General features: G+C 49.6%; 4 protein-coding genes across 4 annotated transcripts; 1 reads left to right on the plus strand and 3 right to left on the minus strand.

Moving 5' to 3' along the window:
• Positions 1–557: 557 nt before the first annotated feature.
• On the minus strand, positions 558–12,469 carry GSS (glutathione synthetase). Its single transcript, XM_074157692.1, has 12 exons — positions 12,339–12,469; positions 10,825–10,970; positions 9,191–9,266; positions 8,510–8,649; positions 8,242–8,358; positions 7,697–7,777; positions 6,158–6,235; positions 4,304–4,370; positions 3,478–3,672; positions 3,218–3,299; positions 2,710–2,899; positions 558–1,990 (listed from the first exon to the last, which is right to left on the minus strand). Exons 1-12 carry the CDS (start codon positions 12,465–12,467, stop codon positions 1,867–1,869), a joined length of 1,425 nt encoding a protein of 474 aa, XP_074013793.1. The 5' UTR covers positions 12,468–12,469; the 3' UTR covers positions 558–1,866.
• Positions 12,470–26,732: 14,263 nt separating this feature from the next.
• Positions 26,733–55,522, plus strand: MYH7B (myosin heavy chain 7B). Its single transcript, XM_074156863.1, has 42 exons — positions 26,733–26,882; positions 27,662–27,765; positions 29,441–29,584; positions 29,690–29,846; positions 29,960–29,987; positions 31,085–31,181; positions 32,051–32,074; positions 33,951–34,043; positions 34,845–34,908; positions 35,030–35,128; positions 36,154–36,257; positions 36,551–36,689; positions 38,135–38,253; positions 39,066–39,215; positions 39,557–39,727; positions 40,445–40,624; positions 40,713–40,845; positions 41,333–41,409; positions 42,902–42,989; positions 43,408–43,525; positions 44,290–44,413; positions 44,882–45,018; positions 45,461–45,716; positions 46,216–46,458; positions 46,841–47,017; positions 47,353–47,498; positions 48,058–48,148; positions 48,903–49,292; positions 50,203–50,329; positions 50,719–50,837; positions 51,086–51,282; positions 51,484–51,833; positions 52,406–52,530; positions 52,806–52,921; positions 53,049–53,241; positions 53,334–53,537; positions 53,644–53,769; positions 53,940–54,110; positions 54,426–54,530; positions 54,902–54,997; positions 55,152–55,289; positions 55,393–55,522. Exons 1-42 carry the CDS (start codon positions 26,786–26,788, stop codon positions 55,399–55,401), a joined length of 5,826 nt encoding a protein of 1,941 aa, XP_074012964.1. The 5' UTR covers positions 26,733–26,785; the 3' UTR covers positions 55,402–55,522.
• Positions 55,523–55,881: 359 nt separating this feature from the next.
• Positions 55,882–96,213, minus strand: TRPC4AP (transient receptor potential cation channel subfamily C member 4 associated protein). Its single transcript, XM_074157597.1, has 19 exons — positions 96,064–96,213; positions 86,665–86,793; positions 86,286–86,402; positions 83,254–83,311; positions 82,105–82,160; positions 79,902–80,030; positions 78,514–78,715; positions 76,290–76,478; positions 74,738–74,880; positions 70,270–70,401; positions 69,527–69,585; positions 66,759–66,860; positions 64,382–64,465; positions 63,984–64,074; positions 63,495–63,635; positions 61,849–61,957; positions 61,530–61,642; positions 61,097–61,303; positions 55,882–58,609 (listed from the first exon to the last, which is right to left on the minus strand). Exons 1-19 carry the CDS (start codon positions 96,211–96,213, stop codon positions 58,472–58,474), a joined length of 2,349 nt encoding a protein of 782 aa, XP_074013698.1. The 3' UTR covers positions 55,882–58,471.
• Positions 96,214–100,604: 4,391 nt separating this feature from the next.
• Positions 100,605–110,340, minus strand: EDEM2 (ER degradation enhancing alpha-mannosidase like protein 2). Its single transcript, XM_074157272.1, has 11 exons — positions 110,201–110,340; positions 110,016–110,126; positions 109,846–109,885; positions 109,329–109,434; positions 108,113–108,238; positions 107,174–107,385; positions 105,880–106,021; positions 105,449–105,573; positions 104,607–104,751; positions 103,148–103,269; positions 100,605–101,267 (listed from the first exon to the last, which is right to left on the minus strand). Exons 1-11 carry the CDS (start codon positions 110,305–110,307, stop codon positions 100,776–100,778), a joined length of 1,728 nt encoding a protein of 575 aa, XP_074013373.1. The 5' UTR covers positions 110,308–110,340; the 3' UTR covers positions 100,605–100,775.
• Between the last annotated feature and the right edge of the window lie 30,423 nt (positions 110,341–140,763).

A 140,763-nucleotide genomic window follows, 5' to 3' on the forward strand; every position in this document is an offset into this window, starting at 1 on the left:
CCATCCCTCAGTTTCACCCTGGTCTCCAGCCAACATCAGCCCACAAAGGCTCATGGAAAGCACCATGAACCTTGCCATGCAGGAGTTCAAGCACCAAGGAAGCTTGGGGCTTGGGCTGCCTTCCCACCACACCAGGCCTGGTCCTCAGCCAGGCACAGCCATGGATGCCACCAGCCTCCACCTCTCTGCTCCCGTGTCACCTTGAGCTCAGGCCTCAGCAGCAACTCGGGGACCATGTTACAGTGCTCTCCTGCTCCTCACAGCTCCAGGTAACCTTGTGCTCTTGCTCCTCATGGTGCTTTCTCCTGGAGACGGTCGTACTCGGCACCCCTCACCTCTCCATCCACTGGTTGTACTGGGCCAGTGCCACAGAGCTGGGTCCCAGGCCACTTCTCCAACAGGATGCTGTGCAGCCTTACAGCAGCCAGAGCAGAACCTGCTGGGTTGGCTTCAGCAGTCCTCAGTGTGAAGGTATGTGAAAGGGCCCTGTCCAGGGAGGAGGGAGCCCCCTCCCCTTCACCTCTCATTTCAGACAAACCTGGCACAAGACCAGTGTTCAAATTCGCATGTACATTTTAATCTCTGGCTGAGGGTAATCAACCCCCCTCTGCAACAAAAAAAACCACCCAGGAATCCCGGAATCGGTCACACTCACAGAACTGAGCTCTTTCCAGGGTGAAAGATCGGTGATTGGAGCACCCAACGGCAGTGGCAGCCCGGCGGGGTGCAGGCACGGCAATCAGCACATTCATTCTTCAGAAATAATTGGCTTTACATGGCTTCTCTCTGGTGTCACTGAAAAACCAGAGCTGAGGCCACCTGGGCGCTTTACCTGAACGCTGCCGGAAAGGGGCATCTTCTTGTTTTGCCTTGAACTGCTGGGCTGAGGAGGAAGAGGGGCTGGAGGAAGAGGGATGGAGTCCCTCCACCACTGCGTTGTTCCCACCGAGTCACGAAACCTGGAGGGAGACGTCTCACCCCCTGCTGGTGCTGGTCCCGGATTAAAGCCCTCAGCAACTGCAATTCTGTCACCTCCCTGCCACAACAGTCCCAGTCTCAGGCCACCCCCACGTCCCAGCAGGACCATTACCGAGGTCAGGGCTCCCTGGCACCGCTCTTGGGCTGCACAAGGAGCAGACCAGCAGGAGATGCTCCGTGGGTGCAGTGGGATGCACTGGTACAAGCCCTTGGGGAGTCAGGGTTTATGGACACACTGGCTGCGACACAAGGCTCCAATTCAGCATCACGCTGGGATCTGCCACTATCATTGATGGATTCTCATGCCAACCCAAGGGGATCTGTTGGACAAGGCGACAGGAGCAGGTGCAGCTGTCCCACAGGGAGGGCAGGGCCTGCCAGATGCTTTCTGTGCTGCTGCCTGCCTTGCGTGGCACAGAGGCACTGTTTGGGATGAGCTTCCAGTCAAAAAAAACAGGAGTTGGGCAAAGCAGAAGCAAGAGGCCCTTGGGTGAACTAAACTAGGGCCGCTATCCCCTTGTGCGGGAACCCTGAGGATCCTCAGGCACAGGGAAAAGTAGAAATGGGGGCAGCAGCACCTGAAGGAGGGCTGGAGGGGCCACAGGCATGCAGAGCTGGGCTCCCCTCTTACACTCTGGAAAGCACTGGGCCACAAATCCCACATCCACCTTTCTCCTCCTAGTCCCCGGGCTTTGGGTTTCTGCGTCTCTGGAAATAACGCAGCATCGAGGAGCATGAAACCGGGCACAGCGCAAGGGCCTGTTGTGGCAGTTGTGTCCACGCAGTCCTTCCTCCCAGTCTCCAGAACCTCAGCCCGTGGTAAGCGCACCCTAAGGAGAACATCGCCGTGGCAGACCAGCTCTTCGGGCAGGATGAGGCATCGTCTCCTCACACCAAGAAAGGGGTGTCCAGCACCGCCACCCCAGCCGCCACCCCGCCATCTGCGTGCTTGGTGGCCTTTGTCCGCAGGAGGTGGCCAGCAGCCTCGTTCATCACCATCTCCTTGCCCCGTCTGCAAAGAAAAGGGCACCTGAGCAGCTGCAGGCCAGAAAGCTCACAGCATTTCACCTTGGACAATTAGATTCACGTTCCCCACCACAGGGCAGGGCAAGTGACTGGCGCCTGCAAGCCCCAGGGCTAATGAAGAAGTCCCTGTTCTGTGCCACCAGCGACCGGCCATTTCGGTCTGAGTGCTCCACACATGGGCAGTGTCAGGTTCTGAATGCTGCCAGAGATAATTGGTTTCTAAAATTGTATGAGAAGGACTTTAATTTATAAGCTCTGGAAAGATTTCTATGGGCCTATGAGGGTTTTAAACAGAAGCAGCAGCTATTTAGGGTTGAACATGACTGTGTTAAGCCTTCAGCTATTTCTGAGATGGCCAGGGGTTCAGAAAAGCACGTGGCTGCATCCAGAACCCACCAGTGCTCCCAGAAATCAGGGCTGAGACGCACCAGTTCCATGTGGCCATTACACCAGTGGCCACCAGCACCAGCTCCGCTGTTTTCCAACAACCCATTTGGCAGCAGGTACAGAACAGCGGTTCAGTGTCTGGACACAGCGCCCAGAGCTGCTGCCAGGGGCAGAGACTGAAGGGTTACCTCTGTCCCCTGTACTTCCACCTCCCCAGAGGTATCTATCTGCCCTGCTACTGCTTCAGACAGCACAGAGGGGACAACGCTCCCAATCCAAGTGCCAGGAACCACCCTGTAACATGAACACGTTTCTCACCTGACGTAGACACCAAAAATCCCGAGCTCTGAGATGCACTCAGACACTTGGAGGGGACTGTGGGCCCTCAGCAAGTAATTCATTGCTGGCTGCGGTTTGATTTTATCCATCAAGATATAGGAGGTTCTCTCAGGGCTACCTCTGATCTTCTCCAGAACCTGCCTGAGCTCTTCGCCATAGAGGTTGTTCCCTGACAACAAAACCAGCAAGTCAAGCACTTCCCAGCACAGAAGCCACTAGTCCCAGCTCTGCAATTGGCCCTGGTGGCCCCAACAGCCCCTGCCTTTGCGTCCCCACGTGCTGCCTGGGCTCCCCACACCCCAGCTCCAGGGCCTGGGGACGTCCTCCAGGAGCAGGACCATGCTGCCATGACTAGTCCCCATGGCTACCAGTAGCTACAAGCCACCCCCCTTCAGCAGAGGACTAGGAGCCATCACAGAGCTACTGCCTCTCCTGGATACAGCACGAACTGCAATGAGAACCCGCAGGGACCCGCTCCAGCTCCTACCTCCACCTTCTCGCTGGGGCTTCAGCACAAACCGGTCAGGATCAGCGATAGCCATGGCAGCGATCTTGTCTCCCTCTTCGCCCTGGCAGGAAAGGATGGCAACAGCAAAGCATCAGGGAGGAGCAGGGGCTGAGCAGGATCAACAGGGTCCCCCAGGGACCACAATGAAGCCTTCTCTTCTTCTTAACCAAAGAGAAACATCACACAGGCCAAGCACATGTCTGCACATTCCTTCCTGCTCCAGCCCCGCTCACACTCACCATGTCCAGAGAATAGAGTCCAGCAAACGTTGCTCGTATTCGAGCCACAGCCTCGGGGCGGCCAGGCAGCAACCTCTCCAGCGTCCCTGGCCGGCTCAGCTCCTGCTGGACCTTCTTGGTGCCTGCCAGTTGTGTGGCAATGTCAGGGCACTTCACTGCCCTCGATCTCTCCAGCAACAACCGCGCCTCCCAGTTCTGAGACAGAGCAACCATTCCGTCAGCAAAAAAAAAAATAAATTAACAAAATATAATATGTTTTTTTCACCCTTTTCTGTTCGTATGATTTGCCTCCTCCGCCCCTGCCTGGCAGAGATGGCGGGTGGGAACAGCACTCCGGAGACAAGCAGAGGTGCATACATGGATTTTCCACCACTTCCGGGAACAGCACAGGCAGGTTCATCCACAGCCTTGGCCTGCACCTCCCCAGCTTGTCCAGTGCTGCCACCTCCAGACAACAGCAGGATCTGCCTGTATTATTATCACCTGCAGCCTAATAGTCCTAGCAGAGGACAGAAAGTGGTCTGCAGATCAAGCCTAAACCCTTTAAGCAGGTGCCGGTACTTGTGTTAACCCATATTTTACAGAAGTAAGTCAATGCTGCAGTAAGAGGTCACCACGAGTGGTTATTAGAGAAGTCAGTCACTCATTTTCCTTACTGGGTGAGCACCAGGGACACCCACACGCGCTGCAGTCACAGCCTCCCAGTCCTATCAGCCACACGCGCAGGACTAAGCCCACCCAGGACAGGACAGACACCCCTGGGATCACGGGGCGTTTCAAATCCACTGGGCAAGGCCACAGCACGGGCAGAGGGGACAGTACTGACCTTCTGGTTGTAGTTCTTTGGCACGTAGCCCTCTCTGTAGTATACCACTGCTACCTCCTGGCCATCCCTGGAACAGAAACCAGAAGCACTCAAGAGAACCAGGCCAGCCTCTGCTCGAACCCCACCACCACCAAAGGAGCTGCAATGGGGTCAGGGAGGGAATGTGTCTCAGCATTTGCCCCTTCTCCTTGGCCTCCTCAGCTGCTCCTGGCTGCCTCTGCCAGAGGAGGTGAGGACTGGAAGCCCTGGCTCCTCTCCTCTGAGCCCCTGCTCCAGCCCAGGACAGGGCTGGCTTGCCATGTCCTGGGAAACAGAGCTGACACCCGGTCTCTGCCCTGACTAACCAAAGTTGCAATAATTCAGGCACCCAGCCCAGCAGGGAGGTAAGAATCGTAATTTTTTTAATAGCTTTTGCCACTGGGAGAAGGGCAACGGAGCTGGCGAGGGGTCTGGAGCACAAGCCTTGTGAGGAGAGGCTGAGGGAGCTGGGGATGTTCAGCCTGGAGAAAAGGAGGCTGAGGGGAGACCTTCTCGCTCTCTACAACTCCCTGAAAGGAGGGTGTAGCAAGTGGGGGGTCAGTCTGTTCACCCAAGGAACAAGTGATAGGACAAGAGGAAATGACCTCAAGCTGCACCAGGTCATTTTTTCTAGTATCCATATTATTAGGAATTAGGATATCAGGAAAAATGTTTACACTGAAAGGGTTATTAAGCCTTGGAATGGGCTGCCCAGGGAAGTGGTGGAGGCACCATCCCTGGAGGTATTTAAAAGCTGGGCAGACGTGGTGCTGAGGGACACAATTTAGATCAGTGTTGGGTTGATGGTTGGACCCGATGATCTGAAAGGTCCCTTCCAACACAGGCAATTCTACAATTCTTAAAGCTGGGAGGGAACGGGGACCTTCTCCAGTGGCAATTTAAGGCAGGACAGCAACTCAACAACCTGCCCAGGTACCAAACCATCCTGCCAGGGCAGGGCTGTTAGTGTACATGTAGCACCACACACCCAAGCTTTGGACACACAAACTGTGCCGTGTTGAGGGAAAGCAGCACAGAAACTGCTGGGAGCCAAGCAGTGAAGTTGTAAAGGGGTTCATCAGTAAGAGGAGAGGATGCTCTGGAGGAAGTACAGTGGATACATTTTCCCCTGAACTGCCTGGCGATGACAAAAGTATTCATTAATTAAACACAGCAGAGGCACCAAAGGTCAAACCATGGAAAAATTAGCCTAACTACAGAAAAAACATTGGCATGAAACCGTATCTTCCTTTAGGCTTGTACGGCTCTCCACACATCACCATGGTAATAGGACAAATGTCACACTTGGGACCAACTGCCAGCACTTGGAGCCTGCGACCTGCCTGCTGACCTCCACAGGGAGTGGGCAAGACGCTGAGTGTGTTCAAAACGAAGAGATACCGTAAGACATGTAACGCCTCCTCCTCTAGCGCTAATAACCCAGCCCAGCTCCCACTGGCAGAGCATCACGTGAAGGGTAAACAGGAAATATCTCCGTGGAAGCCTCTGAAATAGCTGTGACTGTTCGTAGCAGATGTATGTGGAGGAAGTAAAGATCCCGCAGAGGTCATAAGGCTGCAGCTTGAAGGAGGGAAATGATGTTTCCAGCTGTAAGGGACTGACGTGTGTATGCAAAAATCTCACCACTGTGAAAATAAAATCATTTCAGCTCTAAGGGGATGCAGAAGCAGCAGTCTGGAGCACGGAAGAGAACTGCTGTCTCAAAAAGTTACTATTTACACTCAAAACATACCACCAGCTTTGGTTGAAAATTCCCATTTACAGCCCTGTGTGCCCAACACACAGCCAGGAACGCGCACCTTGGCTCATACTCACATATACAGCCTCCTGGCATCATCCAGAGAGCCCTTTTCAAACACATCTCTGAATTGCTTCCTGATGACCCGAATGTTCCTGTTAAGAGAAGAGTGGGAGGGTCACCAGGCCGGGCATAGTTACTTGAGCTAGAAATCACTGGTGGAACCTGTGGCTCCAGCAAGGAGGATCTGGAGACTCCTTCACAAATAACCTCAGGCTTTGTACTACGCAGCCAGAGGAAGCCTACAGGCCAAAATAGTCCCTGGTTTTGGTACCTGTCCTATGTTTCACTGTCAGGAGCAGAACACAGGCCTAAACACCCTGGATTTCTCCATACTCACCTTTCACCTCCTGAAATGTTTCTATGAAAAGTCAGTATTTTGTATTTTTTATCCCTACACAACAGAGTCACCTACTGCTGGTTTCAAACCAAGAGCAGCAGAGTGACTTCCTGCATGTCTTACCTCCTTCATGCTTTATAGTCTTTCCTCCACACAGCGGCAGTGTGGACTTGCTGATCCGGAGAGGAGATGCCACACGCCTCCCACCACTCCAGCACAGGACCTTATCAAAACACCTCCTTCTCCCAAGTCCTTTACTCTGCTACCATGTTGCTTGCTTTGCCCAGATCTTTCACAACGGGTTTGAGGGTTTGTTAATTAAGCTTTTATGAAATACCCCATGCCCACCCCCAAGTCAGAGAGCAAGGGTCAGGACAAGAGGAAATGGGCACAAACTTGAACATAAGAAGCTCCATCTAAACATGAGGAGGAACTTCCTTCCTGTGCGGGTGTCAGAGCCCTGGAACAGACAGCCCAGAGAGGTGGTGGAGTCTCCATCTCTGGAGACGTTCAAAACCCACCTGGACATGTTCCTGTGCAACCTGCTCTAGGTGGACCTGCTTTGGCAGGGGGGTTGGACTAGATGATCTCCAGAGGTCCCTTCCAACCCCATATCATTCTGTGATTCTGTGAGCAGGACCCTCATTAACCCCACTCCAGTCCTTATTGTCTCATCTAAGAGACCTGGCCCACAGCAATGCTACCACTGGTGCAGCTCCGAGGACTACACACCCACAAAACCAGCAAGGAATCAGCCCTGGAGGCCAGATGCTTTGATGGTTGTTGGTATTTCCAGCGAAGAGCTGGTGAGAGGCTTTGGGAGGCTGGTGTGAAGACAAAGGTGGGCATGAGGCTAGGCAGGAGGCCACTGAAGGAACGCTGAAGACAGCTGTGTAACAGGCCATGGAGATAAGTCCAAGATAAAGGCTGCCCTGTTACATACCGAGACATGCCCTCTCACAGTCCCAGAAATGAAGTGTTTGGACTTTATCCTTGAGTAGGTGACAAAGTAAAAAGCAAAGATTCTGCACAACCCCATCTTTCCATGACCTGCTCCTACACACCCCCCCCAGCGCCGTGCCTGCTGGGGAGCCCGGAGACACCCCACAAGCTGCCTTGAGGGAAACACCACGACCCAGCAGCAGTTCATTCTGCTTCCCTCTTCCAAAACTGTAGCATCTCCTCCCTCTCCCATCCTAGGAAAGTCAACCTTTACCTGTTCCAAAGCTCATTTTCTACGCATCGCTGGTCAAAAATGTTCCTTTGGACTTCTTCCACCAGAAACATCACCACAGCACTGGAAGAGATAGGGCAAGGACATCATTAAGCCCAGAAACATTCTACAAGCACCCAGGATCACCAGCTTTTGGTCTCCGTGATTCAGGCTTCCTGCAGTGTTCCTGCTTTGTTTTTTCCAGCGTTTCTAAGGATCAGTCTGCAAATAGAGTGCAGTACCAATCCCATGTCATTACCAAACCAGTGCAAGGCACAAGCACAAAGAAGGAAAAGGCAGGAGGAAAAGCGAGCTCTGTGCAGGGCTGTTGAACCACACAACTCCTCCAGGGTCTCTCTGCACCTCTCTGCCTTTGCGACACAGCAGCCTTGCACACTAAGACAATCACATTGCTCTTCCTAGGGTGCCACATGCTCTTTGAGAGCAGCTTGTCCAGCATCTTTCAGAAAGCCCGGTTTCAAAACCAAACACTTGGATCCCCAAGGGAGACAAGACAAACCAGCCTTTAGCATCTCCTCTCTCCTTACCTTGGTGAACCGTAGAGCTCCCAGGCTTTCGCAATACCCACGGCGAGCCCTTTCGCTGGGTTGTTGGGGAGCAGGCGTGTCGCCTCCTCAGACTTTCCCAGCACTTTCAACACCTGCCTGGGGAACAGAAAAAAACCCAAAAGCTCTAAGTGCCAGGGCAGCCTCCCATCAGACCTAGGGAGCAGGAATTTGGGGAGCACACAAAGGCAAGGCCACACGGTACGGCTGCTGCAGCGCCTGGCAGCAGGGGTCAGAGATGCTCCCTTACCCATGGACCGCGGCAGTGCGGGAGGTGAGGCCTCCGAAGCTGGCAGCAATGGTGTTTATTTCTATCTGCTTCAAAGCCGGTGTCCCATCCACCCCGCAGTCAAACATGTAATCAGAGCGGTTTATGCCTAAAAACACAGACTGAAACAGAGGGGAGGTGAAGTGGGTTCTCCCATGGCCTTTAATTGCAAATCCCTTTGATGACCTCGCTTCAAAATCCTCCTGGGGCAGATCCAACCACCTTCATTTTGATAAAAATCTCTGTGAGACATGTCTGGGGGTGCTCTGGCCCTTGCTGAGGGCCTACAGCCCCCCTCAAAGCTCCAGAGGAGTTAGCAACACTCGTGAGAGCAAAGGAGCTTCTGCAGGGACAGCCTATCAAGCACAAGTCCTGACACGGCTTGCACTCTCCCAAGGCTCCCAGAGGACAAAGACGAACCATATTAAACCCTCCCAGTTAAGGCCTGACTGTTTCCAACACCACTAACTAAAGGGCATGACCATCAAACAGGGCAAGGTCCTGAGCTGTAACCACGACATGGTAGTATGGGGAGCAATCAGCCTGATTTCGGGACAGTTCAAAGCCCAGAGCAGCAAGCGAGCTCGCAGACAGAGACCAGGCAATCCCACCCCACTGGGAAGGGAGGAAGATGCTGAGCACTGGGGTCTTCTGCCAAGGTACCTGAGCCAAGCCTTCCTCCAAAATTTGCACGTGGATTCTGAAGAGCCGAGCTGTGAAGTCATCTACCTTGATGGTGCTAGAGAGAAAGACAGAGCAGATCAACCCCCTTACACTGTCACAGGGGAACATGAAAATGAATTCCTCTCCAGAGAGAAAAAAAACCTCACCAGGGACATTCTCCTGCACAAACAGCAAGGCTGTGGCTAGACCAAGTTAAAACCAGCACTGTTAAGCATCTCACCACGAACACACTCTTCATCAAGGGCCACAGTGCACAACTGTAGCACAAACCCAGTTCGCTCAGCACAGCTGCTCTACAAAAAGCACCGCTGCGCAGGGGGGACTTTCATTTGCAGGGCAGAGAGAGAGGACAAGCAAAAGCAAAGAAATGCAGCGGAATTCTGCAGATTCAGGACAGAAATCAGAAGTCTCTCTATGCCTGCATACACAGTTCACAGAAGAAGCCTCAGGAGCTTCATCAAATTCCCCCTGTCCTGCTGGGCTCCAAATCCCGTGTGGTGTGGTGTCAAGTGCTTCAGGGGCCCTGCTAGAGTAGGTCTGGCTTTTCTTCAGCGTCCCAAATTCCTGAGCCGATTGTGAGCAGCACCTCCAAGGAGCTGCCCTGAGACTGCGCGAATGTACACAAGCCCCAGGTGCTGGGTTCCCTAACCACAGGTATAAACGTGCCCACACAAGCTCCGGTTGCGGGCAGCTCTGGAACAGGCGCAAGCATTAAATCAGCTCTGAGGGGTCTGGCTTCAGCAAAACAAGAATGATGATGGAGAATAGTCTCCTTTGCTCTCTCCCAGTGCCAGAGAGCCTGCACAGACAGGCAGCACAGAACAGCCAGCAGGAAGGGCAATGGGTTTTGTGGAAGCATCAGCCCTACACATTATGGGGGCCAGAGTCAGGGATGGTCACTCCAGCACAGGGCAAAAGCCACCAGTAAATCCAGCAGAGCTCATGAGCCAGAGCTGACCGGTCCTCCAGCACCCAGAGTTTGCAGGTCACCTTCCCGGCATGGCTGGGAAAGCAGGGGACACAAGGAGACAGATCTGAGGTAGGCGTGGGGGAAGGAACAAACACCTTCCCTTCAGAACTGCGGGCAGGCAGAGCTGGTGGTTATCGGATAGCCACAGGCAGATGCAAAACAAGACCAAAACAGACTACTAAATCTAGGACTCAAAGAAGCCTCCAGCAATTTGAATTTAAGGCCTAGGGGCCAACAAGCTCACAAGTAAGAATTCACAATCTTTAAACGGTGGCAAAATCGAAGATCATGGAATCACAGAATTGAAGAAATCATAGAATTGTCTAGGTTGGAAGGGACCTTTAAGATCATCTAGTCCAACCATAAAACCTAACTCTGACAAAAAAAGTCTGATCGTTGCAGGGAGTGAACTCTTGGCCAGATGTCCCATCTTCTGAGGCCCAAGGAGACCTCAAAACACAGAGACTTGATGGAAATTAGTCTTAGGACAAATAATGCAGCGAAAGAGACAATTCCTGCAGAGGCCAGGAGTGCTTGCCTCAGCTTGAGGGAGATGAACAGATGGAAGGTAGGAATGCCTGAAGGGTGAGAAATAGCTTGCACTTAAAACACATCGTTAAAATGCCACATGAAAGAAAATTACCTGGCCAGAGTATGCTCCAGGAATTCTTTGTTTTGGCTAATAGCATCCACCAGCAGGTTAAAATCTTGCTGAACAGCGTACGCTTGTTCAAACAGGGCACTTGGTACTGCAGACGGGAGCAGCGTGAAGGGAGCATAATTCACCACCTGCAAACAAGAATGTGGCAGCAGAGAAGTCAGGTCTCAACACACAAGGGTCCACAGGGCTGGAAACCCACCCTGGACTATGCACTTTAAGTGGGGCTAAAAAGGTGCTTCCTCTGCTTGGCTGAAGGCTCAAGCCATCTCCAGGCTCCCTTAGTACACCCTGGACTACATGTGGACTGGACTACATACGTGTCTACATGGCCTCATGCCCGCTTACCCCTGACTTCTGACGGGTTTGGTTTATGAGCCATCTGTGGGGTCCTGCAGAGGCAGGAGCAGCTGCTCCAGAGCTCCAGCTGTGCTGAGGGCTTCCCTCTGAAGGATGATGTTTCCACCTTAACTGGAGAGCACCATCTCTGAAATGTCTCAGTTTCAGAGAAAAGGTGAATTTGCCAGTCCTAGCTTTTGGCCATCAAGAGTCGTTTCCTTTGATCCCTGCTCACTGAGTCCCAGGGGTTACTCCAGACGCCCGGCTCACCCCACAGCTCAGGCACAGAGTCACCCTCAAAGCCAAAATATTATTACATCAGAGAGAACTTCCCAATTCACTTTGATTTTTACATGAGCCAAGGGACACTGGCAGTGCGTTTGTCCTCTCCTCCCATGTTCCCTCTTCCTCTCACCCCTTGAGGTTCCCTCAAGGCCCTGACCTGACCATGGGGTTGACATCATGGAGCAGCCCCTATGGTGGAGACCTCCCTCATCATACCTCTGCCAGCTCCAAACACATCTGCCTGCTTGCCCACAGGCTCTGCAGGGACCTGTCCCCAATGGTGTCCCACCCCTCTTGCACTGGAGTAGTTCCTTCTCTGAGACACCCTGTGGCATTCCCCTCCAACAGGCCAAGCACCCCCTCCCTCAGCATCCCCACGCCAGCCAACCGCCAGAGATTCACAAGAGTAATCCCACATGTCGGCCACCCCTGTCCCCATCACCTTGTCCCAAGTACGGAGCATATGCTGACTTGTAGCTGGGAGCAGACCAAAACCAGAGGCCCCTCCGAGCAGGACACTCCCCTGGTTCAAAGGATCATTTGGGTGGTGAGAGGCTGAGAGAGGGATGAACTCCCACCACCACACACACACACACAGGGCTCTTGGCCATTTCCCAAACCATTCCAGATCTATCCCTCCCCTTAGGAAAGGGGAACTGTATCGCAGGGGTGTCTCTCGGGGCGATGTGCTCATCAGCAGGATGGGGTGTGGGTTACAGCCCCCCAGGCCGGCTGTGGGCAGCTTGGGCGCTCACGGCAAAGCGCTGCGTCTTGACCCGGGATGGCGGCCGGCTCTATACCGGGCTCCTCTCGCTTTGCTGACTCACACCCTGGCCAGGACCGAACGCCTCCCGTGACCCGGCTCCGCCGCTTACATCCGAAGCGTTGGGCTGGCCCTCGGTCCGCATCAGCACGCCCGCCAGCAGCGCCGCGTCCACGGCCACCCGCGCCGCCTCCTGCACGGCCGCCTCGTTCCGCAGGACGTCCTCCCACGGCGCAGCCATGGTCCTCGCTGAGGAGGCAAAGGGGAGTCACCCGCCTGGCCCCCAGGGCCCTTCCCGCCCGGGCTGGGCCGAGCGCCGGGACCCGGCCCTGCCTCGGGACCCGGCCCTGCCTCGGGACCCGGACGCGCCTCGCCTCAGGAAGGCCGGTACAGGACCCCCGCGGCGCTGCAGGGCTCCGGCCTGCACAGTGCCGGGCCGCGACACCCCCTCACCAGCCGGGGCCCGGCCCGGCCCACCGTGACCCCGACCCCTCCCTGAGGCGAGCACCGAACCCGCCGCCCCTACCTGCTCCCCGCCGCTCCGGCCCGCCGCGGCCCGCCCCGCCCGCCGCGGCCCGCCCCGCCCCCGCCCCGCCCCGCACACGGATTGGCAGCGCAGCCGACCTATCAGCGCGGGGAGGGCGGCACCGCCGCGTGCCAATGCGGCTGCCGGGGGGCGGGGGGAAGGCGCTGCGGGAGGGGTTGGGAGCGCGCATGCGCCTGGTCCTGGTACCCGCGGCGTCGTGCTGCGTCACGGGGAGGTGTGACGTCATGTGACGTGACGTCAGGCGGGGAGGAGTGGCGCCGCGGGGGGGGGGGGGGCGGGGGGTCCCGTGGGGCTGGAGGAGAGGGCGCAGGGGGTGCTCGCTGCCGGGGGTGACGCCGCTAACCCACAGAGAGAAAAATTCGGGGTCCTTTGGGGCATTATTAGCAACGACGATGTCATCTCCCACGGAAGGGATGCCCACGGCTCCGGGAGAGCCTTGGCAGAAGTGCCCAGGGTGCTGCTTGGTGTGTGGCAGGCTGCGGGACCCCTGGGACAAGAGCGGAGCAGGGCTTCCCCTGTTGGCATGTGCCGTGGCCGGTGGGGACACGGCGCGGCGCAGGAATTGGGGTTTGGTTGCTCCTGCTGGGAGCAAGGGCTGTGTGCTGTCCCTGTGCCACCAAGGTGAGGTGGGCACCAGGCTTCAACCTCACCCACGCCGGCAGCCCAAGGAGCAAGTAGGGGCTTGCTAGGGACGTTCCCCAGAACAGAGCCATCACCAACGCTTGACGAGATCATGTCTTGTCTGAATATCAGGGATCAATAGTTTTATGGTTTTATTGGGGTAGATCTCGTTGGGGTAGAAACACTCCTGATGTGAGTGAGGACGTTTCCCTGCCTGCTGTGGTGCCGGTCATCTTCCCACCGGTGTGGACCTGGGGATTGGTGTCCTCATGGGGACGTCAGCGGGAGAAAGGCCCAGGATCCCGTGACTACTCGGCTGGAGAGCTGAAGCAACACCCCAGCTCCAGTTGATGCTGTCTAAGTCATTTGAAATTATCCCACCAAGCCTGAAAGCCAGTCCCAAGGAGCTGGGCCACCTCGGTCCTGCTCTGCCTCGCCTTTCCTAGAGTGTTGTGGTGTTTTCACCATGGAGAACTTGTAACTTAGACCCTGATTTACTGTACACTGCAAACTGCAGGCCCCCAGCATCGTTCCTGAGGCTGCTGGGAGCCAAAAGCAATGGAAAACATCTTCATGGTAACTACTCAGCACCGTCTGAGGTGCCAGGACCGGTGCTGGGACCGGTACTGTTCAACATTTTTATCAACGATATAGACAGAGGGATGGAGTCCACCATCAGCAAGTTTGCGGATGACACCAACCTGTGTGGTCTTGTCGATACAACAGAGGGACGAGATGTCATCCAGGGGGACCTGGACAGGCTGGAGAGGTGGGCTCAAGTAAACCTTATGAGGTTCAACAAGAGCAAGTGCAGAGTTATGCACCTGGGCCGGAACAATCCTTGCTATCAATACAGACTGGGGGATGAGGCATTAGAAAGCAGCCCTGAGGAAAGGGACTTGGGGGTGCTGATGGATGAAAAGCTGGACATGAGCAGGCAATGTGCTCTCGCAGCCCAGAAGGCCAATCGCATCCTGGGCTGCATCAAGAGATGTGTTGCCAGCAGATCAGAGAAGTGATTCTGCCACTTTACTCTGCTCTGGTGAGACCTCACCTGGAGTACTGTGTGCTGGTCTGAAGCCCTCAATATAGAAAGGACATGGACCTGATGGAGCGGGTCCAGAGGAGGGCCACGAAAATGATCAGGGGGTTGGAGCACCTCTGCTACGAGGACAGGCTGAGGGAGCTGGGGTTGATCAGCCTGGAGAAGAGGAGGCTCCGGGGAGACCTAAGAGCAACCTTCCAGTACCTGAGGGGGGCCTACAGGAAGGCTGGAGACAGTCTGTTTACAAAGGCCGGCAATGACAGAACAAGGGGTAATGGCTTTAAACTGGAAAAAAGCAGATTTAGATTAGACATTAGGAATAAGTTCTTTACCATGAGGGTGGTGGGGCACTGGAATAGGTTGCCAAGGGAGGTGGTTGAGGCCCCTTCCCTGCAGACATTCAAGGTAAGGCTCGATGAGGCCCTGGACAACCTGGTCTAGTTGGGGGTGTCCCTGTTGACTGCAGGGGGGGTTGGACTAGATGACCTTTGAAGGTCCCTTCTGGCCCAGATGATTCTATGATTCTCGTGCCACGGAACTGCATCATCTCTTGTCTTCATGGGAGCTGAAATTCACCCTTAGCAGGCAGGGGAAGGCAGAGGAACTGCAAGCCCGGATTTGGAAATTAAAGAACCCCAACTAGCCAATATTGGCAATATCTTCATGTTTTCCATTTCTTCATCATCTTCATCGCCCACATCCCTTTGCGGCACAGCACCGACAGGACCTGGAGAAAGGGGTGGTGTGGGTACCTCGATGCAGCCCCCATTGGAGTTGTCCCCCCGTTGTTCCCAGAGAGGTTGTTGTCCCCAGGGGGACGTCCCTGGCCGTGTGCCGTGCCGTGGAAGGGAGGCGCTCCCGGGTCCTCAGCCGTCTCTAGGACACCCTGCGGCGTAATGCAAGCTGATATTTTTCTCCCTCTTTAGCTGTGTGTTTGTGCTCACTTTTCCTCAGTCCAGCAGGAGATAGGGTTGCTCTCCACACTCTTTCGGGCAGATCCGAATGGCTGGGGGGCCATTCTGGGTCTCTTCAGTCGAGTACATCTGGTAAATCTCAGATTTCAGAGCCATGCCATATACTTGCGGGACGTTCATTTCCCAGCAATAGGGCTCGAAATGGCAGTGTGACAAATGGAGAGGGTTATTTCTGCAGGGAATATTTCTGTCTGTGTTAGGAAACAGATGAAATTTGTTTATGTGTAAATAAACCTAAAACAAACCAGGTCTTTCCTACCTTTTTTGTTTAAATATACAAAGGAACTATCAGTCCTAACTCACTCTGCCCTTACAATACATGTAATAAAAGGAAACAACCTGAACACAGTTTGCCAGTAAGGTACCATCAACACAACAGCATAACTAGAAAAAGGATTTGTTGTCATCACAAGGCACTCATTTGTGCGCCTCCTGGAGTAATATAATTACTTAAGGATTTTCACAGCGCATTTGTGATGTAACTGTGAGGCTCCAACAAAAGCAGTGGGGCCGGGCTCCGTGTGCGACCTGCGTTATGAACATTTGAGGTCGTCAGTTGCTGGTGACAAGAGGGTTGTGCGACGCTTGTGTGCAGCCAGCACAACAAGGGCTGAACACCAGCCTCACATCTGCATCTTCGTTTGGACTTAGTTTTTCACTAACGCAGCTTTGGGGGTGGAACGAGTAAATCCACGTGTGATGCTCAGATACCGCAACCATAAAACTGGGAAACTGTGAATTGTTTGGTTGACTCCATCGTGCTGCCCTGCGGATACTCATCTTTTCTGTCTGCTCTGCCAGCAGGGATTAGCTCAGACATCTCCTCACGTCAGGGAATGAGGGAGGGAAGGGGCTGGTCTCTAACCCAACCTCCTGCTCACAGGAGCACGAGATCAGAGTGGTTGTGGCTTTACTCAGCCAAGCCTTGAAACCTCCCAGGATGGAGACCTCCCCATCTCCTTGGTGACCTGTCCCAGGGCTCTATGATGCATCACTGGACCACCTGGGGGGAAGACGGGGTCCTTTCCTCGCTTGGCCACTGACTTGCTGATGACTTTGGGCAAGCACTTCATCCTGGAGCCTGTCCGTGCAGGAGACCTCTAAGAGAAGCTGTGGGTGGATTAAGACCGTATATATTCTGTGATATATATGTCTACATGCATGTATTAACCTAGAGCATGACAAGTGAGGAGGGTGCTGTGCTCACACGGGTGCTGCTCATGCCTTCACCCTGGGGCAGCAAGGGAAAGCCCCAGGCAGAGGCACCCCACAGTGGGATGCATGAAGAGGGGGTGCAAAGGGAGCCCCCAGCCCTGGGATGTGCCTGGCCATGGGGGAGAGGTTCCTTCAGCAAGCACTGGGCAATGCATGTTGTCACAGGTGGTTTCCCTCCACAGATGCATCATCACCAGTGGCCAGGCCAAGCCAAGAGATGACCCGCTCTTTTATTACCAGTGCCAGGAGTTGCCCGGGTCACTGCAAGCCTCTTAGCTCTGCTTTTGGAGATCTCTCTCTGAAATAAAGCTCTGCGATTATAGTTCTCTAATGCACCCATCTTGTCTCCTCTCTGGGCTCAGGAGTCCTACTCTCTTTTCCCTTTCTGTCATCCCTTTGATGGGTAACTGTGGATTAACACCTTAATTAATACAGATCCAGGCTGTGAATTGGATCTGGTGATCCAGTCTTGTCTTGCTGGAAAACTGCCCTGTGCTGGGAGCCTGCTCAGATCCCGCCACGGGGCAAGGGCTGTTTGCCCATGAGGGACAGAAGTGAGGAACAAAGTCCAGGAGCTTTGATGACTGTGCAGAAGGACAGAGTTTACTCAAACAGAAGCATTTCTCTTCTCGATCCTTGGCCCTAGCAGGGTCCTAAGTCCGCCCTCCTCTCTGTTTGCTCTGAGAAAGGGCATAAAAAGCTTGAGTTTCTAAGCAAAATGTTGCAAAAAAAGGGTCCAGTTCCATCACAAAAAGTTGGGAAAAGGTACTGCCCTGTTCTTGGGAGTTCCTGGAATGAATGCACCCTGTCAGACTGGGAAAAAATCTTTTTATAGAGAGCTGTGACTTGCCTGTTCTTACTCTTTTCCAAATTCAGTCTGGAGAATGAGATCTTTTCAGAGTAATCCAGTTGCCTGAGGAGGATTTGTACATGCAAATAGCCCATAATCTCTGGTACAGCGTAAGAGAGCCGCAATGCAGCTCAGAGAAGGTTAAATGATAAAAAAATATGGCAGACATGGTAAGTATTTGGCATGTTACATGCAACAAAAGATGAACAACAGCAACTGGGCCATTATCTTTATTTGCTAAAAATAGAGTCCCACAAAGTTTAAAGAAAAGCACTTTATACTTGTAAACTCTCCTCTGGCTGTTCAAGAGCCTTCAAAGATGAGCTTTGTGGCTTTGGGATGTCGCGTCCCCTTTCAAAGGCTGCCCAGGGCTCAGACAATTGAAACTCAATACAACATCAGCCACAATGGAGGGGGGGGGCAATAAATAGTTCTGACATGGCCCTGCTTTTTCTCCCTCATCAGAGACTGATGTGTGAACGGGGGGATTTGCAGCAGGTATGTCCCCCACGCAGCCACATCCTGCACCCGGGATGCCCACAGCACGGCCCAAGGTCCCCCAGCTGTGTGGGGCAGAGGGAGTCCGGCACTGAGGGCACCGGCAGAGCCACCAGAAAGTGAGGAGGTGGCTTGCCCATGACGCTGCCGAGTTATGTACGGGTATCTGATACACTGCAGCTGACGGGCCGGTCGCAGAGCCAGGTGCCTGGCTGCCCCTTTGCGCCTTCATAGCATCGCTCATCAGCCCCACGTGGGCACACTCCCTTCCCTTGGTACCCTGTAACGGGGGCAACAAAAAATACATCCTTTGCTCTTCCAGCCACGAAGAGACCAACTTAGCCAAGTCGGAGGTTTGGGCCAGCTATGTTGTATCTCAGGATATTTGTGTGTTGATGCAGAATAGTACCGGAGCCATTAACTGGACCCCACGAGCGAGCGGAGGGGATGATGTGATGTTCGGCACCAGCCAAAGAAAGGGAGAACAATAGGGCTATTTTTGTGGAAGAGAGTTCAGAGGACTCCCCGGGGAGCTGAACCTCTCGCTGGCCCGTCATGCACAAGAAAAACAAGGCAGAGCTCTTGCACCCTGGCTTCCCTGTCGTATAAATACCAGCTTCAGCCAGGTCATGAAAGAAATCTATTGTCCCTAAGGACGTATTTCCATGCGAAATGCTCTGGCGAGGCCAGCAATCTTAAACCCCCCACACGTGTGCCTATTGTTTGAAGTGCAGAACAATTGAAGGGTGCTCTCATGGGCTAAAGATAGAAAGGCAGCTGGTGCTGTCCTTTTCCCTGTTACTGAGAATAAAACAATGCCCAAGTATTGTCTGCATTGCTGGAGCGATGACATTGGACTCTCTGCCAAGAGAGCATCTAAAAGATCAATGAAACCCGGGTTATTTATAAACGGGTAGTGTCATTTCTTCCCCCAAAGTAATTTCACTTCCTTAGCTTTTCCACCAGGCCTTTCTGTGCCGTGAGGTGGCCGTGGAGCGAGGTATAAATAGCAGCGAGCCAGGCTGCGGGAGAGGCAGTGGGACCGGCTGGTGGAAAACGAAGCTGCTGCTCTGGACCTGCCTTTGGCTGCACCTTTGCTTCCCTGAGCTGTGCCCAAGCATATCATAGAATCATAGAATGGTTTGGGTTGGAAGGGATCTTAAAGACCATCGAGTTCCAACCTCCTCCCAACACCTCCCACCAGACCAAGTTGCTCAAATCCCCGTCCAGCCTGGCCATTACTTCTGCTTCTGCAGCACTGAGGTGGGGACCAACCATGAATGCTCTATGGGAGAGACCTGGCCCCTGCATCCCTGCAGGCGTTCCCAGCAGCCACCCTGACCATGCACGGCCCCAGCAGCTGGTCCCCCATGACCAGAGTCCCACCAATACCAGGACTTGCTTCCTAGAGGAGCTTTTATGGAGGTTTATTTCACCCAGCAGCCAAGAAACAGGAGGTAGCACGGGTTCTGTGTGTGTGTCCAGCTCAGCTGCTGCGCTGGGATGGTCAAGGTAACCCTGGAGCCCAAATGCCATGGGGCAGAGCCTTGCTTAGGGACAGGGGACATTTTGTAGGGGAAAGCTGCTGTCTGCAAGATGGCATCCCACCAGGGCATAACCAGGCTAGAGTGGAACTGGAAGAGTTCTAGTCTAGAGAGAACTAGAGACTGGAAATCAGATGTTTGCTGATGTCTGATGGGCCATGGTGATGTGAGAAGGTCTCCTGCTGTGGTGTGAGGACATGCAGGACTATTGCTCCCTCCTAGCTGACAGCCAGTCTTGAGGAAGGTCCAAGCCTACCAAGTCCCATGAGGAACTCTGAATTTCACTGAATTTCACTGAATTTTTAGAGTTGGAAGGGACCATAGAGATCATCTAGTCCAACTCCCCTGCCAAAGCAGGATTGCCCAGAGCATGTCAGAGCATGTTACTCAGGACTGCATCCAGGCAGGTCTTGAAAATCTCCAAAGAAGGGGACTCCACAACCTCCCTGGGCAGCCTGTTCCAGTGCTCTGTCACCCTCATCGGAAAGAAGTTTCTTCTCATATTTGAGTGGAACCTCCTATGTTCCAGCTTGTGCCCGTTGCCCCTCGTCCTCTCACTGGGAACCACTGAAAAGAGTCTGGCTCCCTCCTCCTTCAGCCCACCCTTTAGATACTTATAAGCATTGATAAGGTCTCCCCTCAGCCTTCTCTTCTCCAGGCTAAAGAGTCCCAGCTCTCTCAGCCTTTCTTCATAACGGAGATGCTCCAATCCTTGAATCATCCTCGTTGCCCTTCGCCAGACTCTTTCCAGTAGTTCCCTATCCCTCTTGAATTGGGGAGCCCAGAACTGGATGCAGTATTCCAGTTGTGGCCTCACCGGTGCAGAGTAGAGGGGGAGAATGACTTCCCTCGACCTACTAGCCACACTCTTCCCTATGCAGCCCAGGATTCCATTGGCCTTCCTGGCCACAAGAGCACACTGCTTGCTCATTGTCATTTTGCTGTCTACCAGGACCCCCAGATCTTTCTCTTCAGAACTTGACTCCAGTAGGTCCACACCTAACCTGTATTGGTGCCTAACATTCTTCTTCCCCAGGTGCAGGACCCTACACTTTTCCCTGTTGAACCTCATGAGGTTCTTCCTTGCCCATCTCTCCAGCCTGTCCAGGTCTCGCTGGATGGCAGCACGGCCCTCCGGGGTGTCAGCCACCCCTCCCAGTTTGGTATCATCAGCAAACTCGCATGCTTGCTGCCACTCCATCTTGAACAGTTGTTCCTTGCCATGAGATAAACTGAGCTCAATCTAGTGTGAGGCTTGATGACCAAGCACAGTGGGGAGGACAACCCGAGCAGTGTCTGAGTAGGTCAACAGGCCAGGAGAGCAGAGCCGTGGCCTTCACCAGGCCAAGGTAACAACTGCTAAAGCCAAGCAGCACATCCTAGCCCAGTGAGACCACTTCCATCAGCTTATCTCCTCAACGTGGCCCTAGCCTAGTTTCCCCTGGAGCAAAGGAGAAGATGCATGAGGACTGGAGAGAGCAGGGGGCCATGATGGGATTGTCCCATGGACTGATGCTCTGCGAGTGGGCTCGCTGTGTGGGCAGGACACCACTCTCCCAGATCTCAAAGCAGATGAAAACTGATGCAAAACCAGAACAGCTTGGGTACTGCAGGGAGAAATCCTGCACATGGACTGGCAGAACCACCTCCTGGCTCTGCTTCTGCTCCAGCTCTGCTTCTGCTCTGGCTCTGCGCGTCCCTCACAGCGTCCAAGGCAACTCTTGGCCATGATTTCCAACAGCTATTGTGTGCCAGGGCCTGTTCCAACAGGCCAGTTGCAATTAAGGTGCTATTAAGTATTCAAATGAACCGGGCAAGATTCTCTTTTCTCTCATTGTTTTGAAGTGTGTTGCCAAAACCTCAAGCATCTTCACTGAAGACTCACACATTCCTCTAATTTTTGCAGTGTTCGGTGCAACTCTTATTCTTAAACAGATGCTTTATGGTGTCAGTCCTACTAGAGAAGAAAGTCCCTAGAACCTCAAAGCTGGTAAATTCAAAGCAAACAAACAAAAACTGCAATTTTCCCATTCTCCGGGTGATCTTGCTGTCTCCATGCCTGTGTGTGACCTTCCCAGCACTTTGCTTGCTAACTTTGGCCACTAACTTCTCACACCATGTCTCTTCCAGGTCTCTTTCTCAATCTGATATTCATTTTGGAGACTCCTTGAATGCAGCGTAAGCATGGTGGCCAGAGGCTCAGCCACCAGCGTGTCCATGCTGCCCAAACCTCATGGTAGTGAGCTGTGTCCCACTGCACTGAGGCACTCATGGCACCAGCAGCTTCATGGATGAAGGTTCATAGAAGCTGCACCTCACTCCTGATTGAAGGACAGCCAGCTCAGGACAGGGGAACCAGCGTTGTCCCTGGGGTGGGATGTTCTGGCAGCAGAATAATCACGCTGGGAAGTGCCTGGGGAGCTGTGAGACAAGGGGATCCAGCGCTTAACCTATCCCGAGCCCCATTGGGGCACCTGCCCCTTTGATCCTACAGTGGGATCCTGCTGCCGAAGGGTTGCATGGAAAGCTGTGCTGGGGTGGTGGCTGCTGTCTCTCTCGCCCTGGGGGGACAGGGCTGTGGGGTTTGCTTTGGAGGGAGCCTTGCATGGCCAGGCCAAGCCAGAGGGATGCTGTCGGACTGGCAGCGCTGGCCTGTCACCTCCGCCTGTCTCTCTGCAAGCAGACATTCTCGCTCGATGGAAATATGCCTGAAATAGCCCCTCTGCAGATTGTCTTTATCTAATCAGCCGCCTTCACGCTCCCCTCCAGTGCATTTCAGGGAGCTGATAGCGATGATATGTTAAGTGTGGAAACCTCTAGCAAACTGCCCGACACATAGAGTAATTCTCCTTCCTGCCCCTTATCAGAGCCTGCTAATGGGAAACATTCCTCCTGGGGGTTGGGGAGCAGCTGGGGGATTTCTCCGGAGAGGACGGCTGAGCCCCTGGCACCCTTCTGGCCCTCCAGGGCTGGGTAGGAGCTGGTCTGGCCACAAAATGCTCTTTGAAGGGCAGCTCTGCTGTCTGGTGCTGGTGGTGTCCTGACCCATGGGGACACCATGTCCAGCCCCTGGGGGGCACGGCTGAGGAGCCCCATCCTCTTCCATCATATCATGGGACACCAACGTCAAGCACAGAGCTATGGGGGGAAGAACAGAGGTGTCTCAATGATGCTACAGGAGATGCTGAGGGTGATCGTGCAGGGCTGGTGGGACATCTGGGCAGACTGTTTGCTCTGGGCAACAGTCACCTAAAACAAACTTCCCTCTGCTCAGGCTAAAGCCATGGGGACCTCATTGTGCCCCCATTGGGTTTTTGTCAGAGGTCCATAGGAGCCCCCTGTGGCCACTGCCCCACTGAAGATGTCCCTTCACACCTGTCTGAGCAGGACACAGCTAGGCCTTGCCAGCAATATGAGGATGAGCTTCCTACCACCCTGAAAAACCTCATCACAAATGCCAACGCTGAAAATGCCCAAACCCAGCGGAAGTGCACGTCAGCAGCTGCTGGAGCCACCATTCCACATTTCCCCTTCTGCAGATCTGCTTGGCCTTTGATGGACCTTGCTGGAACCTCTTCAAAGCAGGAGACAAACTAGGGCGAACAGAAGGAACTGCAGAAGGAATCTCCGAAAATAAAATCGCTTTAAAGATAAGGCAGGGGAGGGGGTGAGCAGAGCGTGGGGTGAGTACATGCCCTGAGAAGAATGTGTGAGGCTGGACCAGCTGGTAGGTCTGGGCCGAGAGCTCTTCCCACTGCTGGGGCACTCATGGCAAAGGTACTTGGCACCGGAGCTGCCAAAGGGTCCTCCAGGGTGTGGGTGGAAACCTGGCTCTGAGCCCGGGACAGAGAGGCAGAAGACCACCAGGGTAACCTCAGAGGGACCTGCTGTCCACCAGTGCCTGTGGCTTTTCAGGACACTGAATATCTGCCATCTTGGCAAGGTTGAGCACCTCTGTCATACCATGGTCAAGAGGGATCTCAGGACTGGTGTCCTCCTGATGGTCTCCTCAGGGGAGCTGCAGCAGACACATCCGTGGAGTCCAGCTGCTGCCAAATCCCAGTGAGGAGCTTCTGAACACTCAACACCAGGCTGGTGAGAGAGTGCCCACATGGGACATGGAGATGGGGGTTTGCACCCCATTTTATCCTGATGTGCTCAAAGTCACTGTGTTCATGCTACAGGCTTCCCTCCATGGGAGCATTTTAATTCATGAGGTATACTGGCACCGTGCAAAGCCCTTACGCTACACCCTGCAGCCAGTGAAGGCAACATCAACCCATCCCTGAGCCCAGCCATCCTCTCTGCTGGGGCTCAAGCCACAGGGGACAAGTTTGGAGTTCTCCTCCATCCCATGAATCTCCCTGACTTCACTTCAAAGCAGGGTGGGAGGGCAGAGGACCTGCCTGTCAGGGGGATGTGGAGGAGAAGGCACTGGGAACCCAGACTCACAGGGTGTAGCAGCAAACCATGCCAGTGCACTGGATGGAAGGACTGACCATTGCTGGGGCTTCAGCACAAACCCCCTCCAGAGCCTGGCTTAGGATCAGGGCAGGTTCTGGAGCTGCAAAAATCTCTCTGCAACCTGGGCTGTGTGCCCAGGCTGAAGCCACATGCCCTAAGCAGCTTCTGGTGCTTCTATTCTGGCCATGGCAGAGGCCACGCCACATCCAGCCTGGGCACAGCACTGTGCAGCTAATCCCTAGTCACCCCATGCCTCAGTTTCCCCTACTCGCAGGAGGATACAACAACCTCAAGTTACTTTGGGGTGCGAGGGGTACTGGATGGGGAATAGCAAAACCCTGCAGCCATGGGCTCTAGTTCTCCAGTATCACCTACTGGAGATTTGGAAATAGCTGGGGTTATTTCTAATTTCTGTGTCCCCAGGACATGGCCACACGACTAGGGAGCCAAGAGGCTGTTTGGCTCCGAGGCATCCCCTGGCTAAGGATGGGGGATGTAGCCATCCAGAGCGTCTCGGTGGGGGGCAGATGTTGCCCCTTCCTGCACATCCATGTGGGGGTCCTAAGTCACCCAGCTCTAGTTAGGCTGATTTCCAGCTCCGGAGGTGGCTACAGCTCATTTCACAGAAGTCTGAGTTGAATCCAAGCAACCCACGAGTGTTCCCATGGGGGGCATAGAGTGGGCTTGTGTCCAGAAAGGAGCAGAGCAGTGCTGCAGAGAGGAGATGGGGTGCAAAAAAGCATCCAGCCCTCTTTTGCTTTATAAATGCACCAAAGCCGAGACAAAGAGAGCAGTGAAGCACTTGGTGGGAAGGCATGAGGGTCCTTCGGCGCAGCAGCAACACATCCAGCCCAGAGGGTAGAAACCTCACTGCATTTTGGATGCCAGCAACTAAAATGGCTTTTTCTTGAGCACAAAAATGCCTGTGGCATGGGCCATGGGCCTGGCTCGCCCCCACTGTGTTCCCATCGTGGGCAGCTGCCAGGATGGAGGTGTGCTCCGAACTGGGATCACCACGTTGTACACAGCAGCTTTGGGTCCTGCCTGAGTGAAAACAGTGTGTAGGAAACCCAGCGACCTCTCTGTTGAGAGATTTTGAATCTGGCCTCGCTGTGAGCCACGCTCCCGCGCCGAGGTGAGCGAGCTCTGGGAGCAGGACCTGGGGGGTTACTGCTGGGCAGAGCTTGCCAAAGGCAGAGACCATCTGCAGCAGCCAAGCAGAGCAGGGGGCTCAAGCCCCCCTGCCCAGCAGCGTGCCTGCCCTGGGGGGCTGCCCTACAGCTCAAGGGAACATTGGGCCCCTCTGACAAAACTGCTGAGTTTCATGCATATAACCAGAAAAGTAAATTCTGGTGTTTGTGGTGACTGGTATTAAATGGGCAGTGGCTGGCGTGCCTCAGGAAACAAGCCAAGCCCTTTGAGAAGAAGACAGTGGGGTAGCAGAGACCAAACCCTGATGTCCTTCCCCGGTCCCCGGCTCCCAGGCAGTCTGGCTGGGGAGAGGCTGAACCAGGAGCTGAGCAAGAGGCTGGGATGCCCCAGCCCAGAAAGCCAACGGCCGCGCACATCCCGCCAGGCAGCAGCTCTCCTGGTGGGATGCGGGGAAGGAGAAGGAGGACCGATCGCTCAGGTGCAGGAGGAGACAGCAAAACTCTCATTCCGCCGGAGCAGGCAGTGAGGGCAAGCCTGGAGAGCTGCGCTGCCTGCCCGAGCTGGAGTCTCTCACTCTGCCTTTGTACTCGCCTGACAATACAGGAATAAAAATAACCAGACTGCCTTTGCAGAGAGATAAAAGCGAAGTTTGCCTTTTGTGTCTCTCCGGGCAGTGGGACAGCAGCACCAATGGAGCTGTGTGGACATGACACATGGGAATTTCTGACATATCTTTTCCCACTCTGACCTTGACAGACACAATAAAAAGGGGCTTTGCTGCACGCACACAGCCACTCAGTCCTATCACCAAGGTTAGTAATAAAGAGCATGGCTTGTGTGCATGCTTGTCCTCTGCTACTAACCCGCTTCACCTCTGCAGGGTGGATGTTCCTGGAGGACAGGGGCTGACACTGGCGGTACACGGGAGGGTGGGACAGACCTGCACTGAGAGCATTTTTACTAAAGTCCGAGCATTTTTGCCAAGTTGCTGGCTACCAGCTGTGGCCACGTTCGTGATCGCTGCGGCGTTTTGGAGCTCTGCTGTGTGATACCGCATTAGATGGATATTAGAAAGCACTCTCGTAAAAGTGCTTTTCCAACCAGCTGTCGTGGTGGTCTTCTAGAAGAGGTCTTCCCAGGGGTAATACCTCCAGACTTGCTTTTATCATCCTGCAATATTGCTCGGCAAAACGGACCCAGGTCTTTGCAGAGGTTTTGTGCAGAGCATCAGGGCTCCAACAGATCTGTCTGTAAGAGCTGGAATAGCTTTTAGCTGAGTTTATCAAGAAAAGGGGTGGTGGTGATGATCTCTGGTGACTCCTAAAATGCGAATGTGGATTTTGACACCAAAGCGATGCTGGCTCAGGCTCACCCAGCTGGGTCTTGCAGTGAGGGGCTGATAGCAGCCGAAGGGAAAGCGTTCAGTAATTGTCTTGTTATAATAGTAATTATTAGCTGGTGTTGTTGTCAGTGTCTCATCTCACTCTCTAAAATAAAAAGTGTGTTTGGTGAGGGTGTTGCTCTTGGTTAGCAGCCCAGCGGCGGGTGCTTTCCCCATGCACTGACCCCTTCTCCCTTCCCTCCTTCCAGCGTTCAGGTGTCTATCACTCTTCCTTTGCTTCTGCCGAGTCTTCCTCCAGCCGGGCAAGATGTCTATGCTGGACATGAGCGAGTTTGGGGAGGCTGCTGAGTACCTCCGGAAAAGCTACACAGAGCAGCTGAAGCTTCAGACAATCCCGTTCGATGGTAAGACCCCGACGCACAGCCCCATGTGTGTGCCCCAAGCCAGCCCCTTGGCCATGGCTCTCTTTGGAGACCATCCTCGTCCCTTTCCCAGTGCCGGTACCTGTGCTATCGTGGGTGCTGCAGAATTGCCCCCACCACCCTGGAGGACAGGAAGATCTCCGGAGTAGGAAAAGCAGATTTTTGACTGTCCCCTTGTCTTCTGAGGTGCAGGAGGAGGTGGCTTTTCATCTCCCCCAACCCCGAGGGGCAGGAGGGCTGGGGAGATGAGCTGAAGGACTGGTGGCAAAGCCTTCTCCAGCTCTGTTTAATTTTGGAGCTGTACAGAGCTTGCCCTGCAGCCCTCCCACTCTGTCCCAGCCACACCGCTGTACCAGGGCTCACTGTGCTCAGGCTCTAGGGCCCGGCTCTGCCTTGGTCCTCTTGGTTCAGCAAACAAGGAGGGTTTTGCCTGCTCTCACCGTCCTTTTTTCACGGCGGTCTGAAACGCACACGTGAAGCGGCAGAATTCTGTCAGACTAAGAGTTGATGCTGGCAAAGTAAACAGCTGCCAAAAATGAAAAAGGCAAAGAAGTTGCAGCTCCTATGACCCAAGAGCACAGGAAGGAATAATCACTGTCCTTCCATGTTAGTGGACTGCATTCACGGCTTTCAGCTGACAGTTTCAAATGGTTTCCTACGTTTCAACCTGGTTTGTGTCTCCCCTTCCCTTCCCTTCCCTTCCCTTCCCTTCCCTTCCCTTCCCTTCCCTTCCCTTCCCTTCCCTTCCCCCCTGCCTCCAGGAAAGAAGCGAGCTTGGATCCCAGATGAGAAAGAAGCTTATATTGAAGTGGAAATCAAAGAAAGCTCGGGTGGCAAAGTCACTGTGGAAACCAAAAATAACGAAGTAAGCAAAATACCTTTCCTTTTCCAAGGGCTGGCAAGTGTGTGCGGAGAGGGGATATGTGTGACAGGACTACATCTGAAACTAGCCAAGCTCTTGCTGATAACCCTTCCACGCTGGGGGATCTGTCATGCCCCGAGGAGACACACATCACAGTGTGTCGGGACACATAGGCCAATGACCTGCGGAGAGCGGTAAGGGTTCAGCATCCCCCTCATCTAGTGTTTGCTTCCAAACACGGTTTACTGTGCGAGACAGACGCAGGGGGACGGTGGGGCTGGCCCAGCACAGCTCCTGGCCACGGGAGGAAGGGCTGCCCGGCTCATCTTGAAGGTAGAAACAAGAGGTAAGGGGCCAGTTGGCCAATTCCTGCTCGTTTTAGCTGGGATTTGCAGCGGTGAGCAGTGCTGTTGGAGGAACAGGCACTGGGCAAAGAGGTAGGACCAGCTGTGTCTGGTGGGGAGGCTCCAGGTTTCCAGCAGCGGGAGGGAGGCAAAGCAAGCAACCATCAGCTGATATTTGTCAAGATAATATCCGGTATAAATAGCTGCAAATGAGCTTAATTAATACTCTTTACTTAGCTATGGGAGCCACATGGCCCCACAGCATCATTACACTGGTGTAAAACTGGGAAAAAAGAACAAGGACCTGACCAGGCAGTAAATGGGAGACTTTGTTATTTCTATTTCTCAGCTAGTCGTCATGGCACCCAGAAGCGCTCGTGTCTGCTGAATTTGAAAGAATTATATGTAATTGTCTTGGAAAAGTGTCAAATTTGTCTGAAATTGGGAAAAAAAGCAAAAAAATAAATTTCCCTCCTGAAAAGAAAATTTAGTGGGGAGGGGGCATCAATTTAAAAAGTTTATTCTGGTGTTTAAAAGATCCTCAGCTTCTGTGAAATAAGTAGTTTCCCAACCGTTTTGCTGTTCCCTCTTGAAACTGGGTTTGGGTTTTTTGGGATTTTTTTTGACAATTTGTCATGGATTTGCAAAATCTAAAAACTGTATCTGCTTTCCCTGGATCAGCACTTCCAGCAGAAACAGTTTCAAGAGACATAACCCCACCCTTATTCTTCCATCCACCTTCCCGCTTCTAACACTTGACATTTCTTAACACCTTGCACTTCGTATTCACCTGTGACAAAAACCTCTTTGAAAGGTTTCGTTTAATTTTATTAACAAGACCATTTGCTAAATCCAGCTTCTTCCATTCGGGCCAGACACGTAACGCGATAGTTTCCCAGCTCTGAGATCTGTGGGATTAAATAAATCCAGTTATAAGTGATGGGGTAATTCAGCTGCTGGCCCAGAGAACTGGGGATCTCTCCAAGCTGCTGCCGGGTTTCAGGTTGTGAAGAAGATCTCAGGGTGGGGGTGTCAAGCCCGTTGTGGGCTGACATCTTGGTGCCTCCTGGCTTGGACCCCCTCCATCTGTGTCCCTGTGGAGGGGACAGGCTTGGGACTTGCTTTTCCCAGCTGGGCTTCGTGGCTCGGGTGCTGCTGGGACTCCTCCAGCCCCACCACCCCAGAATGGAGGGAAACCTTCTTGGTAGGACAGCAGGCATGGGGACGGGGTTGTCCTCAGCACGGGACTGTCAGTATGTCTGTCCATCCAGTGGGTTTTTGTAGGAGAGGGTGTTTGGTGGGGCCCATCTGACATTTCGCCCCTCCTCTGGCAGACACGGGTAGTGAAGGAGGATGAGGTCCAGCCCATGAACCCCCCCAAGTTCGACATGATCGAGGACATGGCCATGCTGACACACCTCAATGAGGCCTCTGTGCTCTACAACCTGAAGCGCCGCTATTCCCACTGGATGATCTACGTAAGCCAAGGGCACCAGGGGGTCAGGGGGGACGCTCCATGGGGTGTGGAGGGGAAGGGACACTGGGTGCCCCCCATTCTTCATCCTCCCTCTTTCCCCCCGCAGACCTACTCAGGGCTCTTCTGCGTCACCATCAACCCCTACAAGTGGTTGCCTGTCTACACCGCCCCCGTGGTGGCGGCCTACAAGGGCAAGCGGCGCTCTGAGGCCCCCCCGCACATCTACTCTATCGCCGACAATGCCTACAACGACATGCTGCGCAGTAAGCCCCTCGCCCTGGGACCACCATCCTGGGGGGGGGCGGCATCCCCAGGCTCCTGGGGCGAGGGGTTGAGGTGGATGGCACCAGCCTAATGCCTTCTCCTTCTCTTCCAGACCGTGAAAACCAGTCCATGCTCATCACGTAAGTGCCCCTCCATGCCAGGCCCTTGGTAAGCGGTCGAGGTCCCCCGCACCATGCTCCTGGGGGACCCCTGGGCACCCCCTGGCCATCTTCCCCCTCCTAGTCCCGGCAGCTGTCGGTCCCCCCCGTCCCTTCCCGCCCAGCCCAGCCTGCTGCCACCACGCCAGGTGACAAAGCTTTGTCTCCCCCGCACCCCGACAGCTGCCGTGGGGCACCCCGACCCTGCTGGCGTCCTCCGAGGAGCAAGGGGGGGAAGCAGACATGGAGGCCAAGGCTGGAGGGAGATGGCAGAGGGGCGGCGGCGGGGGAGGAGGGTGACGTGGGAGGGTGTAGGCCAGGTTGATTTCAAGTGACATATAGATAAGGGCTATATAAAGGACTCTAAAGGACGCTACGCCGCTGCCAGGAGCCACGGCCATTTTTAGCCCTGGCCATAACCTAATTAGGAAAGGCAGGGGCTGCGGAGGGATGCTTGGCGCGTGTCCGGCGTCAGCTCCTCTCCCCTGCTCCCCCCCGGCTCTTTGTGATCTGGGATTACAATGGCGGAGCCGCTAACTATAGGGATGAGCTCAGTGGGGCCTGCCGGCCACCTGCACCCCGTACCGGGCACATCGGCCCCTGCACTCCCTCGGGCAGGGTTCTCCCCAGTGCGGTGCCACGGCCATCTCTGAGCCCCCCCCAAAAGAAAGCAGGGTGTGCTGAAACCACCCTGTCGGGAGCGGGTGAGGATGGTTCCTGCATGATCCCCAACAGCTGAAGCCCCGGGGCCAAGGCCGGACGGCCTTGGTGGGCGCCGGCACCTCCTGCCGTGTCTTCGGCAGGCAGCTGAGCCCCCGCGGCATCTTCCAGGAGGGCCCGGGCTTGTGGCTGGGGGATGCGGCAGGGAGGGACGGAGCTGTGTTTCACTCCAAAGACAAGCCCCCAGGACAAGCACGTACACCCCCAGACTGACAGTGCTGGCCTCCCCATCCCTCCTGGGGAGGGAAGCTCTCCCTCCCGGCACAATGAGCGGGGCGGTAGGTTGGCAGGGTCTCTGTGTGAAGTTTTGCCTGTTCTTTGCCTCATGTCCTTGATCTGTGTATTTCTGTTACTCTAAGCGGAGAATCTGGTGCTGGTAAGACTGTAAACACCAAGCGGGTCATTCAGTACTTTGCCATTGTCGCAGCCTTGGGCGACACACCGGGCAAGAAATTAGTAAGACCCTCTTTTGAAACAAGTTCTTGCTGTTTTCTTTCTTTCTTTCTTTCTTTCTTTTTTTCTTTTCGTTTTTTTCCCCTCTCCTCCTTTCTTCTTTTTACTTTTTTTTTTTTTTCTTCCCCTGACTTTTTGCATTTGGAAACGTGTTTTGGTCTGACCCACCCAGGGCTTGGCTTTTCCCTGACTTTTGAACAAGCAAGGCTTGAAATTATTCTGCTCAAGGGGAAATGGAGTTGTTTTTTTTTTATGTGGCTGCTCAATCGGTGCAGCCTGGAGAGGTGCTTTAGATGCTCTCTTTACCTTCTCTTCCTCCTTCAACGCCCTCCAAATCTTCTTCTTAAGGAGCATTAAAAGAATGGAGTAAACTTGCCATTTCCCACCTTGCTTCTTTTAAGCCTTGCTTTTCGTCCTTTTCTCCTCTTTTTTCTCCTCTTGTTCACTTTGACCCTTTTCTACCTTGTGCTTTTCTTGCTCTTGTTTTGATTCTTGCATTTCTTTGGTGCTGTTATTTTTGAGCTGCTCTTGCAATTGCTTACTTCTTGATACGTTGAGGCCCCAGCCTGCTTTTCCCTCATAGAAGCAAATTGGCTGCTTTAGGTATCAGACAAGCAATACTTCAGCATTATTTTCTTTACTCTTCTTTGGGTTTGGATTTAACTGTTCTTGCTTTTTGACGCATTTCTTGATTTTCTTGAGCTAATCTATTTAACAACTTTTTGGCATCTCTTGTAAAGTTTAATCCTCCCATTTTTTCTTGGACCTTTTTTGGCACTAAATGGTCATGCCCTGCTTTTCTGACCATGCTTCTTGTGGTTCTTGCCTGGCTTTTCTGGATTTCTAAAGACAATTTTCTTTCCTTCCTCTAGGCAACTCTTGCCACTAAAACTGGGGTAAGTGTTGTAGACTCCTAATCTTTAATGCTGAAGACAGGGTTCTGTCGCACCGCAGAGCTACAGTGGGGTGATGGGGAGTGCCTGTGTGGGGCATCTGCCTTGGGTCTGGGAGCAAGGGCTGTCCCATCACCTGGGGCATTTAGTTCTCTGCTTGGCTTTGTATCTCCCCCCTTCCCATAGTTTGAAGCTTTGGTGTTTCATCTCTTAGTGACTTTCTACCTTCCTGACTCCAACATGTCCTTCAAGGGATCATTACTCTTCAAGGGCTCATTTCTAACCAGCGCAGTGTTTGCATGAAGGTGGCATGGAGTCCTCCAAAGGCAAGGTGGAGCCTCCACTCTCTGAGCCATCACAGACCTGGGCCCCAGCTTGGAGGCCCAGCTGAGGGTGGTGGTGCTGAAGGGCAGGAGAAGAGTCGCTGCTCTGGCTGAGGACCAGGGCCCTGATGGTGCCTGGGCATGCCACCCCCTGCAAAGTCCTGAACTGCCTCAGCCCACCACATTGCAGGCAGCTGATGACCTTCTCTGGGGTGTATTTCTGAGCTGCTTGCTTAGCTCCAAGGAAACAACTGGGTGCCTCTGGAAATCCAGCAAAGGTTCAGTCCCTGGTGCTGCCAGCACCCCAAAGGCTCAGCCGTTCCAGGAGCTCAGTCGTGTGCCCTTGGCCCTCAGTTTCTCTGAGCTCTGAGGGACAGCCTTGAGCTGATGCACACTCTTGGGTGAAGGAAGCTCACTAACACAAGAGTCTCAGACCACTTGGGCAAACTTAGTAAGAGTGAAGTAGCTGGGGGGCTGAATCTGTGGGTCCTGGGGCAGCCCATGGGGCAGCCCCCATTGAATTTCACAGGCCAGACAATTTTAGATCAGGCTGAATTTCAAGATAACAGATCAAAGGGTATCCAGGTGACAAAATACAGTGTGTCAGCAAAGCTGTGATTCATAGCTGCTTTCTGTCTCTTTTGCCCTTCACACCCCTGGAGCTGCAGAGGTGGGGAGCAGTCGTGGGTCCAACATTGAAAAGAGAGCAAGGCTCTTGGTGGGCAGAGCCCAGAGATGGTGTTTCCCACCCAAGGAAAGCCCTATGGACTGTAATGTGTCAGAGCATGGGCAAAAGGTCTCATGAAAAATCCCGCGGGTGCCTGTGCCACCAAACTCTGCCGCTGCTGTCAAACCCCACTGTCCTTCGTGTGTCTCTTGTTTCTCTCCTTGAATTCTTGTCCCGCTTTGCGTCCATTAGGTGGACGGTCTCTCTTTCTCTTTGAACTGTGCATATGAAACACGAATGGAAAAAACGAGATTGGGGAAGATTAATCTTAGGCCCTCCTCAAGGAGAGCTCCAGTGAGTTCAGCAGATGGCACAAGCTGGGACCTGTCATGTGTTGCCATCACACTGTGACCCTGCTGTGCATGTGGTTGATGTAGGGAGTCATAGATCAAGCCTGTTTTCTGGGTCTCTTCTTTTGCCACATGCTGTGATTTGGACTGTCCAAGGCTTTGGTTTGGTGGAAGAGGAGATGCCTGGCAGAGTCAAAGAGCCTGAAATGTTTCAGGCTGTTGTGGTGACAGTGCGTGCTTGCTCTTGGTTTGCATATTGTAGCAGCCTAAGAAAGGGGCTAAGCACTGCTGTGTGCAGAGAGGACAGTAGCCTGGATCTTCAGAGGGGCCAGTTTAGGCAAAGAGAAGCCCAGAGAGAGCATTGCTGTGAAACCCAGCCCTGCCAACCCCTAAACCCAGCTGCATTGCCTTGTGAGACAAGGAGAGGCTCTTAAAGACAGCTAACGTGCAGAGCCCCACTCTCTGTTTCCCTGTGTTGTTGGTTACAGATCCCCTCCGGCTGGGTGGGAGCTCACACGTCCTTTGGTTTTGTTTTCCAGGGCACCCTCGAAGATCAAATCATTGAGGCTAACCCAGCTATGGAAGCTTTTGGCAATGCCAAAACCATAAGAAATGACAACTCCTCGCGTTTTGTAAGTGTCTTAGCATGACAGAGGGTGAATGTTCTGCATTTATGTAAGCTGAGTGCATCATTTGTGGTATTGTATTTTTGCACGTTTTGAGCCAAAGGAACATAGCAGGGAGCTAGCCCTGCTTCCTAGTGGGATTGGACTGCTGGGACCAAGTTTCCTCTGATTACGTCAGTACATGTTCTGCTGGTCAGAGTGATTTGCCCTGGTGTCATGGCCTGTGCCTGCAGAGAAGTCCCTTGCAGCCCTTACAGTCCAATTACAAAATTGGGGGCCAGTAAGCACAGCCTGGAGCGCTGGAGCTGAGACATACAAGCGTACCCCTTCCAGGGAGCAGCATCCTTTTTGCTAAGCCCAGCCTGGGTCTGCTGTGTGATGCAAAGCTCATCAACCATAGGTGGCTTTGCTGCCTGTTCTTGTGCCCTGGGGGAAAGGAGACACTCCTGGGTGAGATTCCTCAGCACGCCCCATGGCAGGAGGCTGTGGGCAGACTCAGTATCACACTGCCCCGCAGAAGCGCTTAGCTTTAGGAACAGGCCTGAGGACAGGGATTTATCTGCCGTGAGTGAAATTTCTGCCTACCTAATGTTTAAAGCCTTATGCTCTTTGACCCTCTGCACCTTACAAACCAGAGAACTTCACCCACCTACCCCTCACATAGCCCAGTAACTTGCCTGGCATCAGCAGAAACCTAAGAAGTGGGAAATGACCAATGTCTTGTAGCTACATGAGGTTTCTTGGAACTGGTCAGAGTTGTACCTGTGTAGCCAAGCCCAGTGCTTAGCTCCTTGCGCATGTTTTCAGGGCAAGTTCATCCGGATCCATTTTGGCCCCTCAGGGAAGCTGGCCTCTGCAGACATCGACATCTGTGAGTAGACGTGTGCCAGCTGCAGCGGGGAGGGATTTCATCTCACTGCTTGTGCTGATGCTGGGTCAGCCCCAGGAAAGAACAAGCTCTCCTCTAACCCCTCTGACCTATTTGCTTCTAGATCTTCTGGAAAAATCAAGAGTGATTTTCCAGCAACCCAAAGAGCGAAGCTACCACATCTACTACCAGATTCTCTCTGGGAAGAAACCAGAGCTGCAAGGTAAGGCAGCCAAAGCTGAAGCATAGCCTTTGCAGCACGGTGGCTTGAAAATAGCCACAAAGGGCTCTGTTGTCAGCTTTGGGGTCCACAGGGAATGAGCAAACCCATGTCACCATGTAGGTACTACTCTTGAATGTTTTGCTGTGCAAGATCATAGGATTGGTGGGTAATTCAGGGTAGAAAGGATTTCAAAAGGTCATCTAGTCTAGCCTCCTTTATCCTTATGAACTGAGAAGCCAGACTAAAGCTCTTTCTGCAGCTCTCTAGGAACAGAGAAGTCTAGTCTCAAGGTCTGTCTGCAGGGTGGGAACATGCTTTGCAAAGCTGCTTTGCATAGAGTCCTTGTTGTGTTGTGACTCAGCATGTGCAGGCTGGTTGTTTACTCATTTTGGGGTAGAGGGAAGTGTTTTGCAGCCTCCTCTGAGCTCCTTCAGCCACCCTAGTGAGATGACCTGTTTCAGCTGAGCCTGAAAGCAGCCTCACAGCTCACTCGCAGCAGCAGCCCTGCTGTAGACACATCCTAGATATGTTCCCCAGGACAGTCCCAGTGAATTTGTCCTGGGGCAGTCCTGTCCTCTGACCAGCCCTGCCCTCCAGGTGCCAGGTCACACAGAGAGCACAGGGAACCTTTCCACACTGCAGAAAGATGGCTGGCATGGTCCCCTGGGGTGGCCAGCCCCTTGGCTGTGGGCTCTTGAGCTGGCTGCTGGCTCGAGAACAATACCTTATTAGGCAGGTCTGGAGAGCTGTGCAGAGCAGTAATCTTATCTGGTGGTCACAAGGACATGGATGGCCACTTCTAAATCAGTCTGCAGCCAAGCCATATCCCAAGATAGCAAGCAGGAGGCATATCACAGAAGAGATGGACCCATGTGTGGACCTGCCTGGGCTTGAAGAGGCTGTTCCTCCCACCAGCTGGTGCCCTCTAGTTGAGGGTGGTGAAGCCTCACCTCTTCATCTGGGGCCCAGGGTCGCCCCTCTGCCCCAGCTTTGTCTCTCACCTGCTACATGTCTTCCCCCAACAGATATGCTGCTGCTCTCCCTCAACCCCTACGACTACCACTTCTGCTCTCAGGGCGTAACAACTGTGGACAACCTGGATGATGGCGAGGAACTCATGGCGACAGATGTATGTGTACTTCCTTCACACTTCATAGCCTGAGTCGGGGGTCTGGGGAAGGGCAGAACCTCTTTCTGGGCAGACATGGGGATGTGTCCTGGCTTTTCTGTGTCCCAGCTTTTCTGTGTCCCTCTCTAAATTACCTGTGAGATCTCTCTGATTCCTTGGCTAGGGTCCCATCAGATGGAGCACCCTGCCCAGAGCCACAGGATAGGGAGAGCACCTTAGGAGACAGTGGGAGGACCAACCCTCATTTCAGAGTGGTGATTTTGTTCTATCTGTACTGCTTTGTCTCTCCTCAGCACGCCATGGATATCTTGGGCTTCAGCAATGATGAGAAATATGGCTCCTATAAAATAGTGGGCGCCATCATGCACTTTGGCAACATGAAGTTCAAGCAAAAGCAGCGAGAAGAGCAGGCAGAGGCTGATGGCACTGAAAGTGAGTTTGGCTCCATGCTGCCACATCTGCCCAACCTGGGCTAGGCATGCAAATTCCTCCAAGGCCAGACTGTGATAACTTCACAGAATCATAGAATGGTTTGGGTTGGAAGGGACCTTTAAAGGTCATCTAGTCCAACCCCCCCTGCAATAAGGAGGGACATCTTCAATTAGATCAGGTTGCTCAGGGCCCCGTCCAACCTGATCTTGAATGTCTCCAGGGATGGGGCATCTACCAGGCATCTGGGCCTGGCCTGGTCTGTGAAGGTCTGTGACCATGATCCCAAGAAACTACACTGTCTTAGAACCTGCTTTAGGTGCACAAAGGAACTTGTCCTTGAGGGGGCATGTTTAGGACAGCCTTTTCTGAAAGCACGAGGTGGTCTCATCTGCATCAGACTCACCTCAGCAACGTCACAGGCTGTCACACCCTGGCTGCGCTTCACCTTGTTCAGTGTTCTCCTGCCCTTCACCACCTCTTCTCTTGCACTTCATTAGACAGTCTTCCAGAGCAGGTCATCCATGGAATATGAGCCAGGCCATGATCAGGACTGCAAGGACCTGCTCAAGTCACAGCCTCCTAAAGAGCGGTTAGAGTAGGACACAGTCACTGTCTAATACTTTTCCTTGTTTGTTGCTTAGGAAAATCCAATGCAAATCACAGAGCAAACCTGAAAATTCAGAAAAGTCAGAGCCCAAATAATTTCTATTGCTTTTGCACTGCTGCATTATGCTGGGCTCCCAGGATAATGGAGCAGGCTTGAAGAAGAGGGTGACTTTCCAGCACATGGAAGGATGAGAAGTGGGGGCCCTATCACTTAACTGGAAGGATTAAGCAGTAACTATACATCAGCTGAGGCAGGGATCCAGCAGAAATGACTACCTGGATGAGACCTTCTCAGGCTAACATTCATGAAGGAAGAGTTCCCCTTGCCTGAGGAATGTCTACACAGGATTCAGCTGCTACCTGGTCATTAAAGAAGATTTTGATCTAGCGATGATTTCCCTACAGAGCTGATTTTCTAGCTACAATCTGCTATTAGGAGTCTATGAAAGATAAGCAAGAAAATCACCTCTCTTCTGGTGAGTTCAAATTCACTGCACAGGAATCCAAGCTTCCACTGAAAAAATGCATAGAGATCCCCAGATCAAGAAGTCTCAAAAACCTGATAGGCTCCTGGTAAGGTGCAGCAGGTCTGCTATGGCCATCTCCTCCAACCAGTAACTTCTCAGGCAGGAGGTCTGGACTTTAAAAGCATCATAAAATATCCAAGATAAGAAATCCCACTAGACACTGGAGGAGGCTCTGGAGCAGGTGGAAAAACTAGTATAGTTAGCACTGATCAGCAGAAGAGCTAGTGATTTTTTTTTGTTTTGTTTTCTTTTTTTTTTTTTCCTTCTTGGGGCTTCCTTGCTGGCTTCTCATGCCTTTGTACTCTTTTGCAGGTGCTGACAAAGCTGCCTACCTCATGGGGATCAGCTCAGCTGACCTCATCAAGGGGCTGCTCCATCCTCGTGTGAAAGTGGGCAATGAATACGTGACCAAAGGTCAGAACGTGGAACAGGTGAGTGTGCCAGGACACAGGCTCCCTGCTCATGCTGGTATGTGGCTCCTCTGCAGGCAGGCTCACCGCGTCACGTTCTCTGCACAGGGCAACCAGTGCTTCCATTCACTCTCTTGGGTTTAGGAGGAGACTCAGAGTAGCACGAGAAGACGTATCCACACTTACTGGCTTTTAGCAGCTAGGGAAGTTGGTGCAGAGCTGGCAGATAACTTTGGATATTAACCAAGGTGGAGGGTTCAATTCAGTGTCTCTGAAATGTGGGGTGGATCACAGCCAGAAGAGGTCCAGTTTCTATGGGTCTGCTGCAGAGATTCCCATGAAGAGCTGAGCTCTGGAAAGTAGAAAACTCATCTAAATACTCATCTAAAACTCATCTATACTAATCTTATGGGAGACTCAAATGCACCAAAAATGTATCTTGTCAGATTCCAGCCACATCACAGTTAGGAACCCAAACCTGGCCTGAATAGTGCAAGCCAGTCCTTGAGTAAAATTCAAGAGGACCGTAGGAGCTGATGTCTTATCCATAGTGAGCTGTAGGCTCCGGCCATGCACAGGGCTTCTGAAAATATCACTTGAGACTGAATCTGTATCCTAAGATCTTGGAGGCTAAGCCCAGGCCAGGGACACATGAACACAGTTGTGAGCATGTGAAAACTAATCTTGGAGCCTGTCCTGTAACCATGAACTCCCTGGGTCGGTCTGTCTGTCCTTTGTGTACTAAGAGGAGCTCCCTTCTTCAGCCTCTAGCCCCTACAAAAGCAGGGAGAAGCACAAGTGCTCATGACCTGCACTATGATTTGCTTTGGCAGGTTGTCTACGCTGTGGGAGCCCTGGCTAAAGCCACCTATGATCGTATGTTCAAGTGGCTGGTGACTCGGATCAACAAGACCCTAGACACCAAGCTGGCCAGGCAGTTCTTCATTGGAGTACTGGACATTGCAGGCTTCGAGATCTTTGACGTGAGTTCTGCAGGTCCCCTGCAATGGGTTCGGGGGAATGTTATAGCTAGATCAGTCCCCTAGTGTCTGGCAGCTCTGTCTTCTCCAAGAAACTGCTGGCCTTGGTAAGAAAAAGAGCTGTTGTCTGAATTAATTTATCTGGAGCAAACAGGCAGCTCACAGGGACTGTTCTAACATTGCTGTGAGCACATCTCCAATGCTTCCCGATTACCTGCTCTGGCAGCAATCGAGCTGAGCCTGGCAGTGAAGAGATCACTCTTCACACCCAGACAAAGCAGAAGAGTGAATCCCTTCACCTCTGGAGCTTCTCCTTCTGATGCAGGTTTTTTTTGTTCTTGCAGTTCAACAGCTTTGAGCAGCTGTGCATCAACTTCACCAACGAGAAGCTGCAACAGTTCTTCAACCACCACATGTTTGTCCTGGAGCAAGAAGAATACAAGAAGGAAGGCATCGAATGGGTCTTCATTGACTTTGGCCTGGACCTGCAGGCTTGCATCGACTTGATTGAGAAGGTAAAGCATGAGTCAGGGCACAGGAATGGTACTTCTGGTAGGTGGCTTTTTTGCAAGACTGGAATAGTGAGGGGTGCTCTGCTACCAGAAATGAAATTATTCCCTCCCCAGGCAGTGGCAAGTCCCTAGATTTGTTTTCCCCACACTTACAGCTCAGAGCCTCCAGATCATTGAGTCCTTGTTGGCACAAATGTTGACTGTATGAAACCACAGAAGTTCTGTTCCTACCCACCAGTGAGCCACAAAACCTGGTGTGGCCTTTTCTTCCAGAGAACAGCGATCTCTGCCCCTTTTTTCCTACCCACTTGCTGCCCCACAGTGCCTCTTACTTGAGTACTTGCTGATTCAGAGCAGCTGGTATAAAAGATTTCCACTCTTACATGGAGGAAATGGCTTTTTTTTTTTTTTTTTGAAAGGAGCAAACCTGTCAGAATACTGGAGAGGATTTCCCCTTCCCAACAATCTGATGGACCTGGGCAACCCTCCGTGTCTGGCAGGCCTGGCCAGTCCCACTCTGACTGTCTGGAGGTCAGATGTGGTCTGGAATACACCACTGTTAGTTTGCCCCATGGTCAACGTCTTGCAACATTTGCCTGAATGAGTTCTCCCAAGTCAATCCTTGCCTCGCCTTCCTCAGTGGCACAGAGAATCCCTCATTCTAGGGTGGGACATGGTAACACTGAGCTCAAAGCTCTTTATACCACTTTCTCCCTGCAGCCACTGGGAATCCTGTCCATCCTCGAAGAGGAGTGCATGTTCCCGAAAGCTTCCGACATGTCGTTCAAAGCTAAGCTCTACGACAACCACCTTGGGAAGTCACCCAACTTCCAGAAGCCCCGGCCGGATAAAAAACGGAAATACGAGGCCCACTTTGAGCTTGTGCACTATGCTGGTGTGGTACGTCCCTTGTCAGCTCTTCCACAGCATCCACACCTTCCCCCTTGCAGGGGCTGTCCTTACCTTTGCCTCTCTCCTCTGGTGACAGGTGCCGTACAACATCATTGGGTGGTTGGACAAGAACAAGGACCCCCTGAATGAGACAGTGGTGTCCGTCTTCCAAAAATCCCAAAACAAGCTCCTGGCCTCCCTCTATGAGAACTATGTGGGCTCTACTTCAGGTGAGGAATGACGTCACCCCTTTTTTGGCCTTGTTCTCTCCCTCCCTTTACATCAAAGCCTCCCCACGCCTGACTGTTGGGGCAGCATTCCTGCACCAAGCAGCCTGGGCAAAGGGAAGACCCACATTGACCCCTAAAACCTCTCTGATCTGGGTACATGGGTACTCTGGATGTACAGTGCTGGCCCAGGGGCTTTAGGTGGGTGGTTAGGATCAGGCTGAGCTTGTGTGATGCTGTAGAGCTGCCCTGGTGGCCCTGTGACTTGGGATGTGTGAAGGGGTCTCCTGTTACCAAGAACTGAGGAGCAACACCCAGAGCTGGGTGCTGCGGGAGATCTTTTTGGTGGTCTGGTGCTATGCTCTGCAGCAGGGCACTCTATAGAGAGCAGGTGCTGTGGGTGCTTCAAGGGTGTTTGAGGGTGCTCCTCAGTCCTCCAAGCTGAGCAGATGCTTTGCTGATGTAATCAATCAATATTTCAACCCAACAGAGGAACCTCACAAGCCAGGGACCAAGGAGAAACGTAAAAAGGCAGCTTCTTTCCAAACAGTGTCGCAGCTTCACAAGGTAAGAGCCAGCCCGTCATCCAAGGCCATGAGGGAAGCATGTTCAGAGTGTCCCAGTATCAGTCCCACTTCCCTGACAAGACTTTGGGATATCTTGCACATGAGCTCCTGGGGCCTGAAGGACCATCAAAGCTCCTGAAGGACCACCACTGGGCAAAAGCTCCTAACACCCTCTCGTCCCTGGGTGAGGGACCTGTGCCTGGCAGAGTCCCAGTCCTGTGCCCAAGCTGCTAGAGAGGGACATGAAGCTCCAGGCTGGGAGAGCCATGGCTCCCTTTGAGCTGGGGCTTGTACTGCTTCTGCCCATGTGATGCTTGCGCTGCCCGGCAGCTCCTTCGCCTTTGAGAGAGCGGCAGTTAAGACTTGTAGTGATGTTTAGATAATGTATTACATGAACATCACTTTAAGTCTGTGCTACTTCTCTCCTCATTCTTATCGGCGGGAAGGACAGCCTTTGGGCAGAAGAAAATGGAGGAAGATCTTACAGGTCTCTGAGCAGGCAGCTCTCTGCTGTCCTGTCCAAGGAGGTGACCTGAGCTATTTGACAGCTCAGGATAACACGCACCCCAGTTCCCATCCTCACCACAGGAGTTATTTGTCCACCCCAGAGCTTAAGCAACTGGAAAACAGCACAGAGGGGTGCGCAAGCCCAAAGCTGTGTCCTGCCATGACAGCCTTGTGGTGACAGGGTGCTCAAAGAGGGCAGCGCTTGTGTCAGAGCCCCCGTGCAGGAAGATGTGTGACTTTCTTCCTCCTGAATAGTCACAGGCCTTGGGGAAAAAGGTGTCTGTGGTGAGAAGTTGCCCCATGATGATATGGAGCTGTGGGAAAGCATTCCCTTCCTTGAGCTGGTCCTGGACAGGCTGAGCCTGTATGAGCAGGGGAAGGCAGCCTGGAAAGATCGATGGTGCAGATGCCTTTCCCACAAGAAAAGACAGGGTCATGTCTTTGCTTGAGCCCTGACTTGGAGAGAAAAGGAGGCCCAGGCTGGATAAGCAGGGCCCCTTGTCACAGCCAAAGGGCATGGATGGCACTGTGGGGGTACAGGGAGAACCTGGCCCTGGGGTTGCCACCACTAGACTTGCAGGACACTGAGGGCAGGGCTGAGGGACAGCAGCAGAGCTGTGTACCAGGAGTATGCTCAGTCCTGTGTTCCCGGCTCTCTCCTGCAGCAAAACTTTACCTACAAATACTCGGGAAGCATCTGGCACCTCTCTCTGGCATAGCAAAACCTGCAGATGCCATTTGGCACGTCTGCCAGTCCAGTCCACTCCACTCTGCCATCGCTCCCACCCTGGCAGAAGGCAGTGGTCCTGCTATGGGGCTGCCCAGAGAGCAGCCAAGCAGAAGGAAATTCCCCTCTCTCATGAAGAGTGGTGAGGGGCTCTCGGTGTCTGCTCTCTCCCTGCCTGAGGGGGTAAGAGGCTGGAGAGAAGTGTTGTAGGGGAGCAGAGCTGTCACTTCATGCCTCATCCCCTGTGTCTGCCCTACAGGAGAATCTCAACAAGCTGATGACCAACCTGCGCTCCACTCAGCCCCACTTTGTCCGCTGCATCATCCCCAATGAGACAAAGACCCCAGGTATGCATGGACTGGCAGTGTGGGAGCTGGCAGGGACTCTTGCATCCACCTTCTCCCCAACCCCTTTCTTGCAGCAGTTATGCTGCTGCTGAGACCTGGCCCATCTCAACATGGAAACCCCTGTCACCCATGCCAGTATCCTCTACTGAGGAGAATGGGTTTTGCCAGGCTTCCAGTTTGGCTGTGCATTGATGGTTGGGCTGCCTTGCCCTTGTGTATAACAGCAGGCATGGATGGAGCTGATTTCCACCATCTGGGGCTCAGGCTGAAATGCTGGTGCTCAGCACAGGCCTGCAGGACAAGTTAACACCCATCTTCAAAACCATGGGCTGTTTCCGGAGCTCAGGCCCACGCTGCAGCTCGATTTCCCCTGTCCTCTTGGGCTGAGTGTCTGCCCCATCTTTGTTTTCACCCTTAGGAGCCATGGATGCCTTCCTGGTGCTACACCAGCTGCGGTGTAATGGTGTCCTTGAAGGTATCCGCATCTGCCGTAAGGGATTCCCTAACAGGATCCTCTATGCAGACTTCAAGCAGCGGTAACTCCCTCTTCTTCCTTGCCCAGCAACCCACACATGTTCTGAGGGGGTGAAAGACTTGCCCTGGCTCTGACCTGCTCCCCAGCTTGTGCAGGGCTGGTCTGAACCACCACAGTATGTCCAGTGTGTGCACAGTTTGGGGTAGCTCCGCTGCTGGCTCTCTGGTTCCAGACATGGATAATTTGGTGCCAGACATGATGACACAGCAGGGCTGGTGATGTTTGAGATACTGAATGCAGGGCTGGTGCAGGTGGATGGTGGCAAGGCCACCAGGTCTGCCAATCATGGCTCAGATTTCTCTCTGCTCTTGGGATCATAGAACCATAGAATGGTTTGGGTTGGAAGGGACCTTAAAGATCACCGAGTTCCAACCCCCTGCCCAGGGCAGGGACTCCTCCCATGAGACCAGGTTACTCAAAACCACAAATCCTGGTCTTGAATACTTCCAGGGACGGAATCCTTAACATTCTCCAGGCTGGCCCTATCCACCCTGCTTGGCCTGGTCCTGACCAGGCATGTGGCCTTCTCCTGCACAGTCTTCCTTGTGTTCTGGGACTAATATCTGGCAGGGTTCCCTGGTGTCTGCTCTGCAGAAGAGCCCATACTGTGCCCTGGAGCTCCTGGTTCATATACTGGTCCAGCCTGTGTTGCAGCAACATGCTTCCAGGGGGAACTGGCATGACTGGGGCACAGGGATGATGATGGAGCCATCAACTCTGTGCTGGCATTCTCTTGCATGTCCTCCCTCTGCTTTGTCCCTGCAGCTACCGTATCCTGAATCCAGCAGCTATTCCAGATGACAAGTTTGTGGACAGCAGAAAGGCTACAGAGAAGCTGCTGAGCTCCCTGGAACTGGACCACTCTCAGTACAAGTTTGGTCATACCAAGGTGAGACCAGGCAGCTGGTCCTCGGGAGAGGGACATTGCCCCTTCTGTCTCTCTGCAATCCCAGTTTGCTCTCTGTGCCCAGCTTGCTCTCTGCCTGGCCACCGCCCTGCTGAAGCCCTGTACTCTGCAGGTTGAGTGTGGTCCTTGAAGGGATTGAGGAGGGCAGAGGAAGAAACAGGTCTGAGGAGGTCACTGCTGCCTGATCTCATGCCACCCAACACAGTAGCTAGTCCCTGCTGGGAGGTGTGAGGGGATGTGCAGGGCAGGGAGGTTTGATGTGGGTGCTCCCCCAATCAGTGCAGAGTGTGAGTGTGTGCCTGTGCAGGGAGGGCACCTAAACCTGCAGCGTGTAGCTCTCACTGCTCTGTGTATCCCTACTTTGGGCCCAGGTCTCTCTGACATGTTATATTAGTCCTGAGCCCTCTGTCCTCTCTGGTGTTGACTCTGTTCTCACTCTCTTGTCTGCAGGTGTTCTTCAAGGCTGGTTTGCTGGGCTTGCTGGAAGAGATGCGAGATGAGCGTCTGGCCAAGATCCTGACCATGCTGCAGGCCAGAATCCGCGGGCACCTCATGCGCATTGAGTATCAGAAGATCATCAGCAGGAGGTAGAGTTCTGAGGGAGGCAGAACTTTGTGAGCATCTCCTTGCTCCTTCTGCACATTTCAGTGGGTTTGATCTGTGGGGCTTGCCTATGGCTGGCAGCGGTTGGGTAAGGCCCTGTCCTGAAGGGATGGAGGCAGACCTGTAAGAACTCTGCCATGGCCTGGTAGGGAGGGTCAGTGTGTCTAGGTGAGGGGAGCCTTTGGTTTCCACTTGAAGATTCAGAGGGATGTAGAGTGAGAAGACCTGACAGCCAGGCCACACCACCCATCCCACTATGGCCACTGCAGTGTGCAGACAATGTACCTTCATTCAACCTACTGCCATTTGCCCTCCTGGTGGAGAAAAGAGCCATGTCCAGGCCTGCAAAAGCCAGGTCTCTGCTGCGGTGAAGGTGGGAGGTGGGGAATCAACACTCATGATGGTGCTGTGCTTCTATCCCTCCAGGGAAGCCCTCTATACCATTCAGTGGAATATCCGGGCCTTCAATGCTGTCAAGAACTGGTCCTGGATGAAGCTGTTCTTCAAGATCAAGCCTTTACTCAAGTCTGCTCAGACTGAGAAGGAAATGTCCAACCTGAAGGAGGAGTTCCAGAAGCTGAAGGAGGCTCTGGAGAAGTCTGAGGCTAAGAGAAAGGAGCTGGAAGAGAAACAGGTCTCCATGATCCAGGAGAAGAATGACCTGGCTCTCCAGCTGCAGGCAGTGAGTGCTTCACCCTCTCTCTGGAAGTGTAAAAATAGTAGAGTCCATGGGTGGATGAAGGAGCAGAGCGTGATAGATCCCTCCTTCAGCCTCTTGCAGTTCTGAGACCCCCTCATTGCCACAGTCTGTTTGAATTGCGATGTTAGAGTCAGTGCAAACCTGAAGCAATGGGAAAGGGTGATCTCCTCACATTGGAGGGGGAGGGATGGGAGTGTTTGCTTGCCAAGCTCTGGCTAATCTATGCCATTTCTGTATGAGGAAGTGTCAGTTCAGTGTTTCCTTCCTCTGGAAAATTTAATTGCAGTTAGGTCTTTGGCCCTGGTTAGTGTTAGTTGGAAAAGGGCAGTGACTGGAGCTTTTGTGCACCCAAGCATCTTGGCTTGCTCTGCCCTTTCCACAAGGAGAGCTCCAGCTCTGGGCCAGGGTGGCATGGCTGCGAGCCTGCTGGGATGCTCTTGGGGTGGTTGGATGAGCACCAGCTCTCCTGTGCCTGCCCCAGGAGCAAGACAACCTGGCAGATGCAGAGGAACGCTGTGACCTGCTGATCAAGTCCAAGATCCAGCTGGAGGCCAAGGTGAAGGAGCTGACAGAGCGTCTGGAGGATGAGGAGGAGATGAACTCAGACCTCACTGCCAAGAAACGCAAGCTGGAGGATGAGTGTGCAGAGCTGAAGAAGGACATTGATGACCTAGAGATCACGCTGGCCAAGGTGGAGAAGGAGAAGCATGCCACTGAGAACAAGGTAACTGACCCTTCCTGCAGAGTACAGCCTCGTTGCCCAGGAGCCTCGGTGCTCGTGGTGGCACCAAAGGGAAACGTCGGGGACAAGGCTGCTGGTGTGTGGGAGCTGGGGCAAGGCAGAGTGCAAAAACGTGTGGGAGAGAGCAAAACCCTCTGGTGTCCTGCCTCATGGCACAGGACTGGTATGGGCAAATAGTTCTGTGCAATGACAAGTGATTTGGGGCATTGGCAAACCATCTCGTGGAACCAGCCTGGCCAAGGGGAGGGGGCTGGCAGCTGCTGTTGATCATGGACTCCTGCCTTTCATGGGTGAGGCTACTGTATTAGCTTTGCTTCCCCTGTTCCTGAGAAGATGCACTTAATTTTTGACCCCACGGATCTAGGTTAAAAACCTGATAGAAGAGATGGCTGCTCTGGATGAGATCATTGCCAAGCTGACGAAAGAGAAGAAAGCACTACAAGAGGCCCATCAGCAGGCTCTGGATGACCTGCAGGCTGAGGAAGACAAGGTCAACACACTGACTAAAGCCAAGGTCAAACTGGAGCAGCAAGTGGATGATGTGAGTCATAGGGCAGTGACAGTGAAGTGAGAGAGGTTTGGGACAGGGACAAGCCCAAAGACTGTCCCTGAACACTATCTGGAGGGTGGGATCATTATAAGATCCCCATTTATTATGGCCAGTTAATGAATAACCCCATTGACAAACTGCCCCTGAACCAAGAGGTGGCCCTGAGTACCCCATGGAGAGCAGTCCTGGGCAGAGAGAATGGGACTGGAGACCAGCTAAGCAATAGCTCTCGGGGCTGGGTGAAGTTCCCACAGCAATGGACATGGCGAAGGCTGGGGCTATGGAGGGTCCTTTCCCTCCCTAGCCTGTCTCCTTTCACTCTCCAGCTGGAAAGCTCTCTTGAACAAGAGAAGAAAGTCCGCATGGACCTGGAAAGAGCAAAGAGGAAGCTTGAAGGAGACCTGAAGTTGACACAAGAGTCTGTAATGGATCTGGAGAATGACAAACAGCAGCTGGAGGAGAAACTCAAAAAGTAAGTGTGTGATATGTGCCTGGACTGTGTCCTTACTGTGCTAGGACAGTGCCCACCTCTAAATCACGTGAACATGTGGCCTCTGCAGGGGTTAGTGGGATGTGGCTTTGAGCACTGCTGGTGGGATCAGTCCAGGCCAAACGAGGGTTTGGTTTTTGTGGGTACTGTGCAGAGATGCTGAGGAGATGGTCAGCTGCACTGACAAATACATCAGGGCACTATAGAGCTTCCTCTGTACGTGGGGTTGGAGGAAAGACTTGCCTGGTGGGATCCTAACATGGAGCTGGGATGTCAGCTACAAGTACAGACTTCATCACTCACGTCCCATTCTCATTGGGGAACCGGAGAACATCACCTAGGGAAAACCTCTGAGCCAGAGTCCACTTGAAACCTCACTCAGAGCAGTCCATGCTCTGCTTCTTACCCCTGCAGCCCCTTTCTTCTATGGGTTGGTTTGTTTGTCCTCTGGACCTGGGTGCAGGGAACCATCTTCAGGAGCCGGAGGGACTTGGCAGGACAACATTTGTCTGAACAAAGGCTTTGCTTTCTTTCTGTACAGGAAAGACTTTGAAATGAGTCAACTGAATTCAAGAATTGAGGATGGGCAAGTGACTGAGGCCCAGCTGCAGAAGAAGATCAAGGAGCTCCAGGTATGATGGGAAGAACTGTTGTCACAGCCCAGGAGCCCTAAATATCCATCAGATGTAGTGTGTTGGAGAATCTCTGTGTCCCAGTCCCTCTCTGAGTGCAGGGGCATCTCCTTGGCCAAAGAGGGATGAAAAAGCTGGCATTGTTAGCAGAAGCAAAACCCTCTGCCAAAATGTGGTGGACTGAACATTAAAGAATGAACTATTGAGGTGAATGCTAGTACCCCCATGAGGAACAGCTTCTAGGATGTACTTCTCTGTCCAGTCTAAAACCTTAAATCCAGTGCCCAAACTGAAGATCCAAATCTAGAATGTTGGGCTTCTTCCAAGCCGAGACAGGCCCCCAGGTGCAGGCTGTTTGCATGATGGCTTCCCACCAAGGGGAGGCTGGTATCAGCCTGGGTCCTGATGGCAAGGTGCAGAGGAGAGCAGAAGCTCTGCAAAAGAGTCTACCAAGGAGCACCAGACAAGCCTGCCTCAGAGAGCCCCAAAACAGCCCAAGTATTTGCTCCAGGCTGTTGCTCCAGGCTGGTGGCTTGTTGCTCCTCAGCATCCAAGGAGACACTTTGCTCTGCAAAAGAGTCTACCAAGGAGCACCAGACAAGCCTGCCTCAGAGAGCCCCAAAACAGCCCAAGTATTTGCTCCAGGCTGGTGGCTTGTTGCTCCTCAGCATCCGAGGAGACACTTTGCTCTCCATCATGGGGAGCAAAGATGCTGGAGCTTGACCAGTTTGCTGCCTTATTGTGTCGCTGCCAGGCCCGCATTGAGGAGCTGGAGGAGGAGCTGGAGGCTGAGCGTGCTGCCAGAGCCAAGGTGGAGAAGCAGCGGGCAGAGGTGTCACGGGAGCTGGAGGAACTGAGCGAGCGGCTGGAGGAGGCCGGTGGGGCGACGGCCACGCAGCTGGAGATGAACAAGAAGCGGGAAGCGGAGTTCCTGAAGCTGCGGCGGGACCTGGAGGAGGCGACCCTGCAGCATGAGTCCACGGCAGCTGCCCTGCGGAAGAAGCACGCAGACAGTGTGGCGGAGCTGAGCGAGCAGATTGACAACCTGCAGCGCGTCAAACAGAAGCTGGAGAAGGAGAAGAGCGAGATGAAGATGGAGGTGGATGACCTAACGTCGAACATTGAATATCTCACCAAGAACAAGGTGAGCACCGGTTCTGTATGGGGCTGGTTCAGCTCTTCCGTGAACATCAGTGTAACTGGTTGCAGTGTGTTCAGCACAGCCGTGTCCATGGGATGTTGTCTTAGGTTGCTCTTTGCCATGGCAAAGTCCCTCTTTTTCACTAGGTATAGCTTGTCCCTATGTCACTATGGCAGTGCTTGCAGGAGGCTTTACTTGTCCTAGTCAAGTCTGGAGGATCTGGGAAGACATTTCCTGGGAGAGTGACCACAGAGAGCCACTCTTAGCTTAGCAGAGACACAAAAGCTTGGGGAGGCTCCTACTCTCTACCTTGTGTGCACATGGGATCGGCTGAGCGGGGCAGTGAGGTCCCAGGGTGAGGCTGTGTCCTGATTTGAGGGACATAGAATCAGACAATTATCCAGGTTGGAAGGGACCTTTAAGATCATCGCGTCCAAACATCAACCTAACACTGCCAGAGCCGTCACTAACCCATGTCCTTCAGCATGACGTCTGCCCAGCTTTTAAATACCTCCAGGGATGGTGCCTCCACTGCTTCCCTGGGCAGCCTGTTCCAATGCTTCACAACCCTTTCAGTGAAGAAATTTTTCCTACTATCCATCCTAAACCTCCCCTGGCACAACTTGAGGCCATTTCCTCTTGTCCTATCGCCTGTGACTTGGGAGAAGAGACCGACCCCCCCTGGCTACACCCTCCTTTCAGGGAGTTGTAGAGAGCGAGAAGGTCTCCCCTCAGCCTCCTTTTCTCCAGGCTGAACACCCCCAGCTCCCACAGCCGCTCCTCACAAGACTTGTGCTCCAGACCCCTCACCAGCTCGGTTGCCCTTAATGAGGCGGCTGCTGAGTCCCGCCTGGGACAATGGTGCTCTCTGGACAGCACTGAGTCTCACAAAGGCTTTGCTTGATGCCTGCAGGCCAATGCCGAGAAGCTGTGCCGCACCTATGAGGACCAGCTGAGCGAGGCCAAGTCCAAAGTGGACGAGCTGCAGCGACAACTGACCGACGTGAGCACGCAGCGGGGCAGGCTGCAGACCGAGAATGGTAGGTGTTGGGGCACAGCTGTGGCTGTCCTGCTTCTCCCATGGACCAAAAAACATGAGCAGGAGCTCCATCTGGAGTGGAGGGGAGTGGGATGTCTGTGCCATGCCTCCACTCAGGCCTTTCAGAGGTGCTGTATAGGAAGAGGACCTCTGTGGTTTTGCTGGTTGTGCTGGGGCATGTGCTGTGATCTCAGGCATCACAAAGAGGGGTTCCTAGATGTTCCTTCACCTTCAGCTGCTGGTGTGCACTTCTGCCTATGGGCCCCGACTTGCTTGGGACTGATGGAGGTCTCCATGCAGCTGAAGGCCACAGGCTCCGGGGTGCGTGGCCTAATGCAGATTGCAGCATTTAGGCCCTAAAGTAGCTGGTTTGGCTCTGTTTGAACCCAGGGGAGCTGAGTCGGCTGCTGGAGGAGAAAGAGTCCTTCATCAACCAGCTGAGCCGTGGCAAGACCTCGTTCACCCAGAACATTGAGGAACTGAAGAGGCAGCTGGAGGAAGAGACCAAGGTGTGGCTTCTAGGGCATGGCTGATCTCCGAGTGATGCAGATCTCGGGGAATAGGACGTGTCCTTCTATGGCAGTGGCCCAGATTCTTGGCTTGGCCTGGGGAAGTGGGACATACCCTGCACACAGGAGCCCCACGGGCAGCTCTTAGCCTGCGAAAAACAGAAGTTCCCTCCTGCTGCCACCAATCCTGGCTCCATGGCTGGTGTCCTGGGTCCAGCTGGTCCTCTCATGAGTTCTTCCTTCCTCAGAGCAAGAATGCCCTGGCCCATGCCCTGCAAGCCTCCCGGCACGACTGCGACCTGCTGCGGGAGCAGTATGAGGAGGAGGTGGAGGCCAAGAGCGAGCTCCAGAGGAACTTGTCCAAGGCCAATGCAGAAGTAGCCCAGTGGAGAACCAAGTATGAGACAGATGCCATCCAGAGGACGGAGGAGCTGGAGGAAGCCAAGTGAGTATCATGGCAGGAGTCTGTTCCTTGCAGGTGGCAGGTTTCCATTCAAAGATGGGGCTTTCCCAAACCCCAGGGTGAGACTGCATGCTCATGTCTGGACTTGGGGCTGTTTGGTCAGGCTGTGGCCACCTCTCCTTAGAGCAGTGAGGTGGGATGACACTTGGGCTGGGAGTCCTCATCCCTTTGTGTCATCGGCAGGAAGAAGCTGGCCATCCGGCTGCAGGAGGCGGAGGAGGCAGTGGAGGCTGCCCACGCCAAGTGCTCCTCACTGGAAAAGACCAAGCACCGGCTGCAGACAGAGATTGAGGACCTCTCAGTGGACCTGGAGCGTGCCAACTCAGCCTGCGCTGCTCTGGACAAGAAGCAGCGCAACTTTGACAGGATCCTGGCGGAGTGGAAGCAGAAGTATGAGGAGACCCAGGCAGAGCTGGAGGCATCACAGAAGGAGTCACGCAGCCTGAGCACGGAACTTTTCAAGCTCAAGAATGCCTATGAAGAGTCCCTGGACAACCTGGAGACCCTCAAGAGGGAGAACAAGAATCTGCAGGGTAGGACTGGGCTCAAGCTCTCCCCTTGGCCTCTCTGCCCAGGGCCCTGCTCTCACGGGCAACCCATGGCTCCCCTGTCCTCAGCCGTGTGGTGGGATGGGGGTCCCTTGTAGGCAGGGAGCAGACCTTGCTGCTCAGCTGAGCCTGCCCCATTTCCTCCTTGGAGGGATCAGCAGCCCCACCAGGAAGCCAGCATGTGTCCTGCCCTCTTTCTGGGGACACTCCGGGCCAATGGGCAGTGTCACCTGGCTCTTGTTTGCAAATGGTGCATGTTGTGCTGCCAGGAGTGCCATGGCTGAGGAATGTCACTGGGTTGGGGGTGCTGATCTTGGAGAAGCAGGTCTCCATGGGCCCATACACCTCTCCCATGCCCCGTCCTTCACCCAGGGCACAGGGGAGCGCTCAGGGCCCAGCAATGAGGGCTGGTGCCTCTTCCCCGAGCACAACCTTGGCTGCAATCCAAGGGGCCAGTGGGACATGGGCCAAGCTTGGGAAAAGGGAAGGGAATGTCATCTGCATGGGGCTGGCCCTGCAGACCCTGTCCTGAACAAATGCCCTTCTGTCCCTGCCAGAGGAAATTGCTGATCTGACTGACCAGATCAGTATGAGCGGCAAAACCATCCATGAGCTGGAGAAGCTGAAGAAAGCCCTGGAGAGTGAGAAGAGCGATATCCAGGCAGCTCTGGAAGAGGCTGAGGTGGGTCCTTCTTTCCCACTGATGCTTGCACATGCCCACTGCCCTCAAGAGCCCCCGTCCCACGCCCGTCAGACAGTGCTGTGCAGTGACCCACACCGTGCTGGCAGGGTGACAGTCCTAAGGGGAGTTGTATAACCCCAACAGCACTCTGGGGTCGCTCCACCTGCCCTGCTCCCCATAAATCCAGGCTGGGGGACAAGGCCAGGCTGCGATGGGTGGCTGGGGAGATCCATTGTCCCCTGGGGCCACCTTCTTATGACTGCCACTGTCTCTAGGGAGCCCTGGAGCATGAGGAGAGCAAGACCCTGCGCATCCAGCTGGAGCTGAACCAGATCAAGGCTGATGTGGACAGGAAGCTGGCGGAGAAGGACGAGGAGTTTGAGAACCTGAGGTGTGTGCTGAGAGGGGACAGGCTGGGCCACCGCTGTGGGGGCCGAGCTGGCACCATGGCCCTAATAGGACTGCCCCAGAGTGGGTGTCCCCGGGTGGATGGGGCTGATGCATCGTCCCTCCCACAGGCGCAACCACCAGCGCGCCATGGACTCCATGCAGGCCACGCTGGATGCGGAGGCCCGGGCCAAGAACGAGGCTGTCCGTCTGAGGAAGAAGATGGAGGGAGACCTGAACGAGATGGAGATCCAGCTGAGCCATGCCAACCGCCAGGCTGCCGAGTTCCAGAAACTGGGTCGCCAGCTCCAGGCCCAGATCAAGGTTGGGTGGCCACAGATGGGATGGGCTCGGTGCTGTCCCCAATGCCAGCCCCAGCTCCCTCCTGTCCTCACTGACCTCGTTCTGCCCTGCAGGACCTGCAAATCGAGTTGGATGACACTCAACGCCACAACGATGACCTGAAGGAGCAGGCGGCCGCCCTGGAGCGCCGCAACAACCTGCTGCTGGCGGAGGTGGAGGAGCTGCGGGCAGCGCTGGAGCAGGCAGAGAGGAGCAGGAAGCTGGCGGAGCAGGAGCTGCTGGAGGCTACTGAGAGGGTCAACCTGCTCCACTCCCAGGTGAGGGACCACGAGATCCGGGGTCTCTGCTGGCCCTGGAACAGCAGGAGACTGGTGGCCACAGTGAAGGGCCAGTCCCTGTGCCACTGCCCTGCTCTGTCCGCAGAACACGGGCCTGATCAACCAGAAGAAGAAGCTGGAGACCGACATCTCCCAGCTGAGCAGCGAGGTGGAGGATGCAGTGCAGGAGTGCCGCAATGCTGAGGAGAAGGCGAAGAAGGCCATCACGGATGTAAGAACGCAGTGGGGATGGTGCTCTGTGGTTGGGCAAGGATGCCCTGCACCCTCTGGGGCTGGTGGGTGGGAGGAGGGGGGAGGTTCTCAGAGCTTCTCCATTGAGCCTCTGTGTCTGGCAAGGCTGCCTGACCTTGTGGTGATTCCTCTGTGCTCTTGGCCTTGCAGGCTGCCATGATGGCAGAGGAGCTGAAGAAGGAACAGGACACGAGTGCGCACCTGGAGCGGATGAAGAAGAACATGGAGCAGACCATCAAGGACCTGCAGATGCGGCTGGACGAAGCAGAGCAGATTGCTCTCAAGGGGGGCAAGAAGCAGATTCAGAAGCTGGAGGCCAGGGTGAGGTGTCAGGGGCAGATCCCCGGCTGTGCCACCCAGGAGCCAGGCTCCTGGCACTGTCCTAGCCCCTGTGGCACCAGGCTCTGCAGAGCACTGGTGCTGCCCCATCTGTCTGGGGGCAGGCTGGGCCACAGGGGGACCGTGGGCAGTGAGGGGCACTCTCTGAGGACCTACAAGCCCGGGGCCAGCTCCAGGCCTTTGCTTGGGGTGGCTCAGCCTTGGCTGTGGCTACTGTGAGCTGGGGAAAGGGATTTGACCTCCGCTGGGGCTGGTGGTCGGGAGGAGGGTGCTGAGGTGGCCTCTCTCCACCCGCAGGTGCGGGAGCTGGAGGGAGAGTTGGATTCGGAGCAGAAGAAGATGGCTGAAGCCCAGAAGGGCATTCGCAAGTATGAGCGGAGGATCAAGGAGCTGAGCTACCAGGTACAGCAACACCAAGCCCAGCTCCAGCCCAGCAGGACTTGGCCCAGCTCTCCCTCTGCTCAGAGCCTTGTGTTATCCAACATTCCAGCCCTGGCTTGTTCCGGGTGCTGTGCAGGGACCAACAAGGGCAGGATGGGCTTCTACCTGTCCCAATGTCCACCACCTGTGTCTCTGTCTTGCTTCTTTCCTGGCATCTCCTAAACTTGGTGGTGGACCAGGGGATGGGGGGGGCTGAGTTGGTGCTCTCTGTGTGTGAAGGGCCCTAGCACCACTAGGACACCTGGATATGGGGCAGGTAGAGCCTGAGCTGGGGGGGGGGGGTGGGGGTGGTGTCTGGTGGGGTCCTGCTAACGGGGTTGGGGCTCTTATAGGCTGAGGAAGACCGGAAGAACCTGACACGGATGCAGGACCTGATCGACAAGCTGCAGAGCAAGGTCAAGAGCTACAAACGCCAGTTTGAGGAGGCGGTAAGTACCTGTCCCCACTGCAGCTCTTCTGGGGTGGAGGACGGTGCTGTCCTTCTTGGGGGTGGCCCAGGATGGCCACAAGGACCATGAGCCAGCATGGGGTGCCTGGTGTTCCGGCTGTGCCCCATGCACCCACTTCCCTCATCCCCTCCAGGAGCAGCAGGCCAACTCCAACCTGGTGAAGTACCGCAAGGTGCAGCACGAGCTGGATGATGCCGAGGAACGCGCCGACATCGCTGAGACGCAGGTCAACAAGCTGCGCGCCCGCACCAGGGAGGTCATCACCTCCAAGGTAAGATTCCCCCCCACCCCCCTACCTCCTCTGGCAGGGTCCTCCCTGCCTCCAGGCCCAGCATCTCACCGAAACCCCTTTTGGGGGGGGTTTTCTTTGCCAGCACGAGTAGTGGGAGCCCTGTCCCACCCTATCCCGTACCCAGCCGCCTGCTGTAGCCTGGAGGCAAATGGCTGCAACAGCCACCACCAGCTTTGAACCGTGTGAATAAACGTAGATGTGCCAGGACTTGTTCCATTGTGTCTGTCACAGGGTAACCAGGGCCTTGGGCTCTGCTGCTGGAGACATGGGGGCCAACGATGGGGTCTTTGGGGACATCTTTCACAGGCAGGAGAGAGGCACAGCCCTCCCCTCTCCCTCGCTCCAGGCCTTCAGTGGCTTTTGGGATAAAAGCCCTTTCCTCATCCCTTCCCACCAAAACATTCCAGGCCTCTTTCAGGTGAGGGGGGAGGACACAACAGACCTCACCGAAACCATTACTCCTGGGGAGAACATAAAAATCTCCCCCCTTCCATTCCTGCAGGACAGAGGGAGGGGGGGTTTCAGCTTTGGCAAAGGGACTGCAAAGAAAGACACCTCCACTCGTTTCTTTAAAATAGATTTCTTTAATAGTTTCCATTTAATACGTTTATTTGCAGTTAGTAAATTGGCATTAATCTGGGCAGCACGAACCTCAGCAATCCATGGGGATAGTGCAGACTTCCAGAAGTATTGGTTAGTGACAGGGGTGTCCCCCCCACAGCCCTCCGCCGAAGCCCCCCGGCACCACGTAGGACCCTTCCTCCCCACGCTCTCCGTAAATAAGACAAAACAAGGATGAAGGACAGAGCTGTCTGGTCCCTCTCAAAATGAGACTCTGGAGGCACCTGCCATGGACAGAGGTGGCCCCCAGTTAAAATTTGCCTGTGACCCTCCCCGCGTGCTTGTCCCCAGAGCCTTGTCCCTGGGGACCAGCGTGCTCCGTTGCCAGAGTTTCTTCCCTGTGCCCTTCTCTGCAGCCAGGGCCAACTGGGCCAAAGCGAAGCCGAGCTGCCTGGAGCCAGGCTAGGATGCAGAAGTTCCTCTGGTCCCAGGCTGGGGAGGAGGAAAGCCACCAGGCAGGAGACAAAGCTGGTGCTGTGGCAGCTCCGCCCCAACTGCACGTGCCATAAATAGAGAGATGTAAATGAGACTCTGGGGGTTTATAGCAGCAACCACTGGATGCAGCAATTAACTACGCTATGGAAAAGGCATCCCTTAACTTAAAAGCCTTTTTAATTTGAAGCATTTATTTTTAAGTGTACATCTATTACAGATAAGAAGCAGCAAAGATACACCAAAACCACCAATACCCAAGAGCAAAAAAAAAAGTACAGATGAGAAAGAAATTAGCTGGGGGGAGGGAGGGGGTGGGTGGAGGTGACCTGATGAAGAACAGAGAGTTGCAGCTGCCCAACGAGGAGCTCCCCGACACAGGGGGTGCCACCGGGGCAACCTCAGGAGAGCTGGGTGGAGATTTGGTCCCCCCAGGAGGGACACAAGGGTCCCCAGGAGCTCCCGCGAGGCTCCAGGTCAGCGCAGAAGCTCTGACCATCCCGCAAGCAAAGCGCTGACTGCAAATCCCCAGCAGGAGACCTAAGTGTGAGATCAGTGAGAGGAGAAAGGATGACTTCTGGAGAGCAAGTCCTGCAGCTGGGGCTGGAAGCCTCCTCCGCTCATCCAGGCCCCAGGGGAGGGACCCTCAGAGCGGGGTCTCGTTCTGCTGGCAAAGATTAGAGACAACATGCCACAGCTCTGGGACATCCTCGCCCCTGGGCTCTCTCTGGAGCCTGGATAGAGCCCACGTCAAGTCGTCTCATCAAATAAGTTAAGAAAACATAAAAAAAAATTCAGATGCATGTTTCAAAGAAAACCGGTTTCTTTTAGCTGGAGCTGCAAGACATGTATTTTTTTTTGACTTAAATGCAGTGGCTCAGGACTTCAGGCTGGATTTCTTTCCTGGGAATCTGACTGTCTCGGAGCAATGCAGGTTTGGTGATCAGGACTGCCAAAACCTCAATTCCCCCTTTCCCAACAATATCCTACAAAGTTCCTTTCAACCAGGAGTGTTTATTCCTAGCGTTTAACACATGGTGATTAAAATAGATCCAGGAAAAAAAAAAAAAACAAACCAAAAACCAAAACCTGACATCTCCAGTAAATATTGCACTTCAAGATTAATGTGTGTGTTGATATTAAAGACCGAAAGCAGAGACTGACAGAAGACTCCAGGCATAGCAGGTTAGCATCAAGAGCAATGGTCCTGGAAAGGATTTTAAAACCAGATTAGTTACCCAAGAAGGGACAAGCCGCAAGTTGAAAAAAAAAAATAAAAAAAAATTAGTACATTTTAATGCTACTGCTCCATGAAAAAGCCAACCCCTGTTGCAATCCCACTGCTGCTGAAACGTCTCTGTTCTCCGCAGCGCCGTGAAACGCCTTGGGGTGGGAGGGATGTGCAGGAAGGACAGCAGGAGCAGAGGCTCTCTCTTACCGCACGGACAGACAGATTTAGTACCAAATGATCCAAAAATAGGTGGTGAAGAGGTGACGGGAGCTGGGGCTCTCAGGAATTGAAAGCGCACACACACACACGCATACACAGTCACACTCCGACCAACCCTGAACCCCCGATTCCAAACCCCGACAGAAGAGTTCCACCCGCAGGGAGTCCTCCTGCTGGCTCTGCAGGTGGCTGGTGTGGTGGGCTCCCCGTCAGACCGGCTCCTTGGACCTCACATTTGGAGGGCAATTGCTGTGCTTTTTGACTTGCTAATTCTGGTAGCCATGAAAAACAGCCACAACGAAATTGGCACATACAGAGTATCCTCCTCTGTCAGCAAAAAACCATCTCTGACCAGCCCCGTTGGACCAGGAGAGGAAAAAAAATAATGATAAAGAGGCTGGTATTTGCAGGTGAGTATTTTTATCCCAGAACAACTGGAAGATACATCCCTGAATGTGTTGCCCAGAGAGCTCTCAAAGTCTCATCCGTCAGATATCAGAGATGGGGGACCGGGAAGGGGCCGGGATTTTGACAATGCAGTAACGCTCCACGGTTTCCAAGCCGCACACGCACACACACACTACACAGCGTATCCCTGAAAATCCACGGGCTGCGAGGTACCCTCCAAGCGCTGTCCATCGGAAGCCAGAGTGAAGAATTACTCCTCGGAAAAGTCTCTGTCAATGTCCATGTAAGCCTCGTCGATGTAGCTAACTATGGCACAGGGGGACGTCCGGTCTGGACTGAGCAGTATAGATACAGTCTCTTTCCAGTAGGTAAAACTAATACATGAGCTCTGTGGGAAGAGAGGAAGAGGATGGTTAGTGTGGTTTGCAAGCACCAACACGCAGCAGAAGATACATCCCAAAGGTGTTCAACTGAGAGAACTGAAAATCGCCTCCTGTTCAGCCCGGCTTCTCCAGCCCCACAGTTTCACAGCTCTGACTCCCCAGTCTGTCTATCCTCCCCAGGGCGTGGAGCTGCAAGGGTGAATACATCCCCAGAGGGACCCGGACAGGCTGGAGAGGTGGGTCCGTGCAAACCTCATGAAATTCAACCAGGCCAAGTGCAAGGCCTTGCACCTGGGTCAGGGAAATCCCAGGCACAAATACAGGTTGGTCGGAGAATGGATGGAGAGCAGCCCTGAGGAGAAGGACTTGAGAGTGTTGGTGGATGAGAAGCTCTACACAAGCCGGTAATGTGCGCTGGCAGCCCAGAAAGCCCCCCATATCCCAGGCAGCATCCCCAGCAGCGTGGCCAGCAGGGTGAGGGGGGGATTCTGCCCCTCTGCTCTGGGGAGCGCCCCCTGCAGTGCTGCCTCCAGCTCTGGGGCCACCAGCATCAGAAGGACATGGAGATGTTGGAGCGGGGCCAGAGGAGGCCACAGAGATGCTGGGAGGGCTGGAGCCCCTCTGCTGTGAGGACAGGCTGAGAGAGTTGGGGGGGTTCAGCCTGGAGAAGAAAAGGCTCCAGGGAGACCTTAGAGCCCCTTCCAGTCCCTAAAGGGGCTCCAGGAAAGCTGGGGAGGGACTCTTGATCAGGGAGGGGAGCCATAAGAGGAGGGGGAAGGGTTTGACACTGAAAGAGGGGAGATTGAGATGAGATCTTGGGAAGAAATTCTTTGCTGTGAGGGTGATGAGACCCTGGCCCAGGTTGCCCACAGAAGCTGTGGCTGCCCCATCCCTGGAGGGGTTCAAGGCCAGGCTGGAGGGGGCTTTGAGCAACCTGGTCTGGTGGGAGGTGTCCCTGCCCAGGGCAGGGGGTTGGAACTGGATGATGTTTAAGGTCCCTTCCAACCCAAACTATTCTACGGTTCTATACTGAACCCACTGCACCTTATACAACCAGCCTCCTACTGCAGGCAGGGGCTACCAGCACCTGTGGCAACTATAGCCCTGAGAACAGCATGGGGTGACCAACAGGACTGCCCATGACCAGGACACACACACACAAGCCCAAACTTCTCCTTTGTTCTCCAGTCCAAACACAAACTGAGACGCCATGGCGCTGCAGAACAAGCCAATGCCGGCAGTTGCTCCCACTCCTAGGGAAAGCACAAGGACAATACACCCTCCTTGCTCACGTCCCTCCTGTGTCATTCTCTGAAGGCCAAAGGGCCTCTCTGGTAGCCCTTCACCACATCATCTGTTACACAAAGACTTTACACACTGGACAACTGACTATTTCCACACCCACAGTGGCCCAAGACATGATAAGCACCATAACATTCATGCACAGCGCAATGCGACCCCAAAATGCCGCAGTGGCAGACAGCGTTGGTCTCGGCAGCATCTCCCCTCCGCAGCTCAGGACCGGGGACCTGTCAAACCACGTCACAGATGCTGTCACACAGTGGCCGGGTACTGCAGGCCACCCGTCACCCTGCCGCTCCCTAGGTCTCAGCCCAGCAGGAACCCAAACCTACTGCCCCAAATAAGGCTGAGAGAAAAGTGTGACACGTCTGCACCATTCACTGCAGCCTCTCCTTCCCATTTGGGTGCCCTCCATCGCACTTCTCCTTCCTGGGGAACTGAAGCTCCTCATTTTAACTACCTCCAAGACCTAATCCTCCCCCTCGTTAGGTACCTCATCTATAGGAGACTGCCTGCACTGTGCTCACGTCACAACCATGGGGACATGCACTTCAGAAAAGGGCTTTTTCATGAACACATTAAAAATCTGTTAAAGCTGCAACCAAAAGCACTGAAAAAATGAAGGAAGAAACCTGTGCTACCTCACTTGAGCCTTCCAGGGCAAATACCAGGGAGTCATCTTCTCATCACAGCTCATTTCTTCCTCTTCTCAGCGCCCAAGCTCTGGAGTGGAAGCTTGTGGGCTACTTTCCACAGGGCAGCTGCCTAGTCTTCTGTCAGCTACACCAGATACTCCTCCTGAAGCATTTGCCAGGCCAAGGAGTGAGAGGACAGCCTGGTTAAGGTGCTAACCAGCCTGGGAGCTAGATTCTGTCCTGCCTCCACACCCTCATGCAGGGCTGGCCATCCCAAACCTGGTCAGCACTGCCAAGTCTCACTTCTGGGTGCCAGAGCCAAGACCTACGGTGTTATTTGCAGGGAGACCCAGCACTGGCCTTGTGGCAGTCTTAGTGCTCGCAGAAGGGACGTGGCTGGGTAAGAGGGTGTGAGAAGCACTACAGAAAGTTACACTGGGGGCAGAACTCACTCCCTTTTTTTCCTTCACAACCTCTCACTTCCCATTTTTGCCAGGTGACCAGTAGGCAGATATTGCTGTGATCCATTCTTGCTATGGTAAGAGCTTTACATACATTTTCTAAGCAGGTGCTGTCTTTATCCTTGTTGAGGTAATGCTGCTGCCAGAATCGCAGGAGACTGTGGAAGTTGTTCAGGATGAAGCCCGGGTATTTTTCTGTATATTCCATCTGTTGCAAAGTGCGCAGATAAAAAGGGAGCTTTTCTTTCCTTCGGGCCAGCATTAGGATAACTAAACTTGTGTTTAAACAACTGACATTTTCCTAAAAGTCAAAATGACACAGGAGGTCAAACAACAACAAAAAAAAACCCACATTGGTTGTACACATCCTTACAAAACCGGCTCATGGTAAGCATGCAGGTAACGTGTATCTAGAAAGAAGGGACAAAGGTGTCCTCAACAGAAGCCAGGTTCCTCCCCACTCCCAGCCCAGTTCATCACTACACACCATCAGCAAGAGAACTGCAAAGTTAATGTCAGCTCTTTACCTGTGTAAGTGTCTGTACATGAATAATATTAATGAGACGGAAAAGAAAGGACATTCTCATGGACATCTGGGACATGTATGATAACAGGCGGCACTCTGACAGGACTTCTGCAACTGCAGCAAGAGGAAAAAGACAATCATCAGCTGCTTAAAGTTCAGACACATTGATCCAAGCAATATGGCATTACAACTGGTGCTCAGGCTGTAGCAACAAACCTGCAGGGGGGCATTTTTCTGTTTAAAACCAGAATTTACAAAGCCCAGACTTAAAATAACCATTATCACTACCAAATACACCCACCCCACTTCTTATTCTTTACCTTTAGCATCAGACTGATTCTCAAACCGGTCCAGGGACAGTGTAATGCAGCGAACAAGCATGTTCGAGTCAACCAACGAACTGTTGATCTGATTTAAAAATATCTGGAACTAAAGAGAAATACTTTTTAGCGTTGCATTAAAAAGCAAACAAACAAAGAGATTCATCCTACACGAACCCTCGTGGCTGAGGTCTGACAGAACAGCGTTTCATACCATTTTCAGAATGTACTTCACCAACATAAGGCTTCACAGACATGGATGATTTCCCCTTCTCTTCAGAAACAAGAGTTAGGTTCTGAACGCCAAAATACTCAGGGTCATTCCCTCTTTGTTCTCTCTAATAGGAATAAGAGGAGACACACACTCCTGGGCTGCTTCATCCAGTCCAAGCCAATACCAGCACTGTACAAGCATCCCTACAGCAAGTACCGTAAAAACACTATGAAGAGAAACACACCAAAGTCCTGGCACCACTAAAATCTCTTTTGAAGCCGTGTCACTTCAATGAGACCAAGAATTCCTACACTATTTGTTTTGAAAGCGGGAGCTGAGACAGCATGGCTGCTGGCCTCTCTAGTTCCTCCAGATCTGTGTTTTCCTGCAATTATTTTGTACAGCAGAGAGAGCTGGGGAGGAATACAGTCAGGGATTCGTACAGAATGAGAATTAGAAATTTATAAATCAATAAATAGGAAGCACATGCAAAGCATAAATACAGATACTCTAAAATGTGTGAATTCATTTACCAGAAAACAACCCGAAATTAAATACATCTTTCTTTTAAATACATCTCTGCTTCTATTCTCCAAGGTCTGCCAGACCTAACAGCAACCAGAGAAAAATTACAGTAACATAGCAAGAGCACAAGGTCCCTCAGAACCTCCTCACAGCTGATGTTACAGACACAAAGCGCACAAAAACCATAAAAACACTTTGCACAAAGAGCTGCCCATTCTTGATCTACATACGCAATTAAGTTTTATAGGTAATTACATCAGCCACAACTTCTGAAAGTGTCTGTAAGTTCAAATAACATCAAACATAAGGTATGTCACTGGCCCAGGTTGCCCAGAGAAGCTGTGGCTGCCCCACCCCTGGAGGGGTTCAAGGCCAGGTTTGAGCAACCTGGTCTGGTGGGAGGTGTCCCTGCCCAGGGCAGGGGGTTTGGAACTGGATGGTCTTTCAGGTTCCTTCCAACCCGAACCATTCTATGATTCCATGTCTTTTTGCAGTATGTAATACTAATGAATATATGAAGTCATCTCCATGAAGAAACCCCCCTCCAGGCTAAAGATTTTTTTGGACCCTGTCTCAAAGTCCACAACTATCAGCTTGACCCAAACACTAGTGACTTCACGGGAAACGTTCTACCATCTTTGAGCCCTGACCCCATCACATAACAGGGCAGCGTTTTGTGAACAGCTTAGCACTTGCTGACTCAGAACAGCTGGGAAAGCTTCTGGAAAGACAAGTGTCTACAGCAACAAACACGCTTGTGATCTGGCAGCTCACTCCTCCGTGTTCACTGTGCACCAAACTCAACTATCCCACCAAAACCAGCCAACGAACCTGAGTTTTTGTGGTACCTTTGGTTAGAAGAGCACAAAATTTGACCCACTGGGGGCAGCTTTTTACAAATATTTACCTTCTCATCGGTGTTGATGTACTTGTTGAACCTCTTGAACGCATCAATATTGAATTTCATCAGTTCTCCCAGGAGGTCAAAGTAACTCTGGAGCACATCTCGTGATTTGCACTCGCTGTCAACAATGCAGTAGAGAATATGCTGGCATGGGAGGAAAACACGTTATCGCCACAGTTTAGGCCAAGCCAGCACGTCAGCATAGACTCTGATTTAATCACTATTTAAACATTTATCTGCAGGTCTAGTTCTTAGATGACAGAACAATTTGAGACTTCTGTTAATTTAACTCCCCCATGATGCAGGTTACAGAAGTGGCCACCCCATGCTGGTTGCCACAAGCAGAATTCACAAATACTTTTCAAAAATTGCCCTATTCCCAGTGAATATTTAACACTACTTTTTTACCCCCTTTAGAATTCATTACAGATTAATCCTTCTTGGTTGCTACGGAGATATGTTACAGAGGAAGCTTGGCATGTACTTCATTACCTCCAGGAGTCCTCTCTTCAGCAGGAACATCTGGTCTGCATAGGAGGTGGTGCCTCGCAGGAAACTTTCAACTGCCCTTGCTTGCCAAAACCTGAGAGATAGAAGAAATGAGGTCTTAATTTTGGAGCAAGGGGAGTATTTTATCACAACTACAGTTTAAAATCAAATTTCTTTCTGAAGCTGGATTCAGAGCTGTTGATCCTGCAGAAAATCACTGCCCCTAATGGGCATGAGGCTCAACACAAGCTTTGGCATTTCCCTCACCTGCACTGCCCTTGTAGCCAGATCTTTTCATAGCTTATAATTTTCAAGCATTTCCAACTGCTGTAAACTGTATAAAAACAAACTGACTTCCCAGTCAACTCCAACCAGCATGTTCCATTGCAAAGTGAACCCACCTGAAGGAGGATTCAGCTGGTTCCTTCTTCATGACCTGAAGCAGTCGGGTCAACAAGCCTCTTTTCCCATCACAGACAAGACTCCTAGAAGAAATTACAGTGTGAGTGGAAGGGCTGGGAAGCGCCCTGCCTTGTAGAACACTGAATCCAGTCTCTTCTCCAGACCTTTTAATGATCAAAATCCCGGTATTAAATATACAGGAAGAGTTCTCCTCACTGCCTTTGGTAAACATCTGCAATACCTGCAACACGACTTCCAAAGAAACCCTAAGGCAAAATTATTCATTTCCTCTCACAATTTTAATGATTTCAGAAGTATCAATTCACACCTTGTAGGAACTAAGAGGTTAGAAAAAAAAAAAACAACACCATATACCAAATGTGAGTTAGGGAATGGAAGAAAAACACACCTTTTTTGCTCAACAAATGCAAAGGAAGCACTAAGTTCCATTTAGGAGGCAGAGCAGCATGGAAACCTACATGGTACGTGAGGTAGCTACCTTCTGCACGTACTAGTCAAAGCAGAGAGGCTGTAGAACTGCGATACTACTTGTATTAAATAGCACCTTCAGCAGAGTATCTACCTGCAGAAGCAAGGCCTTGAGTTCCTCGCATATCAAGAAAAGCGACACGGAACCAAAATGTTAAGGGTGGAAAAGAAACCAGTTTTAGGCCAGAAAGTGAGCAATGCTGCCTGCCTGGCTATACAGACCTTTGCTGGGCACTCAGTAGCCACTGACAACGCCCCCGTGGGAAGCAGTTTTCTCATAGCATGACAGATTGTTCCGCTGACACTCGAGAGAGATGGGAAACTTTGCAGGTTGGAAAAAGCTGTGTACACCCTTAGAATCATAGAATTGTCTAGGTTCGAAGGGACCTCTAAGATCATCTAGTCCAACCATCAACCTAACTCTGTGATAAAAACCATCACTAAACCATGGCACTAAGCACTCTGTTAACCCGGCTTTTAAATCCCTCCAGGGATGGTGCCTCCACCACTTCCCTGGGCAGCCCATTCCAAGGCTTAATAATCCTTTCAGTGTAAACATTTTTCCTAATATCCAACCTGAACCTCCCCTGGCGCAGCTTGAGGCCATTTCCTCTTGTCCCATCCCCTGTGACTTGGGAGAAGAGACCAACCCCCCCTGGCTACACCCTCCTTTCAGGGAGTTGTAGAGAGCGAGAAGGTCTCCCCTCAGCCTCCTTTTCTCCAGGCTGAACACCCCCAGCTCCCTCAGCCGCTCCTCACAAGACTTGTGCTCCAGACCCCTCACCAGCTCTGTTGCCCTTCTCTGGACCCGCTCCAGCACCTCAATGTCTTTTTTGTGGTGAGGGGTCCAAAACTGGACACAGCACTCGAGGTGGAGCCTCACTAGTGCCCAGTACAGGGGGACGATCACTTCCCAAGTCCTACTCACCACGCTATTCCTGATACAGGCCAGGTTGCAGTTGGCCTTCTTGGCCACCTGGGCACACTGGTGGCTAATGTCTTGATCCGCTTCCTTTCACTGTGCTCCTAACGGGGAATTTTTGCCCCTAAATACCTTTTTGAACAAAGCCAGGAAGGTGCCTGTGCTTAGAAGGAAAGGATCCACGCAACACAGACACCATTTCTTCCAAATTAGGCACAGTATTATGATAATAATTATAATTTAGAAATCCTCTTGGAGAATTCCCCTTTGAAGCAAGGTAAATCTGCTCTGTGCAGGTGAAGTCCCTGCTGATACACCAGGAGCATTCCGAGAACTCAATTCCACAAACAGTGTTTCACCTTGGAAGTTTTGTACATCAGAACTGTGTATTAAAGAGCTTATTAAATCAAAATAGTAAATATAACAGATACTCAAATATAACACTAGAGATTCTTTAAGTGGTTTCCCATGTTAATCTAATTTAGCTTATTCTAGTTATTAGCTGCTCTTAAAATAAAGACCCTGAGCAAACACGCTTAGATATGTTTATGCAGATGCAAATGGACAATATGTGTGCGCAAGCTGCTCCTGAATCTCAAAACCAAGATTTATTAGTAGCAGCAATTATTAGAGGGATCCCAGTTTACTCTCCAGGTGTGCAATGACTGTAGTGAGAACAGCCAGACAAACAGGTAGACCCAGCACATCGTAATGAAGTCTGGGTTGTGAACAAAAAAAAACCATTTTTGGTTGCTTTTGTTTTTAAAGTGCCTTACTCTGAGTACAGACCCACTTTAGATTTGCTAATGGCCATGACCATCATACTAACCTGGACAGTCCCTACTGAAACATGTCACTGAAATTAAACTGAGGTGGACAGAGGGACCAAAAATAAAACAAGTAACATCAAACCTCCACTATAAGTGCTTGAAAAATGCTAGAAACTGCTGAATTTAAACACTCACCTGTCCGTGTTGACAACTGCATCGACTTCAGGGATGTTGGCTTTATGGGAGATCGCACTCAGCTCATTCAGCTCTTGGCTGTTCAAAAGGAGATACTTGTTCCTAAAGCAAGACAATTGGGGAGTAGGAGAGAAAAAGATGAATTCAAGAGGCAGGTGAACATGCAACTTCATGAAGAGTAAAGCTACTAGGACCAGGCAACCAGCTTTCACCTCTCCAGCTCTTTACAGCCCTTCACACTCCGCTCCACCACAGCAACTCCCAAACTGGGCCAAACCTGCTGGTTTATAAACCTCCTCCAGAATTCGCCAAATTCAAGTTTCAACACGGACTCGCTTTGAGACACTGGCTCTTTGCTGACCTGTTCAGGATCTTATGGTTTGTTTTTCGAGTATTTCCTTCCAGACGACACTCATTATTGAAAATCTCAGCAACACTTTGCTGAATTTCAGCAGACTTTAAAGCAAACCTTTTCAGAGCTTCCTACAGTCTTTCTCTGCCATATAGTGACTATGTTCCTTATTAGTAATAAGCCTCAATTAGAAAGCAAAAAGTACTCAATCATCCTGGTGTTTTATTACTCTGAGCAAATTGTTTAGTCTGGAAATACTTAAAACATTCATGAAATGTACAAAATAAATCTGTTTTACTGAGAGAGTGGTCAGGCACTGGAAGAGCCTGCCCAGGGAGGTGGTGGAGTCACCATCCCTGGAGGTGTTCAAGAAACATGTAGACATGGCACTTCAGGGCATGTTCTAGTGCCCGAGACTGTTGGTTTGTGTCTGTTTGTGGGTGGGGTGGTGTGTGGTTGTGGGTGTTTGTTTTGGTTTGGTTTTGGTGTTTGGTGTTCTGGGATATTTTGGGTTTGGTTTTTTTTTTTTATTTTTGGTGGGTGTGGTGGTTTTTTTTTTTGTTGGTTGGACTCTATGATCTCAAAGGTCCCATCCAACCAAAAATATTCTGTGATTAAACCACAGAATTTGCATTAAATGCTTTATTCGAGTACTGAGCTTTGCACAAATTTATCTATAAAATAAACTAAATACAGAACAAGTCTGACAAAGTACAACTGCAGTCCAGAGGTTCTCTCTGACAGACTCCCTGCCCAATGTCAGTGCGCTCCCTTAGAGTCCTCCTGCTTCAGAGTGCTCAGAACCAGACAGCAAGGATTTATTTACAGGAAACCTGTGGGAACGTGGCATGCTGTGGGGAGGGGTGCAAGGACAACCCAGTCATCAAAACACAGCAACTACACAGAGGATAAATTTTTAGAGAAGAAAGGTGATGGGCACGCCGTCTTGCTTCAAACACTATAACCCCGATTAGTGCCACTGAGGCTGTTGGGAGAAGCCACTTTTGATCTGGATCAACAGGTTTCTGTAATGAAAACACAGCCTCTCTCCATGCAATAAACAGCTCTGCAAGTTTGGTTTATACGCAGTTTTACCAAAGTTAATATTAGTACATAAATACTTGCTCTCACCCTGTCCTCGGCTAACTCAGCTTATCTGTGATTTCATAGAAAGTTCATGGAACTATTTGTTTAAAAGCCCTAACCAGATTCCACACATTCCACTTGGTCAAACGCTACAGCTGAAAGCTGTTTTCTGTTTAAAGAAGCCTGAGATCTTTGCAGTAAACTACTTAAGTATCATCTAAAGAGACTTTATTGGAAAACCTGGAGTGATTTCTGGGCAGTGTCTTTCATGGAGGATTTACAATAGGTCAGCCTTTCCCTCAGCTTTACAATACGTCCAGCAGCTCCCCATTCTTAAAGCTAATCCTTCCCAATCAAAAAGGCTGATATTTTCAATATGTGTATCTAACAGTAGAAGATAAAACCTACACAAAAATATAACCCCGGCTGTAGATAAGACCAGCAAGGCACCAAGCAAAGGCATATACATATTTAGTGGAATATGCCTCAAGTGCAGATATTTGCAAAGGACAGAAAAGCATCTTGCAGGGCTGAATTAGAGCAACAGGACATTTGACAGAATGCAAGGTGTGATTCTGCAAGTCAGAATAGAGCAACAAGCACGTCTGTACCAGCAGAGGAGGTGTGATTCTTGAGTAAAAGAATTAATAAATAAATAAATCTGCATCACCCCTCAACTACTCCAGCAGACTCAAGCTTTGTAAGTATTTCTTCTGAAGGCAAACAGAAGCTTTCTTCCCATTTCCAACCTAGGTTGCCAATGGCTAGCTGACAGAAAATCGTTTCCCCATCCAGTTTAATCAGGTCTTCTCCATTGCTGGCATTTAGACAGCAATCACGTCCTCTCAGCCTTTGTAAAAAGGCAAAAGAGTATCAATTAACCCATCCAGAGGTACGCTGTCTTTCACCCTGATCTTCCAACAGCCTTTCTTTGATGCTTGTTCCACTCTGACTTACACCTAAGCAGGTCCCTGCAGGGTACACGCTCAGGGAGTTGACAGATGAACGGCATCATGAAAGCTACCTCCTTATTTCTTCAGCCAGAAAGTGTTGACTCATCACATAAATGCTTCAGTTCGTTTCAACGTGAAGCAAAATGGGCTATTTTTAATCATCAACAGACATCCTAAGACAGACATGCCCACTGGAGAGCACATCCATAGCTTTTTCACTGCAGGAGCTGAAAGGCACGTGAACATCTGAATCGAGTTTAAGGACAGCACAATGTTCCATTCACACAGAGCCTGCACCGTGCCTGGGACACCCGCTGGAACGGCCACCAGGCAAACAATACCACGAGCCACAAGCTCCCACAGCTTTTCATACTCACTCATGGTGATCACTAAAGCTCTGGAGAAGCCGCAAGAACTGTATCTTTAAAGTAATGTCCTAAAAAGAGAGAAGAAAGGTCAAAAAATTTGCTTTAGTATTTTTGGGTATCATTAGTGACCAAGCGGAGACAAAACAGCTGAACTGAAAAACCCATCCAAAACAAAGCCCTTGGACAGCAGAGCCAGTGACTTGCATAAATGGAGAAGGCTGCACTTTGCAGGCTCCCCAAAATAGAACAGAACTGGAGACCGCCTCCAAGCCTATGCATGTAACGGTTAATATTTTCCTCTCACTGCAAAGGGCAAAAGAGCTCATCACTATTGACTTATTTAGAACATCCAGGTTTGCAGAAAAGTAACAAAAACAACCAAAACCACCCAAAAAACCCCAACAAAAAACCCACTCCCCCCAAAAAAACCTGACAGCAATCTATTTTTTGTTCTATGCCTCTCCTTGCTAGACCCAGTAGCTCTCATTTCCTTAAGTTTTGGTCGTCTTCTACCTTTGGCCTCCAGGGACCCCAGAATTTACCCCCTTTCCCAGTTCTCAGAGAGGGGAGAGGCTAAATTGCCCTCTGAATTGCCAGCACGAGGCAAAGACTTAAGTGAAAATAATAATTCACAAAACCCCAAATGCCACCACATCTCAACTCATTTGTTGTACACGCACCCAGTTACTCCAAACCACTCCTCAGAATTATAGAAGATAAAAATCCAACTCAGAATTTAAAAAGTTACTCACTGGGCTACAATCACAATTTTGATTGTGTCCATGCAGAACCAGGACTGACGCTGAATGCTTTCTCCAGATCAGTTTGTCAAACAAGTTATTGAGGCCAGGAATCAGTTTGAACTCTGCTATCATTTTATGAACCTGGAAAACAAAGAAAAGTACATGGTCATCTGCCGCAGCCTCAAATATGGATATAATGTTAGTTCCATCTAAAACTTCTAAATCTCTTTATCTCTTCCTCTCTTCTTTTTTGGGCGGGGGGCGGAGAGGGAGAGGGCCATCTGCCATTCTGGTTTTGGTTAATTCGGCTGAAACCACGACATGTAGTCTGGTAAACAGATGGGCACAATTATATCATCCTCTGACAACAGAAAGAGTAAACTCTTATCTAACAGCACGTGTTTGTGTTTACACACACACTAACCACGGGGTATCATTAGAGTAGCTTCCATTTGGTGGACCTGGATAGGAAACACGAGATTTTTGGGAGAAAGTTGTTAGCTTTCAGTTAACCACTGTGCCTCTGGAAGCAGCTTTGGACATTGGATGATCACCTACATCACACTGAAAATATTTCTAATACCTAACTTCTATGTATCACAAAACTAAGCTGCGGATATCCTGCTGCCAGTCACCCACTGAGCACCCTTTGCCTTTCTACTTCACACAGCTCAAGCTGAGTTAGTCCTCAGAAGTCAAATAAACTATCGATATCGCTTTTGTTCAAGAGACCAGGGCAGAAGTTCTCAGCAAAGGAGATTCCAGCAGTAACACAACCACACTGCAGTTCAAGTGCTGCTCTTTCAGGTGAAGAGGAAGTTGAACTTCTTTAGAGAATACTCAGAGGAGAAGATGATGTCAAATTACTGAGGTTTATTTATCAGTCTGCCCACCAAGCTAGGATGTGGTACATCATGACGTGTTTGAAACAGGCTATAGTGTTACTTGTAAAAAAGCTACTAATTTTGGTGTGAACAGCTGTTAGGTACCTTCAGTCCAAGTTTTGATACTTCTGATGTGAGGAATTTGGAAGACAAGGAAGTACAAAGTAGGACGGACTCTCATCAGCTGCAGGCCCATGACAAGCAGCATCACTTGAGATGCAGCGCGAATGAAAGCCACGCATGACTGGGAAAGCCCAACGTGCTATAAAAATTAAGTGCCCAAAGCAGTAATGTTCCTTAAAATCAAGTCAACTAACCAATAACCTAGGCCATTCCTGAGATGCAGAATTATAACTCGCAGTATTTCAAACAGATCATTCCGTTTTGTTCTATTTCTTCCAGTACCCGAATGAAACAAAAAAATTTGAAGCCGATGCTATTTTACAGGTTTTAATTCTTCTTCTTGTTTTGCAGCATAGCTGACGGCCTGTTGTACTCCTCTGGGCTGTAGCCACCAACTTTCCCATCTATATGGAAACTACATTCCCACTGCTGGGGCATCTCTGAATATTACACCCAAGGAAGCACACAGCTCCATCCCACTTCACCCCGAGAGATTGCAGAACTAACTCCTTCAGTGCTTCCTCACTTTACAATGCTCTCGGACTCTTTCATCTAGTCAGAAGCCTCCAACAAAAAAAGCTCTGAGGAATCTGGCTGAACAAAGCCCTCCCTGTAGTTCCTGAGTGGCCAACGTGCAACACACACAACAGGCTGAAACCAAGCGTGTGAGCTGCTGCGAGAGCCCCGGCCCCTCGCTAAAGGAGGAGTTCTCCATGCTCATTGCTTTAACTCATGAATCTGCTCCTTTCCACACCAAGCATAATCTGCTTATTCCAAATGACTCATCCCTCATTTCAAATGTGTTTAGTTTGCTTAACTCTCAGTTCTCACTTGACAGACATGACAAAGCTCCTGAGTCACAGTCGTTGCCTTTGGATCACGCTCCCTTCCAGACCCCAAACTCATTGCAACTACTCAGCCTGGGGTGCCAAGACACCCCCTGCTCTATATTCATCCTAAAAACTCCTTTGATTTTTTCCTGTTGCTGCCCAGCTTCACATGAATTGCTTTATCCCTTTCTCACTACTGAAACTATTACGAGCTTCTGCTGTGTGCAGTTTGGTTCCCCACAGCAGGAGCAAGTAAATCACCCGATTGCCTTTCACCACAACACAGATGTGCGAGACAGCCTAGAAAAACATAGGAGGAGAGCAGTTTAGGGTGTGACTGTAATGAGAAGGAAGCAAAGGCAGAGATCTGCAGTGAACCGCCACTTATCCCCAAGGGTGTGATCGTCCCCAAGGTGGCAGCAGGTAGGAGCCAAGTCACTGCTAGCACAGTTGGCAATTTTTGCAAGTTAGCCAGCAGTCCAGTTTAAACCAAAGAATTAGAGTAAGCATTCAGCACCAGTTTACTATTTATTAGTTTATTAGGAAGCTGCATCATGCTTCAAGCAAACGCCAGACCATTATGCCAATTATCATACTGGACTGAAGCAGGTTTGTGATGCCCTTTAGAAATTCTATGCAAAATTATTCCAATATAAAACCAGTAAGACCTTTGGCTGCTCAGACTGGAAGACAGATATCACAGATCCTGGGCTTTTACTCCCTCATAGAAAAAGAGATACCATCAAGCAGCTGAAATGCTTCTCAGTGAGAGTTCTGCTACAGACACTGCCGTTTCCTGCTTACTGGAGCTTTCCGGGTAGAACGGCTCAGGCTCAGCTTTCGTTCTTTATCTGGCCCCCTCTCAAGAAGGGGAATGGAATCACGTCTGCCACACAAGTCTTTGAAAACTTTACGTAGATTTAAGGAATGTACTTCAAAGGCAGTGGATTTTACAAAACAAGCTGGTTCTGGACAACAAAGTGTTTGGGAATTAAATAACTCATTTCTTTCAAGAATCCAGTCCTGAATCCTGGAGAAGGGAACTGCATCGCAGCTTTACCCTTAGACAGTTTCCTTATTTGCACAGGAGCAGAAGTAGCAGAGGAAGAACAAACACTTGTTTTTCCAGGAAATTAAAAAAAAAAAAGCAAGTTTCAAAGCTAGCGATTTCAGCAAGATACTTTTGACCTTGTCACATTTGAGAGTAACACACTAGAAGAACTGACCCAGGGAGGAAGGAACCAAGCGCCTTCAGCTCCCTGATCTGAGGGCAGCAGGATGAGTGCAAGCCTCAAGTCGTTTCTGCAGTATCTATAAAACTGCATTCTTGTGGTGAAATTGGGCAGGGAAGAATTATCTGACTTGATACAATGGAAAAAAGTCCTCCTAACAGATCCATGTTCTGGTAGTTCCAGTTATGTCTTGGGCTTTTTTTGTTGTTATTTCATGCCTAATAGAAACAGCACTTCTAGAAGGAATGACAACAGAATTATGAATTTCTTATGGCAGTGGTTTCTGCAAGAATTGCTAGCTTCTTCTGGTTACTATTGTACAGAATCTATTTCTTTTCATGCTGAGTATGCATTTGTAGGTTCAGAGTGAACAGGTTAGTTATGTTCAGGACTGTACTACACATGCAATTGTATTTTAAATTCAGACTAAGAGCCTTAAGAGACGGCCTGTGGCAAGTATTTGTGACTCCTATACTGCGGGAGGTTACCAGCAACGCACAAAATACTCAAGATGAACATGCTGAAGCAACAGCCCCCCCCCAACACAGCTACTCTTGCCTAATGCATCAGCTCTCCAAGAACTCAAACAATCTGATCCTTCCACTCTCTAAGGCATACAAATGCCCCTGCGATTCCAGGCTGCTCTGCCAATGGTGGAAACCTCTCAAAACTGCACCAACCTATTGCTTTTCTTTTCCCTTGACAATATGCTTTTGACCCATTTAAAATCAAACTACGGCCAAGCTGCAGCAATTGGTTTTCCATAACCCTATGTGAGGCATGGAACAAATTATTTTTAATTTTGAAAGCAAGAAATGCAAAAGGAAGAGATGAGTGGGATTTCTAGGCAGCGCCTAGTGCAGACAGCACTGAAGTGCATCCTCCCAGCTGGGGGTTTAACACCACGCTCACTCAGCCAAGACATGGGAACCTACTGCAAGAATCACCCATTCACAAATCAACCCAGAGGATTTCCAGAAGTGAAAGGAGCCAAAGAAAGGGGAGGCCTGAAGGGGCTCCATCCATGCAAGTCACCAGCACACCAGGAAGGGGAAGAAGGCCTGGCTTTGGCATCCAGGGACATCCAGATGCTTCCTAGCACACAGAGACAGGATGTCTCACCCAGGAGGGATGTTCCTGCATCCCACTGGAGCAGCAGCTCTGCAGAGACTGACCACCATCCCCACAGGGGTCAGAACTTGTGACAAGCACTGCCCAAGGGCTCATTCTGGTGCTGGACAATGAAACACTTGCCCATTTGTTTGTGGATCGCTGCAATGATGGGATTTGCCCAGCTTTATGCCTTGAGCTTTGCCCTTCACATTTCTCCGTCCATGACCTAATTAACGAGCACTGAGGTTTAAAGAGACATCAACTTCTGCCTGCGTGACCGCCTACAAGCACTCACCTGATTCCTCTGTCTCCCCATGAGCAGCACGCAGAGAACATACAGCACCTCCAGCTTATACATGATCTCGTGCATGATCTTCATGGACTGGGGAAGCTGGGTTCGTGTCGAGGTGTTGGCCAAGCCACTTTCATCCGAAGACTCTGAAGAAGACGGCAAATAAGTGAGCCCGAGGCAGCTTCAACAGGAAAGGGTTTGTTACAGTTATTACTTTTACACCGAAACACTGCAGATATAAGACCAGCGCATCTCTGCTTGAATCCTCCTCCCAACTAAAAATAGTGACATACAACAAATAACCAATTTAAATGAAACGCTACAGAAGAAAACCAAACAGCTGGAACTTTGGAGGAGATAAATGGTCCTAACCATTCTAGGATTCTATGATTGCAAGTGGAAAACATGACAGAAATCATGAGTGACAGGGAAAGTAAATAAAGACCTAGTGACACTCATAGGTTGCAGGTCACAAAGGAGTTAGTTGTGTGTTGTGTAAAGAGCTGAGTGATGAACTGTCCTGCCACAGGACAGCGTGAACACCTTTGAACCCATGTGAAGAAGCAGTAACGAGGCAAACACAAAGAAAGGGAACCATCTGAGTCAGATGTGGTGCCTTTGAAGTCCCAAAGCCACGCGGCACTGGAGATGGAGCGGTAGTCTGGGAAAGCACATCTAGGTTTACTTGTAACTGATGTTGTGGGTCAAGAGCTGTGACCAGGCAGCAGCAAAATCGCCTTCTGAGTTCTGTTTCAAAATACCAAGCGTTCTCCAGTTTCCACCAACTTGGTGTGTATAAAGGTATGTGCAAGATGCTGTTGGAGCACTCACATACTTCACTTTTCCTGTATTTTCAGAAATCTTAATTATTAGTTGCTACAAAGCTAATGAAGCTGGACAAGGAAGCAAGTTTTCCCAACAAGCACCAAAGCAAAGATTTAGATATCACCGTTTTTGGGATAATACTCATTCCATTACTGAGTGTTTTTGAGTTACACAAAGACATATGCTGCATTCTTGTAATATTGAAGGGTAAAGAAACAAACCAGGTTTTTGCTTCAAAGTATTTTCCTAAAGTTGTATTAACACTCCCATACACTCACCTAGAGCAATTTTTTTTTTCCAATTAACTTACTTAATTTTGCTGGAACTACTTTTCCTTTTTAAAGAAAGGACTGCTTGCTTGGTACATTGGACCTAAAGCCATCAGCCTAAGTTTAGAGCAAAATACTGGTCAAGTCACTTACCTCAGATGGGTGTATTTTTGTCACTCCAGGGGAGAGCAGCTATGAGGATGCACAGCATTACAGAGTTATCTAGGTGTGCAAAGGGCACAGTTTGCCTTTGGGCATTCCCTTTAGCTAACTACAGTGTGTGAAAGAAATCAGTGCTACATGAGAACAAAATGGGAGTCAGACCTAAACACGGATATATCAGTCTTTCATTCAAGAAAAGGGGAATTAATACTGATTCAAGGAAAAGCAACATGGCAAAGACTGAAAAAGGTTAAACTATGCATGAGCTCACGGTGGTTAGAGGAACACAAGCCAGGTACCTGTACTGCTCTGCTCTGCTTCTTCGTTTGCCACTCTCATCAGCGCATCAAGTACCAGTGCATTGTCCAGCCAGGTGTACCACTCCTCCAGCTCCTGGAGGAAGCTGGAAGTACCCGTTGTTTCAGACACCTTCCGTGTCGCCAGTTTGCACAATCGCTCAATGAAGCCTGGAATATTCAAAAGTGTAGCTGGAAAAGAAAAATAATTTTATTATGATTTAAGATCACCAAACACAACAGTCATGAAATCCTCTACACCACAAGGTACTGAAACATCTACATTAGTAACACAGAAGAGTACATAGAAACAAATTCCATCTGATTAAAAAGATCCAAAGATGGAAGAAGTCAGTGCACTCTCCCACTAAGGACTGGAAGACAGTGTACATATCCTAGGCATAGTTCAATCAGTGTTAAACAGGTTTGTATTGGGCTTACACTAGAAAAAAATTAGTTCTACCCTAACTACTTGTTTCTGGCCAATTCCCTTTTGCTGGCACTGCTGTTTTCCAGTCCACAGTGAGTCAGTATCAAGGAACTGATCTGGCTGAAAATTAAGCTGGCAGAAATAAAGCAGCAGCTCCTGAAAGGGGCAGTTCCACCACCCTCTTCCTCTCTGCGACGCCACTTCCTTAATTTTACCTCCCGCGGTGTTTGTCTCATAGCAAACCGAACCAGCTCACTTCAGTAGCTGGGCGGAAAGCTGTTAGCTTTTTAAGTACTAGTTTCCTGAATTAGTTCATCATGGAGCAAACCAGATAGAGAACACATGACAGCAGCCCCAAGTTAGAAGGTTTTAATTGTTGTGGAACTCCACCCTTAGAAACAGCAGTTCAAGGAGAGAAGTCACTGGTTTGCAAAATGTTTGGGTGGCTTGGGGAGGTGACAGCAGCAGCATTTTGTCCTACAGCTTTCAGAGAATAACTTAATCACAGGATCTGTTTAATATAGATAAATGGCTAAGTCTTCACTTTGTTACACACTTACAGATTCAAGTACAAAAGGACAAAGAATTTGGCCATGAAGACTACGCAAAAGCGTTGGTAGATTCTGCCCTCTGGTATCATCTCTGAAAGAATAAGCTCAAAAAAATTTTTGACAAAATTTTTAGAATGGAATATGCTTTACAGCCTTAGATGTAGTCTCTAATGTACAAACAAAAAATGATCAGTTAAACATTTGCTTGGCTAACTTCAGCTCTGCGGGATCCAAGCTTATTCAGTTCAACTAAACTAAATTAAACTTTGTACCCACACCTACACATCCTTGTCCACTGCTCTTTACAAGCTCTGGCGATCCCGGGGCAGAAGGCAATACATCTCCTTTTAAAGTTCCTCAGCTCCTGCCCACTGGGTTACACCACCCATCTCTCACTGGGTGCTGTAGAGGTGGCAGTGGTTACAAACAGAGCTTTGCTGTTCATGGCTAACACAAAATGTTAGAAGAGGGAAAACCAGCTACAAACCCCCCTTTTTGCAATTCTCAAAATTGTCTGGCATTGGCCGATGCAAACATCTGCTTCAGAAGCACAAAAGCTTCTCAACAGAGTAATAGCTGAAAACAACAGATTCTACATTTGAGAGTACTTTAATCTAAACAACTTAAATTCATGGTCATCCTTCTAGACAAGACTTCTGCATCTGAGAAGTTCTCAGCAAAACAAGGAAACCTGCACCGTGCCCAAAGTTAAAGCTGAGCTCAGACCCACAGGTTTCCAAGGATGGTCAACATCATTAATATTAAACACACTTTCCTTGTTGATAAAGACAGACATCCTGCCCAGGACAATGTCAGATAAAATCAAGAGAAAGAACTCCTCTACAGCAACTATGCTGCATGTGGTTTTAGTTCAGGAATTCATATTTTTTAGGACACGGAATTACTGAGAGCTGCTAAAGGGAAGGCAGTGGAAGTGACTGAGGGATAGAAAACAAACCCAGTTATTTTAAGTCACTCAGTTCATCAGAGAGGGCTGCTGAAATAACAGAAATTGATGCACCTAATTACCAACACCACATGAAACTGAAAGCTACAAAGTAAGTTTCATTAACAGAAAAGGTTGTTTACAGGAAACTGAGGAAAGTAAATGGAGAAAAATGCTCTATAAAACACAGAATGCTTAGAGTATCCTCTAGAAACATACACTACAGATGTGACATTGAGAAGAGGAAAACATTACACGATGTTGAGATTCCTCTGCGTTTGTTCACACCGTAACAATTACCTTGATTAATTTCAGCTCGAGAAGGACCCAAGTTTTTTTTCTGCTGGGCATTTTTGGCAAGAAGCGTGTGCTTGTCATCGCTCCCTGTGTCGAGTTCCGAAATCGTGACAGCCAGGATCCTGCAGAAGTTGGCGAGCTGCTGCTGGTCAAAACTGGACACAAGGCTCGCCAGATTGGGAATATCATCCAGTTGTATCATTTCCTGGAGGAGGGAACGTCAACTGAGTAAACTGCAAATGATATTCAATAAGGGAACATAGACACAGCTACACCTCCTCCCTGGTGAGAGCTGTATGTTATTTCCATGTTAGTAAAAGAGAAGCAAACAGGCAGTGAAAGGTGAAAAGCCTGAAAAAATCCTTGTGTGATTTAAAAAAAACCTTGTTGTGATTTACAACTGGTGTCACTTATGTTTATCAACTCCAGAAGTATAGATCTCCATCTTTTAAGGACTAAGTATTTAAGTCAAATTTTGGGGGCTTTTATTTTGGAAAAAAAAAATAAAAATCAAATTTAACAGACAAATTGCATATAAGTATTACAAAGCTTCAGTTCGTTTTTCCACTTATCTCTGTATTCTCTTTGAAGCTCACAGAGAAAAACTGAAGGAAAAAAATCTAGGAGTCAGTCTTTTTCCATCAAAAGACATTAAAAATATGTTGAAAACAGTTTCCAGAAAAAAAACCCCAAATCCCAACATATATGTTCAGATAAACTAAGCTTGTTTCCTATCTCAGGAAGTACACAATCCTCAACTTTACTCTGAAAAAACCGTAAGAAGTTACAGAATCCTGACCCTGTCCACAAAATCTATATAGACACGTTTTATTCAGGGTTTTCCCAGGGTTATACCTCTAATCATTTATTTGCATCCCACCCGGGCACGGAGCTGTAATGATGCTGACGAGCAAGTTCAAAAACCTATTTTGTGCAGAAGATCTAAGTGCCCTGTTCCCCTCAGCCTCAACTCCTCAGAGAGGTGACAAACCCCAAGGTAAGAGGGGCACAGGAAGCCTTCCAGATGTTGGAAGACTGCTAAAATATCTGAAGTGTAATGACAAGGCAAGGATGAAAAATTAATTTATGAGGCTCATTTTCTTTATTTGAAATACTGCTTGTACTTTAACCACAGCGAGGTACTCCGCCCCATCATCCTCTGCAAGCCGGGCAAAAGCATCACAAGTGCGATACCACACGTGTAATTTGGCTTCTGTATGAAATGTGATTGAAGTTAATGATCACCCTAAACAGTTGGGTTTCAAGTAAGCTACATGAGGTGAGAATGCTTGCTTAGAAGATCATCTTCAGCAACTCCTCAAAGAAACCGCTGTCCTCCCTCTACTGGCCTGAAAATACATACAAATAAAATGAAGAAACCAGTAACCAACCTTTTTAACTCCCAGGATATCTTCAATGAGCGTCGCAGTTTGTAGGAATGTCTTTTTGTTTGTCATCAGCGTAAACAGGAACAACACAAAGTCATTTCTTTCTGCCAATCGCCTTGTGACTCCTTCCGTCTAGAAAGCAGCAAAGAAGCACACACAGACCCATGGTCAGAGCCCACCTCGAGCAGTCAGGTGTTAGAGGCACATGTGGGAGAGTTTTACAGACCGTGTGTTACTGAATCACTGTTCCTGAAACCAGGAAACACTGGGTTTATAGTGACCAAAACCAGCTCCAGTCCCTGTCTGAAGTTAATACGACGCCTGCAAGAACTACAAGCCTCCAGGATGAGAGATTTCATCTCCAGGCAGTTGTTTACTTGCCCGAATCAAAAGTAAACACTGCAGGCCTGGAAATACGTCAGAGCCTTGTCTCTGCGTTTCCCTACAACCTGTAACCAGCTCCATTTCATGGTATGTAAATGTAGTAGATTCCTCCTAAACTGCCAGCACTGCTCTCAGCTGGGCAGAGTCTGAGCAACCAGAATCAAGCATTCACCTTAATTAACTCAGTGGTGAACCCTAAAGCAAGAACTCAGGTTCATCACCAGGTTCATTAAGGCCAGTGCTCATCCTCTGATCTCTGCTGAGAGCACGGCCAGTCTTTGCTGGAATTAAACACAACTTAAAACTACAAAAAAGCTGTCTATTGTTTATGACCGACATACTACGGGTGCTCACAGAACCAGACTTGCTCAGATACTTCCTGAATATTTACATATAAGCATAAGACCAGTTAATATTGCACAAACATTTCTGTGATCCTGAACACTTAGAGAGCAGCAATATTGAAGTGAATTCAAACAGCAGCTGGTCTGTAAATTGCAAACTTGTTTCTTAGCATATTTGGCTATTCACAGTTTGCAAAAGCTGCATTACCTATCGCTAAACCAAAAAACAATGTATGTCAAGAAAAAAGCATTTCCTCTCTTCCTCCTCCCGTGTGTACACAGATACTTAGTGATGAGAACATGATCTATTAAGACTAGAACAGCGTGGTGAGTAGGACTTGGAAGGTGAGTGTCCCTGCCCTGGGCACTGGTGAGGCCCCACCTCAGGTGCTGTGTCCAGTTTTGGGCCTCTCACCACAAAAAAGACATTGAGGGGCTGGAGCGGGTCCAGAGAAGGGCAACGGAGCTGGTGAGGGGTCTGGAGCACAAGTCTTGTGAGGAGTGGCTGAGGGAGCTGGGGGTGTTCAGCCTGGAGAAAAGGAGGCTGGGGGGAGACCTTCTCGCTCTCTACAACTCCCTGAAAGGAGGGTGTAGCCAGGGGGGTCGGTATCTTCTCCCAAGGAACAGGCGAAGGGACAAGAGGAAACAGCCTCAAGTTGCGCCAGGGGAGGTTTAGGATGGATATTAGGAAAAATGTTTACACTGAAAGGATTATTAAGCCTTGGAATGGGCTGCCCAGGGAAGTGGTGGAGGCACCATCCCTGGAGGGATTTAAAAGATGGGTTGACAGAGTGCTTAGTGACATGGTTTAGTGATAGTTTTTATCAGAGTTAGGTTGATGGTTGGACTAAATGATCTTAAAGGTCCCTTCGAACCTAGACAATTCTATGACTCTCTGACTCAAACTCTTAGGATCAGGCTGATGTCTTTGGAAATCCTCCAGGCTAGTAATTGTCTTTTTTAAAATTTTTGTTAAAGAGCGATCCCAAGGTTATGACATAATAAAAAGTGTGATTAAGTTAACAATGCCGAGGATGTTTCCTGCATGCCTTTAACCCAGCATCAACAGAACATCAACAATCATACTCAGCACACGAAGGAGCTGGAGGATCAAACTTAAAGCCCTTTTTCAGCACCCTGACTGAACAAGACCAGCTGTAGCTTGGGTTAGAAGGCATCCAATTCCAGTGTCAAATTTTAAATTTGACTGCAACAAAGGCTGACACTGCTTTACTATGGAAACACAGATACAGAAAGATCCAAACAAGAGGATTTAAACTTGACAATGTGGCTAAGAACACAGAAATTATTTGAGTAACACAAAAAAAACCAGGACGGTCCAATGTTTAACTGAAGGACTTTCAATGAAGTTTCAGAGCAAGTTTAGAATATGTTTAAAAGAGTCTGTATGTTGTCTTATTGAGTGGCATGTGTAAAACTCAACCAACAGAACACAATTCCAGAGCAGTTGTACTTACACATATACAGGTGTTGTACAGTATGCTTAAACAGTCCTTGATAAGGTCATCGCTTACTGCAAAGGAGAAAACAGATATTCACTAGCTCTACATTGCCAAGGAACACTAACTTCCACAGCAGTGACATGAATAGCTACAAAGCAAGAGAGAATTTCAGGCTGTTCGATCAGATCACATGTGCAAATGCCTTGAGGGATAGAAACAAGACAAAGAAACGCTCTGCATCTGACCTGTTCACACGATTTCTCCCAAAAGTACTGTCAGCACAGCCTTGGACCACAGACAGGGATGTGCTTGTGGTCTAATGCACTTCTTAGTCACACACAAAAGAAAATGATGGGGGTATAAACAGTATTTTTAGGAAAAACATTTGTCCATGTGAGAAACTGCTGAGACGTGTCTTAGTTCCAATTATTAAGCACGGGGGAAAAAAAAAAGGGAAAGTTCATGCAGTTTTCTCCAGGCAGCATCAGGAATTCATAGCAAAGCTTTCCATCTGATTTACTCCAGCATTTTAATATTTAAAACATGTTTTCAGTACAGACATACAACAGCTGCCTCTAGCTCAAGTTCAAGTTCCTTCACCTTTGAAGTCCCCTGGCTGACGGGCATGACCATGACATTTCCGTTCCTCAGAAGGGTTCAGGGAAGCAGCAGAATCACAGGCAGGAGAAATGAAAACATTAAAACAAAGCTGCTCCAGCAGGAAATTTGCGCTGGCAAATTCTCCTTATAGCGACTTCAAAATGAGTAGTCACTGCGACTAGGTCAGGAAAACAGCATACTCTTCGTTATCTCACAATCTCTCTAACTCCTATTACATAAACAATGTTTTATGCTTATTATTAATAATTGCGAACCATAGCTATAGCCACAGTAACAATAAAAGTTTCCAGTGATTGCAGATTTACTGCACTGAGAGAAGTACGTTATGCTGAGCGCATGAATGCTCCTGAGCTGGGCTTTGCAACAGGTGACTGTCCTAAATCCCACCATGGCTCAGTACTGCAGGCAGCAGAGAAGCCAGGGATTCATTTAGGAACAGGAAATTGCTGGTATGGAAAGAGAGTAACAGAAGAATAGAATAATTTCTGTCTGAATAAGGACACAAGGCAAGAATAAAAAAAGATTAAACACCTAATTACTTACTTTTCTGCTTCTTTTTCTGTGTAATAAGAGTTGGTCTCATGAGAATTTCTACTAAAAGCTGTAACAACAAGACAAAGAATTAAGGGAATAATCACTGGGATACAAATAACCAATTAATTTGTCAGCGACAAGTCCAAACTTAGTCCTGTCTCTGCTGAAGTCACAGAGGTGAATAATGGAAGCTCCACAATCAAAAGCCCTCTGGTACCAAAATTACATTTGACAAAAAAGTTGTTTTACACAACTGCTGTTATTTCTTCAGGGTAAATATAACTATCTCCCACTGGCAAGTTTCAAATAATTTGAGTCTGCAAAGAATGTAACTTCACACGCATCCAGACAACATCAAGGATGGCTATCACACATCTCCCAAAATAATGACTCTTTAGCACTAATCTGCAAAGAGATGCAAACTTTGCAAAAGCTCTCCCTAAATCTCGCTGGGCTTCAGAATACGTTTCAGGTCCAGACATAACAGAATTTAGTCACTCCAGATTTTAATCTCACCAATAAAGAGCAAGCCACTGCTTGTGTACATGCATCTTATATGTATACTTACATTTAAAGATACGTGAAGTGGTGTCTCATTTCTATTTAAGGAATGTAACAATCAGCTTTCCAAGACAAGGACTACGGTTCTGACTGGTAGAACTGGTCTGTAGTTACTCTAGCCTATACCACTCGTTTATTTTAAAACATTAAAAAAAACCCCAAACAACCACAGTTTATTTAAAAATAAGAGGAACTGATGACTTCTGCAAGAAGCATTGCAAAAAGCTTCTAGTTTTAAAATTCAGTTTAAAATTGTTAAGGGCAATTTAGGCATCACCCAGTCAAATCATGCCAACTGACAACATACTTACATTTTACAATTTGCTCTATTTGTCCCAACTTAACTTCACCCTTCTTTTAATGACCTACCTACCCAGAGACAGAGGAAAACATCTGAAAGCACCAGAGGCACTGCCCACATTTTAAGCACCGACAAATAAATAAGTAGGCCATTTTAAAGAGGAATATCCATTTTCCAGCAATATCTGTAATAGTAGCTGTAGCATCAGTGAAAAATGAGCGCCGCAATAGCGTAGTGCTCATATTAATGTTTTAGAGGCAGAATGCACACCTCAAGGCTTGGTATCTGAGATAAGCATCCGAAGATATCCCAGCGCACTTGGGACGGAGGCCACCTGTGCTTCTCTTGGGAAAGAACATCTGCCGCAACAAACCTGTCTTTTAAGGGTGGCTGCACTCATGCTCACCCTTGCCTTGCTGCACAGTGGACCTGTTCAGCTAGTATTTATTTTTCCTGGTCAATACTACAACCCATCATGTATTTACTGTCTTTTTCTTGCAGAATCTGTATGTTCCTCACATACACTCCAGGGACTGGACTGCAGTGGTGTGAGACACTGCTTGGAGAGGGCTTTCTTCAGCCACCCTACTGACACTGCAACAGTTTGCAGCAAGAAGAGCATGAGCCCAATGGCAGGAAGAGAACAGGTAAGAGGGTGCCTCACCAGAGGCAGAAGGAGCAGAAAGGGAGCTATAAGGTCTTTTTTCTTAGAATGGGGTTGCATTCAGGTCCAAAGTCCATGAGACTCATGTATCAGTTCATGTGTTTGTACGCTCAAGTAATGTTTTACATGTATTCATATACGGGGAGGAGACACAACTGTGCTTTTGTTCATCCTCGACGTAAAGGCTGTCACAACCCAAACAAAATTTAAGGAATATACTACCACACACTATAGTGTACAGAATACACTGCAAATTTAGCGTCCTTCAAATTCACCCATGCTTCACAGTTCAAAATACTGTGCTACAGAATCAGCACATGGCACACACAGAACCAGCAGATTAGACTACTTTCCTTTCAAGTCCTAGAGTAGGATTTTCAAAAATCCATCACACTGGCTTCTACCACTGCCTTTAACCAGACTAAACCCCCTTGTATGAGGCAAATCTCTGGCCGTAGTACCAGGTAATTACAGCGCATCTGATATTTACCCCAGCTCAAGAAAAAACAAACCCAACCAAGCAGCCAACAAAACCCCAACACACACTTATTCAAATATGAAACGTAAAGCCATTTTTCTGTGTACTCTTATGTTAAAATCACTTCTACAGGAAGTATCACTACTTCCCTTTAAAAACAAGGGAAATTCAGAATATCTTCATACAATGTTCTATATTGCTTGGGTAGCTGAAGACTTTTGTCCTCAGTTAACAGGATACCAGCAACTAAACCAGTGTTAATTTCAAAGCAACATAACCTAAATACAAGTTTCACCCAAGTAAAGGCATGCTAAGTGTAACAAGAGAGATGTAGCAAAGACACTGCTTAGTTAGACCAAATTAAAAAAAATAATAATAAAAAAAGGAAGAAAGTGTCCATTAATTCACTGGAAAATACAAATCATACATTTCTAATGAGAGCTGAGATCCCAGAGTCTGTCACCATGAAATTGAGCAAACTTGGGTATTTGTATAATGGAGAATTAAAACAAATAAACGAAAAGATAAATTGTCTACAGAAACCTTGCAAGTTCTGTTTAAAAACTTTTCCACAGATGAAGTAGTTCGTGCTGGATGCCAGCAATAAACACAGACATCACAGCTAAAAGAGTGCCCTTGTGCGCTTAAAAACCACCTCGTACCCTTCAGTGGTCAGTAAAATTCTCAGTGCTCCAGTATCAACTGCAGTATTTAATCTCACAACTAGGAATCATTTGAAACTGTTTTCATTTCACCTTTTTTAAGTTAAAAACACCACCTGAAGAAACAGTCAGGTCTTCTATATCATAGAAGAAAAAGCACCTCACTTTTGATGAGGTCATACCTTGGAAAATACTCCCTTTCAACTTTTTAACAGAAACAGGCCCAATTCTAATGCTTAACATCAAATTGGTAAGGTCATTCTGTAACTTGCATTTAGAAGCTCAAAAGGTCCCCAAAACCTCCCTTACAGATTTCTCAGTGGTATTACTTTCGTGCAGAAATCTTTTGGTTTCATTGAGAAAACACACACTTACATCGACTCCTCCAAATAAGTCAAATGTGTATGTATTTGGGAAAGTGGACTCTTGAGCAGCTTTTCTGTCTTCTGTAACAAATGCCATGGCTTCCATTGAAAGAAGTGGAGAAATTTCCTGTATACAGTAATAAAAAAAAAAAAAAAAATGGTTCAAAAAGAAAACTGTTCATCATTATAAACACACTTGTCTCCGACTATCTGTGTGATCTACTGACTAATCAATTACATGAATTCCCAGCTCTTACCTACCGGTCAATTCACAGATATTATCATGCAAACAGTTTCAAAAATTAGTTAGAATATGATCACAGTAGACTTTAAAGAAAGCCACAACAAAATTAACACCTAGCTTTCAGGAAGAGTGGTGCAGACAGTACCTTTAAGATACTTTGGCACTGGGAGAAGTCGCTGTTTGGGTGACTGTGTTCGTACAGCTTTTGCAACAGTAAGGGAATCCCATTCCATTTTGCTTGTTTATCTCTTTCCTTTAACAAGGCCTCTGTGATCTGCAACAAAGGAAGAATATCATTCCCATGTGTCTGATGCTTCACAACCACGAAACCCAAAATACCAGTATCAAAATATAACAGAAAAATAGTTTATTGTACAGAGTATCATTACAAAATACAGTACCTTTTTCTATGCAGTAATTTATATGGCAGCTGCAGAATTTTACTGATGGTCAAGGTATTTAAGCAGGACAGGACTTAAAGCAGATGTTAGCATTTCAAGTACCTTATCTCATGCCATATATTTATATTGATCATATATTTTTAAATGGGAACACATTAAGTCTCTAAATAATTCCGTTAGTAGAACTTCAATTGACAGGTCACTGAAGGAGGAAATGGATGCCCTTGACACTATCAAAAATTACACTCGTCTAAAGTAGAGAGAACACTGAAGGTGGAAAGGCTTCATGGTTCATCACATTCAGCTAATAATGAGTGTTTCCTCAGGCAAGTCCCTGAAGCTGCCACTGGTGATAGCAGTGACCCAAACCACTAAGATTTACAAACAGACTCCAGAAGAATGTATTAAAGATACAGTTAAAATTTCCTCGGTAGTCTTGGGCTGGTTATAAATAGAGACCGACAGCTAAATCAGTAGGAGAAAAACACTGGCATTATCCTCTGGGAAGCAGGCTACAACTACACACACACAAAAACCATTTGCTACTGCATTTGTGCAAGCTTTCTCCAATTTTCCTCTTCTCCCCAAAATATACATGAAAAAAATTCTTAATATTCACCACTATATTTTACACCTGAAAAAAAACCCACAAAGTAACAGCACTTGACAACATTCTGCTTAGAATCCACAAAAGACGTTTTGAAGACTGAACACTCCCATGTCACTGCCAGCAGATGCCATAAAGTAGGAGCTCTTCATTAAAATCCACCATCCAGTTAACGCAGACCAAAATTTAACCCCCTTCCTTAACAATACTTCAGAGGTACCTGCACCAACCCCAAAACAGGGACTCACCCTCATACAGAAAGGCAAGGCAGACAACAGTAATTACAGCCAGCAGGATATTATAATATATACAATATTTTTATATGACCTCCAAATAAAAATAAATTAAAAAACTCAACAAAAATAAAAAAAACCCCGAATCCTCAGGCCAGCAAGACTGCATCTCAATGTAATATTATTCTGCGTAAGTCACTCCCCGAACCTTTCTGTGGTTCAATTGTATTGTTTCCCTCCAGCCTGCTCAAATGTGCCACGTTAATAGTTAACGACCAGGAAATCTTGCTTCTTATTGTTTCAGCCAAGACATCCTTCTGGGCTATACCTCAGCATACAGTTTCAAAGGGCCATTCAATTCCTGATTAGACAATTATATGCAAATATACTCCAGTTTTTGACTGAAAGTTTAACCCTTTTCTCTGCTAGTGAGACAGCACACAGGAAGGCCAGAAAAGCAATATAAGCACATGAAAATTCAGCCTGGCAATGGCAGCTGCTATAGATCCTCGCCCTTCTTCTAAGCATCCCAGATACGTAGGGCTCTTTTCCAGATGAAATACCCAAATTTGTACATAACTATGAACTTCAAGGCTCTTGAAGTATTAGGTTTTCTTGCTACAAGGGGTGACTGAAGAAGCATGAACCAAACTGCGACATAAAACTCCAGTTTTTAGCTTTTCTCTGCTTTCTGACTTCTGAGTAAGAGTAATCAATCACAGAGTGTGACACAGAGCTCCTTCTGAGGAGGCCTTTCGCACAAGAAATGGCAGGACGAAACCATAAAGTCAACATGGTTTCTCATGGTTTGGACTGCAAGTAATGGGTCAGCTCCTCTGAAGTCACAAATTTCCATTTCTCCCTGTAAGACCCAGCCCAGAGAGAGCGAGAGGAGCTCTACCACCACCCCATCTCAGGTGCGGGAGGAACACGCAACCCCACGAGCAGTGGGAGGAACCTGATTGATTGCTGGGTAAAGTGCAAAGAACATGCAGCAAAATGCCAGGGACAGAATCCAACTCTCCGGCTCCAGCCGATGTGGAAGATACCGCAGGCAGCGATGACGTGCATGGGCTGTGATCCGGGGTTCCAGTACCACAGAGAAGAATTCAGCATCCAAATACTCTCAGAAAGGGCCAAAAAGCCCTTAATCGATGTTAAAACCTTGTCCCTAATACCGTATTTGTTAATCCCACACATGTGTCTCTGTTTGGGGCTGGATCCACCTCCATTCTCATTTCTGTCCTAGTAGGTCTTCCCCTCCCTGTCCCAGATTCTGAGGGGTGATCACTTGTGCCGATCCGCAGAAAACTTTCGGAACTGAAGTTCTGAAAGAATGAAGCAAATGTTTCCTTGCGCTCATCTTCTTTTAACTGCTTTCCAAAAAAAAAAAAAAAAATAAAAAAATAAGTTTTTCTTTCTTTTGATTTAATACATGTCTTTGGTTTCACTGCAAGCTCTAGCTTGTGGTCCCTATTCTGTATTTATGAGGCTTCCCTGGCTCTGAATATTTCCATTGTGGCGGGGCGGTATTTGCCAACGCAAAGATTTTGGATTCTGTGGAGGGATTAGAATTCAATCAGATTGTATGGAGCTGCCTTTCTTTACAGTCATTTTGGTTAAAAACTGGATCTCATGATTTCTGCAATAGCAGCTCGTCAACGGTTTTCATTTATAAGCAAAATCTGTTTCCTTCTTGCTCTTTTTCGGCAGACATTGAATAGTCATCAAAATTAGCACTTGGTCTTTTGGGGCCCCCTTCCCTCTCCAGCATTTTTTTGGTCTCATCCGAGCTGGATAAACCCAATCCAACACCGATTTCTCATAAATTTTCTTCATTCACTGAATAGCTCTGGATAAAATCTCTGAAATCTTGCATACAAAGCTTGAGAAATTAGATATTATCTAGCAAGAAGGGGAGGTTGCAGAAGCCCAGCTGGAAATGGCACCAATGGAAAGAAAGGGCTTACCTAAGCCGTGGGTGCAGGGGTTAGGAACTGTCACACCTTGATGGTGTTAGAAGACAACAAAGTAAAAGACTTTCGAAAGGACTGAAGTAAAGAGTTAAAAATGTGTTACCAAGCCTATCCAGGACTACAAGGCAGAGCAGAGCGAGGAGTTTTTCTCTTTAAAGCCTCCCAAAGGACTGGAGCCCAGGATCTCCCAGGAGATCACTCAGAAGACTGATAGCTGGTACCACAGGAATACTTTCCTACTAGAGTTTAAATTACTTTTGTGATAATTTTTCTTGAAAGTATACAAAGAGCTGAACAAAGACACTACACAGAAATCTAAATACGTCTTTTAAATTTCTTTCTAATCCTCCTGTGTTATAAATCCTTTTAAAACGCCCCAGCATCCACTAGCATTATGATCAATAAACAACTATGAATAATACCTAAATCTTCAGTAAGTTATATTGCTATGGGTTAATATTTACCTAAATCCATCCCTTGATCAGTGTAGTTCCCCCTTCCGTTCTCCCCCTCCACTTTGCTATAGTATTTGCTACTGATGGTCCTCCCCATGCATCCTGGGTTGAGGTAAAACAGAACCAATTTTCCTTTCATTAATTTTATTTTTCAGTTAAGTCTCTTCTACCAGTCCCATTTGTTACTGGCCTGAGATCTCTTGTAGTTATGACTGCTTCCAAATCCCTTCCCCTTCCAGTGAGGATTTTCCTTTCCATTTGCGTTCCAGCGTTGTGACAATTTTCATTGCCCTACAAAGGAAACCTCTTATTTTCCCAACCCCGTCTCCACCGCTTTTCTAAGCTGTGGTCAGTGACACATCCCCACGTCTCCCTGTAGCCGCTGACGCACATGACAGGAGCAGAAATACCATGGGCCAACCCTCCCCTTTGTTCTCCAGAGTAAGGGTTAACAGCTTTCTAGTAAAACTGTGCCTTTGTTTCGCATTTTACCTTTCAAACATCTCACTGTCTTGCTCAGCACAGGAGAATGTTTTAAAAGTGTTTTCTGTGATCTTTCAAAAAGCAAAAATAGTGACTCGGGTGTCCAAACCCCCTTTCCAGCACTGAATTCATGCTGTGATAGACTTTACAGCTATGACACGTCACTTGTAATTTTTCTTAATCCAATTTTTTGTTGCAATCACGCATTAAGCTAAGATTGCAAGTCCTTTTAAAAAAAAAAAAAAAGCAGAATTTCCATTCCCAGTATTTTCCATGACCGCTTCTGAAGTACATATTCAAATATTCTGAAAGCTTAAGAGGAAAAAGAGGTACAAGATTATGAATCTCAAGAAGCAGATGCAAGCAGATGGTCCCTACATATTTTCAATAAAATCAAAGCCTTTCCATATCCTTTCCTTCAAACCTTTTAGGCCATACCTCTAAAAAACAGGAAACTAATATTTATGCGATTAAATATTTAATTTTCCTTTGAACAGTAATAATTTAGGAAGTCATCTCTGACAGACTGCCAGGAGAATGATTATTCAGTATTTTGGGGAGTGCCCCGTCATCCCCGCTCTTCATTACATTTTCGGTCGCTAACGAACAAGCACCAATCTGGCCAAGCTCTCTCTTTCCTCACACAGCTCTTCACCAAAAAAAAGCCTGGAACCAAGGTAAAAGATCTCCCCCCCCTTCAAGCTTTCATTTTAACACAAGGGCATAGAAACAGAAACACATCTTGTGGCCTATGTAGCAGTTCTGAAGGCGTTCTAAGGGAGAAGCTGTGAAGAGCTGCCCCGCAGCTGCAGGGCAGTAAACAACGTGGCCAGGCACCAGCTGGGTCTTTCGCTCGTAGAGCTGATCAAGAACATGCCAGAGCCCCCAGATTTTTATTCCTAAAAAGAAACTGCTGGTGATGTTAAACTGGGAGAAGTCCACGTAAAAGCACCTATTTCCAGCCTCTCTGCAGCTCCTGGATTCTTTGAAGCGCAGATCAAGTTTCCCATAACTACTGTTCCTCCACCCTCCGCAACCCTGGATGGACCTTGCCATCCTTTCTCCTGCTGACCCAAAAGCCAGGCATGAACCCAAGGACACGGTGTCCTAGGATAAAACCTGCCATGGTAGCTTCTAGCCAGGTCTAACTATCCCCATGACTCCCAAACCACTGCTCTACTCACCCCAAGTCTACCAAGACAAAGAACAAGTCTCATGAATCTCAAAACCCAGCAGCGTTTCTGAGAGCAGAACAACTCCAACACAGATCTTTAATACCAGCAGCTCTTCAAAACCACTACAGAATCTGCCAGATAATGGTAGTAGTTACTAATGTTTGTTTTGATGATCTTACTGTCAGGAAAAAAAATAAATCAACTAATAAGTAAAATTACATTAACTTCTCAATGATTGCTTTCTCCTTGGAACGACCTAACTTTCTTTAATTCATTTTGAAAGAAAGCAAGATCTACAGGGATATCTAGGAAAAAGCAGAGGAGAAAGGAATATCACACCTACAAGAGTTTTCTTCCCACTCACCTTCAGTCACACAAAATAAGACCACTGAAATCCAAACCTTTTGTGCATTTTCAGAGCTCCGGTCCCAGTTATATAAAAAGCGTGTCCAAGCTTTCCCATACTCGCTGGCTGTCCTCTACTGAAGAGGTCTAAGCCTGCTAAGACCCATACAATTAGAGCTACTAAAGTGGATTATATTCACGTGAATGTGGGTTTTTTTTTGGTTTTGGTTTTTTTTTTTTTTTTTTGGTAGTGCTGTCGTAAGGAGGAAAGAAAATTGAATAGAAAACAAATTATTTTCTCAGAGATCGGAAACTACTACAGACTACTGGTAACCTGTAACGGTAGGAGCTGGAAATCTGGATGTCTGAGGCAGAAAACGTTTGCCTTCCACAGAGAGATTTTTTTTTTTTTTCCCCAGAGTGGAAAGGGACCGTCCTGCTAAGGGAAGCATCTATTCCTAGGGAGAGCAGATCATGAAATACAGCTGGAAAAACAGGCTCTTTTTTTCCTTTCTGATCATTTCAGCTAAACTTTGGCAATCCTGAGAGAGTGAGACCGGCGCTGACAATCTGCTCTTGGGACTGCACCAGAGGCACACTGGTTTGGCAACAAATCACTGGTTAGTCTGTTATTACACTGCTCTGTCTCCAGGGATTCACACAGCTGCACCTAAATATCATCTGGTTTCATGTTATATACGTGCTTTTCACAGTTGGCTTGCAGCAGATGAAGTGCGTGCCCTCTTGCTAAGGGAATCTGAGCTTCATCAGCTGAGCCAAAATGTTCCTTTGCCTTCAAGGAACCGCAGGATAAACCCCGTCAGGTCTTACTTGCTGTGCCCGTGTGCACCCAGCACAGCTGTGCCAGGAGAGGGGCTACACACCAGCCAGTTCACCAGCAATATTCTTCCTTGTTACAAAAATACGTGTCAATTCTGGAAAGTTGGTCTGCTTCTGGCTTACCAATACGTGAAAAGCCCCTTTTCCACTCGTTCTGTGCTCAGCGCTAGGGCAAACCCTGACACAAGGTTATGCAATTTGATAGCAATGGTTGAGGCTGGCATCCAGGGCAGCAGCTGATGATAGCAATATGGCTAAAATGGCTACGAGAACAGATAATGGCAATATCTACTGAAATCTGCTTTATCCATCAACCTACTTAGTATTAATAATAAAGCAAAGAGACCAGCTGGCAAGAAAGCTATGGCTCCTGGTAGGCGAGTACAGCAAGAACACACAAGGATCCGGGTTTCGGAGCCTTAGCTGGCCTCAAAACTGCCAGATATTCAGGTGGCTGTTTCTGTCAAACATATTTTGATGTCCCTGTAAGATCAGGCTGATGAACCTTCAGGTGTAGCCCTGTCAACAATTATCCTTACCGATTCAAAGATAAGCCCCTGCCTTCCTCATACAAAAACAGGTCTTGAGATCACCTAAAAATAGCACGCAAAGCTTTGTTTCAGAATAAATGCCACTGCTGCCTACAGAAGGGTACTAATTGTCTCCCAGAGCTCAGACGCTGAAACACAGTGACAACACTGTGAGAGAACACTACTCAGAGCGCAGGCACCACAGCAAGGAACGGTGTTTCCCAATCTCTCTGAATTAAGATCTCGAAAAGGGTTTCTCTTCCTCATGGGACACCAGCAGTACAGTCCCAAAACTTCCCTGCAATAGAGGGGGAACAGCAAGCTCAAAGGACATTCTCCTGACTTGTTCTTCTAGAGCCCAACACAGCAGCTTGGAAACTTGATCTGCTCTTGGGCTTTTCAGGAACATATGAGTTGAGAAACTTAAGCAAGGGCTACCTCACTGCTGCTGAGGAGTCAACTGCAGGAAAAGCATAAACAATTTGATAAAAAATTAAGAGAGAGGAGCACCCAAAACCACCTCGTACTTCTTCAAAAGTTACATCAAAGTGTTTTCTATTTAGATCACCTACAAACAAACAAAAAAATGCTTCAAGGTAAAAGTACAGAGACATGCAATTTACAAAGTTCAAAATCATTCAGGGAGTTGTTCCCCACCCCCTTTAGTCTAAACGATTGAAAAATGTTTTCCTACAACATTTAAGACGTGCTGTGAGCCCTAGGCATCCGAGTTTTAAATCTTTCAGGGCAGCACAGTGATACTGAAATTCGAAAAGTAAAACAAAGCAAACAAATAAAACCCCAGCAACAAAAAAAAAAACCACCTCAAACTTGGACGTTATGAGGAGGAGGATGTAACTAGCAGAAGTTTCCTCGATTACTGTAAAAATCTGGTTATTTGCTTCAGCAGTTAATTCCAACAATTCAGAAAAGCCCCAAATTAAAACCCGGTACAACTGCATTTCTCAAGCGAACCAAAGCCCAGAGCGGAGGTACCATCCTAACAGATTACGTGTGCGCACAATGTCGTTACAGGTTTATCTGACTTAAATCATTATAGTTGTGGGGGAGTGAGCCAGCAGCAGCGTCGAGGTGGACAGACAAGTTACTGAGACAACATGCCGCTTTGTCTACATGCTGTATGAAATACACTCCTAGAACAATCCCACAGAAATAACTTCCTTCAAAAGAGACAAGATCAGGTTTAAATTCATGCAAATTATTTGCTTTTCTTAAGTATTAACCAAACTAGTATCGGAGCAAGCAGTACAATAAGGACAAAAGAGCTGTTAGAAATCACCTCCTGCTCTTTTAACTATCTCACCTACAGAGCAAGGCATGAAATACTAAGTAGTGTATTAGTAATTACTCAGAATCTTTATTAATCAAGGAAAATACTGTTGCCTGCACTAGTGAAAGCTATTTAAAGAAATCCCATTTTTTTTATCCCATTTCAAGTCTTTTAAGATACCTAAGCTCAATAAATCACCACCTGAATGCAAGTTCTTTATCCCATGATTCAGTTTCCAAGTCTTTGAACCATTTCGCATTTAATCCATAAAATAAATGCCAATTAGTCTTCATAAAAAGAAACGAATAGTCCATTATCCATGAGCAGCTCCTTAAAAAAGCCAGCATAAGCACACGATAGGCACAAGCTTAGGTTAATGAGCTGATTTCATTCCTCAGTATTTCCCAGCATCATCAACTGGGAAAGATGACAAATTGGAAACAGAACTGGAATAGTTTCATGGAAAACCACCAGCGCAATGCCTACCCCATTTCAGAGCTAAAAAGTCTCCTGAGCACTAATACAGCTTGCCTTTGTCAATCAAACATGCTTAAATTTTGATGCTGCATCGTTATAGTTCCAAGCAGAGCTTCCTTTCTTTGCAGGAGAAAGCCACAACCTCTATCACCAACCAAAGCGAGAAGAAGGATGGCTCTTTTACAGCATGGCAATTGCTCGTCCCACTCCACAGTCTTTCTACAGGGAGATGCAGGATGGGGAGGGAGAAGGAGCACGAAGGCACAGAGGAATCCTTCCTCCCCACCGCATGAGGCTGCAGGGCCACCCCTCCGGTGCAAGGGCCCTACCCAGGCGGGCAGAGGAGGCCGGGGAGCCCCCGAGAGCGCTCGACTCCGGATAGAGAGAGGCGGCTTCACCAGAGGCTGCCTCCAAGCAGACCTGGCGGCAGGCCCCGCTAGGCCGGCCGGGCTCTTCCCAGCCTCAGAGCTCCAAGAGAGGCCTAAGAGGCTGAGGCCGGTGCTCAGCCCCGCCGAGGGGCCGCCAAAGCCGGCAAACACCCACTCCCAACCCTCCACGGAGCGGGGCCTTGCGGGACCGGGTTGCCAGGCGGGTCTGCAGGCCCGAGGCCGGCCGGGTGGGCTTGGGGTGGGCAGGAGGTGCGGCAAGGCCTCCACCAGCCCGGAGCCCCAGCTCAGGGCTCTGCCCGGGCCCAGTCAGCGCCCCCTTCCCCCCGCCCCCATATCCCATACCTGCGCCCCCCGCGTCAGGCCGCAGCCGCTGAGCTGCCCGTGCCGGAGCTGCGCCAGGATGTTGGTGGTGGTGTTGATGGCCGCCGTGCGGGCTCCACGCCGGCCCCCCCCGCCGGGCCCGGAGCCCCCCGCCGCCGCTGCCGCCGCCATGGCCGTTCCTCCGCTCGGCCGGAGACAAACAGGAAGCGCCCCCTCCCCCCGCCGCTTTGTACGGAGCGGCGCGAGGGGCGCCCCGCAGCGCCCCCGCCCGGGGCCCACGCGCACTGCGTCGCCGCGGGGGGCGCTGGGAAGTGTAGTTCGCTCCCGCGGGGGGACGGGGCGCGTGCGCAGAGGCGCCGCGGGGCATGGCGGGAAGGAGGAGGAGAGGTCGCCATCAGTCGGCAGGGTCATGGGAAGGCTGCTGCGGGACAGCAGGGTAGTGGGCCACCGCCACGGACTCGCCTGGCCCTTCCCTGTCAGCCTGGAGAAGAGAAGGCGCCGGGGAGATCTTGGAGCCCCTTCCAGTCCCTAAAGGGGCTCCAGGAAAGCTGGGGAGGGACTCGTGACCAGGGAGGGGAGCCGTAGGATAAGGGGGAATGGTTTTAAACTGAAAGAGGGGAGATTGAGATGAGATCTGGGGAAGAAATTCTTTGCTGTGAGGGTGGTGAGACCCTGGCCCAGGTTGCCCAGAGAAGCTGTAGCTGCCCCATCCCTGGAGGGGTTCAAGGCCAGGTTGGAGGGGCCTTTGATCAACCTGGTGTGGTGGGAGGTGTCCCTGCCCAGGGCAGGTGGTGGGACTGGATGGTCTTTAAGTCCCTCCCAACCCGAACCAGTCTATGATTCTACGGTAATAGAAACTTTATTATTACTACAGCTTCTCCCTGGGCCAGTGTCTCACCACCCTCACAGTAAAGAATTTCTTCCTAATACCTGACCCTCCACCCCCCGGTGGCCCTGGAGCTGGAGGCAGCGCGGCAGGGGGGTCTCCCTAGAGCAGGGCAGAATCCTCCCCCACCTTGCCCTGCTACCAGGATGCAGGGGGCTTTCTGGGCTGCCAGGGCATGTTGCCAGCTCATGTTGAGCGTCTCATCCACCAACACCCCCAAGTCCTTCTCCTCATGGCTGCTCTCCAGCCATTCTCCACCCAACCTTGCTTTTTGGTATGTTTTTTTGGTTTTTTTTTTTTGTTATTTGCCAGCAATTCATGCGAAGGTCTGACTCTTTTTCCTCCATCTCCTCCTTTGTTAGCTCTATGAAAATAGTCTTTCATAAGATGTTTGTCTGACCTTTCGTCAGTCCACAGCCTTTCCAAAGCCAAACAATTACTTCTGAAATATCTCAGAAAACCTGGCCTTAAGTTTTGGCCTTTGGGGGCTGCTTAGAGCAGAGAAATAAAAAAAACCAAACCCAAAACAATTACAAGGACGGCATCAACAGCAAATGCTAAATTTGGGTATCTTTCACAACTCCACCAAAATCCAGTTTCCTTCCAGCCTTTGACAGATGCCACAAATACACACTAGAGGTGGGACCTCTCGAGTACTGACCTGCCCCGTTTGGAAGCCACCCAAAATCGCCATTACCCATCTGTGTTTCACACACACCTCATTTTGGATTCCCGACAAAACTCCTCTATGTTCTGTTAATGTGACTCTATTCCTCGGTCGGAGCTCTCCCTCCAGCTGGAATATGCCAAAATAGACCTACCATCTCTTCCCACAGATGTCCCTCACTGTGAGGCCCCAGGGAGGAGAGGCAGCAGGAGACCACAAGTTTTAGCTTTTTTTTTTTTTTCCCCAGCTGACTTGTGATAGTAATTTTAATCCATCAAGTTCTCACTAACAGTGGAATCTCTTATGTTATACATAGAGGGAATGGAATCGGATCTCTCGTGGGACAGCCAGCCACCAATGATTTCATCCCGCCATCCCATAGAGATTCCCAAACATCTGTCCCTCATCATGTTGCCTATGACATGGGACAACTTGTACATGTGTCACTAAGGCACAAGCAGGCTCGCTGCCCTCCAGCAGCTCGGCCAAATCATAGAATCACAGAACTGTCTAGGTTGGAAGGGACCTTTAAGATCATTTAATCCAACCATCAACCTAACTCTGATACAAAAACCATCACTAAACCATGTCCCTCAGCACCACGTCAACCCATCTTTTAAATAGCTCCAGGGATGGTGCCTCCACCACTTCCCTGGGCAGCCTATTCCAAGGCTTAATAACCATTTCAGTGTAAACACGTTTCCTAATATCCAACCTGAACCTCCCCTGGTGCAACCTGAGGCCATTTCCTCTTGTCCCATCCCCTGTGACTTGGGAGAAGAGACCAACCCCCCCTGGCTACACCCTCCTTTCAGGGAGTTGTAGAGAGCGAGAAGGTCTCCCCTCAGCCTCCTTTTCTCCAGGCTGAACACCCCCAGCTCCCTCAGCCACTCCTCACAAGACTTGTGCTCCAGACCCCTCACCAGCTCCGTTGCCCTTCTCTGGACCCGCTCCAGCCCCTCAACGTCTTTTTTTGTGGCGAGGGCCCCAAAACTGGACACAGCACTTGAGGTGGGGCCTCACCAGTGCCCAGTACAGGGGGACGATCACCTCCCGAGTCCTACTCACCACCCTGTTCCTGATACAGGGCAGGATACTGTTGGCCTTCGTGGCCTCCTGGGTCATTTAAATTCTCCATTAAAGGTCTCCATTTAAAAAGGCTTACTAACGATCCTAAGAAATCATATCACTGCTCTTTTTGTTTAAAAAAAAAAAAAAAAGAAGTCTTTGCAAGATGGTAGTCACTCTTAAAATACTGGAACAAACCAAAATTAAGGCTGTCTTCTGTGATTCTGACTCAACCATGCCGCAGCACTAATCAAGATCCACCTAATTACTCACAGTAGAACAGCAGCTGTGGACAGAAGAGTTCTTTCAGCTCCAACTGTGCTGAGGAAAGATCTTACTTCCTACGGCTACTACCCCTTAGTTCTGCTACTGCAGCCTGTTAGGCGAGGGCACCAAAACGCCATGGTTATCAGACCTACCGTGTTGGTAACCTGCAGCCTATCCCACAGGTCTTTCATTTCCCTCTACTTCATGCCTGGGGCAATGCTGAGAAAGAATTGGGACCGAGCACTGAGTGAAGCCATTGGAGATGGCCTGGATTTTGGTGTTCTAAAGATTAGGCAACGAACAGCAATGAACAGCTGGAAAATAAAAAGATAGCCTTACGGTTACAAGGAGCTGCTAAGAAGAGCTTCATCTTTGCCTAACAATGCCTCAGTTTTAGGGTGCTCCTCTCTCAGTACTTCCCCTGAAAAAGTTGCATGAAGGCAGTTATTTCTAGAACGGCACCTGCTAGAAGGAAAGAAGTTCAGAAGAAAGGCCCATAGACGTTACCAATCCTTCCAATACATCTGTCTGCCCAAAAGTTGCAAGTGTCTCTTACTGTAATTTACCCACAAACTGCAACAGGATTTCCATCCTGAAAGGTAAGAGGGCAGATTTTAGGTAACTTTATAGCACTAGGACAGATCGAGACAAAACCAATAGTTTCTCAAAGCAACCGCACATCAAAGACTGGGCATTGACCCAGTTGTGTTTAAGTATTTCAGTGGCCACAGGGATTTATTTATCCTGTATCTCAAACCCACTACAGCTTGTTTGTGCTTGCTCCAGGCTCCCCAGCTTCCAGGCCCATCATTTTTCTGCCTCCATTTGAGGAAGGGACAGAAGGAGCTCTCTCACCGCCTGCTGCCGGGAGCAGCTTACAAACGTCTCTTCTGCTGATTCCTGCACCACGGGAGAGTTGCCTTTCAGTCTGAAGCAAGTCCCGTTACATCCTACCCTTACCCCCGCTACAGGTCCACCCTGAGAACAACTTCATTGACTGCTGCAGAGTTACTGCAAGTGAGGCTCCAAAGGGAAGTGAAAAAGAGGAAGGAAATGGGGAAAATTGATAGGAAAAGCATGTTAGATTCTGTATGAAGCAAGCAAGCTCTGCTGCAGGGTAAATGAAACCTCTGCTAGTCTACGCTCCACCTCAGTTTGCAGATGACGTTACCTGGATGATTAATAAACCGGTTTCAGGCAGGTGGTACTGACCCACAGTGATTCCACACACAGAGGGATCCGAGCAATTTTATGTGTCGCAACTGCTCCCCTGCCCCCTGCCATCCTTCACACCTGACAGACACAGACAGGCCGGATCTACAAATCCCAGCCTCCACCTCAAAATCAAAAGGTTTTGTCGACTTGTCATCAATCTCTCAGGCTAACGACGTATTCCTAATGAGGCTGAAGATAAAAGGTGGAGCACATTACAGTCTCAAAAGTGAAGCTACAGCCAGTGATCCCTGCTTTTGCCCTTATGACAGGGAACCACTCAGGCTCATTTTTACAGAACAAAGCAAGCGGAGGACTCTGCATAAGTCTATAAAACTTCAAAACAAATAAAATAAGCAAGGTACCTCTAACCTGTAGACTTTCCTTTCTCTTTCTGAACACCCGTTTGCTATTCAGGCAACCAATCGGTTTGAGATAAGCAACTTCACAGCATTAGCAGCTGAGATCTGAATCACATTTTATAAGACCAGCAGTAGCAGAATTTAATGGGAAGCTGTTTCACTTCATAAAACAATTCACATTGTGAGGTATAACTTTTTCCATTACAAAACTATAAAAATATATTCCCAGAGTCTGAATCAATAATTTAAACTGATACTGAAATTCTATGAATCAGGTGTTATCTAGGAAGACCTGTCCCAGTAATGCAAGTTTAGAATTAAAGGATTGACTGGGGCAACTCAGGAGGGAGTGTGTGCTCTTCTTGGAGTTTCTCTTCTCTCCACCTTTCTCTGAAGAGGCATCTTCAGGGTCTTTTGCACTTTCCCCTTCACCATGGTCGGAAGTTCTTTTTAAAGGGAATTTCTTGTTTTTCTTCAGGGAGTAAAATTCCCGCATCAAGTCTTCCACTTCCCACTGCTCTTCCTTACGCTTCCTACAGCAGTGCAGTGCAGCAGGGTCTATAGGATGAGCTTCTGTGTTGAAGACATATCCCCCAGCATTCAAAACGCATTCTCCGTATGGTGTAATCACCACATCAAAGACTGACCCGTCATTGTGGATGAAGTTGTCTGGGTCAAACAGCAGGTACAAGTATTTCACCGTCTCAGCCAAAAAGAAGGATTCCATGCGATTATCCAATCTGTGATCTCTCAAGTCTTTGATCTACAAGATAATACAGTGGATTACAGTTAAATAAATTCAGTAAATTCTGAACTTAGGGGGAAATGTTAAACCAGCCTGCAATTAGTTTCTGTTAAACAGCACAGCATGGCACCAATTCACCCTGTATTTTAAACAGTTGTACGCAAATACATCATCAAGGTTTTGGATGTTTTGAATTAGCACAGTCTAGTGATAAGGAACAGGAAACTAACAATCAGGAGAAATACACTTCCTGCCTAGGTAAGGAGGAGAAGAGTGAGTAAGCTTCCCATCATTTCCCCCACTAAAATAATGATAAGGCTTTTACCTACTTCCCAAATCACAAGGCCTAATTCCCAGTTAAGGAGTCTTTTTGTAAGATAAGGAGTAAGTAAGATAAGCAGTCTTTTTGTAAAACAAAGCTTGATAGTATGTTTAAAATCTTCTACTAAATTATTTTAAAGAAATCACTCCCTGCAGTTCTCTCATGTTTAATCAGATTTTCAAGGCAGAGTGGGGAAGCAGCATCACACAACTGGTAGGCGGAGAGCCTGCATAGGAGCCTTCCTGCTGAGCTGGAACATCTAGGACCTCCCAAGACAGAGAAAGCAGGAGAAGCTTCTGATGCTTTCCCATGTTTTGGGTTCTAGTGCAACAGTCAGTGACAGAATTTGTCCCACCATTCAGACTTTGAGGGAAATTATTATCAGAAATATCATGGAATCACAGAATCACAGAATTGTCAGAGTTGGAAGGGACCTCTAGAGATCATCTAGTCCAACTCCCCTGCTAAAGCAGGGTTGCCCAGAACACATCGCTCAGGACTGCACCCAGGTGGGTCTTGAAAATCTCCAGAGAAGGGGACTCCACAACCTCCCTGGGCAGCCTGTTCCAGGGCTCTGGCACCCTCACCAGAAAGAAGTTTCTCCTCATATTTAAATGGAACTTCCTATGTTCCAGCTTGTGCCCGTTGCCCTTGTCCTGTCACTGGGAACCACTGAAAAGAGTCCGGCTCCATCCTCCTTCAACCCACCCTTTAGATACTTGTAAGCATTGATAAGGTCTCCCCTCAGCCTTCTCTTCTCCAGGCTAAAGAGCCCCAGCTCTTTGAGCCTTTCCTCATGAGGGAGATGCTCCAATCCCTCAATCATGTTTGCTACCCTACGCTGGACTCTCTCCAGTAGTTATCTGTCTCTCTTGAACTGGAGAGCCCAGAACTGGACACAGTATTCCAGTTGTGGCCTCACCAGTGCAGAGTAGAGGGGGAGAAGGGAAATGATATGACCAGCTGTTACCAGATCAGCTTCAGAGAAATACAAGGGATTTGTTTGAAAAAGCCATGTTTCAACCAAAGCAATCGTTTGACTCAATGACAAAACATCATTCGTGAGAACACTTTCTAAATGCTGGTTTTCAGAATCATAGAATGTTAAGAGTAGGAAGGGACCTTAAAGATCATCGAGTCCCAACCCCGCTGCCATGGGCAGGGACACCTCCCACCAGACCAGGTTGCTCAAAGCCCCGTCCAACCTGGCCTTGAACTCCTCCAGGGATAGGGCAGCCACAGCTTCTCTGGGCAACCTGGGCCAGTGTTGCACCACCCTCACAGTAAAGAGTTTCTTTCTAGTATCTAATATAAATCTCCCTCTTTCAATTTAAAACCATTACCCCTCGTCCTATCGCTACACTTCCTGACAAAGAGTCCCTCTCCAGCTCTCCTGTAGCCCCCTTCAGATACTGGAAGGCTGCTATAAGGTCTCCCCGGAGCTTTCTCTTCTCCAGGCTGAACAACCCTAGCTCTCTCAGTCTGTCTTTATAGGGGAGGTGCTCCAGCTCTCTGATCCTCTTCATGGCCCTTTTAGCAGCCATTTAGCCAACTAAGCAGTTGATTTAGCACTTACAGTTGCAAATCCACAGTCCACCTTGCTGATTTTCTCTATTGACTCCACCGCGTCTCTTCCCAGTTCTAGGAGCGTGGGATCTCTTGTAGCACGGTACAGATACATGGCACTCTCAATCAGCTCTGCAAAAACACCCCAAACGTTTGCAAGCATAAGGATTACCAAGCCATTTACATAGGGAACACGAGATATTCCTTAAAGTAATATTGTTAAATTATTTCAAGATGATGAGGTAAACAGCCCAGCTTGCCTTGTATTTCCTCTGGCTTAAATCACAGATACTGCTTTTACTGGGGATGTGCTACACAGAAATTCACTCTAACCAGATTGCATCAGCTCAGGTAAGAGTGAATAATGCTCCCCTCCCACACTCCGAGAGTGGGAGAGGAGCGAGAGAGAAAATAATTAAAAGTCAGTTGTCAAAGGAAGAAAGGAAAGATGATTCTAAAAAGGATTACAAATGAGAAATTCAACCCCCAAAATACCCTGTTTCAGAGGCTTACGGTGTTATTTAAAAACTGTATCTAAAACACCAGAAAAACTGGGACTATGGAAATACTCTATACAGGCAACATACACACTGTGCTGTGTCTACTAAGGAAACAGGTCTTTGGGGATGCTAGAATACATTTGAAAGTTAATGCTGATAAGTATTTTTGGTAGAATGTCCAATGTGGATGTCATCTGAACACTCAGGCCAAAAGGAAACTAATTATTCTCATTTAAAAAGTTTTACTGACCTAATAATCAGATGTGAGTGGGTTTTTTTGGCCAGAGTTGTAAAAAAATGGGAGAATCATAGAATCATGGAATTGTCTAGGTTGGAAGGGACCTTTAAGATCATCTAGTCCAACCATCAACCTAACTGATAAAAGCCATCACTAAGCCATGTCTCTAAGCACTCCGTCAACCTGTCTTTTAAATACCTCCAGGGATGGTGACTCAACCCCTTCCCTGGGCAGCCCGCTCCAATGCTTAAAAACCAGATCATTTCATTGCAGTATCACAGACATCACGTAAACCCTCTTATATGTTGAGCTTTACTAGCGCAACTAGAATTTATTTCAGGAACCCAACAGAACTAGAGGAGTCTATTCATACTCACTTTCGCTTCCTAAATTTAAAGGACGCAGGCAGTCACATTAACATTTTGCGTGACTTGAAAACACCCCACGTCAGGCACTCTAACACCTAAATATGTCGAATCCTACACTGTGAATTCAATTCATTATCTCTTTATATAGTAACACTATGGTTTACTTCCTTTAAAAGGTAGCCCTGCCTTTGGGAATGGCAGAAAGCAAAATGTGTGGCTTTGACCATGGAAATCACTGGTAAAATACATGCAGGAACTAAGTCAAAGCAAAACTGGGGAGAAACTTTTTGGGGGCAGGAGTTTGATCTTACCACCAGAACAAAACCAGGATTCCACGCTCCTTTTTGTTTCATTCCTGCTTACCAGGTCTGAGGGGATATCCTTCCCTCTTGTCCACTGTATAGCCCTGGGGAATGTTGTAGAACTCGGGCAGCCCACCAAACTGCTTCCAGACAGTGTAATAATTGAGGAAGGTTCGCATGGCATTATCGACATCCCCAATTAGGCTCTGAGAGAGAGGAAACAAAGCAACATCTGGGTGAAGAAGAAACAGCACAGGAATTAATGCAACAATACTCATAGTCAAAGCAAAGATAGCGACAGAAATGGGTTGTTCAGCAGGTCTGAATTTAAGTAATATTTAGGCACGATGCCTTAAGAATAGATAGGACTAAGGAGATAGGTGCTGCTTTTCTGTCAGATCACATTCCACACACCTAAATAATATTAAGTCTATTTCGTTTTTAGTTAACACAAGGCTGGAGTTTCTTCAGTCAACATTTCTTTTAGTCAACCACAGCATCCAGTCTATTTCAGTGGGTATAACAAAGTCCCAGACCAACTACTGATGAGAAAACAAACCTCTCAGTGGGAAAATACTCACACAAATAAAGCATTTATGAGGTGGTGGAAAAAGAGGTGTGGTTTTCTTTTGCATTATCTTCCCATCTGGATTATGAGACCACTGTTAGTGGAGTTTCCTACAACAAAACTGGCCTCCCATCATGCTTAATAGGAGACATTTTTTAATAGACCATAGATAAAGTCGAGATCTGCTCTTCTACAGGTTCAGACTAGATTTCACCAGAGATCGAGCCGAACTTTTAAACCAGCACAGATGAGGGTTATATTGGTAATTTTTGTATTAAAGACCTATCCAAGACATGAAAAAAATCACCTTATGCTACTGGTATGACAGCTCTTACCTGTAGGCCTGGCCAGTAGGCCTCCAGGGACTGAAAAACAGGCATGGACACTGTTCCTTTGTACATCTGAACCCAGAGGTACCAGTCATCAAACTTTGTGTAATTTTTGATAGCTTTGTTATATTCTATAAAGAAACATAGACGGGTAGATAATCCAACAAAAAAAAAATATTTTTTTTTTTAAAGACTGAGAGAAGCCCCTTTTTCACTCAAGCTATGTCAAATGAATGACTTCTCAGGACTTTCACTTCGGTAACTCTTTGTTATCACCGATTGTTCAAAAGTATTACAACAAACACTTCAGGAACAGTCTTGAATGCATCCCATTAGATTCTCCATTTTCTTCTTCCACTGTCCTATGTGCAGCGTTTTCACAGGTGCAGTCAGGGAGGCATTTCTGGGACCCTTCCCACAGAAAACAAACTGCTTACCTAGAAACATGGACATCAGCTCCTTGTCCTGCAGGAGAATGGCTCCTTTCACAAGGTATTCGAAGTAGGAGTCCACTCCAGCCCCGATGCCAGCATCTTGGGCCACCCACTTGGCAGTTATCACGTCAATGTGGTTACCAACCTGGAAGAAGCGAGGGGAGGGGGAAAGAGGAAGTTAAAGTGGAAACAAAGCTACTCTACTAAATTATAATTAAAAAAATCTCCACAAGAAAACCTAGACCTTTTTTCAGACCATCCAAGTCACAGATTCACAATGCCCACACCAACCAGCATTTTCTCCTTTACAAGACACATTTATCACCATCAGAGAAGTACAAAGCGTAGAAAACATAACTTTGGAATTTTATGCTTCCAATATAAACACTACACTGGCCTAAACAAAACACCATTGTGCTACTTTGAAAATGTACAATTTCAATATGATGTGTCTGGTCCTAATTCACACCCTACAAAAGAGTAGCAGAGGATGAAGATATACAGGTACAGAGATGGAGGCCAAGGATGCCAAAGGCATGAGAGCTGCCATGCTAACATTTAAATAGATCCTTCAAACACGGGACTCTTCAGTCTAGAAAGAGACCCAGCTGATGAAAAATAAAATACCCAATGGTGACTTGCTTAGCAAAGATGAAAAAAAAAAAAACCCAGCTCTTCAGTTTCTCTCTTGAACAAGGATTAGGGGCATAAACCAAAAATAAACAGATCCCAAAGCAAACAAAAGGAAACACTTCTTTATACAGCATATGAATAAATCTGTTCCACTTTACATATGCAACATTAGGACTTCACATAATTTCTAGAGCTGCTTTTTGAAGCTAGCTGAAGAGAGATTGCCCAGGAGATAGTGAACACAGAGATAACACTTTAGCTCTGGATATTCCTAAAATACCAGAGCTGTAGAGGCTCTTGTTGCACTTGCCATGCTCTTATTCTCTTCCGTAGGCACATAAAGCATTGGACAGACATTTTATTTCATCTGTTACAGCTGCTGTTACAATAACTGCAATACCCAGTAGAAGGCATTTGTCTCCCAACCACATCTGTTATGGAACAGAACAATGGCATAATGTTGGGTTCAACCACTAAAGCAGAGATGTGGATGCTAGAGGTGGTCAGGAATAATGTCAAACACGCAACGTCAGCCCAGTTATTAGCACTGTCCTTATTTATTTAATTCCATCTCCTCTCTCTTTCTGGTTCTTATGCTTAGAACTGCATCCGCAAAACTATACAACAAGCAGGCCAGCAAATTCAAAGTCCATTCCTCACTCACCAGCCCAATATCCGAGCGATTTTTCCACAGCGCCTTCAAAGCCTTCCTGGCGACGTCCTCAAACACTGGGTCACCAGTAAGGTGGCTTAAAGTGGCAAATTCCACTATAAATGTACCAATTCCAGCAGTACAGGTAACTGGGGTCTCCCCAGGGTTTACTCCGTGCAGCAAGTTCACTGTTCCATATGGCATCCCAGTTGGGGTCTGAAAAGCTGAAATACAATATTTTTGGTTCACGTGAGTGTTCACTGTTACATCTGACAGACTGTCAAGCAAACACGTGCCTCACATTCCTCTGCAAAAAGGCAAGAAGAGGGACTGGAGCAACTGAAGTAACCACAAAGAAGGAAAGGAGAAGTAGAGGGTGATCCTGGGAGGGGCAGAGAGTGTACCCCAAGCTACACAGTCCTGGGAAGGTACCACAGGTCTCTTCCACCTTGCCCAGAGCAGCAGACCGCATCCTGACTTTGTTCGCAGCACGAGCAGGGGAGTCAGAATAGAATTACACCCACTGGCCAGCAAAGTGCCAACACTGAGCTTGTGGTTATTCAGTGGCAGCCCAGGATGCACACCACAGAAGGAAGCAGTGCCACGCTGTCAGGGCACACATCCCGGCCCACAGAGGGGTAGATAAGGCTGTATCTTCTTGTCTTTACAAGCTGCTGATTCACAGCCTTTATTTATTATTTATATTAAATGTATTTCCCAGCATCAAGCAACAAACAAACCGATAGGTTAAGCGCATACAACACTTTGCATGCGTATATACCACTGGTATCATGCACTTCACAATGTTTTCCCTGCAAAATAAACTCACTTTGAGCTCAGGGAACACAGGTGTATATTATGAATTCTCACATCAAGCACCCCCATCTCCACCAAACACACCAGTCACCTCCTGAACTACAGCTCAGTGACACAAATCAGACACATTCTCACCTGGCAGGAGTTTGCGAGCTGCTTCCTCTGCCATCCTGAGGAGAGGTCCAGAGCACGGCCAGCCCGCTTCTACTGCAACGCCGGCCTTCTTCGACAGCAAGTGAGCTGAGAGGAGACCACCCACCACTGGAAGGTGCACAGTAAGAATCCCATTAAAGAACGTGGAGGAGGAATGAAATCTGAAACCAGTCCTATTTATTTGCATTTATCATGATGCAAAGGCATCATGATAAATACACATAAATAAAGATTCTTTCTGGAGAAGTGAGATGGCTTATCTTTAACAACATAATTCAGTATGCCACAAAAGAACAGTGGTTTGTTTCTTCCTGCCTGTTTGCAATGGGTAACAGATACAGATCTTCCCATATTTCAGAAGCATCAGATTCTACTTGCCCTACTATACCTGCACTGCCCTGCAGACAATCAGTGAGCTTACAATATAACGAACACAAACTTCTATGAGAGGAATTCTATGTCATTTCTTCAAAACAACTTAATACTATGTTTACATGAAGTAATAGAGCGTACCTTCTTAAATTCCTTGGAGAAAAATGTCTAGGCCAGAGTCTAGAATTTCAGTGCAACTAACACAGGCAGGGAGTCATTAGCCCTTTTCACAGGCTTGACTACTGGCACATAACAAGCACAAACTCAGAGAAATTACACTGCTGCAAAAATTGGCTCAGCAATATTTGACAGGAGAAACAAAAAAATACAAAAAAAGTATAACTAGCAGTTTTGTGCCCTGCCAGTGTCTTTTAGCTGGATGACACTGAAGAAGTTCAGCGTTCACCTGGGTACAAGACACCAAAGGCCTTTGCAATATTCAATAAAACAAGACAAGTCTCACTTTACGACGCTAAAGCAAGAAATTAATAATCTCTATTCCAAAACAGTACGTAAAAAAAAAGATAGTGTATAATTTGTCCTGCTTCAGTGGAAAAGACGTTTACTCCAAAGCTTAAGACCTGACACCAGAACACTGAAAGTGCCACGTCTACTTCTGCTTGTGTTGAGGCAGGAAGCAGAAAGGTGATGTGCAAAGACAAGAAGGAAGTGACATTTGTTTGGGATTTTTCTGTGTGTTTACGTGTCCTGTTACACTACGTTACAAATTCACTCTGACCAGTCCCTCGCGTTACATCTGTGTACAGTTCAGAGGCTCCTATGGGAAGGAAATCCAGCATAAACACCACGAAAAAACCCACCTCACCTCGAATGTTTGTTTCAAAGACAGATGCATTGACGTCGATATCAAAATCCACCCCTTCCTGCAGCACATTGACAACTCGCTGGAACTCAGAAACATTTCCCAAGATCTGCAGGGAGAGCAGGACAACAGCACAAGGCTTAACATTCATGGGAAAACAAAGGTGCAGTTCAATTTTAGGGGCTAATTCTAGCTTTGTTTTACTATTTTATGAAATCACTGATTACAAACTACTAAAAAAAGCAACTGACAGCTTCATCTCATCTCAAAACATTTTCTTCACACACTTTAGGTCTTCACTGCAGAGTGAGAAGGTGTCAGGGGTGGGGAGCTCTGGCCACAGGCCTCCCAGGGCTGGAGTGAAGTGAAATGCGAAAGCTCCTTGGTCAATTAATAACTGACTTTCTGTCACTACAGAGTGAAAACAGGTGTAGAAGCGGCTGACTGTGGCCTTGAGCGGGCTGAAGGCCAGGCTGCAGCAGCAGGCACACAGTGGGGGTGCAGGACAGCTCGTACTCACCAGGAGAGTGTCCAGGGCGTCGATCAGCGTGAGGGAAAAGCTGTGAGGGCAGAGAAGCGAGGTGAGGGCCGGCGGAGAGGGCTGAGGCCGGGACACCCAGCAACGGGGCGCCCCAGGCCCTGCCCCGCAGCGGGTGGGGGGCGATACCCCGTCTCGGGGCCGGTCCCTACCTGCCCCAGGTGTCTTGCCCGTCGCACGTCAGCGGCCGCAGCTCGTCGTAGGGGAAGGCGCTCTCCAGGTAGTGCTCGTAGGCGTGGTAGAACATGGCGCGCACCCGCTCCCTGAGGCACAAGCACAGCCCCGTTCAGCCTCGCTCCGCCCCAGTCCGGCCCCGCCGCCTCGGCCCCGCACTCACCGGTAGGAAGCGACATCCAGGCCTCGGGCGGCAGCGCCGGAACCGACCGGGGCCGCCGGGAGCCGCAGCGCCCAGAGGCAAAGGAAGGAGCCGAGGGAGCGCAGCATGGCGGCACCCGCCGCCTCACCAGCACCCGCCCCGCCCTCGCCGCCAGCCAATGGGAGCGGCCGGAGTGGGCGGTGCATGCGCACACCACCGGAAGTGCCCTGCGCTGCGCGTCTGCTTCCGGGGCGATGCGGGGCTGAGGGTAGACGGCGGGTCGGGTCGGGTCGGGTGGTGTCACTGCGGTTATTGTCGCCGGGACTGGAAATAACTGCAGTTACCCCCCTACAGAGGGGTGAGATTTCTGTCCTTCTGTATCGGAGGCTGTAATTCCCCGTCGTAGGGACGGGGAGGGGACGCGCAGGGGCAGGAACGGGCCTCGTGTGGGGGGGTCGGAAGGCCCTGAGGGAGCTGGCAGTGCTAGAGGTGTAATTCTGAGACCTGAAAAATAAATACAACAAGTACTGTGACGTTTTTATAGTAATGACACGCTATCGGCCGTGGTGCCAGCTGCCTGGGAAGGCGCTTGTCCCGTGTGGGAGGAGGACATGGTTCCTGGCACCACTTGATGCAATTCCTGTCTGGATGTGAGCCGTGAAGTGGCCAGGAATATTTGTGAATCGATTGGGAGGATCCTGACGCATAACCCTTCCTCCTGATGAGCCGTCCTCATACTCTTTCTCCCTCTAATACAAATCCAGCTTTCGGTGAGTCCTGTGTGATGCCTCAGGACCTGCTTCAGAGAAGCCAGTGCCCAAGCCTGTGCATGGAGCTGTGTAGCTCTGCCAGCTGCTCTCCACCTGCATCTTTAGACTTTGATCCACAGTAGATCCTTCCCTTTCTTCCTCAGCCCAGCCCATAGGTGAGGAGTAGCGGGATGGGACCCTGGCAGGGAGAGCCAGAACAAGAAGTCAGAGGGCTGGAGCACCTCCCCTATGAAGACAGGCTGAGAGAGCTGGGCTTGTTCAGCCTGGAGAAGAGAAGGCTTCAGGGAGACCTCATAGCAGCCTCCCAATATCTGAAGGGAGCCTACAGGAGAGCTGGAGAGGGACTCTTTGTCAGGAAGTGTAGTGACAGGACAAGGGGTAATGGTTTTAAATTGAAAGAGGGGAGATTGAGATTAGATATTAGGAGGAAATTCCTTACTGTGAGGGTGGTGAAGCACTGGAACAGGTTGCCCAGGGAAGTTGTGGCTGCCCCATCCCTGGAAGTGTTTAAGGCCAGGCTGGATGGGGCTTTGAGCAACCTGCTCTAGTGGGAGGTGTCCCTGCCCATGGCAGGGGGGTTGGGACTCCATGATCTTTAAGGTCCCTTCCAACTCTAAGCATTCTATGATTCTAAGCCAGTCCTTTGCCTGGCAAAGGTGCGGCATGTAGAAATCAAAACTAAATCCGCTTGCTCACAGGAGAGGGGGGCACAAATAACCCAACACCAGCGTTTAGTGTGAGGGTGGGCTGGCTGTTGTTGATGTTCTTTAGTAAAATAAACGCGTTTTACTCCAAGGCTCCTCGCCCGGGGCTGTCCCACTAGGTGTCAGTGCTCGCTCGTGTGCGGGCTGCCTGCAGCTCTGTTGGGTGGCAGCAACAAAAAGCCAGCGAGTAATTTCCACATATTGTTCATTTGCTGCAGCTGTGATTTAGATTTCTAGGGCCATTTATCATAAAGCTGTCTGCTTTCTTATTCCATGGCTCAAGGCTGCTGGAGTATATCTGTCTGCGTTCCTAGGAGAATCAAAGTATTGGAGTTGATTTCACTAAAAGCTGTCACAGTACATTACTGGGGCGCATTTTATTAAAGTTCATTTTCCAGACTTAAATTTAACAGTGTTCTAGACCACTGTCATTTACCATATACCGGAACAGTCATTTCTCTATCAAAGTCAGTTATTGAATTCTGAAAGTTGACTGAGGTACTTTTGAAACAGATACAGTATGTGAGGTGAAAGAAAAACAGGATGAAACAGAGGCAGAGCCGTGCAGTGTCTCTCCACCGGCTTCCGAGGGAGAGCCGGGAAGGTGGGAGAGCACGGCCGCCGTGGCCATGGAGGAGGCTGACTCCACGGCGGCAACATCATGGGCACTTAATTGCGCTAATTGAAGTGTGGTAGTTAGTTGCTGCACACTGCTAAAAGTTTGTAAAATATAATGGAAAAAAATGTAGCTAACAGAGTTGAGATTACCATTGCAAAAGAGCTCTCTGTCTCTCGACCTGGAAGGTCTGGTGAGTAGCAAGGACCAAAACAAGGGATGGGCAGAGGATGGTGTAAATGGGACTGAATCACTGATCCAGGGTGAGCGATCAGTGTCTGGGAGAGCCAGCTGGATCAAAGCTGAGCTGCTTGTGGAAAAGCTTCTTTCGGTGCAGTGCTCATCACCCTCCTCACCCTTTCTGAGGGCGTTTCGGGCAGCTGAGCACCCTGGGGTGGATTCGGGAGCCAGATGGGGCTGTCTCCTCCCACGTGTTTGCTCCTCTGTCTCCTGAAACCCCCAGGTTTCTTGCAAGCCCCACTGAAGCACGGTGACACCACTGTTGCCACTGAGGGGCTTAGAAAACTGGCTGTGAAGCGCCGGGTGGGAGCAGCCACCGCTGTCAGAGGGGACTGTGCCGTGCCACAGCTCAGGGTGTCAGACAGCCCGGGCTGGTGATGCCGCTCAGCCCCGAGCGTGGGACAAAGCCATTTCTAGGTGGTGTGGCATCATCCACAGGTTAATAAATACAAATACAGCTGGTGGGACTGAAATTATTTGGGAGAAAGGGTGGTTTTCAATGTGGCTGTAGCACATGCTAGAGGAATATTAATCTAACGTCATACAAGTTATATGGGCTTCGATGCAATAAATGAAAGAAGATGCGGCGCGCGGTGCTTTCAAATGGACAGAGCACGTTACTAAAACATTTAGGCCGCAGCAGAGTTAAGTGCTCCTTCAGATGCCTCCCTCCGGCTCGTCAGGCTTTCTGTCTTTATGAAAAGGCCACTGGCGAAATAATCTGAAGTTTCATTTGGATGTGGGGGAGGCTGTAATTACAGGGGCCTTTAACACTTTGCTTTATGACACCTTTAGGCAGAGGACTTGTTTACTACTTGCTATTACCATAAGTGGTGCTGTTGCCCTGCTTGCAATTTTGATGCCCATTAAGACGGAAACTGTATGTAAATCAGGATCACCCATTAATATTTATAATTCAAGGTGGAATGTAGGAGTTTCTCTGTTATGAGAAGAACCGTAAACAGGAGTTTTATGAACACCGAAAACTCTTGCTAAGGTGGTTCTCTTGAAATAATTTTCCTTTGCAGCCCAACATCAATTCTTAATTTTAGTAGCACGCGTAGCAGGATGGAAACGATGATTGATTTTTCTCCAAGTGCTGTGGGCTGCTTCAGTTGAGATTTCACTATAAAAGACTAGACATTTCCAATTGCTTTTTATAAGTTCAGAATTGATTTTATTTGTTTAGCACCTGACTAACATAATAAAAGAGAGAAAGAAATACAGCCAAATATAAGAGACGGAAAGCTGATGGGCTACCTGGTTTCTGGCCTTCCTTTTGGTGCCATGATTTTAAGCCATGCTGTAGCTTAAAAAGCACAGCAAGAGAAGGAGCTGGAATCCCAGCTGCCTGGCTGTGCCTGGTGACGTGTCCCGGTGCTGCATGGCCCTGCTCTCCCAGGCAGGGGGTACGGACAGACACGTCCCACCAAGACGGCACTGGGCAAGCAGAAAGGATGGTAAAAGCTGAGAAAGGGAGAGCTGACGGACCATCACTCCACCGTGCAGCTTCCCTGGTTTCAACTGATTCTCTTTAAACCTCTTACTTTTTCTTTCATTAACTTAACTAATGAACATGGCTGCAGGAACTCGTGGGTGGCAGCAACCAGAGAATTGATGCAGCGAGGGCTCCCGTTCCAAACAGGTCTCTGCCGAACAGCAGCCGTTTGCACGGCATTCGCAAAGAATTGTGGCTCTTGTGTGGAGTTTGAATATTTTACGCATGTCTGGCTTACTGTTGGGATTTTGACAAGTGAGAAAGCAAAAATAAAAGCGAGTTAGCATCAATGAGTCTTGGTTTTTAGTGTGGGGATTTATGGCACCCGCGTTACGTGACATTGATAAAGTCCAAAGCTGCCACACTTGTGTGAATGAGGCTTCATTTTCTTTATCCGAGCTCGTATTTTCCCACAGGGATTGTGGCTTTGATATTCTTTTGCCAGGAAGACTTAGAGGTGTTTGGATGATTGGGGACTATAGAATACAGATAGGCAAATGGGGCACAGGCAGCGTTTCCCTTTTACGTTAATTTGTGATGTCCCCACCAGCCAAGGAGTGGGGACACAGCCTTTGGGCGCAGGCAGGGAAGAGGTGTGGGTCTGGCTGCAGTTTGCCCCTTACGCCCCGACTGCCTTCTGCATCTTTTATTTTTCTTGGTGGGCCTGCAAAGGTAGGAAATATAAAACAATGGGATAAGAAGGGTTATTCAACCTTACACATGGTGGGAAAGGGGTGGGAAGTGTGGTTATCAGCTTCAGCGCAGCCAGAATTTCAACCTCAAAGTTCAAAAAATGTGTATTTGGAGAAGAGAAGACTGAGGGGGATCTGATCAATGCCTATCAATACTGAAAGGGTGGGTGTCAGGAGGATGGGGCCAGTCTTTTTTCAGTGGTGCCCAGTGACAGGACAAGAGGGAACGGGCACAAACTTGTACATAAGAAGTTCCATCTAAACATGAGGAGGAACTTCTTTCCTGTGAGGGTGTCAGAGCCCTGGAAGAGGCTGCCCAGAGAGGTGGTGGAGTCTCTGTCCCTGGAGACATTCAAACCCCGCCTGGACACGTTCCTGGGCGACCTGCTGTGGGTGACCCTGCTCTGGCAGGGGGCTTGGACTGGATGATCTCCAGAGGTCCCTTCCAACCCCGTATCATTCTGTGATTCTGTATGGCTGGGAGAATCCCCCACCTTTCAGATTCGTGGCAAGAAGGGCTGGGTTTACAGCTGGAGAGAAACAATGAGAAAACCCTCCTGTGGCTCTCTGGAAATGCAGAGACATGATGGCAGAGACATTCTATTCCCTGGTTTATGACTGTGTAAAACAAATTCACTGAAACTTGTCACAGAACAAGGATCTCCTGCTGTTAGGGAAAGGTCAGAACAGAGGTGAGTGTGTTTATCGAAGCAGAGACGAGGACTGTGTGCGGGAGCATATAACTCTGCTCTGGTAACCTGAAGGGGGTGTGGGACCAGGGGGAGGCAGGTTAGGAGCTGCTGTGGGGATTTGGACAAGGGAATTTTGTCTGGAAATTTCGGGGGGGGGAGGGGGGAAGGACAGGGGAAGAACGGGGACACCACCAGCAGCCACACTGGGACCTGGCTCGGGTGGGGGCTTGCACAGGACCTGAGCGGCAGAGAATCAGTCTGCAGCTGGCTGACACCTTTCTGTGGTGCGGCGTGAACCGAAGGGAGATGCAGAGCAAATCTGGAGGAGTCACTTCTCTCCAGCATTCATCTCCTTGTTGCCTTTTTACTTTTGCTTTCAACCTAAAACTACTTTATTGCTGCTACACAAAGTATACCATATATATAACACATATATTATGGTCAGTCGAGTGACAACGCTTATGGCTGCCTTCTGTCCCTAGACTTATTTTTTGACCAGCATAAAAAGTAAGCTCCTCCCTGGTAGTGTTTCCATCTGCTTGGGGTAATAATCTGGCAAACCCTGAAAGACATTTTTCTCTGTGAAAATTACTTTGGTATTTAATAACTGCCAATTTTGTGACATAGAAATTACTGTGAAGACAACACAATCGATCTCTGTAAATGATCGTCAACAGAAGCAACCGCCCTGATGGTTTGCGGTGGGAAGCCCCGTCCCTGCTGGGATGTGTAGGGTTTGGTCACTGGTGTCCGTCACATCTCCCATGGGGATGCCTGCTCAGCAGGGCTGGCTCACCCAAAGGAGCCAGAGCCACCCAAAGAGCACCGGTGCCCAGTCCTGGGAGTATTTGCAGGAGACCCATGTGCCGGCCTCACCTTGCTCCTCCCTGCAAGAGGAGTGAAGGTCTGGGCAACTAAATACAGCCCAAACACTGCTCAGGCTTTGTTACCTCTCCATTTTTCAGGGATCCCGTCAGTTGGCTGGGAGAGAAATCCCAGCTGGGTTTTCCGGAATAAATACCTGCTTTTTTGGTCTATGCCATTGGTGCCTTCAAAAAATTACATCCCCCTTTCTTCACTCACACACTGAACAGGGTAACCTCCTCCTTGTAAGGTCCTGGCCTCCTTTCCTGGGGATCCACCATAAGGACATTTCCAGTGTCTCATCCATGTTTGATGAGAAGGATTTAAGCAGCAAGCTGATCCTGCTGGGTAGGTGAAGAAGAGCTGAGTTCATTAGCAAAGCTGGAAGGAAATCTTTGGATGCTGACAGGCTCTGCTGTACCCTCCTGGAGAGCCGGTGAGATGTTCATTGCAGGAACCCATGGACCTGTTGGAGCAGGTCCAGAGGAGGCCATGAAGATGCTCTGAGGGCTGGAGCCCCTGTGCTGTGAGGACAGGCTGAGAGTTGGAGTTGTTCAGCCTGGAGAAGAAAACACTCAGGGGAGATTTTATAGCAGCCTTTCAGTATCTGAACGGGACCTACAGGAGAGCTGGAGAGGGACTTTTTACAAGGGCGTGTAGATAGGATGAGGGGTAATGGCTTCAAACTGGAAGAGGGGAGATTTAGATAAGATCTCAGGAAGAAATTTTTCACTCTGAGGGTGGTGAGACCCTGGCCCAGGTTGCCCAGAGAAGCTGTGGCTGTCCCATCCCTGGAGGGGTTCAAGGCCAGGTTGGACAGGGCTTTGATCAACCTGGTCTGGAGGGAGGTGACCCTGCCCAGGGCAGGGGGTTGGAACTGGATGGTTTTTAAGGTCCCTGCCAACTGTAGTTGTTCTGTGATTCTATGATTCTAAACCCCACTGGCATGTCCGAGGGTCATGGCAGAGCCTGCGAAGCAGCAAAGTGTGGGGACTGTAGATTCAAAGAGTGGGTTTTTAAGGAGGAAAGAAAGCCAGTGTCCTGAAATTGCTTAAAGGTCTCCAGCAGGGGAGGGCTGAGGCCCTCTCCCAGGTTTGGTGTGGGGCAGCACCGTCGGCTGGAGAGTGCTCCCATACACCCCCAATTGACTCAAGGAGAGCCCCAGGGGGATGGCGGTAAACTGTGGGTGGGAGCAAGCTGGCAGGGGGTGGCATCGCCCATCCCAGCACCTGGCGACATCTCGGAGCTGCTTCTACATCCATGGGCTGTCCCCTGAAGGAGTCCCCTGAGGCCTCGGCTGTGCAGCTGCCAGCAGGACCATAGGGACATTTTGATGTTCCCTTTTGCTGTTTGTCAAAGCTGTGTACAAGGACAGCTTTCAATGGGGAGAACCAGCCCAGAACTGGCCACTTCTGTGGCAGCCTGCATAGAGGTACCAGCCAGAAAGAGAGGTGCTGGTGAAGACATTTGTGTTGAAACTTCTCTGACAAACATTTGGTGGTTTGTAGAGAACTGAAAAAATGAAAACTTTGCTTTAAAAACAAAACTTTCAGTTTTCAGTTGTTAGTTTGGGATTATTGATAAAAATCAAGCAGGTTTTCACTGGCAGTGAATTTTCAGAGTAGGGTTTGGTGGCTAACCACCTGCTCCCTCTGCGGTCAACCAGAACTGTTTCAAAGGTGGTCTTACACCCCTGAGTCCCTGGTCTGTGTCCCCAGAGAGCTCCTGCCCCTCTGGACAGTGCTGTGAGACACAGCCCTGCCACCATGACAGCATCACAGATGTTCAGCCGTGTCTGTCACGGGAAGGGGTGCCATGCCTTTCAGTCTGCTGCTGGTCTGGACCTCTGTCAGTGATGGGGCTGCCCAGCCAGGTCCCCAGTAACCCACCTCTCCGGGTTCCCAAAGCTTCACATCTTCTTTCATTCCTCAGCTTCTCATCTGTTCTGCTGCTCCTTTCCATCAAGAAAGAGCATGGAGCTTCTCACTGGGGTCCCTATAGCAGCACTTGGGGAAACACCTTGCTGGTGTCTGATCAACACCTATAAATACTTAAAGGGTGGGTGTCAGGAGGATGAGGCCAGCCTTTTTCCAGTGGTGCCCAGTGACAGGACAAGAGGAAATGGGCACAAACTTGAACATAAGAAGTTCCATCTAAACACGAGGAGGACCTTCTTTCCTGTGAGGGTGGCAGAGCCCTGGAAGAGGCTGCCCAGAGAACTGGTGGAGTCTCTGTCTCTGGAGACATTCAAACCCACCTGGACACGTTCCTGTGCAACCTGCTCTAGGAGGACCTGCTTTGGCAGGGGGCTTGGACTGGATGATCTCCAGAGGTCCCTTCCAGCCCATACCATTCTGTGATTCTGTGTGATTCTGTCCAAACTGGGCTTAGACAACCGCACCATTGCTTCCTATATCCCTCTGCTGTCAGCCCCCCATGGTACCTCCTGGAGCCCTGAGAGGGCTACCGGGAGCCCCTGGGAGGGCTACTGCTTTTCCTGGGCCCTTGTAATGTTCTGGTCTCCTCTCCTCCTGGGGAAGAGCCTGTTCTGCTGCTGGCCATGGGCAGGTGAATGACCACAGCAGTACAGAGGAGTCAGGCAAAAGCTGCCAACATGGAAATAATTTTTAAAGAAATCTGTGTGCCTTATTTGATAACAATCTTTCGGAGTAGTCAAATAGCGTCTGTGTCACGAGAGGACTGTTTTCATGGCAGTTCTGCTGCCCTCTGAATCTTCAAATGTCAGTGGGCTAGAGGGCTGCTTCCTCTCTTACTTGGAGATGATAGTTATTTCTCCTCTGTTAATGTTTCTTAGAGCCTGCTGGAGAGCCTTGAAGGCAAGTGCTGGCTCTGCTTTTGTGTCAGACAAAATACATGTATTGAGGCACTCTTCACTGCTCCCCCTGTGAAGCTCCTTTGAGGCAGTGAGGTGACACGGTGGCCATGGACTCTGAAAGGACCGGCTTCCAGATGGGAAGGTGACAACACAAAACTCCCTGCAATGACCTCCCAGCTCCCCCAAAGCAGAAGCATGCTCCCGTTGGTCTAAGCACAATAGGAGATCTCCTGAGCTCCAGAGGTGGACGATCACTCTGGGCATGATTGAGCAGAGGACAAAACCACCACCTGCCTCTGAGCTTCTTGTCCCCAGTGAACCCAACTGTTTTATTTACAAACTGTTGTACAAAGGAGAAACCAGCAGTGGTACAAAGGGACACCCCAGCCACTCCTTGGTCATGGCATGGTTCTCTGCAGCTCAGAGTGGGTAGAAGATGCCACAGTGGGTGGGTGCACTGGGCCTTCCCTTGGACAGCATTTTGAGGGTGCAATGCATTTGTAACTGGTCGGTTGTTGCCTTCAGGAGTCTCCATTTCAGCCCGTGTCACACCTGTTTTTCAGTGTCAGAGATATTAATGCTGTGGCTTGTGAATCTCAAGATTTCAGTTGTGATTTCTCAAAAATTGGGTGAGTACCAACAAGCAAATAACAACAACAAGGTACCGCCCTACCACAAAAATACACTGCAGTTTTGGGACCAGGTTTGATAGGATTCTGCCAACGGATCTGAGCTGAATTTTGCTCATTGTGAGACCTAGATGTTGGGGCTCGTTTCCTGTCTTTTCCCCTTTATTGTTTTTTTCTTGTGGTGTAACAAAAATCTGTGAAGCTTAACATTAGAAATGGGTTAGGACTTTACTGAACAACGCCTGAATATTTTAAAGGCATTTTGGAGAACATCTTGTATCATTCACTCAAAAAATGTAGTGAACCAAGTAAAATGTAGTTAAAATTCAGGTGACTAAACTTATCTAGATTTTAATCTAACAAGTCATTGTGGGTAATACCTTATACCAACACATACTTTCTGAATTTGTATACGTGTATACAGGTGAAAGAGCTGTTTTTATAGCTGGAAGGGGAAAATATGACCTTTCTGAAATTCTAAAACTTCCCCCTGCTCTCGGAATATAGAAAAAAATCCAATGAAAAACACTCTGAGAGGTTTCTTTTGCAGATTAGGGAGGGGTCTTTTAACCTAAAGTCAAGGGAAGCTCAAACTGTCTTCTGCAAGAGTCCTCAGCAGCCCCTACAGCAGATGATAAACGATCCCTGTATTGGGTTTGAGGACTCAGCAGGACTCTGCAATCGGGATATTGGCTGCGAAATTAAAACTTGTGAGCTCCGCCTGTTTGCCTCCTCGTTTCAGAGGCTTAAAGGGTCAAAGACCTTTTCAAAATTCCTCTTGCTACCCTTGGTGGTAGTAACATAACATTTTTCTTACTGACAGTAGAGATTTTTAACTGAACTGTCTGGCTTCAGGCTGAGATTTTAGGAGACAAAGCAAACCTCCTGGGAGCTGCTGGTGCTTGGCCAAAGCAGTGGAAATTCAGGGTGCATCATGTCCTTCTCCAGGCACTGCCTCGTGCGGCACTGGGCTCTTCTCAAGCTTTTGGGCAAGTTGGCTGTTGCTGGGATGACACCTGAGCATGGTTGGCATGAGCCCCTGCCTTCACACCAGTTGGGGCTCACCGTGTTAGATGTGGAGCAGCATTGCAGGCAGGGAGCCCCAGCCTGGGGTCCTGCCATGTCCATGGGGCTGGCCACCCCTTTGGAGGGGTTGAAGTTGTGACTTTTGGAGGGGTCTTCTGGTGTCACCTGAGCCACCTGGCATGCCTCAGGAGTCCCCTGTGGCTCTCTAGCCATGCGGCTGCCAGAGCCGCTGCGGGTGCGGCAGAGGTGAAGGGGCCAGCTCATCTCATAACTGCTGTCACCGCAGTCCGGCGGGAAACGAAGCAGCGCAGTGATAGAGATCAGAGGTGCTTGTGCTCCAATGCTGCGCACCCTGAGAGGTGGGTGAGGAGCGGTTACTCCGCTCTGTAGCGCTGGTTGTGATTACAAACCCGTTCCCACTATGGGCTGCGACGGAAACGTGGCTTTCTGACATTTCTCATGAGAAGCAAGACTTGTCCCTTCCAGCCCCTGGCGCGGCCAGTAGCCAGGCCTGCTCTCCTCTTCGTACCCATGCTGTCTCCTACCTCCTTTCAGACCCACCTGGGAGCAGATGCTCCTCGTATGACCCTTCCCCACATCCCCTGGGAGACTCGCTCACGTCCAGCCCATAGGGTCTCCCAGTCTCTCCATTCACCACTCTCCATAACTCGAGGGGTTAAATTGATATTTACTGGAGCATCCAGCTAAAACGTGGTCATTCCCCTCCTTACCGAGGGCCCCTAAGCACTGGCGATTTTGTTTCATCTCTGATTTTAACCAGCTGTTCTTCCCAGACCAGAGAAACCTTTTTCAAGCCAAATTTCAGAAAAGCTAGCATGTTTGCAGGGAAAAATTCTAGTTTTGACAAATCTGCACTTTCCAAAGTAGAGTAATGTTGCCAAATACTCCAAAATAGAGCAGTTAGGAAAATCTCCTTTGGCTCCACCTGGTCTGGTCTTACTAAAATAGAAAGTCCTGATTATGCATGTTTCTCCCATTAAGAGCATGGCTGCTGTCGGGCTCCTCCAAGCTTGTTTTGCTGCTGTGGCTGGCTGTGCGACCAACCGTCTCTGGATGATGGAGTTGCAGGGGCTGATGCCATGACCTGTTGCAGAGCTGAGCTTCGTTTTTAACTGTACAGTCAACCACGCTTGTTCTCCTGCCAAAGCAGGGCTTATGAACGGGTGGAATTAGCTAGCGAGGTACATCCAGTTGGTGCTGTAAAAAGTTACCACTGAAAGAGGAGAGAAGGAGTGAGGGAAGAAGAAAGAGATGTTTTGTTTACAGTGAAGCACCTCTTCGTTCATACGGACTTCAGATGAAACGAGCCCATAATTTCTTTCATGGCTGCAGAAACCTGCCTTTGCTGCTCATTTCCAAGCCTTGCTATGGCCCATGAAAGCTCTGGTCCTGAGAGGACAAAGGTGTTTTGGGACCATTGACCCCTGTAGTACCTGGAGACACACCTGGAAGGGCCGGCAGGAGCCCCTCACTGTTTTCATGAGCAAAAGGCGAGTTGAGTTGGTTGGACATGCCCAAGCATCTGTCCTGCTCTGCTCCTGTGAGACACTGGGGCTCTGGCAGGAGGCTCCATGGCCAGTGGTAGGCAGAGGGCAGGGCAACTGTTCCCTTGGTCATGGACACTGTGAGCCCATAAACAAGCCTTATGCTTTCACTGTACCCTCAGTAGCCACAGGGTGTGATGGGATGGCTGCTGTGGGGCAGAAATGTTCATTCTGCTATGTCGATACCAAAGGGTGGGATTTCCCTTGGGTTTTTATAAGTTTCCACTGGTAGCCATAAGCAGGTCACTCTGCTGTCATTGAGAGAAGTGTTGGATATGGACAAGAAAGGCTTTTGAGCACTTGTCTTTGTTTTGCAATGCCAGAGAGAGCTCCCTGGCACCTGCCTGTGTTTTTTAGCAGCCTCCCCTTCCCCACCTCAGGGGCAGGGAGAGATGCGCAGCCAGTGTAGGACACAGGGACACTGGCACACATGTCTCCTGGCCCAGGCTGGCTGGGATGCTGGTGTAGAACCTGTGGGAAGTGCCTTTCTCCATAGGAAGGACCAGGCAGTGACTCTGCCTAAGTGATCTGGGGACCAACCTGGCCAGTTCCCAGGTGGGAAGCCCTCATTCTTCACCAAGGAGAAGTGGCAGAGAGTGACTTTTTCTCAAAAGCCCCATGAAGACTTTTCCCCTTCCAGTCTCTGTCTTGAGTCTTGCTGGACATGTGTCCAACAACCAGCACAGCAAGACTTTTTACTGCGCTGCCGTGGCCTGACACTTGGAAATGCAGTCACACATCAAAGCCAGCAAATATGAAACAAAAAATGGGCTTTAAAAAAGTCTACTGAGGAAACAAAGCTTCCAGATCTTCTATAACCCCTCTTGTCTGGGCTGGCAGCAGCAAGTGAGCTTTGGATCCTTTGACCACCATTTTTAAGGCATAGAAGAAAACCATGCATTACAAAACCATAATGAACTAGTGGCCCTTTCTTTGGGAAGGCTTAGCAAGGCTTTGGAGCCTGGGAAGGGATGGCCATTTTTCTGTGGGAATGTTTGCTTTTCTTATGCACACCTGCCTCAATTCGTCTGTATCACAAACCTTTGGAGAAATCTCATTTAGCACACACTCAGTGGTGGGGTCAGTAATAGTTTTGCATCTCCCACCTACACTGGCCATTGCTGGGGGGTGGGTTTCCCTGGGTGCTCCGTGGCCCTTTTCCAAGTGGTGAGCAGGAGAGCTGGGCTGCAGCAAGGACACGAGGATGGGAAGGGGTCTACAACAAAGGTCCCAAAGCTTGTGAGGAGCTGGGCAGCTGGGAAATTGCTTGGCCGAGGGAGCTGTTGTTGGGGTGGGAGCAGTGCTGGCGTGGTTTGGTGAGACCCACAGCTTCCTTGGCAGAGGAACTGTGAAGTTTCCAGCCCTGCTAATAAATCACATGGGAGTGATTATAATGATAAAGGAAATAATTACTTCATTGTGTTTTCTTCTTTAGAAACTCATCTCATTGCACCCTGGTGCCTGTGAGCGGAGCAGCGAGGAGTTTGCAAGTCCGGAGCGTGGGAGTGAGTTGAGGCTGACGGAGCGCAGGTCGGCTGCACCGGCGGCGGGTGCAGAAGAGCAACAGCAGCCAGGGCTCAGGTCCCGCAGGGACCAACAAGGTCATTCAGAAGTCAACCTTAGGGCAAAAACCCATGACCCAAATCCTGCCAGGTGCTAAGGCAGCTCTTCGTTATGTGGCTAATCCCAAATCACCCTTAAGTCAACCAGCTGCCTATCGAGACCTGCTGAGCACCCAAAGTTGGCAGGTTTTGGCCACAAACACCATTATTAAGCCCACAGTGGGACAGCAATTCCAGAGTGCTGATCTAAGCCTGGCCACTGTATGAGCAACGGCTTTATTTAGTACGTGTCTATCTCAGCCTGCCATTAGGAGTTAAAATTGTTCCTTACTGATGGGAAACAAAACAGCTTTGAAAAAAAAATGTATCCTGGTGATGGGCTTTGTTTTGCATTTCTTTGTGACAAAAGTGATTAAACTGCTAAATCACAGCTGCTTTTCTCATAAAAAAGACAAAGCATCTTTAGATCCCTACATCATTTCAAGAGTTGCAGAAAGCTCTAGGTAAATGGGAGTGATTTGATCTATCTTGGTTTTATCGCTGTATCTCCTACACCCACCGGCTCCCGAGCAGGGTGTATTTGCTGTCTCATGGCCTGATAGCTTCCTGTGTTACTCATAACTTAAACACCGAGAGAGAGATAAAGGATTGGGTTTGGTTTGTTTCCTTTAAGAAGAAATGAACATTAATAAATATCTCATTACCAGAAAGTGTCATAGTGAAAGTACAGAGCTTTCTCCTGTTCCACAGTTGGCTCTTTAATTTTCACCGTGGTTAAAGAGCAACATGAAAACCCTGAAAAATGATCCCAGTCACACTCAGCTGAGTTTTCAATAACTGCTGGATCAGATAGGGCTGAGCACCTATCGCGGGAGATGATCAGATAGGGGAAGCAAACTGCTGCAGCCTTTGCTCGGCAGAAATTATTCCCTGCTAATGTCCACAGAAAGGGCAAAAATTTGCTGTTGCAGCATCCATGAGCTCCATATTTCAGAAAGCTCCTGAGCCCTTGAGCCCCGAGGTTGGTTGCAGGGAGCCCTGGTCCTGCTGTGAGCTGCTTCCCGTGACACTTTCAGTTCATCTTGCTCCAGAGCAAGCTGCTGACAAGGGTCTCCTCCACCAACCCCGTTTCAAGGAGAGATGAATGTTGATGCCCCAAAAGGATGGGCTGGATGTGGAAGCGGCCAAAGGATCTGCTGCACTGGAAGGCACTTCTGGTGGCTGTCAGTCTGGTCTCTAATCTTCTGGCCATCAGGCTTCATTCATGGTTGTCTCCCACAGAGGAGTGAAGATGCTTCAGCTGCGAAGGGCGGCTAAAAAGGGCACCAAGAAGGGCTGCCCAGAAATGAAGCTGGGGGAGGCAAAAAGAGAGGAGACCACCAAGCTTGGGGTGAGAGGGAGTAGTGCAGAGGGTGGGAGAGGACAGAGACTGAGTCAGGACTGTCTCCAGGCAGGGGATATACATGGCCCCCAGCAAGGAAACTTTCTGCTCTCCTGCCTTCAGCCACACTTGGGATGTGAATCCCGCTGTGTCTATTCCCTGGAGTGGACAATGGGTGTCATTGCCAAAATCACCCCATGGAGCCTCCAAAGATGATGTCAGCTAAAGAGGCAACACAGACTGTCCTGGATAAACCCCCCAAAGCCCACTGCTGTTTGGGAAAAGCCAGTGACAGAGCGATGCCAGGGAGCACAGGCATCCGTGCTTGGTTCCCCATAGGGAAAGGTGGCATCAAGCCCAGCAAGCCCCTCCATGCTGGGCACTGGTGGTGGGGTGACTTGATGTGTGGGTTTGGATGGCAAATGCCTGTGGGCAAACCGTGTTCTCCAGCACCGTGAGAATGGGAGAAGCGAATAAGCAGTGTGATGCTTATGTGTGAAAGGTCCAGGTGTGGGAGTCGAGAGATCTCAGGGGAACACCAGCTTCCTTTTGGAATATATATATTCCAAAAAAAAAAAAAAATATATATATATATATATAAAAATATATAATACACAGCCTAGGGTGGGGAGTGGAGAGGAAAGCTTGAAAAATGGGTGAGTGAACAAGAAAGGGTCAGAAAGCAGAGAAAGGTCCACCTCCTAAAACAGCTAGAAAGGAAAGATCTCATGACTTTTAGGCCAATCTCCTAACACATGACTCCAGATTTTGGAACACGTGGGGTTGGCAATACTGTGGATTATTTGTTAAAAATGATTTACAAGGCCCTTCAGAAGGAAATAAATTTCACAGGACAGTGCCTCCAGGGAAAATAATACGTATTTGGATGGGTGATTCATCATTCTGCATTAAGCCCATAAGCTCAGCTGACATCGAAGTATACCTGATAATCTCTTATCTAAATAATTTCCCCTTGAAATCCTCCATCTGTGCAGCTTTGTGCTGTTGATGTGAGGATATACTGTTGGGCCAGAACTTCTGCTGGGGAAAATGGTCTTGCAACAGCATGGTCGAGATGGAGAGCTGCTGAGTCCTCCCCAGCAGACACCATACCATGTCAGGTGATGTGGAAGGCACCAGTGGTGCCAGATAGCCCCAGAGGGGTGGTGGAGGTTAGGGGAAGAGACCTGCTCTGTGTTTTTTTGGAAATCTGTGTCCCTTTAAAACTTCTGGGGGTGACCCACCTGGTCGTCTTCTTGGCTACCAGAGCTTTCATCTAGCTTGGCCAACAGGGAGCTTTCCCCATGCTTCAAGAGATAGTAATTGTCTTAATCCTGAGACATTTCACCAGATTTCTCCCAATCTTTTCTTTGCCGCTGTCAGTCTGGGTCATCTTCCTTAGCCATTCTGGGATCAGGTCAGATCAGCCCAAATTCTGGGCTTCGAAATCATCTTCCACTGGTGATGCTGAAAACATCAGCATCAAAAAAGTGCTCCAAAAACATCAGACAAACCTCAGCCCCCAGCAGTCTCCCCCAAACCCCTCTTTTTTGCCTTCCTCTCATCATCCTCTTTTTTCGTCTGTTGCAGACACAGGGGTTTCTCCATCACAGGGCTCCAGGGGCTGTTTTTTTTGTGAGGGATGCTGGCCGTGTGCAGGTCATCATTGTTGCATCCTGTGTATTGGGGCAGGACAGCGCCAGCTGTGGTGGGAGTAGAGCTTGCAAAGACTTTCATGTGTTTGGACACGGGCCCTTCAAGGGTCCTACAGCCCCATAGCCCCCTGTGGTCTGCGCACAGCCAGCTGGGACCTGGCTTGGCAGGGTGATGTGATGCTTGTGCTACTGAATTCAAGAAATTAGTCACTAATTATAGCAGCCGCCCACAGCGTCCCCAATAATGTAGTAACTGAGGAGGTCATGAACCCCATGAATCACCTATGAATCCACATGTAACTCTGGTAAAATAACAGGAAATATGGGCATATTGAGATGTCACCCCATTGCTGATTCTGCCGATAGTATGCACCGTGCTTGTTCCTTTGCCATGGAAACAGGTTTGGATGGGACCCAAAAGGGTAACGGCCCTGCAGCTACCTCTCTCTTGAATTCAGGCTGCAGGTTTGCCTCCTTGCCTGGCTTGCAGGGTTAGCCAGAGCCCCGCACCAGCAGCCCCATGGCTCACAGCCTGATGGACCTCCGCTAGCCCTGAGTGGCGGTGAGGACATCTGCAGAGAACTTCCATCCAGCCCCAGTGATCCCCCCCACAGTCATGGTCAGCCTGGAGAGGTGGAGGCATGTGGCCAGGCTCTGCATCCTGGCGAAAGCACAGACTCCCAGCCCTCCAGCTCGCCCCGTGGGGTGGCCAAGGACCCATCCACCCTAGACAAGCTCCGGAATGGAGAGGTGGGGAGCAGCTTCCCACCGTGCCGGCAGTCGGGTCCCCTTCCCAGCGCAGGTCACTGCTGCTGACACAGTTTCTGTGCTGGTGTAGTGTGCGGCAGCGAGGCACGGCTGCCGGTAAGCAGCGTAAATAGAGCCTCTCAGATGTGGTTATTTTGTTTTTCTCCCATCTTCTCCACAGGGGAAAGCTGCGAGCAGAGCTCGCCACCAGTAGTTTTGATGCATCAGGAGAAAGGGGCTCGCAGCCCAGGTTGCACATCCAAGCATCTGCAGGGCATGGTGAGCAGCTGGGATGGGTCTTCCTCTTCCACCTGGCAGCCATCCTGCAGGTGGTGGGCACAAAAGCTGTGGCTGGCCCCATATGGGGGCTCTTCTGCCCATCAGCATCCATGATGCTCCCTCTGTGCTACCTCGTGAGCCCCACCACCAGCACCCGTGAAGCAGCTCAGCTCCCCAGCTCCTCTCCATCCCTGCTGGGAGCACCTCACCCTCTCCCAGCTTCACCCCACCTCCTCCTCACCATCCTCCTGGCACCCTACAAACCATTGTCCCCCTCAATTTTCCCTCCTCGATTTCTCAAACCCCATCTCAATTCGCCCGATCCTCTCTGCCCCTCGCTCAACCTGCGTGGCTGCATGAGCATTTCTCCATTAGCACGAAATTCAGCAAACCCAGGGTGTTTTGGAAGGGCTGAGGGGATCTGTGAATTTACTTTGAATATAGCAACATGTTTTGGCTAAAGGGAACAGGGGAACATTTCAAAAATGTCAAAATATTTTGTTTAGGCATTTTTTAAACAAAATGTTTCACTTGGTAGTTGACAAAAAAAAAATAAAAATGTTTCAAAATCTCCAAAGCAAAACCTTCCCACTTTTGTTTTGAGATGGCACCTGCATGTGAGAATTCAAACTACAAAGGCATAAGAGCCGTTTTCATTAGTAAATAATGTCCAGGCACCCATGGGAGTTTCTTTGGTGGAAGTCAAAATGTTTCAAAGAGAGTCAAAACATTTTATGATTTTATTTTTTGCCCTGTTTCACTTGGCGGAGGGAAAAAAATCTGTCCTTGCTGGGCCTGGATCAAGGACTCCTGTTCATTTTTATGTTGGCTGCTAAGTAGAAATATTTATGACAATACATGTGGCTTGCTAGGGAGCTCAAATCTACTTCTCGCATTAGAGAGGGAATTAATGCTGGGATCAGGTCCTCCACAGTGACCCTCTCTGTCTCTGCTCTACTTTGGCTTCTTAGCCCGTAGGACAAAGGGACCGGAGAAAATCTCTTTTTTCCATGTCTAAGTTTGCTCCAGCCACTGCTCTGCCCTCAAGATCCTGTAGCTTTCTCGCAAGAGAGGCTGCAATTTCTTTATGTTTATCAGAACCTTTTCTTATTTTCTAATGTATCTGGCTATCTGGCCCTTGTCCTCCTGTCCTCTCATCTCCACCAGCTCTTCTTGAAGACCACCAGTGGGAGAGGAGCCTGGGGTCATGGTCCGTCTCCCCCTGCCCAGCGCTGGCTGCATCAAGACCCTTCTGAAAGGCCTTCAGATGACACACATCCCATTTTTTGCCTGTTTTTCTAAGGCAATGATGTGCTGCAGTCATGCCAGCTGCCTATTTTCTTTCTGCCATCTGTCTGGCAGTCCCCCACGGAGCTTTTAGAGCTGATGAGTAATTTCAAGGAAACTTGCCTGAATACTTGGAGGTGGGAAGTTCCTATGAACACAGTGACAACAGGGAGTGGGGCTGGGGGGACCAAGTGGGGATGGGTGATTGCATGGTGTTTTGCCTCCTGGTGGCATCTCCAAGGCTTGCGTGGCTCATCTGGTCCTGCTCATCATGACCTGTCAGATGTAAAAGTACAGATGAAACAAAACTATTCAAAGACAAACTTTTTTATAGCAGCCTTCCGGTACTTAAAGGAGGCCTACAGAAAAAGTGGAGAGGGACTTTTTATCAGGGAATGTAGTGACAGGAAGAGGGGCAATGGTTTTAAACTGGAAGAAGAGAGATTTAGATTAGATGTTAGGAAGAAATTCTTTACTGTGTGGGTGGTGAGACACTGGAACAGGCTGCCCAGAGACACCCATGTGCAGTTTCTTTGTACTGAACCTGGACAGTTTGTTTAACCAAAAATCATAGAATGGTTAGAGTTGGAAGGGACCTTAAAGCCCATCCAGTCCCACCCCCTGCCCTGGGCAGGGACACCTCCCACCAGACCAGGTTGATCAAAGCCCTCTGCAACCTGACCTTGAACCCCTCCAGGGATGGGGCAGCCACAGCTTCTCTGGGCAACTGGGCCAGGGTCTGCGATGGCTGGGAGAAAGGGACTCACTGCGACAGGGCCAAGGCTTGTCTGCTTGCTCAACATCAACCACATTTATTCTTGCTGATCATGTCCAGCACCTTAAACCCTCCCTGCTCGCTGGTCCCAAGCCTGGTGAGCTTCCATCAAGAGGAGCTGGGCCAACTCTTCAAGCTCAGCCCCAGCATTAGCCTCACCATCCCCAAGAAGCCCATTCCCACCCTTAACCCTGCACCCGCAGAGCGCCGGGATTTGGGGATTTTTCAGTCCCTGCCGCTTTTCACATTGGGCCAAAGCAGAGGACAGGGCAAAGTGCTCAGAAAACTCCATCTCATCGCAGCGAGGAGGAGGAGGAGGTGGCAAGGACACTTGTCGGTGTTTGCACAATAACAGGAAGAAAAGTGCAAACACAGCCCTTGCACCAGGGTGGAGGACCGGATATGGCGATGAGCATAGAGCCTCCCTTGGTTTTGAAGTTGCCTGAGGAGTTCTACTGTCTCCATGCTGAAGCTAAAGGGAGAAAATGTACAGAGGGGATTTGGCCCAGAGATGTCTTCAATTCATGTTCCAGCTCACAGTCCATGGTCGTGGGAAGTAAGCAGTTCTGCCCGAAGCCTCCATCTTTGCTGTCATGCAAAGCTGATGTTGAGGGTCAGTGGCTTTTCCCATGGGAGAACAGCCTAACAAATAACCAAGAGGGCCTCGGCTTCTCTGCAGGAATTGAGCAAAACTGGCTTAATGACAAGAAAAAAGTGGGTGGAAGAGGTTTTGGGATACAAGGCCAGTTCTGGCTTTAGTACTCAGTGTGAGACCAAGGGAGACAGGCTTGGAGGCCTTAGTATGACCCTGTCTGTTGATAGTGCTTAACAGTAAAATGCAGCTCAGCAGTGGGAATTCAAAGGTCTTTGCCAATTTAGTGCCATGGCAAAAATATTAGGAGATTCATGTCAATGTCTGGAAATGTTTCACAGGAGAGAAAAAGAATAAGAAGTAAAACTAAGTGTTTGTAAAGCAAAATTTGACATATCTAGCCAGAATGTCCTCAAGTTCCTGTGTTGGGAGTGGGCTCTGAACATTCTTCCCCTGACAGGACCAGGCATTTCTTCTCTGAGGAGAAGCAGCTGCTGGGCATCCACCATGGACAGGACCTGCTTTTGGCAAAAGTCAGGGAGAAGAGTGGGGATGGCAGACGGGGGAGCACCAGCTTCTGCTCCAGGATGCCAGACAGCTGCTCCTGCCACTGGGACATCTATTGCTTGATGGCAGGAGGGTACCATCTCTGAAGCAAGCCAGGAGCCCCTGGGTCTTTCTCTGGGGAATCCTGGTGGCCTGTTCCCCACATTTGGCTCTCAACACACTCCTTCAACAGCTGTGAAAAGCAAGGGGTGATGGGGAGTAGCAGTTCCCCACCGGTCATTGCTACTTCTTCTTCCATTGGCCAGACATGACCCAGCTTGGTGCTTGGGTCATACCGGGAACCCTCTTGCTAGGGCTCGTCTTTCCACCTCCTTTTACAGCTCCTTTCACCAGCACCCGCTCCGTGACACCACCCCAGTCATAGGCTTCCCCACTGTCCTGGAGTTCAGCTCCGAGCAATGGCACGTATGTGGCATCCCCCATCCTGCAGCTGTCTGGTGCAGCTCTTCCTTCCCTCCCCTCCCCTTCCCTTCCCTTCCCTCCCCTTCCCTTCCCTTCCCTCCCCTTCCCTTCCCTTCCCTTCCCTTCCCTTCCCTTCCCTTCCCTTCCCTTCCCTTCCCTTCCCTTCCCTTCCCTTCCCTTCCCTTCCCTTCCCTTCCCTTCCCTTCCCTTCCCTTCCCTTCCCTTCCCTTCCCTTCCCTTCCCTTCCCTTCCCTTCCCTTCCCTTCCCTTCCCTTCCCTTCCCTTCCCTTCCCTTCCCTTCCCTCCTCTTCCCTTCCCTTCCCTCCCCTTCCTTCCCCTTCCCTTCCCTCCCCTCCCCTCCCCTCCCCTCCCCTCCCCTTCCCTTCCCTTCCCTTCCCTTCCCTTCCCTTCCCTTCCCTTCCCTTCCCTTCCCTTCCCTTCCCTTCCCTTCCCTTCCCTTCCCTTCCCTTCCCTTCCCTTCCCTTCCCTTCCCTTCCCTTCCCTTCCCTTCCCTTCCCTTCCCTTCCCTTCCCTTCCCTTCCCTTCCCTTCCCTTCCCTTCCCTCTTCTTCTTTCTCTTCTTCTTCCCTTTCTTTCTTCTTTCTCTTTTTCTTCTCTTTCTTTCTTCTTTTTATCCCTCTCTGTCACTCTGAAGACAGTAAATACCTCCTTATCCCACTGCTATTTGTGCCTATAGCTTAGCAGATAAGATGGCATGTTTGATTAGGCTCCTAAAGCTGCAGTGATGCTTTGGTTCATGAGTGGCTTCTTTTCTCTCCGCGGGTAGCTGCCCTCCGTAAAGCTGCCTGTGGATCACACATCATCAATGTACTTGTGCCCGAAGCAGCCTGGCAGAGCAGGAGAGGAGGGAGATGTATGGACCAGCAGGGGTTTGGGGCTGCCTGTGGCCATTTCCCCACTCTCTCCCAAGATGATGGGGCCAATGTCACTGTCCTGCTGCCCTGGAGCTGCCTTCTCCATCCTGCAGCCTTGGTGGCTCCTGCTGGGGCTCTTCCAGGAGACCTGTCCTGGCTGGAGTCTCCCCAGTGCAGAGTTAACTGGGGCTGGTCAGAGTGGCCCTGAAGCTGGCACCTTCTCATGAGAAGAGGCGGAGGGTGGCAAAAACCATATTTGTAAATGTGGCACATTTATTATTCTCCAGCACCAGGAAAGGGAGAGGAGAAAAGGATCCGATCCACTTGAGAGGGAGGTGATCCTTCGGGGTGTGAGTGGGAGGAAAGGACCTAATGAAAGAGTGCAGCGGGGCTTGTGCCTTGCCTCCATGCAGAGGCCCAGGCTGTGCCCTTGGGCCAGCTCTCCAGGAGGTCCTGGAGATGGTGAAATACTCTAAAGGATGGCCTCCATTAACAAATACAGCTAACATCAGTGCTGGATGCACGGGCTGAGAGGAGTCTCTGGAGGTTGGACTAGAGGGCCTTCAGTGGTCCCTTCCAACCCCAGTTATCCTCTGAGCCTGTGAGATAGGGCTTAGTCAGCTGTTGGGCAACCAGGCTCCCCAAGACTGTATCATCTCAAGAGTTTCTTCCCCACGAGCCTCGCTGGCAGCTTTCCCTGCTCACCCTCCTGCCTGAGCACAGCAAGAGCCTTCGTGGGCAGGTAGGGTTCGTAGGTAGGCTTCATGGGTAGCCCTCTGGCCGTGCTTCCCTTCGAAGATGCCAGTGATCCAAGCAAAACTACTTATTTCAGGAGAAATAAGCCCAGGTTTTGATTTTCACTTGGAGTCCTAGCTCTTTTGCGCTTCAGAGCTCTCCCTTTTGGGATCTGCCAGGTTGCAACGATGCTGCCGTCACCATCGGCCACCTCTGATGGAGCAAATGTTCCCAGATGTCATCTGTGCCAAGATCAACTTTTCTTGGTTCTGAATTTTCATAGAAAAGTTGTTTTTTCAGCTTGAAATCTCAAGCTAAAACTGTTTATGGTTTTGACAGTCTTCTTTCCAGATTCCAGCCGGAAGCTGGCCCGTTTGTACCCAGTAGGAGCAATCAGTCAACATGTAGGGGCTGTGGCTTCCCCAGAGCATCGCCAGGCCCCAGAGCTGGGCTGGTTTTTAGTTACACTGCTCAACTCGACATCACAGAGGGCTGGTTTGTTTCTGCCAGAAAGGAGCAACAAGGAAACTCCTGCGGTTCACGTAATGAGAGAGAAAATGGCCTGCAAGGGTACGTTGGGGTTAGGTGTGACATACATAGAACAGCAGGTCATATATACCTGTGTATATATAAATACATGAACAAACAGACATGTATGTATATGTGCATATATACATATTGACATTACTTATAAAATTTGTGCTGTCACCCATTCCTGTAACGCAGCTCCGGAGTTAATATCACACAGGATTTGTCTCTGCACCGCTAGAGGCCAGTGTGCACCTTAAATAAAGAGGCCGATGCACTAGTTAACAACTGCTTGTTGGGAGGACAATGTTTCTTGCGGGATGAGGTCTTGTGGCACAGGGGATGCTGGCCAGATCAGGGCAGGTGGTTGCCCACCACTGGCAGCCCGGCGGGATGGGTAAAACCTTCCAGCTCTGGGCCCCGTGTAATCCTGGCAACTTCTTGGAGGATCCTGCTGCACCATGATGGTTGGAGTGTGGTCCTGCCTGGGACCTGCTGCGTGACACAGACATAGCGTCCTCTCCTCCAGCCCAGTGTCACCAGGCAGTCATGTCCACCGGGGGCCAGCCATGTCCTCGACGCTCTTCAGGGACCCCTGGGACATGGTGGTGGCAGAGCAGATCCCACATCATCCCCTCCCCATGGCACTGCCGGAGCTCCAGGTTGGAGATGGGCAGACAGCCGCCTGCCTGCTTCTCTGGCTGAGCCGCAAGCGGTGGGTTTTGGATGGCCCTAAAAAGCAAAATCAATTTCTGAGAAAAAAAATGGAAGATCATTGCAACGCTTCATTTAACTAAAGATGGAGTGTTTCGTGTTGTTTCACAGAAGTTTTCACCTCGGCGTCGGCAGTAACAGCAGCAAATTGAGACGCCTTTCTCCATACGAGATCATTTCGACACGATAACAGCGGAACCTTCGTTTAGTGAATGACAAAATGAAACACGCAGCCTTTTAAAAACCTGTTTTGAAATGGGTACATTTGAGCTGGAATCATTTGCCAGCCCCAGATCCATCGGGGGTACCTCTTTAACGATGGGGACGTGAGGGGGCAGATGGGGGTCGAGCCGGGGAGGGTGGCACCAGGGTGGGAAGCGGGGCTGGGAGGGCAGCGAGGAGGGATTGCTTTGCCGTGTGAGCTCCTCGATAATGCAGCTGTGCTTTGGGAACTTTTCATTTACAGCCGATGTTTTTTAAAACCTTGTTTATTGCTTGGCTGCTTTTATCTTTGGGAGACGGAGAACGAGAGCAGACTGTTGCTCCTGTGTGTAACAACTTCTCTCCTTTGGCCAGCCTGGGGGAAGCAGTGAGGTTTGGAGTACGACTTCATGTCCTGTTAGAAGCCCAAAACCAAATATTCGATCCTAAGTCCTTTTTTTTTTTTCTTCTTTTTTTTTTTTCTTTTTTTCTGTGGAGCAGAAACAAAGACAAGAAAGAAAAGCAAGGTGATATTTTCCCCAGAATCCTTCCAAAATCTTTTATTTCTGCTCTTAGGTATCTACTTGCACTCCCATTCACAACCTGGAAGAGCTGAGATTTTACCTCAACATGACCTTGAAACAGGGTAAGGTCCCAGGAGTGACCCCTCGGGTTGGGACCAGGTGGTCCATCCCAGTGGTCACAGGCACACACCAAAAAAGCAAGAACGAGGCAAGTGTAAATGGTATCCCATATTCACCTCCCACCTGTTTTCGGGTCAGGAGATTCTACTGCTTGCTTAAAAATCAGCATTTTCACCTGCCCTATGCTCCAGAGTAGCTACTGGCAAAGAAACCCAGGGATTCAGTATATATATCTATATATCTATATATCTATACATCTATATATCTATAAAAAAATATATATAGCCCAGTGCCAGCACACCTCACTCAGGATCACCCTGAGTGACCCGGGGTCAGAGGAACTGGCAAAAAGCAGCAGAAAAGCCACTCAGGAGGGCTGTCTTGGTGGGAGACCTCCCCTCGTCACGTTCCCGGAGCACTCACAGCCGTTGCCAGAGATGTGACAGGCTCTTAGCTGGCTGAAACTTTTTCTGTTGAAACCTGATTTTGGTTGGAACAGGACAACCCCCGAGCCAGGCTGGGGGTCTCCGCTGCCTGCAGCTTTCCTGGTTGGAGGCCTTGTGGGAGCAGACCGTTTGTTCAACCCAGGACACTTCAGCTGGGAAATTTCAGGCTGGATGGACTGCCATTTCCTGCAGGACTTCGCTCCCAGTGGCTCCACTCCAGCGCGGCGAGAGGAGGGTCAAGGAGGGCGGAGAGCTGCTGTCCTTTGCTCTAGGAAGCTCGTAGTGCAGGGCACGGCCATCCCGGCATCCCCACGTCCGGGGTGCAGCATCCTCCCATGGCTTTCTGGAGCTGGGCACAGAGCTGCCCCACCGGCATGGCTGCATCTCTCAAGGAAGCTTTGCTGGGCACCACGCAGAGCTCCTTGTGGCAAGCAGCACAGCTTTGGTGGAGATCCACTGGGTCCCAGGGAGACCTGCTGCTCAGTCTGCTGGACTGGCCTTGCCACCCAACTCTTCTCCTGCGATGTTGTCTGTATCTGGCAGTAGGATGGGAGCCCGAGCAGGATGCTTCTCGCACCTTACTCAATGTCCATCCTCTTGCAGAACCTGCCACTGTGATGCTTCTGTGAGCAAGGAGCTCCTGATTGTCACTGTGTCCCATGGGTGGAGCACAGAGCTGCGTTATCCCATGATAACCAGCCTGGAAACTGCCTCTTCTTCCTCCTCCAAGGGAGGAGGAAAGATGCCCCATGGCACCATGTGGGATTTGCAGATAACCACAGTCCTGGTGATCCCTCCAGCCTGGGAGCACTGGAGCCTGGGAGCAGCACAGGAGCCCAACAGATCCGTAATCCCATTTTGCTTTTTACAGAAAATCCTCCCAGGGAGGACTCAGGGTCACCATGTCGGGGCCAGAAGAAGCGGGGAGCAGCCCTGAGAAGAAACAACATTATTAGACCCACCTCACTTTCCCCCCGAATCCCAAAGCACCGCTTGCTGCTGAGAATGGTCTGATGGAGGGTGCTGGGGGCTGCACCCCGAGGACACACGTGTCCCAGAGGTGTTTTACAGGCAGTGCTGCTCCCATCACTGACCCACATCCAGGGCTGTGCCAGCGCTGCAGGAAGGAGCTGGGCCCAGCTGGGTGTCTTGAAGGAGCACGGCCACAGAGGGGTTAACCGGGATCCTCTCTCCTGCCAGTCTGCTGAAATCCACAGAATTAGCACTGGAAATTTGTGCACTCTACTATGTAAAAAAAAAAAAAAAAAAGAAAAGAAAAAAAAGGCATGAAATATATTTAATCTTTCATTTCAGAATTGCATTTGACATCTAAGTTAAATAAAATGTTCCTGAGGTCATTAAAAATCAGAAATAGTACAAGATTTGGGTTTACCATAGTTTCAGAATGAATCAGGTTTCTGAACTTGTTTTAATCTCTGTATAATTGCTTTTCTGTATACGGTAACCTTTAGAAAATGAGTTTAATAATTAGTCATCTCAGACTAGTTAAAGACAACATCCTGCCCTCAGTTCAGTTTTATTTTCAACAAAAACCAATGCCAAAGTAAATTCTTCACTATAGCTGGAAACATAGATTTGGGCTACACGTTTGGCAGGTGAAACAGATTGTGTTAAGCCCCTGAAGAGTTTGAAAGTTCAGCAATGCTCATCTTGATGGCTTTTCACTTTCCCTCTACAAGAAGTAGAAGGAGAAGTGGGACACATCAAGAAGCAGTGCCAGGCATGGCCAGTCCCTCGGCTCTGCCCCAGATCAGTGCAAGGAGAGGGTTGGGCTGGATGGAGAAACAAGGGTCCTCATGTCTGGACGCCCTCTTTTCCCAGGATGGCAGGTCTGGGCAGAGTCCAGGCACAGTTTCCAGCTCCTTTGGGTCCATGGCTGGTGCCCACGTTGCCAGCCTGTAGATCACCACGGCTGGGGCATGCTTGTGGTCCTGCTCCTGCCCATGCCACCATCTCCCCTACTCCCTCAGCACCTCAGTCATCTTTTTAAAATCTCACCTGATTTCTCTCTCCCCCTCACATTTCATGCCATCGTGCCAGTCTGGACCTCTCCTGTGTTTATTAGTTACCCAGTGCCCATACGTTATCCTCCCTGGTGGGTCCGTATCCTCCAGGTCAGCAGCTCAGCAGTGTTGGTGGCCCTTCAGCCCCTTGCCGCTCCTGCAACATGTTGTCCCTGCAGAGTTTGGTCCCTGCTCCCTGGCTCCTCACAGGATGTGGGAGACCATCCCACAGCTCCAGGAGACCATCCCACAGCTCCAGGACTGTGGTGAAGAGGCAAAGCCCAGTGCTGACGGCGTGTGCTCTACCCAGGCACTGCAGGGACAGGGCACCCCGTGTCCCCAGCTGCTCTGTCCTGCAGGGCTGCCCTTGTCCTCGGGAGACAGAGTGGCATCCCAGCACTGCCATCATCTCTCCAGCTCCTCTTCCCTCTTGACTTCTGGCCGTTTAGTGCAAATCCGAACTGCAGGTTTCCTCCACTGTTGCAGAAGGCAGTGGAGAGGGAATGATGTCCTCCTCCAGGCGCCATTTCCTCATCTCCCTGGAAAAGCCACTGCATATACATTCCTCTACATTGTCTTGTACTTTATGTAGTTTAAATTTCTAAAGGGTTGGACCTGTGACTGTTTTCCTGGAGGGATTATTCCAATATCTGATAGATCTCACTCTGGGAAATGCTTCTTGCCTGCTACTCACCTTACATTTTCTGTTTCTTAATTTCATCTCATTATTCTCAGCTCTAACCCCCTGGCCCTTTCCTCACGGCTGACAGAGCCTCTGGTTGGATTTGCAGGAGCTCTTGGCATTTACTGGCCAGGTTAGTCTCACCAAATCCAATGGTTTCTGTGGTTCACAGGGTAATGGCAAGTGCTCCTGGCTTGGAGAGACCTTCTTGGTTGCCCTGTTCTCCTTGGAGGGACTGTGCTGCCCTGCTGTTCACCTGGTGTCTCCAAAAACGGGTTAACTCCACCCTGGGGACTACAGGTTACTGACTTGGTTCCCAGGCCTGGGAAGTCAGTGGAAAAGCTTGCATCATGGGTGGGATGAAGCTGTAATCCCACAAATGTGCTAATCTTTGGATCAGGAGCACTCAGTGCTTAAATGTCTCTCCAAGACGACTGAGAGTGTGTTTTGCTAAAGCAAACTGCAATTACATTTAGTATCTTCAATTTAGCTTGACATGTTGCCTCTAGAAAGAAGAGATGTCTTGCATTAAGGGCTCTACAGCTCAGACAGTATCTCTGACCCTCTCCCCCCTCCTCTTGCATCCCCCCCAAGCCCCCTCCCAGGCTGCAGGACCAGGCGAGCAGAGATGATGGCAGCAGGCAGTCCTGGGCAGCAGGAAGGAGCTGCTAATGCACAGCTATTTCTGTCACAGCAAGGAGCATTGTACAGCCCTGACCGAGGAAATGAAACCAGAGCCTGTGTGGAGACCAGAGCAAATCCAGGAGAAAAGGCCATCAAGAACCAGCTACTTCACTACAGAAACCGGAGGAGGCAGCTCACCAGAGCAGAGAGATGGATAAAGGCAGGGACCAGCACAGTACTGCTCTGCACAAGCCAGCACATCTGGGGCAGTGGGGTGAGAGAATTTTCCCCAAGCTGAGAGCCCACCTAGCAGTAATGGAGATGGATTTTCTTTTCACTGTCTTCATGCAGTAAAGGTATAATTAACATATCCTCTGTATTGTCCATGTGCTAGGCAAAGGTGAAGGTCTCCTCCCTCTGTTGCTTCTTAGGGAAGAGCAACAGACTGGGACAAGGTGATGAACTAGATCCACCTTTTGCTGCTCTCTCCAACAAGTTATTTTTTTGTTCAGAAACGTTAGATGATCTGATAACTCCTTGCAAATCTAGCGGTCAAGTCCCGCGCTCAGTCCCACACACTGACACTCAAACGGTGGCCTTTTTTCCACTGCCTTCCCCTCTCCCTTTCTTGTTACCATTCTCTAGCTTTTACAATATATGAGGCCATGAAGTTTCTCATTAGCCCTCTCTTAAACTGGACTTTGGGAAGAGCCAGGCCATAAGTAAAGATCTCCTCGGGCTCATGGGGAGGAGCAGACTCCCTAATGGGTCAGCCAATAGTCTCCTGATACAACCTCATCGTGTCAATCCAGGTTACTTGCAGGAGTATTTCTGTTGCCAAAGTTTTCTATGATATTTTTTCAAACCACTCATAGCTTAGGTCAGTTTTTGACCACACTCCTACCCCATGGTCTTCTCACACTGCATCCACCACATGGGATGCAGGTGTGCAGCAGATCCTGTACCAGCCACTAAAACATTCTGATTGGAAGCCAAAGAGAAAACAGAGGTGTGTGAATAAAGTGCCTTAAGACACACATCTAAGGTGCCTCCGGATGTCAAGAAAGGCTGTGGGTCTCCCATAGGTCCCATTGCATCCATGAGAAAGTCTCAGCCACCCCATGTTATCTCTGTGATGCAACACATCTATGTTTAGACACCCAGTCTCTCCCTAGGTTTCTGGAGCCCCAGGACTCATCAGGAGCTGTAGTGCCCTGTGTTTGTATAGACCTCAAAGACAGAGCAGCTCTGAGTGTTTACAGAAAAATTAAGCAATGAGAATGCTGATATCTGGAAAGGCTGGCGGTTGGCAGCAGGGGTTTTCTGGACTGCTTGGTGTGAAACATGTTTTCGAGTCCACAGTGAATGTTGAATGTGAGGAAGAACAAAGCACCCACAGGAAAAGAGACAAACACAGCACTTGGCAAGTGACTCCACAGCAGGGTGGCATCGGAGTGTGGCTGGCTCCGTCTAACACAACCCCTGCTTTCCTGGAGAACATAGTACACGGGAAAACAACTGCAGTGACAATCGTCCAACACCAAGCATGGGCTGGGGTTTCCCACAATTAGGGATGAAAGCGCTCGCCTGTTGGTGCCCATGGAAGCTGATCTCACATGTGCTCAGGTACTTGCTGGTGTGCACCTGAGATTGCAGTGTGTCTAACCAGTTTTGAAAGCTGCACACTTTGAACCTGCTCCTCTACTTAAGACCTGGTGGCACAGATACTGCTT

The sequence above is a fragment of the Numenius arquata genome, chromosome 12, assembly GCF_964106895.1.
Source record: "Numenius arquata chromosome 12, bNumArq3.hap1.1, whole genome shotgun sequence".
In the NCBI taxonomy this organism is placed as follows: Eukaryota; Metazoa; Chordata; class Aves; order Charadriiformes; family Scolopacidae; genus Numenius; species Numenius arquata.

Bases quoted from the DNA above. Each gene is read 5' to 3' on its own strand.
- TRPC4AP (XM_074157597.1), bottom strand. From the start codon at position 96,213: ATGGCGGCGGCAGCGGCGGCGGGGGGCTCCGGGCCCGGCGGGGGGGGC. The intron at 70,402-74,737 runs GTGAGTGCTTGT...TTTGTTTTCCAG, and splicing joins TGGGGAGACAGAGGAATCAG to GTTCATAAAATGATAGCAGA. The intron at 61,304-61,529 runs GTAAAGAGCTGA...TTTGACTTTTAG, and splicing joins ATGTACAGACACTTACACAG to GAAAATGTCAGTTGTTTAAA.
- EDEM2 (XM_074157272.1), bottom strand. From the start codon at position 110,307: ATGCTGCGCTCCCTCGGCTCCTTCCTTTGCCTCTGGGCGCTGCGGCTC. The intron at 104,752-105,448 runs GTAAGAGCTGTC...CCTCTCTCTCAG, and splicing joins CCTACTGGCCAGGCCTACAG to AGCCTAATTGGGGATGTCGA. The intron at 103,270-104,606 runs GTAAGCAGGAAT...GTGTTTTTGCAG, and splicing joins AGGATATCCCCTCAGACCTG to AGCTGATTGAGAGTGCCATG.
- MYH7B (XM_074156863.1), top strand. From the start codon at position 26,786: ATGTCTATGCTGGACATGAGCGAGTTTGGGGAGGCTGCTGAGTACCTC. The intron at 51,834-52,405 runs GTAGGACTGGGC...TGTCCCTGCCAG, and splicing joins GGAGAACAAGAATCTGCAGG to AGGAAATTGCTGATCTGACT. The intron at 52,531-52,805 runs GTGGGTCCTTCT...CACTGTCTCTAG, and splicing joins CAGCTCTGGAAGAGGCTGAG to GGAGCCCTGGAGCATGAGGA.
- GSS (XM_074157692.1), bottom strand. From the start codon at position 12,467: ATGGCTGCGCCGTGGGAGGACGTCCTGCGGAACGAGGCGGCCGTGCAG. The intron at 7,778-8,241 runs GTAAGGAGAGAG...TATCTCTTCCAG, and splicing joins GAGCTCTACGGTTCACCAAG to TGCTGTGGTGATGTTTCTGG. The intron at 3,673-4,303 runs GTCAGTACTGTC...GCTCTGTCTCAG, and splicing joins CAAAGAACTACAACCAGAAG to AACTGGGAGGCGCGGTTGTT.